We start from the raw sequence: 133,329 nt of genomic DNA, 5'->3' as shown, positions 1-133,329 counted from the left end.
AATTTGTTTCTTTTTTTATCGCGATGCTCCACATTTTATTTTTCTGTAGCTTTTTGTTTCGTCCTTCAGACTTTTTGATACCGGCTAATGCTGGAAGGTGTTTCTTTAAATTAACCGGCTAATGTTTGCAGACGGAGCGCGAAACAAAAGATGATTTAGTTATCTCTTGATGAAAGTTTTGAAGCTTAGATCAAGGCGGGTCCTGCCACGGTCACGCGCGCTGCCTTTGTATCCATCCACTCATATTAATCTGTGTGTACGCTACGTGACAGTGTCACGTGATAACGTGATCGTTCCGGGGATCACGTGGTCCCCCGGGGAGGGGGAAAACGTCACCCGGCACGAGCGTTTAAAAAACTGAATCTTCTCGCCCAGAAGATGACCGTTGTGTTCTGGTCATTAATTAATCAAATTAGGGCACCGTCTGGACCTGCCCCCCCCCCCCTGTTGGACGATACCACAGACAGACGATTATGTTAATCAGACCCGGCTGTATTTCAATGGTACGTTAAACCGTTTTGGTTTACGCTACACTTAGTCCTAACCTGGATCTCATTTGAAAACCTCAGGGGGTCAGAATCACGCGGTTCTCATTAATATATGTTAATTATGTCGTTATGCAAATGACCAAGTGTATGGCTTGATTCTTAGTTGCTTCACTACCCAAATTAGCCACGTTCATTTGGTTTCTTTTCTTTCCACATATTTTCTCGTTTGACATTTTAATCTGTTAAGATATTTAAATAATGTCTTGTTTCCATGCTTATGTTCCTAGCTCTGGCCGCTCTAGGCTTAATGCCACCGAGCCAAATGTAATGCGTTACACTAGCAAGATGTAATTGCCGTACCACACATTCTCTCTGAGGTCGTGTGTGAACTTTGTCAGTGTGTGTGTCTGTCTGTGTGTGTGTGTGTGCATGTGTAACAGTTGTGAATGTACTCCTCGTGTGTGCTCACGGTCCTGCCCGTGTGACGCGTGACTCACACCTACATCAGTTAACTGCTCACAGCCAATACTTTGGTTAATGAGCCGTGGCCTTCAGCCTGTGAGGTGTGGGAGGCGGGGGTGTTAATTAGACGTGGGAGGTGGTATTGGTGTGGTGGTGTTGGTGTGGTGGTATTGGTGTGGTGGTGTTGGCGTGGTGGTGTTGGTGTGGTGGTATTGGTGTGGTGGTGTTGGTGTGGGTGTTATTTGAATTGTGAAGCTATAGTAAAAATGTGGATAGTGTATGTATGTAGATGTTATGTTGGTATGTGGGTGTCGTGTGGTGGTGTTGGCGGGGGTGTCATTTAGAGGTGGGAGGTACAGACGAGCCTCGACATACAAGCCATGACAGACAAGCTATGACAGACGAACCATGACAGACAAGCCATGAAAGACAAGCTATGACAGACAAGCTATGACAGACAAGCTATGACAGACAAGCTATGACAGACGACAGACAAGCTATGACAGACAAGCTATGACAGACAAGCTATGACAGACAAGCTATGACAGACAAGCTATGACAGACAAGCTATGACAGACAAGCTATGACAGACGACAGACAAGCTATGACAGACAAGTGATGACATACGAACCATGACATACGAACTATGACAGACAAGCTATGACAGACAAGCCATGACAGACGAGCTATGACAGACAAGCTATGACATACAAGCTATGACAGACGAACTATGACAGACAAGCTATGACATACAAGCTATGACAGACAAGCTATGACAGACGACAGACAAGCTATGACACACGAGCCATGACACATGACATACAAGCCATGACTGACAAGCTATGACAGACAAGCTATGACAGACGAACTATGACAGACAAGCTATGACATACAAGCTATGACATACAAGCTATGACAGACGAACTATGACAGACAAGCTATGACATACAAGCTATGACAGACGAACTATGACATACAAGCTATGACATACAAGCTATGACAGACGAACTATGACAGACAAGCTATGACATACAAGCTATGACAGACGAACTATGACACACGAGCCGTGACATACAAGCCATGACTGACAAGCTATGACAGACAAGCTATGACATGCAGCCATGACAGATGACAGACAGACAGACGTTGATACACTCCAACAAATCTGCATCCTGCTGCCAGTCAAGCGTTACGTAACGTGTCAAGACGGACTGGTTGCGCCATATGGAACTACGTCACGCTAGTTACATTCAGTGTAGCGTAACTCGGTCGAGCGTAGCAACGCGGGTCATTGTAAGTAGGTGGGTGGGGAATGTGCGTGTGTGTGCGTGTGTGGGGGGAGGGTATTTCTAAAATAAAATACTTAAAAAAAACTTTTTAAAAAACCACGTTTTTCTTGTGGACTAAAAAGTAGAAAATAACTATTTACATACATTTGATGACAAAAAACGTGGGTACGTTCACCATCACATTTCCCGACCCATCTGCCCGACCCACGTTTTTTGTCATCAAATGTATGTAAATAGTTATTTTCTACTTTTTAGTCCACAAGAAAAACGTGGTTTTTTAAAAAGTTTTTTTTAAGTATTTTATTTTCTCCTTTTTAGTCCGTTGCTACACATGAAACACGTGGTTTTTAAAAAAGTGTTTATAAATACACGGACTAAAAAAAAATCTTGAGCGACCAGGATTTGAACCTGGGTTGTCGCGGCCACAACGCGAAGTACTAACCACTATACGATCACGGCCAGCGCGCTCACATCGATTGGGGCCGAAGTAACTGTGTCAATAGGTCTTCAGTCTTGTCGGTATCTTTAGAAATCATGTCCTCAATTTTATGGTCCTTGGGGCGTAATTAAATTAAGCTAATTACGGTCTCTAATTGCTAGTTTTTATGATTGCATCTGAAATTGTTAGGCGAAAGTAGCATGCATGCCAAATTTCAGGTCTCTAGAGCAATCAGAAGTGGGCTAATTTTCGATGTCAATTTTAACAACAAACAAATCCACACATCCACAAACGCGAAGCTGAGTTAAGAAAAACGTGTTAAAAATGTGAGTGGGAATGTTAATGTATTGTTAGCCTAATGTTGTTCTAAATCTGACCCAATGTTGGTATAATAATGTTGGCCTAATGTTAGTATAATGTTGGCCTAATGTTGGTATAATGTTGGTATAATGTTGGCCTAATGTTGGTATAATGTTGGCCCAATGTTGGTATAATGTTGGCCCAGTGTTGGTATAATGTTAGCCCAGTGTTGGTATAATGTTAGCCCAGTGTTGGTATAATGTTAGCCCAATGTTGGTATAATGTTGGCCTAATGTTGGTATAATGTTGGCCTAATGTTGTTCTAAATCTGGCCCAATGTTGGTATAATAATGTTGGCCTAATGTTGTTCTAAATCTGGCCCAATGTTAGTATAATAATGTTGGCCTAATGTTAGTATAATGTTGGCCTAATGTTGGTATAATGTTGGCCCAATGTTGGTATAATGTTGGCCCAGTGTTGGTATAATGTTAGCCCAGTGTTGGTATAATGTTAGCCCAGTGTTGGTATAATGTTAGCCCAATGTTGGTATAATGTTGGCCTAATGTTGGTATAATGTTGGCCCAATGTTGGTATAATGTTGGCCCAGTGTTGGTATAATGTTAGCCCAGTGTTGGTATAATGTTAGCCCAATGTTGGTATAATGTTAGCCCAGTGTTGGTATAATGTTAGCCCAATGTTGGTATAATGTTGGCCCAATGTTGGTATAATGTTGGCCTAATGTTGTTCTAAATCTGGCCCAATGTTGGTATAATAATGTTGGCCTAATGTTAGTATAATGTTGGCCTAATGTTGGTATAATGTTGGCCTAATGTTGGTATAATGTTGGCCCAATGTTGGTATAATGTTGGCCCAGTGTTGGTATAATGTTAGCCCAGTGTTGGTATAATAATGTTGGCCTAATGTTGATATAATGTTGGCCCAGTGTTGGTATAATGTTAGCCCAGTGTTGGTATAATAATGTTGGCCTAATGTTGATATAATGTTGGCCCAGCGTTGGTATAATGTTGACCCAGTGTTGGTATAATAATGTTGGCCTAATGTTGGTATAATGTTGGCCCAATGTTGGTATAATGTTGGCCTAATGTTGGTATAACGATGGCCCACTACGACAAAACGTGTTGACTATGGACAATTTTTGTTGGAAATAATTTAACGGTGTGCTGACGTCAACACTAGAATATGACATCCACCAACACAGCAGCACATGACATCCACCAACACACTAACAAATGACATCCACCAACACACTAACAAATGACATCCGCCAACACACTAACACATGACATCCACCAACACACTAACAAATAACATCCACCAACACTAACACATGACATCCACCAACACTAACACATGACATCCACCAACACAGTAGCACTTGACATCCACCAACACACCAACACATGACATCCACCAACACACTAGTACATGAAACCAACACAGCGGTCAGAAGACAGTGCGTTTGTTTTGAAACTTGAATCTAGCAGCGATGACGACAGTTTACAAACACACTGAGATTGTGCGAAAGTTTACAAACACACAGAGATTGTGCGAAAGTTTACAAAACACAGTGAGATTGTGCGAAAGTTTACAAAACATACTGAGATTGTGCGAAAGTTTACAAAACATACTGAGATTGTGCGAAAGTTTACAAAACATACTGAGAATGTGCGAAAGTTTACAAAACACACAGAGATTGTGCGAAAGTTTACAAAACACACTTGGATTGTGGGTCGGGGATGTTGCGTGGAGTAAACCCCACCCACGTAACGAACCCGCCAGTGTACTCACGGCTATCACGTGACTAACTCACAACAAAGATACATCGTCAAGCATCATTTTTAACCCGTGTTTGAGGATTTCCACTGCGTCATGAGGCGGCTGAGTAAGTTTCTAAAAATAGACGTCCTAATTAGGTCAGGACGAATCGTCTCCGCTGTTGGTTGGTCGTTAGGTGCTACAAGCCATCGATTTCTAACATGCCCTCCGCGTGTGCGATTGATAACTTGCATCATTGTTAGCTATGTTGTTAACATTCCTGCGTGTTCAGGTTTTAATCGCTGGTTTCCCGCCTGCAACTACAAGCAGACGATAAACAAGGCTATCAGACGTTCTCGGGAAATCAATAGTCGATACTGCCAACAGTCGGCCTTGACCTAGATTTTTCAAGTTCAAGTTGACCTGAAATTCACGACCGCTACCCAGCTAGTCTTGCGATGATGACGGAGAAATTTGTGTGTGGTTGACTGATTGTGGTGCAGATGTGGTTGGTGGTGCAGATGTGGTTGGTGGTGCAGATGTGGTTGGTGGTGCCAGGTGGGTGGTCGTAGGGTTTTGCTAGGGTGCTAGGAGGTGCTGGGTGGTGCAGGTGAAGTAGGTAGTGCCGGGTGGTCAGGGGTGGTGATGGGGTTGTGTTGGGGTGCTAGGTGGTGCCGGGTGGTGATGGGGTTGTGTTGGGGTGCTAGGTGGTGCCGGGTGGTGATGGGGTTGTGTTGGGGTGCTAGGTGGTGCTGGATGTTCATGAGGTTGTGTTGGGTCATGGGGTGGTGCTGTACGATGCTGATGTAATACTGGTAGTCTGATTGCATCATAGATCGACATAACATTTTTTTAAATTTTCACTGAATGTGGTTGTACATCGGTATGCAACGACAGATAGTGCGAGTTAGTTTGAGGTAGTGATATTACTAACTAACGGTACAGAGATATAGTTAAAGCTAGAGAGAGATATAGGGTGAAGTGCTGTGAAATATAATCACCAAATAGTGACAGTGAGATGTAGTGATTGCATTTAGTCTTAACGTGGCAATAGCAAGTAGATCAAACTATTCTGGGTGGGGGAGGGGGGGGGGGGAAATCTATTAACGACGTCATTAGAATGTTGCTACATCTTAATTACTACCACGCCCCCTCCCCCCCCCCCCCTCATTCACCCCGGCCCTAATTGATCTGCTCACATGTCAACACCACCACGGTAGTGACCCGTGTCGTTTGGTGCAGCGTTCTGGAATCTTCTGCTGTCTTCCTCACTTGCCGAACCAGACCCCAGACTTGACTGGAACGATTGGTGGGGGGGGGGGGGGGGGGGTATGAGATATTGGGGAAGGGGGAGGTTAGGAGGTTTTTATGGAAGGGATGAAGATCATGATGATTTAATTCCTCAGATAATTTACAATTGTTTTCTAGCACCAAAGCGCGTTAATCAACAGTCAAATGTTTACCTACCTCCCCCCCCCCATCCACTCTATTTCAACAGTCAATGCTTAGCTACCTTCTTACACCTTTCCCCCCCCCCCCCTTCTCCATTTCAACAGTCAATGTTTACCTACCTTCCACCTACACACCCCCCCCCCACCACCCTACTGCAGATCAATAAAAAATTGTTTTAGCCGACAGTACCAGATGCCGCCTGTCAAGGCCATTCACCCCATCAGCCGCACCAAGCCACTCCAAGCCACACCAAGCCACACCAAGCCACACCAAGCCACACCAAGCCACACCCACACCAAGCCACACCCACACCAAGCCACACCAAGCCACACCAAGCCACACCAAGCCACACCCACACCAAGCCACACCAAGCCACACCAAGCCACACAAAGCCACACCAAGCCACACCAAGCCACACCAAGCCACACCAAGCCACACCCACACCAAGCCACACCCACACCAAGCCACACCAAGCCACACCCACACCAAGCCACACCCACACCAAGCAACTCCAAGCCACACCAAGCCACACCAAGCCACACCCACACCAAGCCACACCCACACCAAGCCACACCAAGCCACACCAAGCCACACAAAGCCACACCAAGCCACACCAAGCCACACCTAGCCACACCAAGCCACACCAAGCCACACCAAGCCACACCAAGCCACACCCACACCAAGCCACACCAAGCCACACCAAGCCACACCAAGCCACACCAAGCCACACCCACACCAAGTCACACCAAGCCACACCCACACCTAGCCACACCCACACCAAGCCACACCAAGCCACATCAAGCCACATCAAGCCACACCAAGCCACACCAAGCCACACCCACACCAAGCCACACCAAGCCACACCAAGCCACACCAAGCCACACCAAGCCACACCAAGCCACACCTAGCCACACCTAGCCACACCAAGCCACACCAAGCCACACCAAGCCACACCCACACCAAGCCACACCAAGCCACACCAAGCCACACCAAGCCACACCAAGCCACACCAAGCCACACCCACACCAAGCCACACCAAGCCACAACAAGCCACACCAAGCCACACCAAGCCACACCCACACCAAGCCACACCAAGCCACACCAAGCCACACCAAGCCACATCAAGCCACACCCACACCAAGCCACACCAAGCCACACCAAGCCACACCAAGCCACACCAAGCCACACCAAGCCACACCAAGCCACACCAAGCCACACCCACACCAAGCCACACCCACACCAAGCCACACCAAGCCACACCAAGCCACACCAAGCCACACCAAGCCACTCCAAGCCACTCCAAGCCACATCAAGCCACACCATCCACACCAAGCCACACCAAGCCACACCAAGCCACACCAAGCCACACCCACACCAAGCCACACCCACACCAAGCAACTCCAAGCCACACCAAGCCACACCAAGCCACACCCACACCAAGCCACACCCACACCAAGCCACACCCACACCAAGCCACACCCACACCAAGCCACACCCACACCAAGCCACACCCACACCAAGCCACACCCACACCAAGCCACACCAAGCCACACCAAGCCACACCCACACCAAGCCACACCCACACCAAGCCACACCAAGCCACACCTAGCCACACCAAGCCACACCAAGCCACACCAAGCCACACCAAGCCACACCCACACCAAGCCACACCAAGCCACACCCACACCAAGCCACACCCACACCAAGCCACACCAAGCCACACCAAGCCACACCAAGCCACACCAAGCCACACCCACACCAAGCCACACCAAGCCACACCAAGCCACACCTAGCCACACTAAGCCACTCCAAGCCACACCAAGCCACACCAAGCCACACCAAGCCACTCCAAGCCACTCCAAGCCACACCAAGCCACACCAAGCCACACCAAGCCACACCTAGCCACACCAAGCCACTCCAAGCCACACCAAGCCACACCAAGCCACTCCAAGCCACACCAAGCCACACCAAGCCACACCAAGCCACACCCACACCAAGCCACACCCACACCAAGCCACACCCACACCAAGCCACACCCACACCAAGCCACACCCACACCAAGCCACACCCACACCAAGCCACACCCACACCAAGCCACACCCACACCAAGCCACACCCACACCAAGCCACACCCACACCAAGCCACACCAAGCCACACCAAGCCACACCAAGCCACACCCACACCAAGCCACACCCACACCAAGCCACACCAAGCCACACCAAGCCACACCAAGCCACACCAAGCCACACCCACACCAAGCCACACCCACACCAAGCCACACCAAGCCACACCAAGCCACACCCACACCAAGCCAGACCCACAGCAAGCCACACCCACACCAAGCCACACCAAGCCACACCAAGCCACTCCAAGCCACTCCAAGCCACACCAAGCCATACCAAGCCACACCAAGCCAACCCACACCAAGCCACACCAAGCCACACTAAGCCACACCCACACCAAGCCACACCAAGCCACACCCACACCAAGCCACACCCACACCAAGCCACACCAAGCCACACCAAGCCACACCAAGCCACACCAAGCCACACCAAGCCACTCCAAGCCACTCCAAGCCACACCAAGCCACACCAAGCCACACTAAGCCACTCCAAGCTACACCAAGCCACATCAAGCCACACCAAGCCACACCAAGCCACTCCAAGCCACTCCAAGCCACACCAAGCCACACCCACACCAAGCCACTCCAAGCCACACCAAGCCACACTAAGCCACTCCAAGCCACACCAAGCCACACCAAGCCACACCAAGCCACACCAAGCCACTCCAAGCCACTCCAAGCCACATCAAGCCACACCCACACCAAGCCACACCCACACCAAGCCACACCAAGCCACAACCACACCAAGCCACACCAAGCCACACCAAGCCACACCAAGCCACACCAAGCCACAACCACACCAAGCCACACCAAGCCACACCAAGCCACACCAAGCCACACCAAGCCACACCAAGCCACACCAAGCCACTCCAAGCCACTCCAAGCCACATCAAGCCACACCCACACCAAGCCACACCCACTCCAAGCCACTCCAAGCCACATCAAGCCACACCCACACCAAGCCACTCCAAGCCACTCCAAGCCACATCAAGCCACACCCACACCAAGCCACACCAAGCCACTCCAAGCCACATCAAGCCACACCCACACCAAGCCACACAAAGCCACACCAAGCCACACCAAGCCACACAAAGCCACACAAAGCCACACCAAGCCACCACCCACAGCCCCGCCACTTCTCGAGCTTTCATCAACTGTTCGATCACCCAACAAAGTCCAATCTCCCAAGCCTGTCAGTATAGTTCGATATCATTTAGTTATTGACCTATTGATCGTATCGTGTGGTGTGGAAGGTTTGACAGCGAGAATCTCGTTCCATACGGGAACTTGGTCAAACTGGGCGGTGTGGGTTTATTTATCGACCCCCCCCCCCCCCCATAGTCCAGCCGGGGATCAACTCCCTGACCCCTCACTACAGGTCCGTCCACTCCCTGACCCCTCCACTCGCTGACCCTCCACTCCCTGACCCCTCCACTCCCTGACCCCTCCTCTCTCTGATCCTCCACTCCCCTGACCCCTCACTACAGGTCCGTCCACTCCCTGACCCCTCACTAGAGGTCCCTCCACTCCCTGACCCCTCTACTCCCTGACCCCTCCACTCCCTGACCCCTCCACTCCCTGACCCCTCCACTCCCTGACCCCTACACTCTCTGACCCCTCTACTCCCTGACCCCTCCACTCCCTGACCCCTCCACTCCCTGACCCCTACACTCTCTGACCCCTCTACTCCCTGACCCCTCTACTCCCTGACCCCTCCACTCCCTGACCCCTCTACTCCCTGACCCCTCCACTCCCTGACCCCTCCACTCCCTGACCCCTCCTCTCTCTGATCCTCCACTCCCCTGACCCCTCACTACAGGTCCGTCCACTCCCTGACCCCTCACTAGAGGTCCCTCCACTCCCTGACCCCTCCACTCCCTGACCCCTCCACTCCCTGACCCCTCCACTCCCTGACCCCTCCACTCCCTGACCCCTCCACTCCCTGACCCCTACACTCCCTGACCCCTCCACTCCCTGACCCCTCCTCTCTCTGATTCTCCATTCCCTGACCCCTCCACTCCCTGACCCCTCACTAGAGGTTCGTCCACTCCCTGACCCCTCCTCTCTCTGATTCTCCACTCCCTGACCCCTCCACTCCCTGACCCCTCCTCTCTCTGATTCTCCATTCCCTGACCCCTCCACTCCCTGACCCCTCACTAGAGGTTCGTCCACTCCCTGACCCCTCCTCTCTCTGATTCTCCATTCCCTGACCCCTCCACTCCCTGACCCCTCACTAGAGGTTCGTCCACTCCCTGACCCCTCCTCTCTCTGATTCTCCATTCCCTGACCCCTCCACTCCCTGACCCCTCACTACATGTCCGTCCACTCCCCGACGTTGAAACCAAAGGGTGCAGTGTAAACTATCTTATAATATTTTTTTTATTTTAAACATTATAAATATGCCACCAAAACAAACAAAAAACAACCCCCACCACGCGCATTAATAAACTTTTTCAGTTCTCAACAATTACATCAAAGTAGGCTAGTTCCTATGATTTTGGTGACTTTTCTATGACTTTTTTTTTCCTATAAAATTTCCTTTATGACTTTTTCACCTGTACTGAAACTTCTAGAATTTTGACTCGTCTTTGATATCCTGTTTATATTAATAATTAATTGTGAAGGAGGGCATTGTCTTGACAGTCAGAGATAACGCAGCTAAAGTTAATTAAACAGTTACATCATTAAAATGTCACAAAGAATTCAATATAGACCATATAAAAGTGCCATCGACAAATGAGCCGCGGGATCACATAATGTGACGTGTCACCTCGGTATAACCATCTGACGTGTCACCTCGGTATAACCATCTGACGTGTCACCTCGGTATAACCATCTGACGTGTCACCTCGGTATAACCATCTGACGTGTCACCTCGGTATAACCATCTGACAATTAGCCCCAGTGGTCTCGATTGGTCCATGAGACAGTCCAATATAAATAGATTGCCAAACTTGCCACAAATGAGCTGCTCAACACTAGTCGATCAGTCCAATTCAAACACCAAAAGTTCTTAATTACGTCATCAACTCTAAGCTCTACATCTACCCTCGTTGATATGTTGTATACTCTGTCTTGTGCTAAATGGTGTAACAACCCCCTCCTTCTCCCCCCCCCCCCCATATACTTTAAACTGTCTTGTGCTAAATGGTGTAACAACCCCCTCCTTCTCCCCCCCCCCCCCCCCCCCCCCCCAATTCCCCCATCCAGGCCCTAGGGCAGACACTATTATGTATAATTTTCTTTGTTTTAGATCCACGAGCCGGCTGCCTTTGTCCCCGCGTGCAATATCGTATAGCTTCGAACCCAGGGCGTCACCTGCACATTGTCATTGCGCTAGTGACCTTTCCATGTTGGGCAGACAGACGGCGATGTGGTGTTCAGTGTTTCTTTCAGACATTTTACATTTTACTCCGGGAGAGGGGGGGGGGCACTTGAAAATTTGGGATAGGGGGGACACTGGTAAAAGTAAATATTTTAAATATAATTCTATTTCTTTCGGAGGGGGGGGGGGGCGGTAGACGTGTTTTGGAGGGGGGTGGGGTGGTCCGCCTGAAAAAAACTCTGGTTGTATTGGTGAGCGAAAAAAAAAGTCACAGAAATAAGTCACAGTAATAGTCACAGAAATATGTGACAATAATAGTTTAAATAGTTTTTTAATAAAATAGACTTACTGATAAACTTAGAAGCTTAGAAGCACTTACAATAATCTGTCTTTCATCTTCTTATTCATGAAAGCTACTTTAAGAGAATTTACATAGTTGCCTAAAAATGTGTTACACATTTATTTGAATACCCGGTAGAAAAAATAATAATAAAATAAATGTAGGCACATCATTGTGAATCGTATGTTGTTTTTTGTTTTTTTTTACCTTAGGCCTTTCCTCGGTTGGCATTGTCCGTCAACATTGTGTATTGTTGACGTTTTGCGTCGATGACAGCCTTTGTACCGTGTCGGCATTTTGTCTTGATTCTTAGCTTTGTAATGTAATTAGCGTGGTAAATGTGGGCAGCAAACAAGGGGACAGCAAATTTTCTTTGTTTTTCATTAACTAGGTCTTTTTATTTCTCGTTGACATTCAAATTCTATAGCTTTTTTCGGTGACTTTTTTCGCTCACTGAAATAGTCGGAAAATTAATACTGACATTCTTACGTATACTTTGCGCAATAATGACTAGAGGGGAAAAATAGTTTCATCCTAAAAGTGAAGGTCACTCCATCCAACCTTATTCCACCCAGTCCTTGTTCCACCCACCTTTGCTCCACCCTACCTTATTCCACCCTACCTTATTCCACCCAGCCCCCCCCCCCCCAACTAGTGTAACCCGCCTCCAATTGTGACGGACATTGACCAAGTGCTAGGGGACTTTCAAATCCCATTTAAAAACAAACTAAACTCCCCAGAGACAAAGTCTACCAAATGTCAAACTTTGAGTCTCCCTAGCTAAACACTGGCGTCTCCCTCAGTGTGGCTGGAGGGGGGGGGGGGGGGAGAAGGGGGAGTTGGGTCCATCTGAACCGGGCTCAAGAGTCGGACAAATCCAATTAAGGATGGAGAGCAGGGGTCAGTTGATCTAAGCCGGGAGATAACTTATCCTATTGTTGACCGACTCAAGATTACGCTGGTGTCCAAGTTCAAGGACGGAGCTGGAGTGGCCGCTCGTTTGGTCGTAACTTTGATGGCGGTCATATGTTTCTGGGGGAGGGGGGGGAGAGGATCATATATTTCATGGAGGAGGGGGGTTGCGACGATACGTTTCATGGGGTAATGATACATTTCAGGTTGGGGTGGGGGAAAGGGGTGGGGGTAGTGACACGCACACATCTGTGACTATAAAAGATCCCCCCCCCCCCCATCAAGTGTTTAAAGCCCGGGGCTGAGAACTCGAACAATTCTTAGCCTGTCAACGCTCCAGAAATATTTTCCCTCCCCCTAGACTAATTGTTTCCAGATATCCACAATACAAGCGTCGCTCCGACGTCAAAACGTTGGGGCATTACGTCACTGGAGCGATTAGATACCACTGTTGATTCGTATAAACATCGTATGCTATAGATAAACTTTTAAGACCTGGTGGATGGGGGGGGGGGGGGGCATTCAAGGAAACTTTTCAAGGCCGCCAGATCAAGCCACACACAAGATCTACGTAATGCGTGGTTATAAATATAATTACGTCATCGATTTGTGTGTACTTTTAATGACGCTTTCTAAGTTTTTTTCTGAAGAAAGTCAGTATTTAGCGCACTATGAGATCAATATGGTGAAAGAGAAATGTTTTCGGCTTCAACTTGAAACTGTGGAGTTGAAAGCAGTCGGGTGAACTGCCCATGGGCTAAGCGACCTTGACACTTCCCCTGACGCTAGAGGGCGCTCAGCGTGTTTATGCCTGGTGTTACTCTACGTTACTCAATCCTCACCCAGCCCCCCCCCCCCCCTTCCTGCCCAACTGACCATAAAACAGCGAGGGGTCTGTTTCACATCCTTGTTCCTGTTTCGCCAACTAGACTTCATCCGCGTGCATGGGAAATTTGGGCTGATTTTCTGGTGTCATTTGACACACTGAAGGTCGAATGACATGTCACCACATGTCACGTGACTGACATGTCTAGCCCAGTGTTACAAAACCGCTGAGTCAGCACTAGTTTTAATCTCCTGATGTAATCGTTTAATCACACACAAATGTCGGGCTAATCTGAAGTGTTATGAAATAAATAATCCGCGCCTAGCCGGAGTTGGAGATTAGGAAATTGACTTAGTAGCCAGCCTATCGTACAATGTTTAATTCTACTTTCTCCTAATAGGTGGGGGGGGGGGGGGGGTTCATTATCTTCCCAAGGGCGGGGAGGGGAGTGAGAAAGTGGTTATCTTTTTACTAAGGTGTGAGCGGGGGTGAAAAAAGTCGTTCATTTTTTTAACTTAGGTGGGTGGGGGGCGGGGGGGGGGGGGCTGAGAGAGTGGTCCACCTTTTGACGACGTGTTTATATGTGTGTGAGACGTTCGCTTTAATGTTTGCCATCGTTGGATCCCATGTTTGATAGGAATATGTAGGATATTTGTGGGATTAAAGATGTAGGATATTTGTAGGATTTAAGATATAGGATATTTGTGGGATTAAAAATGTAGGACATTTGTAGGATTTAAGATATAGGATATTTGTGGGATTAAAAATGTAGGGTATTTGTAGGATTAAAGATGTAGGACAGTAGAGAGATTAATGGTGTAAGAAATTTGTATTTCTTGAAGTTCGAGGACATTAATATGTATCGCAAAATTTTTGTTTAGTTATGTAAAATGCAACTGTAGGTTTTTTTTTGTAGAATTGGTGAAAATCTGCAAGCCATTCAAGTATTATCTGTCTCCTACCTAGGGTATCTTGGTTGTATCTGTCTAGCATGACCTTAATATCTGGCTGGCATAAGTGAAAGATTCATCTTATCCGACGGCATCAACGGCACCAGGATGTACCAGACTGGCACCTGGGTGTAGATGAAACGTAAGCCGGATCGAAGAGGTTTAGAGCGATTCAAGTCTGAAACCCTTCAAGCGTGACTGCCAAAAATCAAGAGTGGGGGGTGGGGGTGGAGTTAATTGCCGACATCATAATTGAAGAGGATTCGTCGCTCCGGGCATCCTGAGGGGCGGAAGGAAATAGATTAGTAAATTGGATAACACTCGTGGGTCAAGGTCGCCCAGTTAGGTGGTTGTAAGTGGCGGGAAAATTCATCGTCCGTTTAGCTCTTTATGGCGGGAAGTTGAATCAGATTTGCTGGGCTGTAGAATAGCTTGGTGGAAAGAAATGACATTTATTCATGTTTTGAAAAACTACTGGATTAAATGGTCATGAAATAATGGCTAAAGATTATAAATTCTCCTACTGCTATTTTCCCGTTACCACAAATTTTCTCTTTGTGTCACCCCTCAATGGCCAATCTTCAAAGTTCTTCAAATTTTACTCCACTCAATTGAATCAAGTGGACGTGTGTTCCTTCCTTTCTGTTTCTGTTATATCAATGAGGGGGGGGGGGGGGAGCTCGAAATACTCATACTAATTTAGTCACATCATCCCCCCCCCCTCCCGCCTTACCTGTAGTCAAATTTCCTTTTGTCTTCCAATATAAACATCAAGTTAGCAGCTTTCCTCAAACTTGCGATACGAGTGGATACACATAAGAAAATACGTCTGTGCAAAACGACCCCCCCCCCCCACCACACACACACATTTGATTGAAGGGGAAAAGAAAAAAATAGGGAGGAAAAAAGACAAAAAGTTACAGGCAAAAGTCACAAATGTGTATTTGTATGGAATTCAATACTTTTATGTATTAAATATTCAGATAGTGCAAATCAATTTACGATTCAAATGTAATGTAAATATTTTAGATATATGTGCGTAGGTGGTATAGGTATTATAGTAATATGTATGGTGAACGGGAAATAAAGCAAGGAAAAAAAACAAGGAAAAAGTCACAGAAATAAAGTCACAAAAAAGTCACAAAAATCGTTGAGAAATATTTTAACTTAATGATTGAGAATTGTAACATTTTGTATGTTTAATATTGTGTACTGTGGTTTTAGATAGATTATTCATAAACGTTAAAACCATTATGGTTTATAGCCATTGTAAGTAAAAATACTATAACATAATTCACACAGCGGTCTCAACTTTGTTACGTATTTAGTTTTGTCGTAGGCCATTTCCTTGTCGGCCTCTCCTCGGTCAGACTTGTCCGGCCATATTGTGTGTTGTTGACGTTTTGCGTCAGTGACGCTCACTACATAACAAAGCATAGGATCTAAACATAAAGCCGACACGGTACAAAGGCTGTCATTGACCGAAACGTCAACCACACAAATACGGACCGACAAGGCCAACATTGAGAAGCCGACCAAGAAATAAAAGGCCTACGGCAAAAACAAGTGTTATACATTATGATACACTAATATTTTTTATAATAGGTTTTTCAACCGCGTACACAACTAAATACCTAAAAAATGGAGATTGCTGTGTACATTGTCGTATAGTATTTCTATTTATTTATAATATGAACCATAATGCTTTTAAAGTTTATAAATATGCTACCAAAAAATATAAACACCCACTAATAAACACCAAAATTTTACAATTCTCAACAATTAAATATTTCTTAGAAGATTTTTGTAACAAAAATGTCTGTGACTTTATTTCTGTGACTTTTTCACGATAAAATGTTTCTTTTGTGACTTTGTTTCTGTGACTTTTTTCCTGTGACGTTTTTTCCACACAATAGCCTATTGTTCACACACTTGCCCATTGACCGTGCGCTGTGTGTGTGTTTATATCTCACCATTATCACTGTTAAAATACATCACAGTAAAATGTTAAAATAGCAAACCAATGACAGAGTACGTGTTGTGGTGGAGGGTTTGAGCTACAATAGAGCCGTACCGACACATCCGCTTCTAGTCCATTCCCCGTGTTAATTATCTTGTCCGTGTGTTGATGATCTTATGCGCCTGTTAACGATGGGCTGACATGGAATCTTGTATGATTGAATTATCCCAACAATATGCCTCTAATTTACCGTGGCTGCCTCATCAACACAAACATTGGCCCTGGGACCGTGTGATCAACACAAACATTGGGACCGTGTGATCAACTGATCAACACAAACATTGGCCCAACACCGTGTGATCAACACAAACATTGGCCCTGGGACCGTGTGATCAACTGATCAACACAAACATTGGCCCTGGGACCGTGTGATCAACACAAACATTGGCCCTGGGACCGTGTGATCATTAGACATCGGGAACTGAGCTGTTCCCACGTCGTGTCAGTCAGGTTGTGTCAGTGTTTGTCATGTCATATCAGTCATGCATGTCAGTGTTTTGTCAGCCTACAAGTTGTGATGTATCTCATGTGCTGCCGAGTGAAATGTTTGTTGACATAACAACCTGGCAGTGAAGTCAGTGACATCAGGCCTTTGGTGATCTCCGAACATTTTGACAAACTTAGAATTTATTTTCTCACTCAGTGTTTTGTCAGCTAGCTTAATTGTGTCAAGTTTTTATACCTTTCATGTTCTATACAAAACTAGTTTTTATACCTTTCAACACATTCTATGTAAATCCACTTTTCATATCTTTCAACATGTTTTATGTAAATCCAGTTTTCATATCTTTCAACATGTTTTATGTAAATCCAGTTTTATACCTTTCAACACATTCTATGTAAATCCAGTTTTCATATCTTTCAACATGTTTTATGTAAATCCAGTTTTCATATCTTTTACTGACAGAGTAAGCAGTCTCGGAGAAGCGAAGAATGTATAATTTATAGCTTATGTCAAGTTCCATTTTCGAACCTGACGGTCCATGATATAAGTAGAGTTCACATGTTTCTGTGACCTCCACATATGAAGGGACAGTGTGGTCAGCACTATGTCCGTTGAACGAAAAAAAAGTCACAGGAAAAAAAACACAGAAGAAAAGTCAGTTTTTGTTAGGAAAAAAGTCACAGAAAAAAAAGTCACCAAGGAAAAATTTTATCGGAAAAAAGTCACAGAAATATTTTAATTTAATCGTAGAGAATTGTAAAAATTTGGGTATTTATTACTGTGGGTGTTGTTGTTGTTATTTGGTAGCATAATCATAAAACTTTCTAAGTATTATGGTTTATAACAATAAGTAAAAATACTATAAAATATTTTGCACAACAATCTCGACTTTTGTTACGTATTTTGTTGAATACGTGGTATAAAAATGTATTATAAAAGAAATGTAGCCACATCATTGTGTTTTGCATTTTTTTGCCGTGGGCCTTTCCTTTGTTGGCTTCTCCTCAGTCGGCATTGTCCGTCAATAGTGTGCGTCGTTGACGTTTCGCGTCAATGACAGCCTTTAAACCGTGTCGGCTTTCTGTTTTTATACCATGCTTTGTTATGTAATGAGCATGATAAATGTGAGCCGAAAGGTGGGTGAACTATTGTTGCTATGAGTTGAGGACAGCAAGTCACATTAACTACGCCTCTACGCCATTCCACGCTAATTTAAATTTCGTATTTAAAAAACACGATGAAAATCGAAAAGGTTGGAACATTCTATTAAATATTATTAGCATAAAGGAAATAAAACCTACATTTTTTATACTAAATATTTTTACGTGTGTCATACATACCTATACAACATACGCACATATATCTAAAATCTTTACATTACATTTGAACGGTAAGTTTATTTGCACTTTCTGAATATTTAATAAAGTATTAAATTCCAAACAAATACTTATTTGTGAATTTTTTTCCTGTGACTTTTTTCCTGTGACTTTTTTTCTATGACTTTTTTCGGTGACTTTTTTCCCTATGACTTTTCTCCCTACAATCCTATGTCCAACTTTGTGTGGGCGTTGGATGTGAGGTGGGGTGTGGGGGTGGGTGGGGGCAGGACGAGAACCGCCCAAAGTCATTAGACCAAATCAACGATGTTGTCACGTTATCATACGGAAGTTACGTGGGTTATCCTATGACGTAATATTGGCTACGTGACAACATTGGGATGTATCACGTTAAGTTACGTGACATTATTGTTAAAATCCAGTCTCTGTTTCTACAGTAACATATCCAGTCCCTGTTTCTACAGTAACATATCCAGTCCCTGTTTCTATTCTGATATATGAACTCACCAAACTCCATACCCCCTCCCCCCCCCCCCCTACCTCGCACATTTCAATTAAAACCCCAATACATTTGTCCCGATATATTTGTCCCGCGAAAGCCCGTGCCAATTATTATGAGACAAAAATTTTGAGGGACGCCGCATTCATGTAGTATATGCTGGGCCATACATAAAGCCGGATTATGGGATTAATGGCACTGGCAACAGCTGATGAACTGATTCATCCTACGGCTCTCCCACTCGTCCACCCATCTCACCCCCACTCGTCCACCCATCTCACCCCTCTTACATCCACAGACGTGATTTTCTCTGTCGTGTCGTTTGGACGGCCAGGGTTTGTCCGGCCAGTCAAGCGTGTCGGGCGCACCAGGCCTCCCCCAATGCTGGACAGATTCAATGCGTCGTCTGCTACCTGCCCTCGCTCACCCACAGCTTGTGCCAGCCACCCCACCACCCCACCACCCGACAACAGCTTGCGGTAAACAGCCAAACCGCCTTTATTTCACCACGGCTTTTTATTTGCCTTAGAAAGGAGACCATCTTTCAAATCCTCTTTAGGCTACCCTTCACAGCGGTCTCGTATATTATTCTTAATTGGGAATCGATAGCTCGCCCGGGATGCCCAATTGTGGTAGTCTAAGTTAGATGCACATCTCTAGCTATTTTTCAATATAGGGATGAGGGGGCGGGGGGTCCACAAAATTCTACAAGCAGGCGTTGTAGACAGTCTTCAACAAACTATTAATAGGATATAGGCTTATCAAATTTTCGGCACTGACTTTTTTATATTATCTCTTCATATTATTACAGCTAATAAGAATATATATATATATATATATATATATATATATATATATATATATATATATATATATATATATATATATAAGAATATATATATATATATATATATATATATATATATATATATATATATATATATATATATATATATATATATCTATAATATAAGCGGGCTGAGCGTGTCCTTCCTTCCGTCCGTCATCGCTATAGATTTTGGGACTATAAAAGTAAACTGCGCACCACGCTGTGCTTTTCAGTGCACCGCAGTGTCTTATTATATGTATTAGAGTAGGGTTTGTTTATATAGCGGCAAAGAGCTATTTTATAATTTCCACTGTTTGTACAATTTTGCATAACGTAAAGAGAATATTAAATACACGCACATTGCTAAAACATATTAAAAGGATCAATGTCAAATATTGTTTTCTTTTTTATGCCTGAGAAAGGTGGAAACATTTTAATAACGTAATAACAGTAGGCTAGAAAAATCAAATTAATTTAACTCTTTTTTCTAATTTTGACAAGGGAGGTAATTCAAAAATAAATTTAACTCACGCTAATAAAAAAAAAATGTGAATGCAAATGTACGGACGTACTAGAAGGAATTAGTGTTGCAATAATATAATTAGCAAAATGTGAATGCAAATTGTGCGGATGCGGATTGTTAGAAAATTATAATTAGCATGGATTGATAAAAGGCAATCTTTTATTTATTTCATTCACTGAATTTACTGTTTACTATTTATAATTTTTAATCGACTATTCCGCAATATTATAGGCGCGTCATCACCTTCATTGGGTGGATGGTGCGCAATGGTTTTAGTTATGAAACTCTATTGTAAATTTTTAAAATTTAAAATGGCTAAAACATACTTAAAAAATCAATGTTAAATATCATTTTCGTTTATATTCTTAGAAAAGATGGATATATTTTCATGAAAGTAGGTCGAAAAAACTAATTAATTCAACTTTTGTTTGGTAATTTTTTTGCAAGGGAGGTAATTTAAAAATATATTTAACTCATCAATATCTAAGTTAATTTTTTTTTATTACTACCGCATTGATTATTACATGTTAAGGTTCATAATTAAAAGAGAAAAATGTTAAGATTATTTATATTATTTATTATTATTTTCTAATTAGTCTATGATTTCTCAAAAATCACTTTCTTTTTGCTTTTGTTTTTCGGTGTTATGAAAACAGATGGTAAAATTTGACTTTTTGAGAAGACTAGAAAGGCTCTCTCTGAGCGCGGACGTAAGGGAAATTTTTTTTTTTTTAATATTTAACTCACTCTCAATAATTTAAGTTATTTTTTTATTACTTCCACATTGATTATTATATGTTAAGGTTCATAAGTAAAATAGAAAAATGTTAAGATTATTTATATTATTTTCTAATTAGTCTATGATCTCTCAAAATCACATTTTTTTGTTTTTGTTTTTCGGTGTTAACAGATGGTGAAATTTTAGGATTATAGTATAGAGAATGCTGAAAAGGCTCTCTACGGGCGCGGACGCCTGGGAAAAGCGTGTTTTTCGGTGGTGATTCTAATTACATTGCCAATGTGTTTTCTTAGAACCATAAAAGTAAACACCACTTGCCGTACATTTATTTGCATTGCATTGTTTTATTGTAAGTTATGGAGTAGAATCTATTTTTGTGACTTAAATAAAGGCTCTCTTTGGGCGCGGACGCCTAAAAAAGCGTGTTGTTTGGTGGTGATTCTAATGTTGTGGCTGTGGTTGTTTTGTGGTTGTTTTTTTGTTGTGTTGAGGTTGTTTTGCGGTTGTGTTGTGGTTGTGTTGTGGTTGTGTTGTGGTTGTGTTGTGGTTGTGTTGTGGTTGTGTTGTGGTTGTGTTGTGGTTGTGGTTGTGTTGTGTTGTGTTTGTGTTGTGTTGTGGTTGTGTTGTGGTTGTGTTGTGGTTGTGTTGTGGTTGCGTTGTGGTTGTGTTGTTGTGTTGTGTTGTGGTTGTGTTGTGGTTGTGTTTGTGTTGTGGTTGTGTTGTGGTTGTGTTTTTGTTCGTTTTGTTCTGTTCCAAAGTTGTACATTTAAAAAGATTTACCGTGGCGGAGCACGGGATGCAGCTAGTATATATATATATATATATATATATATATATATATATATATATATATATATATATATATATATATATATATATATATATATATATATATATATATATATATATATATATATATATATATATATATATATATATATATATATATATATATATATATATATATATATATATATATATAACCTTTGACCTTTATCTCTAATGTGAATGTGGGGAGGGATGATGCAGGTCACGTGTGTGGCACCATCTGCCACAGTGTCCAGAACACCTCGGCACAGTTCGCTTATCGCAGACGACACGTGTCACCATTCCCAGACCGTAGTGCCTGGCAGAGCAGAGCAGCCGTGACGTCCAGCCGGCAACATTTTGTCATGCCGGCAACATTTTGTCGCGCCGGCAAGATTTTGTCGTGCCGGCAACATTTTGTTAGTTTCTCAAGCAGACATTTCAACAAATTTTGGGAGGTTGGGAAAATATATTCATGTTTTCAAATAATTAAGACAGAAACACACACACACACACACACATATATATATATATATATATATATATATATATATATATATATATATATATATACTTTTTACTATACTACATTTACAAATACGCCTTTCATTTTTTACTTTTGTCTATCTAGCCTTATACACCAGTACATAATCTGATACAAACAAACGTAAAGTAAAGCGCGTACAGACAGATGTAACTAGTTTCTACACTATAAAACATGTTATACACTTTAAGATTTGACATAATGAAATTGAAAAAAAAATGAATTGACCTATTTCGAGTGCGTAAAACATTTGGCCTATTTCTGAGTAACTTATCTGGCAAGTCACCGCTGCATGCGGTGCTGCCCAACCCGTCTCCCGTGAACTGCACCAGCTGTTGCGAAGAAAGAAGCGAACGACATCACCGAAGGCCGATTACATACTTTTTTTAATACAGATCTTAGAATATTTTACTTATTTCTTTATCTCTTTCTTTCTCAATGGATATTTACGGCTTACAACAAAGAAAATAGCTAAGGTATGGTAAAATTGGGGAGGGGGTGAAAGGGAACCCTGAAACAATGAGTAGGTCCCCGAGCGTTGTTCAATGAAAAACAATGGCAGTGTTGGTACGGCGATAGAAACAAGTGAACAAAGAGACGAATCTACGCCTCACACTTCTACGTCATCTAGCTGCCACGCGATAAGGGGCTTTTCCTAGGCGATAAATGGCTATCATGTTCTATAGCCCGAGGGTCAGGGGGGGGGGGGGGGGTGAAAGCTGGTCTTAACCATTTTCTTGACTGGCTATACCCCCACCATCACAAAAACTAATTACTAATGTAGGGTTGACACTGTCAGTTTTTTTAAACAGGCCTATAGTCACGCAAGTTGGTCACTCAAACTGTGCCCATTGGCGCCACAACCAGAGTTTCTTCCAGACATCTCTTCGGGAGGCCTCCCCTCCCCCAAGAAAGTCTATCGCCCCCCCCCCCCCCAACGAAAAATGGATTTTATATAGAAAATATATTCTTTTGACAGTGTCCGCCCCCCCCCCCCCCCGGAAATTGTTGTCCGCCGTCCGCCCCCCACCCGAAAATTTCAAGTGCACCCCGGAGAAATAAGTCTGGAAGAAACACTGGCCGCAACATCCACAATATTTTACATTGTAATTATTTCTCCCCACAACATATTTAATATAAACTCTTATTGCACACATTTTACATGCATTAATTACATCTGCATTATAGATTACCGCGTGTTGACAAGTCGACAATGTTACGATAAAAAAGTACCCGATCATTAATCTTAACCAACAAGTTAAAATCAAACCAAGTACCATAATTTGTAGTTAGGTCTGTCCTGTTTTTTTAAACATACCCCAGGACTACAGCTGCGCACGCTTTGATAAGCGTCACAAGTATTCCCTTTTTTATTTTGTCACTCAGCTGATTCTATTTTTAGTTTGTCCCAATTTGAACAAACTAGCACCCAGATATATCCTGTCGAGCTAGTAGGCCTATGTAGTGTCATTTTATAAACCACTCTATACACCTGCTATGTGCACTGCACCAGCTGTATGTAAATACAACATACCCAAGGTCTATGTGTAGCCTACATACTGCCATTATTTACCCAAGATAAAATAAACTACTGCTACTGATTGACATTTAAAATGTCTGTATAAGATTAAATTGTCGTGCTTCCTTCTTTCACATTGTTTTTACTTTCTATTTTTGATTTAAGTATTTTTCAAATACACGAATAATTATGTGAATAGCAAGAAAAATGTCAATGACTCGAATTAGGGTTGTGTGGTAAAGTAGCATTTTCCATGTGAAAAAGGGTAATTTTGTATAACTTTTTTTTTTTTTAGAAAAAGATAAAATTAAAAACAAAATTAACCAAGGCCTCAGAGGAGAGATGCGAGAGGGTGGAGGGAAAAGGGGGCCCAAATATCGTAAACCCCCGCTTCATGCGCTGGCTTCGGTGGGGGTGAATACGTTCATTGAAACCATTCAACAAGTGTTAGTAAAGTTCTGCGAAAAACCCATTGGCTTTGGCAGCACAAGCTCCGCCTACATATTTTCCCGCCATCTGACCGAAGCACTCCTTTTACTGGATGGCGAAGTAGTTTACAGTATAAATACAACTTCGGCCTTCCACTGCCACTTTGTCGTCAAATTAATTTTGTGAAGGATTAATTGCATCAAGTAACAAAGTTTCAACAAAAATTTAAAGTGTACTACAACACATTCATCTATTGCGTAAATCTGACCTTGGTCGTGAATGCTTTGGGCGTAAGAATACTGTCTAGTTGCCCTGCTCTAATCTATATTGAGCAGGGTGTGCGCGGAGATCACCGCAGTTTGCTGTTGGTTCTCTTCAAGGGCAGGAGTAATGCCGGGTGTTCTAAATTCTAATTCAGTTTGTGGATATAGCTCAGTTGGAAAAATGGTATGTCCAATATAGACTTAGACAATATAATTTTTAGTTTTATGTTACGGGATCTCACAGTGGGAGTTACCCACTCATAGTAGTATATTATTTTCCTTCACAACGAGTTTTACAGATGATTCGTCAACAGTTATGGCTGTCATGTAGAACTTGATTTCTAACGACGCATATGTTTCATCGTGAAACATGTTATTGTTACTAATCATCCTTCCCTCCTCTAGATCTAGTTCTAATCTAGATTATATTACCTGATAATCGCACCACAATTATAATTTTACTATAACGTCAATACTTGTTTAAGTAATGCAATAATTTACCCATTTGTCAATGTAATGACAGACTTAGTGATGTACAGAGTATCTAAATCTCTGGAATCTACACTTACTTTAGTAGTACAGCGCTAAACCAGCTGGATGCTAATTCGGGGCGGTCGCAACGTGATTTTCACGTGGCTATGTCTTGTTAAATTCAAGGCCGCGGATTTAAGACATAAAATTAACTAAGTTCCATCTCTAGATCTAGGCCGAATTACTGGAGTCTGCCTGATATAGATTCTAGATCTAGATCTAGATCTAGATCTAAATTCTAGATCTAATATTTATATTTACTGTGTCATATGATTTTATTTTGAATACAAATCTAGATCTAGATCTAGAGCTCTATCTAGTATCTAGTACTAGATCTATCTAGATTCTAGATCTTAGATTTAATATAGAATAAAAATAAGAATAGATTTATAGATAGATCTAGAGATCTAGATCTAATTATTTAGGCTAGTATTATAATTTATTTAGTCTAGAACCTAGATTCTAGATCTAGATATCTTTATCTAGATCGATATCTCTAGATTTAAATAGGTTTTTTTTTCTCTAGTAGATCTGGATTCTACACTAATATTCTACAATAAATAGGTCTAGCCTATCTTGATTTCCTAAGATCAACTAGATTCCTCTAGATAGAGATTCTAGAGATCTAGATCTAGATCTAAATCGGGTTAGCTATTCCAAACTCTAATATAGAATTTGGATATTTTTAAACTTAATTAATATTTTAATTTTAAAAGGAATGTTTTTTTTTCAAGTACTGTTAGATCTATCTACTTAATTTAGTAAAAACCCAATTAGTTGTGTATGATGATTGTGTCAATATTTTTGTATGTGATCTTAATTTTTATAACATTTTCATTTAAGCCAATCAGCTTTATTGAATATAATCTGAATGTTATGTTTTTTCTGATCATTTTGTTTACAAATGTCAACCTTTTTTTTTCTTTACTTCACAGGCTTTCATTATAGACCCAGATTCTTTGAATTCCTACTTCAGTGATGGTATGCTAGATGTGGAAGACATTGACACTCACATCTTTGAATCTTCACCATCTTCTCAGTCATCCTTGGCCACTACCTGTGATAGCATTGATAGTGATGTTGATTTGCCTGATGATGAACACCCAGTGGACTTGATTAAATACTTGGATAGCCCTGATATTGATGCTGGCCTGAACATAAAATGTGAAGGGGACTGCAACATGTGTGATACACCCAATAAGTACATCAAGTACAGGGTGTCAGCAAGACAAGACCCATTTATGGGTATGGGAGCCATACAGCCACAGCCAAGTTCTATTTGTGGGACTCCAACTAGTGAGCCTACAAACATTCTTCTAGGACCCAATATGAATCCATTAGACTTTGACTTTGACCAAAGCTTCCAACAACAGCAACTGCAACAACAGAGATTTTGTGCTTGGGGACACATACCCAAAACAGACGATAGCTTGGATCTCCTAAATAAAAGCAGTGTTTATCCTAATTTCTTGGGTTTGTTTGAAGAGGAGGCGGAGGAGGTTGTATTCCCAGAGACCCCCTCACCTTCCAGTCACTCCAGTACAATCACAGGTGCTTATATTTAAAATATCTGAAGTGTAAAGTAAATTTTTTTAACAAATTAAAAATGAGGCATTTTAAATGTTTCTTGTAAATTATTGTTACTAATATGAACTTTTAAATTACAGGTGATGATAGTGATGTTGACATCGAGACAATCACTGATGCTCCACGTAGCGCAGACTATTGTGGATATGTAACTCAGGATTCTTCACCTGCGATGAGTCCTGCTGCTTCTCCTGGTCCAGTTGGCAAACTTAGTGGGAGCCTCATGACAATGCTTTCCAAGTCATCAACTGCTTCTGCCCAGCTGAAAGCCTTGTCTCCTTCCAGTGGGAAGTCATCAGTTGGATTTACTTCGTATGGAGTGTCCAGCTCAGCCTCCCTGGCTGAAAACTTAATGGCTGGTCGTACCAGTCTGCTTGGCCAGAAACGCAAAATGGCAAAGGAGAAAAAGATGAAGACCAGCATCCAGCCAGCCTATACACATATTCTGTGCAACAGTAACAGCGTCAACTTCCATGATTATGCCATGAGCCCTGGAGCTTGTGCATACCCATCATCCTCAACAGAAACAGGCAGACCCACTGTCCTGTCTAAGAGGATTTACAAAAGGAAGCAGCTGGCCTTAGATGCTTCTGACAAGGAGAAGCAACACCACCACAACCAGTTGGAAAGAAACCGCCGTCAGAAGCTGGCTGATTTGTTTGTTGATTTGAGAGACGAAGTGCCCAAAATAGCACATCAGGTCAAGGCATCTAAGGTAGTGATCTTAAATGAATCAACAACTTACATTAGAGAACTTCAAAAATTTCACAAACAACAAGAGGATGACATTTCTAGAGAACTTCACAAAAAAGAGTTGCTTAAAAAGCAGCTGCGCCAGCTACAGTCAAGAAGTGGGGTTAAGTAATAAAGTTTTTCTATGCAGTTTTGGACTAGTTTGAACTTTTGGTATAGAAGTGTGTGATGCAAGTACATCCCCTGATGTATGAATGTGAAAGTTAAGTAAGGTCTGTGAGTTTGCTTTGCTCTGATTAATATAATTATTGAAAGTGTAAGTTAAGAAAGGTTTGTTTGTTTGATTTGTGCTGATTAATGTAATTATTGAAAGAGTAAAGATGTGCAACAAATGCAATGTACATAAAAGATTTATATTTGAATGGTGGCTGTCAGGTCACTATATGAAGTATATGAATGGAGACTGGCCTGACATATGTTTCAAGGCTTGCTCTCATTTGTTTTTTCACTGCCTTTTTTATTTTCTTATTTTCTTTTTTATGATTTGAAACGGGTCCAAATTTCTGTTAAGTAGGACACTGTAAATTGTAAGGACAGTGATTTTTGTCCAGTTCTACTTGTGTGTCAAAAATGTAGCAAAGACATGGTAAATTTTAAGGACAGATTGAATTGTGTGTTAAGATTGTCCATTTCTACTTGCGTGTCAAATTGATAACTAAGACATGGAATTGTAAGGACACAATGATTGTGTTCAGTTCTACTTTGGATGTTAAGAAAAGTGTGTTCAGCTGTGAGATAATGTTCAGCACTCAATTTGTCAGATGTTGATATTCATTTCACAAATTTACAATTAAGTCTCCTGTATGAGAAAGTTCAATGTTTTTTTTTTTATTCTGGCATTTTAATTGGAATCTGTAGGCATTGATATAAAAATGTTCCCTTAATACTTCACCTCTGTTGGTGAATTTGTAGGCATTAGTATAAAAATGTTTCCTTAATATTTCCCCTGTTGATGATTTTGTAGGCATTAGTATGACTATTTTTTTCAATACTTCAAATGTTTTCTATTTTTCATACTTGCCTTAAGGTAATGGTCAATTTCTATAAACCACCAATTTGTTTTTTGTGAGTGAGCATTTTTCACCCAATTTTTTATAGCCCTATATTACACAGTGGTCTCCATACAGTGAAGTTGTCATGAACTTTTAACTTGTGTACTGAATTGTTTATGGTTGCAAGCTGTAATAAGTTCAAGATTGATGTTTTAAAAATAATGTAATATTGGGTTTAGATTGTTAACAGATTTGTATGTACAGTGTTATTTGCCTAGTTCTGTTCACTAGTATTAATGACTGATGTTAGTAAGATGCTCTAAAGGAATACAGCTTGACTGCTGACTATTGTTTGTTTTCTTGATGAAATTCTTGTTATGTAACATATGTACAGATTGTCAAAAGTATTGACAGTTTTAATTTGTGTGTATTTTTTGTTAACAGAAAAATTAAATGTAATGAACTTGGTGTGTTAAACAGCACAGTTTGATTTGATTATATTTTTTTGATGAATAAACTTATAAAAAGTCAAGACTTGTTACTTCCCTTATGTAAGTTAATTAATACAACAGTAATGTGCAGCATTCCTGGTTTATCAAAGTTTAAACCAAGGGTCCAGGATAGCATGCCTGAAACATGCGTACATCCGTTGTTGGCGGGCTTTTCCCTGTATGGGGTGGGAGGGACAAGATATGGGTCATGGTATGCCGACACACAGGGCACACCTTGTGTAAGGGTGTGTAGCCATTCATTATGCTGCACTTGCCGGTCTGTTCAGGTGACTTTTTTAATGCACTGATTAGTAACGGTAAACTGCACGGTCAATCTACATGACACTATACCGTCACATAACCTTACGGTAAACTACATAGCCTGATGGTTCACTACATGCTCACATAAATATATTGTGTAGACTCACTGTATAGCTTAGAATAAAATAACCAGCCATGATTCGACATATTGATATTATTCACCGGGGGGGGGGGGTTACTAAAATAGCTACAATAATTCAAACTAATGTGCAGTTAATGTTTGTGAGGACTGCGTGTGTAGGGGGGGGGGGGGGTCGTTACGTGGCTGTTTTGATGTTTGCTATAAGACACAACTGGTTACAACTCGTCATACAGGGCTGTTTTGATGTTTGCTATAAGACACAACTGGTTACAACTCGTCATACAGGGCTGTTTTGATGTTTGCTATAAGACACAACTGGTTACAACTCGTCATACAGGGCTGTTTTGTGAGGACTGATACTGTTGACGTGTCGTTTCCTGATGGTTCCGCATGATTGACTTCATTATGGGATCCAGGTGACCCCCGTTTTATCAGCTCTAACCTAATCAGTTGTTCTACAGATTGTTTACATGTCTACGGCTGGTGTACAGACATGCGACACACGGGCTGGTGTACAGACAGACATGCGACACACAGGCTGGTGTACAGACAGGCGACACACAGGCTGGTGTACAGACATGCGACACACGGGCTGGTGTACAGACAGACATGCGACACACAGGCTGGTGTACAGACAGGCGACACACAGGCTGGTGTACAGACATGCGACACACAGGCTGGTGTACAGACATGCGACACACGGGCTGGTGTACAGACATGCGACACAGGGGTTGGTGTACAGACATGCGACACACGGGCTGGTGTACAGACAGACATGCGACACACAGGCTGGTGTACAGACAGGCGACACACAGGCTGGTGTACAGACAGGCGACACACGGGCTGGTGTACAGACAGACATGCGACACACGGGCTGGTGTACAGACAGGCGACACACAGGCTGGTGTACAGACATGCGACACACAGGCTGGTGTACAGACATGCGACACACGGGCTGGTGTACAGACATGCGACACACGGGTTGGTGTATAGACATGCGACACACGGGTTGGTGTACAGACATGCGACACACAGGATGGTGTACAGACAGGCGACACACGGGCTGGTGTACAGACATGCGACACACAGGATGGTGTACAGACAGGCGACACACGGGCTGGTGTACAGACAGACATGCGACACACAGGCTGGTGTACAGACAGACATGCGACACACAGGCTGGTGTACAGACAGGCGACACACAGGCTGGTGTACAGACATGCGACACACAGGCTGGTGTACAGACATGCGACACACGGGCTGGTGTACAGACAGACATGCGACACACAGGCTGGTGTACAGACAGGCGACACACAGGCTGGTGTACAGACATGCGACACACAGGCTGGTGTACAGACATGCGACACACGGGCTGGTGTACAGACAGACATGCGACACACAGGCTGGTGTACAGACAGGCGACACACAGGCTGGTGTACAGACATGCGACACACAGGCTGGTGTACAGACATGCGACACACGGGCTGGTGTACAGACATGCGACACACGGGCTGGTGTACAGACATGCGACACACATGATGGTGTACAGACATGCGACACACAGGATGGTGTACAGACATGCGACACACGGATGGTGTACAGACATGCGACACACAGGATGGTGTACAGACATGCGACACACAGGATGGTGTACAGACATGCGACACACAGGATGGTGTACAGACATGCGACACACGGGCTGGTGTACAGACATGCGACACACGGGCTGGTGTACAGACATGCGACACACGGGCTGGTGTACAGACATGCGACACACAGGATGGTGTACAGACAGACATGCGACACACAGGCTGATGTACAGACATGCGACACACGGGCTGGTGTACAGACATGCGACAAACAGGATGGTGTACAGACATGCGACACACAGGATGGTGTACAGACATGCGACAAACAGGATGGTGTACAGACATGCGACACACATGATGGTGTACAGACATGCGACACACGGGCTGATGTACAGACAGACATGCGACACACAGGCTGATGTACAGACAGACATGCGACACACAGGCTGATGTACAGACATGCGACACACAGGCTGATGTACAGACAGACATGCGACACACAGGCTGATGTACAGACATGCGACAAACAGGCTGATGTACAGACATGCGACACACGGGCTGGTGTACAGACATGCGACACACGGGCTGGTGTACAGACATGCGACACACGGGCTGGTGTACAGACATGCGACACACGGGCTGGTGTTCAGACATGCGACACACGGGCTGGTGTACAGACATGCGACACACAGGATGGTGTACAGACAGACATGCGACACACGGGCTGGTGTACAGACATGCGACACACGGGCTGGTGTACAGACATGCGACACACAGGATGGTGTACAGACATGCGACACACAGGATGGTGTACAGACAGACATGCGACACACAGGATGGTGTACAGACATGCGACACACGGGCTGGTGTACAGACATTCGACACACAGGATGGTGTACAGACATGCGACACACGGGCTGGTGTACAGACATGCGACACACGGGCTGGTGTACAGACATGCGACACACGGGCTGGTGTACAGACATGCGACACACGGGCTGGTGTACAGACATGCGACACACGGGCTGGTGTACAGACATGCGACACACAGGATGGTGTACAGACATGCGACACACGGGCTGGTGTACAGACATGCGACACACGGGCTGGTGTACAGACATGCGACACACGGGCTGGTGTACAGACATGCGACACACGGGCTGGTGTTCAGACATGCGACACACGGGCTGGTGTACAGACATGCGACACACGGGCTGGTGTACAGACATGCGACACACGGGCTGGTGTACAGACATGCGACACACGGGCTGGTGTTCAGACATGCGACACACGGGCTGGTGTACAGACATGCGACACACAGGATGGTGTACAGACAGACATGCGACACACGGGCTGGTGTACAGACATGCGACACACGGGCTGGTGTACAGACATGCGACACACAGGATGGTGTACAGACATGCGACACACGGACTGGTGTACAGACATGCGACACACGGGCTGGTGTACAGACATGCGACACACAGGATGGTGTACAGACATGCGACACACAGGATGGTGTACAGACAGACATGCGACACACAGGCTGGTGTACAGACATGCGACACACAGGATGGTGTACAGACATGCGACACACAGGATGGTGTACAGACATGCGACACACAGGATGGTGTACAGACATGCGACACACAGGATGGTGTACAGACATGCGACACACAGGATGGTGTACAGACAGACATGCGACACACAGGCTGGTGTACAGACATGCGACACACAGGCTGGTGTACAGACATGCGACACACAGGCTGGTGTACAGACATGCGACACACAGGCTGGTGTACAGACATGCGACACACAGGATTGGGTAACAGACATGCGACACACGGGCTGGTGTACACACAGACATGTGGCACTACATCACTAGATGTCTACAATCTCACAGCTGGCACAACTAAATTCCAACATTGCCTAAACATAGTGTAGTATTCCAACCTCTTGAAAATAAGAAACGACGTGGATAGCCAGTGAAGGCGACTTTTTAAAATACTAGTCTATATAGACTTCGATCTAGTCTTCATTAAAGGACACATTTTACCTTGAGTTTTCAACTGAATGAAGAGACAGCACAAAAAAGTCACATGAAAAAAAATATGAAAAAAGTCACAGAAAAAGTCACAAATATGTATTAAGAAATATTTTGATTAACTTGTTTAGAATTGTAAAATGTTTGGTGTTATTATGAGGGTGGTGCTTTTATTCTTTAATAACATATTTATATATATATATATATATATATATATATATATATATATATATATATATATATATATATATATATATATATATATATATAAAGCAATGTATGTCTGTCTGTTTGTCTTTTATGCATTACTACACCTCTCATCACATCGTCGTGAAACTTTGGGAAGTTGTGAATATTTCTGGGGAGGTTTCTGCAAAAAAAAAAAAAAAAAAAAAATTCAAATTCGCAGGGGTGGAGCCCCAGCAGGGCGCAATTTATTTTTTCTCTATAAAAATTAAAGTCAATGGCGGTTTCTCTCCGTTCATCCGATCGCCATCAAACTTTGGTGAGTTTATTAGAACACTCTGGAAAAGGGTCTGTAAAAAAATAATTTTTTATTTCGCAAGGGCGGCGCCACGGGAGGGTGCGATTTTTCTCTATGTACTGTATATAACAATAAAAGTCGATTTTGGTTTGACACCGTTCATCCGATAGCCATGAGACTTTGGGGAGTTGATTAGAACACTACCTGAAAGGGTTCTGCAAAAAATATTTTTTTTAAATTTCGTATGGGCGGCGCCAGGGGAGGGTGCGATTTTTCACTATACACACACAAATTCTGTGGATAACTCAAATCTAAAAATAAAGTCACACTTCTAAAAATAACTTTGTAACGCGAGGAAATCCTTCTGTACAGTTTCGTCACCTTGCGAATGTTGAAAAAATAACTTTTTGTAAATCGAGGAACCATCCTGTAGAGTTTCGTCACTTTACGAATGATGCAATTAGCATCTATTTTTAGAAGATCCAATCAGAAATTAAGATCGAGCATCTAACATAGACCATTAGTATCGCTAACATATTACATCAGTCACACTGATGTTTGAAACAGGTCAAATATTTTTTTTACGTGTTAAAGAAAAAATCCTGTGCATTTGTGCCACTTTAGCTAATGACGCAATCTGCATCATTGTTAAGAGGATGCTATTTGACACTCTGGGTTATCCTATGAGCACGATGGCGCCTGTTGGTTTTAAGGAGCCAGGGGCCGTACGCGGCGCCTATGCGGTAGTGTAATCAGGGGCGGGGGGGGGGGGGGGGGCTCATGAGAGCGCCGCTCTACGTCCCTGATACATGGGCGGTCACCGAAGTGTGTTCTACCTCATTATTTGTGAGTGATTAATGACTGTACACTCAAGGTTTTCATGCGGTAGTGTAGGTAAACCCCTGTCCTGATATTTATGATCCAAGCGCATTTAAATAACTAACTTTTAGAAATCAAGGTCACGCGTATAAGAATATAGGATTGGTAACACATGGATGAAACCCTTCTTATATATTTCGTCGAACTACGGTCGAACTTTCTTCTATTCCCGCGGAAACGCGCGGGGATGGGTACGCTAGTAAACTATAAACTGTAAGAGCATTAGGGCGTATGGTTTTTAATAATAATCCGACTTTGATCTTCACAATAAGTAAACTAATCAGATAATTTACACAGCAGCCTCAATGGCATGCATATAGATTTATTACAAAAGATATGTAGGTACATCGCTATTTCTTGCATGTTTTTTTAATGGGTCTTTTCTATGTCGGCCTTGTCCGTCCACATGTTGTGTTAACGTTTTGGTCTTTTAACCACAGCCTGTGTACCGTGTCGGCTTTTTGTCTTGATTCTATCACCAACATGTTATGTAATGAGGTCAGTAGATGTGGACAGTAAAGGTGGCAGAACTTTTGTTGTGACGTGTTGAAGACAAGAAATCATATTAACTAGCGCTATATCTTCTTCCCAAGCTGATTCGAAGTTTGCACTTTAAAAACACAATGAAAACTGAGTAGGTTGGAACAATTATATATTGTAACCATACAAATACAACCTACACATATATATCTAAAATGTTTACACTGAATTAATTGTATGTTAATTTGAATACATAATACATATAAGTATTAACAAAGTACACGCAAATACACATTTGTGACCTTTGTCTTGCGACTTTTTTTACTTTCTCGTATATACAAAGTATAAAAAAAAAAATCTATCAAATTTTGAATAATTTCTGTTGACCGGTTTTCGCTATTTCTGATTTCTCAAAAAAAAAAAACGCAGGTAAATTATTAAAGTACTAATAATATTCCGCACTATTATGAACATTTTATTTGGCGTTCACATGGTGTGCAATTTTTTTTCCTACGAGATTTTATTCTATTTTAAAATAAACCGGTAGTGATCTCCCCTAAACTTTCTCGAATATTCTTATATAAAACAACAGGGGATGGTAACTGGGGATATAGTTATGATTTTTAATCCATTTTAAATACTGAAACTTTTAAAAATAGAATAGAATCTCAGTAAAAAACAATTGCGCACCAAGCGAGCGCCTAATAAAGGTGTGTATAATAGTGCGCAATAGTATTAGTACTTAATAAATTTACATTAGTTTTTTGAGAAATCGGAAGTAGCGTAAATTACTACTTCCGGTCAACGGAAATTACTCAAAATTTAACAGAAGGTAGAGAATTAGATCTTTTACTTACATGTGAAATTTCATTTATCTATCTGAAATAGTACTCAAGTTATAGGCTTTTGAAAAATTCAAAGTAGAAAAAGTACCACTTCCGGTTGTCGGAAATCGCTCAAAAGTTGATACGGATCTACGATTTTGATATAATACTTATATATGAAATTTCATCAACCTAGCTGTAACGGTACTCAAGTTATCGTGTTTACACACGGACACACAGACACACACAGACACACACACACACAGACATACGGACAAGATTGCAAAATTATGTTTTTTCGTATCAGTGAGGTGTAAAACGTCGAGATTTGTAAAAATCTCGATTTTTTTTTGCACGATTACAATACTTTCTCTATACTACGTATATACGAGAAAGTAAAAATTAAGCATTTAAAATTAAATTAAAATGGATTAAAAATCATGTCTATATCACGAGTTGCCATCCCCTTTTGTTACATATAAGAATATTCGAGAAAGTTTAGGGGAGCTCACTCCCGGTTTATTTTACCCTTTTTTTACTATCAAATCTAGCAGAAAATAGCCTAGCAGGTAGATCTATACTATATTATTAGGCCTTATTTATAACCCACTAGATCTATAGTGTAACTATAGTTTTAGTTTAGGCTTAGGTTACTCTTTTTTTTTTTTTTTGTCGTAACCTTTAAAGCAGGAAGTTTGAGTTAATCGTAACACTAAATCCAGAAGCTTTTTCAGTAGGAGATGACGTTATTAAGTTATTAACCCTTATTTATAACATATTTCTACATATACATAGCCTTTTATGACAGCTGATCAAATTCTATCGAACTTGATTAATTAATAAATAATTAAAGTATATTGCAAGTTAAAAACCTAATAATATTTTACTTCCGTTTCCGTGTAACTTGTTGTCTGCTGTTAGCAACATGGCCGCCTACAGGATACCTATCGTGGTTATTATAGGTGCTACTGGAACTGGAAAGTCCAAACTTGCGATTGAAATAGCAAAATACTTTGGAGGCGAAATAATAAGTGCAGATTCAATGCAAGTACGAATTTATTGACTTGTTAAAAGTTCTTAGATTTCAAGATGCTGCTCTTTAGACTTAGAGTTAGAGACTAGGGCTAGGCCTAGGCCCTAGGGCCCTGGGTCATCCTAACCTAAATAAATGTTTAATGACGTCACACTCGTAGGGGGGGAGGGGGGGTCCGTAATTTTGTGACGATGTGTGATGAGGGGGAGTGGGGGGGTTCAGATGTTGTGACGTCACATTTTTGCATTATAAAAAAGGGTAATCTATTGTTTTAGGTACGTAAAATCGCCAGCGGCTAATAATGTACGATAAAGTTACCTCATTTTCAAGGCTTTAATAGAAGTATATTGTGATATATTTGTGTCAAATATTATAGATAAATGAATAATAAACCTAAATCAATGGCTAAATATATCAATATAGTATATAGTAGTATTTCTCGCTAACTTGGAGGCGTGGTCGGTTGCTAACAACAATATGGCGCCCGGACCGGACGTTCGATTTTCGGCAATTTTTCGGCCAAATTCCAGCGACCTTCAACTAATTACATTTAAAAATGTTTACCACGCGCAAAATGGCGGGATTTCCGTGTCATAACAACAAACAATAAGTGGCAAGGCTAAATATGCCAGAAAAGCGTTTTAAAATTTGCTTTGGAGAATGAAGGCTAAATTTAAAAGTCGGTCTCATTAAAATTAATAGAACTTCTAAAATATCAGCCTGGAGGTCACAAAAATGAATTGGAGGTTGTAGAACTATTAGGTTTATCATTATATGAAGAAATAAATCAAATATTGCATGCGCTTTTTAAAATAAGACACGACTTTTGAATGACAACCAAATTTTTTATATTTTAAAAACCACGTGACCTCTATTTGATGATCACTAGTGGGGAACTCTGGGTACATGGCCACTTAAAAAGTCTAATCGCATTTGTGGTTTTCTTTACCTTCAAGGGTTAGAAGAGTTGTCATGGAGGGATGTGTTGGCCATGGCAGTGAGTGTCAATAAATATTAAATTAAGTAATTTAGTTTAAAACGAACTAAAAACTTCAAAATTAGTGGCTTATGGATTAAATATGTATGTCTATTATTCAGTGGTCATGTTTAAATTGAAAATTGCGTAGATTCTAGATTTAGTGAGAAAAACTAGTGTAAGAAATCAATTTTAAACTGCAGTGTTTGCGAGCAGGATTTGCTATATAAAAAGCGGCCATCTGTAAGTTAGAGTGGCTTCCCCTGAATCTTGCGCTATAAGTTTACAAAAAAAAAAATAAACAAGATGGCTGCTATAGTAAATGAGCATGGTTGCGTCTGTTGGAAACATCGCTAGTCTAAATTTATTACTGAAAAGTTTTAATTGTTTAAAAATAGGTACATAAATGAAACAAGGAAACATTTTTGTATTTTTCAAAATATAAATCCTCCTCAAAATGTGAAATAATTATTAAAATTTAAGGAGTCACCTGTTTTTCACATTACTAGTCGCGGGCGATTTTACGTACCTAATACAATAGATTACCCAAAAAAGCAATGTTAGAAAACGAATTTTAGACGTTATTTCGCATTTTAGATAACTGTTTTAATAAATTGTAATAGTTTAGACAAGATTTTAGAAAAATATCGATGTTTAAAAAAAATTCAACTGCAATTTTTAAGGGGGTTGTAGGTTGAGAGGGGGGGTCTGGCTTTTTGTGACGACGTGTGACAGAGAGGAGGGGGGGGGGGGTAAAAATTGTCCAAAAAAGCTTGACGTCATTTATGGATGACCCCTAGAGAGAGAGAGAGACTACCATACCATTTTTAATTTTAACTAAAAGATTAATCTAACAAAAAAAAAGTTGGGAGTGATCTCCCACAAACTTTCTCGAATATTCTTATTTAACACTATGAGGAATGGCAACTCAGGATATAGACATGATTTTTAATCCATTTTTAATTGGCCGATTCTAGCCGGAAAAAGATATGTATGGGCAATGGAGAGAAACCACGACTTGCCTTCGCTGCGAACTTTTCGATGTTACTGCGCATGCGTATGCTTACAAACCAATCGCAGAAGCCTAACCCTAGCCCAGCTATTAAGGTCACTGCACATGCGCAGAACTATCTTTTGCAGACCAGGTGGAGACATTGGGGTGAAAAATCTTTTTCCGAGTAGTCACTTCATATTTAATTACTTATACTTTTTTAAATAGAAACGAATCTCGTAGAAAACAAAATTGCGCACCAAGTGAACGCCAAACAATATGTGTATAATTTATAATAGTGCGGAATATTATTACAGTGATCTATCATCTTAGGTGCATAAAATCAGCTTAGGCTAGTAATATGTGAAAAAGTTGCCTCCTAGTTAAGGCTTTTTTAATAGAAGTATTTTGTGATATATTTGTGTCAGATATTATAGATAACTGAATAATAAACCAAAATCAATGGCTAAATATATCAATATAGGCAAGAAATTAACTTTAAACAGCAGTGTTTGCGAGCAGCATTTGTTGTATAAAAAGCAGCCATCTCTAACTATAATTTTACCAAAAAAAAAAAATTTAAACAAGATGGTTGCTAAAGTAAATGTGCTTTTTTGCATCTGATGAAAACATCACTAGTCTTTGTTTTTTACTGAAAAGTTTTAACACAATTGTTTAAGAACAGGTAAATTAATGAAATAAATCCTCCTAAAAATGTGAAATAATTACTAAAATTTAATGAGTCACTTTTTTTTCACATTACTAGTTTTGGCAGATTTTAATAATTTTATGTACTTAAAACGATAGATTACCATTAATACTTTATAAATTCACATGCGTTTTTTTTTTATAAATCTGAAATAGCGTAAATTACTAGATCTACTTCCGGTCTATGGAAATTATTCAAAATTTGACAGAGAATTTGATCTTTTCCTTAGTCTAAATGTGAAATTTCATTTATCTATCTGAAACACAGGATTCAAGTTATGGGCTTTTGAAAAATTGAAAGTAGAATAAGTTCCTCTTCTGGTTACCGGAAATCGATGAAAAGTTGATACAGAACTATAAATTTGATATACTGCTTATATATGAAATTTCATCAACCTAGCTGTTACGGTACTCAAGTTATCCTGTTCACAGACACACACAGACATACTGACAAAATTGCAAAACAGGGGGGTGTAAAACGTCTCAATTTTTTTTGTTGCTATGATACTGCCTTTATACTTCGTATACGAGAAAGTAGAAATTGAAAGAAGAATCTAGATTCTTGATCTAGATTTCCAGATGTAAATTAAAATCCAGAATGAAGTGAGAAAGATAAGTAGATCTAGAATCTAGTGTGATATTTTGAGATAAATATAATGAAAAGACTACTAAGAAGAAGCTGAGTTTAAAATCGTTTCAAACTAAATTATCTGCCCCTAATAGCCGTCACTATACCCGGCTCTATAATTGTTAACATTTAGCGTGAACCACAGCTCATCAGACCATGTGGGGGTGGTAGGGATATTCCTAGAGAGGAAGAGAGGGGGCTGCTAGGCGCGCTTACAGCTTGGTGTTTTCTAGGGTTTCCAAGAAGAGAATTATATATATAGATATATGTACTTTATATGTGGAAAATTTTTTTTTTTTTTTTAAATATTATATATTTACATGATTAATATAAACAATCATAAGATTAACAAGTCATAAGGCCTCATTGGGTTAAGACCTATTTGTGTTAACTTCATTGCTTGCTTACTAAAGAGGTACTAACTGGTCGTTCATAAATGACATTGACAGTGCACTTTGGATGGGAGGCCAGAAGTTTTTCTACTAGTGTGAGACAAGGAGGAGATTTTTTGAATTTGTGACGACACTTTTGCTAAGGTGCTGGAAAATAAATTTTAGAAATTTATCTTTGGTGTTAAAATAAATTTTTGGTTTTGTAAATTGCTGTAAAAATTACTAGAAATATTCACTGTTGATTGACCCCTGTAGATTTAGACTTATGTATGTCAGAAACAAAAATTCTGTTGTATCTTACAATTGCAAATTTGAGAGGCATGTTAAAGTTGTGATGCCATTTTAGGTATTGGTCCTGGCTTTTGGTGATGATTTGTAGTGTAAAGGTAAAAAGTGTAGAAATTCTTGACATGGTTTATGGTATGGATGCCCCCAGTGTAAGTGTGTAGTTTATTTATATGTTGTGCAGGGTTTATCTGTTTCAACACAAGCACCGCGTCTAAATTTTACTTTTTACATGCAGGACAAGAGTTTTGAGTTGGTTTTAAAACTTTGTACAGTGCTCAGTGTTCTGTCTGGTGAAGTCATAATTCGCTTTAAAGACGCAAATGACTGAATTTTCAAAGCTCTTGAGCTTCAATTTTTATAATCTCTAGTTATCTGGTGGTCAGAACTAGCAGTCACATCTAATAAAAATGAGCCCTACAATAACATTCCAATGTCTATGATGACTTCTTGTTTTGAGGACTACAACACTTTAGGGTATTTTATTTTTAACAATTAGCCAGAATACATCTAGAATTGTTGTGCAGCTATTTCGCATCTAAATCAAAAGTTTAAAACATTCTGAGTAGACATCTTTCCTTAAGATAAAAAGTTAATTATAGGTTATTAAATTTAAATAGCCAGTCTCAAATACTTTTATAACAATAATTGTATCATTAAACCTATTCCATTGCAATATATAACTTTAACAAGTTAACAAAACATATATTGTGATATATGCATATTTTAATAAAGAATTAAGGAAGTTATACTTTGTGCAATGATATATAATAAGGAATAATAATGTCACTAGTCACAGCCTAAAATAAATGTTTTAATTAATAATTAGGCTTATTTTTTTGCAAAGTTGATGTATAACACCAAACTGAGCCATTGTGGGTTAATTTAGGGACAGAATTAATTTAGTTGAAGTCATGAAAGATGAATTTGAGGAAAAATTATTTGTTGCACAGATTCTGGTATAAAAAGTTTAAAAACTCAAAATGCCCAGATGAATTGGTAAAATAGTGGTAAATAGTGAAATAACTATCTCAAGTTCTAGACATTTTTTTAGGGGATAGTATTTAGAATGATAAGAATGTTATTGTAAAAGAAACAAATTCATGAGGCTGACATTATTGATAATCCTTTTTTAATATACACCTTTGAATTTCTTTTGTAACAAAGAATATTACATACCATAGTTGTTATAGGAAATCTGGTAGTTGATTTAGTACAGCAGTTTGAACTACTAAAGTAAATGAAATGTAGCATAGCCTTAAAAGAATGTTGAAACCATGATTGGGTTTATCACTAAAATAACATGTGGTTGTCCATTGCAATGTAGAGGAAGGAAAGGACGCCTGGCTCTACTGATGGTCCAACATTCCTGTTTATACTGCTGCTGTACAAACAATCTCAACAGTTACAATAGACTACAAATTGTTGTTTTGACATATTCCTTTATTTAAAATAAATTATGATGCTTACATTTAAAACAACAGTATGATTCAATAATTATACTAAAATAAAGTAGTAGGTCTAAGCACTATCTGTATGTGTAGTTGTAATATTTTTAATGGATGCCCTGGAGTGACATGCCAACTGCATGTTACGTGTACCAAATGTTTTGCTTTTAGTTAATCTCATATGTGTTGTTTTATCTTGTAAAATAAATGTCTGAATATTTATTGATCAGATTTATAAAGGACTGGACATAATTACAAACAAGGTGACAGAGGAGGAGCAGGCAGAGTGTCCACATCACATGATCAGCTACCTCGAGGCTGATCGTAAACATTACAATGTTGTAGACTTCAGAGACAAAGCACTGCCTATAGTATCCTTATTAGTTTATCTATTGGTTTTGTATCTGTTCTAGGCACTATATGGTAGAATCCAAAAAGGTATGAAAAGTAAATGTCCTTAACCCAAGACAGATTCAGGGATTACTTCACAAGAAGAAGCTACCTGTTATTGTTGGGGGCACTAATTACTACATCGAAAGTCTTTTGTGGGATTTTCTTGTCACAAAATTTGTAAGTACCTTACCTATCTCCCATTATTATTTAGGAAGTTGCTCTACTTTAACTATTTGTATGTGATTTTATTTTAACAAACAATTCATAGTTTTCCTCACATATTCCTTTAGGTTATTTTATTTAGACTTAATAAATGGAATTCATACCTAGGCTTTCCATATAAAGTTAAACTGGGTAACAGCAGTGTAGAACAAGCTTTATCTGCACAGACAATTACATCTATAGTGCTAAACTCTGTGACCAATTACATCTATAGTGCTAAACTCTGTGACCAGACAATTACATCTATAGTGCTAAACTCTGTGACCAGACAATTACATCTATAGTGCTAAACTCTGTGACCAGACAATTACATCTATAGTGCTAAACTCTGTGACCAGACAATTACATCTATAGTGCTAAACTCTGTGACCAGACAATTACATCTATAGTGCTAAACTCTGTGACCAGACAATTACATCTATAGTGCTAAACTCTGTGACCAATTACATCTATAGTGCTAAACTCTGTGACCAGACAATTACATCTATAGTGCTAAACTCTGTGACCAGACAATTACATCTATAGTGCTAAACTCTGTGACCAGACAATTACATCTATAGTGCTAAACTCTGTGACCAGACAATTACATCTATAGTGCTAAACTCTGTGACCAATTACATCTATAGTGCTAAACTCTGTGACCAGACAATTACATCTATAGTGCTAAACTCTGTGACCAGACAATTACATCTCTAGTGCTAAACTCTGTGACCAGACAATTACATCTCTAGTGCTAAACTCTGTGACCAGACAATTACATCTATAGTGCTAAACTCTGTGACCAGACAATTACATCTCTAGTGCTAAACTCTGTGACCAGACAATTACATCTATAGTGCTAAACTCTGTGACCAGACAATTACATCTATAGTGCTAAACTCTGTGACCAGACAATTACATCTCTAGTGCTAAACTCTGTGACCAATTACATCTATAGTGCTAAACTCTGTGACCAGACAATTACATCTATAGTGCTAAACTCTGTGACCAGACAATTACATCTACAGTGCTAAACTCTGTGACCAGACAATTACATCTATAGTGCTAAACTCTGTTTCTTAAAATTCTACCTAGCTAGTCCAATAGTTGGTCATCTACATCAGCATTGACAGTTAATTGGGGACCTAGGTTCTCTTGGATGGGTGCTGGCACTCTGTTAATCCTTCAGTACTAGCAAGAACGCCTTCTTCGTTCTTAATTTTAGTTTTGGAAGGGATCCCCTCCAACACAATTTAGTATTACATGTCAACTGGTTATGCGCCATTGAGCCCATTGACTCCGATTTCAGCCTGCTTTTCTTTTTGGATTTGCTTACATAGCCTTTGTCCAACCAAGAACAAACTACAAGGCAGAAGTTGTTTGATTTTGCAGTTGTCTCTCCTAGAAGAGTTGCTGTCCCCAGCTAATGAGCCTCATCTGCCTGAGGGTTCGAACTCGGGAAGTTTCGGTTTAGCAGCCATGAGCTTTACCGAATCAACCACACCGACCCTTGGCAAGCATGCCTATAGTTTTAAAAAATGAGTTATCTGTACTTGCATTGAATCTGCACTTATTATTTCTCCTTTAAAATATTTTGCTATTTCAATTGCAAGTTTGGACTTTACCTATAGCACCTGTAATAATTGTTAGCTCCAGTCTCTATTTTTTATTTGAATAATTGACTAGTCATTTTACTATTCTGCACATACACACACTTATTGACATGATAGATTTGGTTCCAACAGTGAAGTTAACAGTAATATAAAGGTCCGGTAGTAGAATGACTTGCAGCTACTTAGTAGTCTACATGTTGGTAAATAAACCGTCTCTACCACTGTACATGCTCAACCTCGCTTTTGTTTGTAAACATACCAGTGGTGTCTGTTGTCCAGTTCTGGACAAGTAAGGTAGTGGTCATCCAGCAGACTACCTGATGTCTAATGCTGTCAGGCCACAACATACCGTCTCTTAACAAGATCTCACCCTTGCTGATGTTTTATGTACAAGAATATGATGTTGTTGTAATACGGTATTTGAATAACCCGAGCCAGAATGTTGAAACAAAGGGCAGTAAGTACGGTTTGCCGCCACTGTATGAAGGGTTTTTGTTGAGACAACTGAGCCTTCCCAGCATGTCCTGCCACCATTTCCACATGCTCAGCAAACTTGTCAGACTGTTTATTGTTGCCTACAGCCGCCGCATCCCCCACACATATCCTGGGTTTCTCTCACGGCCAGAGTCAACTGGCCCTGTGCTGTTTAAGTTTACCCTGCTTGACCAGCAGATAAACACTGGCTAATTCATCTCGGCGGAAACTCATGGGAATAATTCAACCCTGATGTCAGCGGTATACCGATGTCTGTTGTATACCGATGTCAGTGGTATACCGATGTCAGTTGTATACCGATGTCAGTGGTATACCGATGTCAGCGGTATACCGATGTCAGTGGTATACCGATGTCAGTGGTATACCGATGTCAGTTGTATACCGATGTCAGTGGTATACCGATGTCAGTGGTATACCGATGTCTGTGGTATACCGATGTCAGTGGTATACCGATGTCAGTTGTATACCGATGTCAGTGGTATAGCGATGTCAGTGGTATAGCGATGTCAGTGGTATAGCGATGTCAGTGGTATACCGATGTCAGTGGTATACCGATGTCAGTGGTATACCGATGTCAGTGGTATACCGATGTCAGTGGTATACCGATGTCAGTGGTATACCGATGTCAGTGGTATACCGATGTCAGTGGTATACCGATGTCAGCGGTATACCGATGTCAGTGGTATACCGATGTCAGCGGTATACCGATGTCAGTGGTATACCGATGTCAGTGGTATACCGATGTCAGTTGTATACCGATGTCAGTGGCATACCGATGTCAGCGGTATACCGATGTCTGTGGTATACCGATGTCAGTGGTATACCGATGTCAGTGGTATACCGATGTCAGTGGTATACCGATGTTAGTGGTATACCGATGTCAGTGGTATACCGATGTCAGTGGTATACCGATGTCAGTGGTATACCGATGTCAGTGGTATACCGATGTCAGTTGTATAGCGATGTCAGTGGTATACCGATGTCAGTTGTATAGCGATGTCAGTATATTCCGTAGAACAAATACTTTGAGCTCGAGTCTCTAGATGATGACTTCTATTTTATGACTGTACTATCGGCACGTGCTAAAAAAATGGAGAAGTCACCTTAGTTTCTATCATTAGGTCAACGCTCCAGTTACTTGGTCTATTTTTATATTTGTGGGTCAAACTCCAGTAGTAAATTGTTTGGTCTTTCTGATCGAAGCGTGAGTTTTTTGGTCCACTTGTACATCTTGTAGGGCATGGCTTTGTACATCTTTGTGTCTCATGCAGGGGGGTTCATCGTACACGGTACACACTGGTCGGGTGGGGGTGGTCTCATTAGGAGGTAAACCCTCTAGGGGAGGGGGTTTCACGAGCAATTACACGGGGGCGCGGTAATTGCACATTCAGCTGCAATTACATTGCGGGGGGGGGGGGGAATTTCACGTGGAAAATGTTTCACATTCTGTTTATGGGGGATGTGGTTTCACGTGCACAGTTACATGGGGATGGTAGTTTCTTGGGCGCTGTTACAATGTAAACAATTTACGTGAACACGAAGACGTGCGTTGTATATTTACAGGCGTTTTAGAAGTCAGAAACACAGTCGGTCAATGGTCCATTCGGCGTGTACTTTGGGAAATTGTTACATCGGGTAATTGTCCTTTGTTGCAAACGTCCTTTGGGGGAAAAAGCTTTACGGGGGGGGGGGGGGGGGGAGTTATACACCAACTGTGACGTGTGGTGTTGGTGTTGTGTATGTACCTCTACCCGTAGGCATTCACCTACATCACCTTATATTGATGCAGCACAATCATCTCCACATCTCGAGAAGTTTTAGATCGAGCCGAGTACATTAGCCCCAGATAAATGACTCCCTCTATATCAGCCCTCCCCACATGGTAATTACTTCCATCTCGAGGGTACGTATTATACATGTTATCGGTCTAGTTAGAAACCCGGTTTTCTATGGGATGGTAAGCGGCCGCCAAGAATATATCCCAACTCTAACCCCATCACTGTCTATCTATTAGGATTAGGTGTATTGGCTGTTTTATGGGGGGGGGGGGGGGCTGCCTGTGTGTAGGTGTACTTTACCGGTCATCGGAGGGAAGGACTCAGTTAAAGTCTTGCACAGTTTAAATCAGCGGCCTACCAAACCGTTTAGAATTAGATTGTTTTGACAAGAGGTGGTTATGGTATTTATTGCAGAACAAAGTTGTCGTATTTTTCACTGACAGTTGTATCTACACCCTCACACTTGTATACACCTCCCTCACATGTATACACCTCCCTCACAAACACCTCCCTAACACGTGCATACACCTCCCTCACTGACACGTGCATACACCTCACTCACACATACACCTCCGTCTCACACACCTCCCTCACACGTGCATACACCTCCCTCACACATACACCTCCGTCTCACACACCTCCCTCACACGTGCATACACCTCCCTCACACATACACCTCCGTCTCACACACCTCCCTCACACGTGCATACACCTCCCTCACACATACACCTCCGTCTCACACACCTCCCTCACACGTGCATACACCAGCCTCGGCTTGTATACCACCCTACCACCTGATGTACGACTACTAAGAGTGTGAATGAACAATCCAGCTTCCAATATTCAGAACTTGTGATCACCTAGATGACCGTAGCCAATATGTTGGCAAACAAACGATACTTGCACGTGCTAGTTTGTCTAGCCTTTCATCTTTATGTTAACGAGCAAACTCTTTCCTTTGTCAAGGTTTCGCTCGAACGCGAGAAGAGACGTACTAGTAAAACTTTAGCCATCGAGAAGTGTTAGTGCGGTTACTAGTATTTTTACCTCATTATCGGTATACTTCAAAAACAAATGTCTTCATCAGATATTGCCTTCAATCTGGTGTTATCCAAATATTTCCTTACAGATTGACCCAAGCCCCGTATCACTACTATCCAAGTATTTTCCAACAAATCAAGCCCCGTATCAGCAAGAGATCTGCCGCCTTATTGTCATGTAAGGCCTCAGTCTCTGGGTGTTGCCTAGCTCATTCCTATTCGCATCCAGCGTCCCAGCGAAGACGTGCGTGGAATGTGTCTGTTAGCTGACTTAACATTACAGGGCTCCCTGGCTTATGTGGGGGTTTACCGGTCACGTGGGATCCCGCGCTATCGACCCCGCCGGTCAAAGCCGATTGTTCGCCCCTGTAATAGGCGAATCAAAGAAAAGGTTGTAAGCTTGCACGGTCCATTACACCCCGGGACTTGGTTCACTCACGCCAATATTGCCGTGTCCACAGATGTTCACTTTGTCTTTGTCTTCCTCGCTATATTTCCATTAGTACTTGACGGTCAGCATGTGCATGGCTTGAAATAACAGTAGTGCTTTGTTTGTGTAGTCACTCTATTGTTGGTCAAGTGGTCAGCTTTATAGAATTGTTACCGACCCTAAGATAGAGAATCAATTCAAATTTAAGATTGTAAACATTTTCAGTCAAAGGCAGTCTGGGAGATGTTGTTCAATCATTAATTGTAGTTTGGTGGCTGACCTGTGTGACTTGGTTAGTGGTACGTGTTTACCCGTCTGGTAGGCTGTGGTTCCTACCTCTGTAGTTTTACCTGCATGTAACCAACGTATTTTTATTTGACCTGGCTAAGGTGTAATAACCATCCTGGTTATCTAGAAGGGGTGTGATTGAATGAACTACTTTAACAGCAGTGACCTTGTTCACTTATTTATCAACATTAGCACGTGACGTCACCTTTACTTGTTACCTTCCCATGTTTAGTCGTAGTTACCAGACACGCGACTGACTGCTTAACGGACAACACCAGTGCGGAGAAAATGTCACGGGCGAGATAATCCCTATAATCCATTGGCAACAGAGCGTGGCCGTGCTGTGTTAGTACACCCCATCTCAGTGAGGGGAGCTGTTTGCCACGGTTCTCTCCCCTGATCCACCAGGTATGTGCACGGAGTCCTCACTCAAGCACAAGAATGCCATTGGGAGACAATACCTAAGTGGAAGCCACGTTCTACGGTCCAAGACCAAATGTCTCAAATCTTAAAGTCATCCCAGCGACAGCCGGCTATGCCAGTTAGATGTCATTAGACGCTCCTCCGTTGTTGGCTACCTAATCTGTACGCGTGTCTGTCAAATACTAGCATGTCCCTCCTAGGATAAACATCTGTCCAGCAGATTTATTTGACCAGTCCACACAGTTGACTGCATGTCAGATGGCGACCTACTGTGGCCCACATCAAGTATGTTTGCTCACATACATGTGTGGGGTAGTCAGCCAATTTATCTCTGTTTGCATGTATTTCGTGCATGCAGTTGACACTTGTAATGAGAGAGTAGAAACAGGCGCCACCGCCAGAGGGGGACCAGGCTGGGAGCTAGCTCTACTTTACATGGCAGGGTTATGACAGTGGACCAGCGCTTTATTCTAACTGCACCTCACGGATTGGTTTCTCTCCAATGTTTTCACCGTATGCAACACCACCATTTGCTCTTTACTTCTAGCAATAGGACTGTCCAATAACCCATCTGGATGAAGGGACCCGTGGTTGTTTGATTTTTTACTTGCTCCTTTTTTTTTTTTAAACAAAAATTTTGTGTGTACTATTTATATATAGTAAAAACTCTTTGTTCAGATGGGATGGTATATATATATCTAAGACAATTTGACTGTCTCACCAATATGTCCACTGTCTAGGTTGAATGGTATCCATGACTGTGATTGCCTCACCATTACACATAAAATGTCAAGCGCTTAACCCGATGGCCTCGTACATAAAAGGCCCTTAAGCCTCTAGAGGTGGGCTGGGAGAGACCTAATAGTTCGTTGATCGGATCTTTAGCGCTGACAGAAGCTGCGCCATTTAACGTTGAGGGATTATACAGGTACACGGCGGTCTGATTTCTAACTGCTGCGCGACCTTTACTTAGTTAAGAACCCTGACAAGCAGGATGTCTCTGATACAACGTATCTGCTTACTTAAACCAGCCACTATGCCTGGCTTGTGACAGTGTAAGTCAAGGCTTGATTAGGAGAACTTTAATTTGGATCGTCGATAGGGTACAACAAAATTATGAAGGCACGCTAGACTGTAAAGGGACACACAGACACATAACGTCTGTCAGCACACAGACACATAACGTCGGTCAGCACAGAGACACATTACGTCGGTCAGCACACAGACACATAACGTCGGTCAGCACAGAGACACATTACGTCGGTCAGCACAGAGACACATAACGTCTGTCAGCACACAGACACCAGAGGTCGGTCAGCACACAGACACATTACGTCGGTCAGCACACAGACACATAACGTCGGTCAGCACAGAGACACATTACGTCGGTCAGCACACAGACACATAACGTCGGTCAGCACACAGACACATAACGTCGGTCAGCACACAGACACCAGAGGTCGGTCAGCACACAGACACATAACGTCGGTCAGCACACAGACACATAACGTCGGTCAGCACAGAGACACATTACGTCGGTCAGCACACAGACACATAACGTCGGTCAGCACACAGACACATAACGTCGGTCAGCACACAGACACATAACGTCGGTCAGCACACAGACACCAGAGGTCGGTCAGCACACAGACACATAACGTCGGTCAGCACACAGACACATAACATCGGTCAGCACACAGACACCAGAGGTCGGTCCGCACACAGACACATAACGTCGGTCAGCACACAGACACATAACGTCGGTCAGCACAGAGACACCAGAGGTCGGTCAGCACACAGACACATAACGTCGGTCAGCACACAGACACATAACATCGGTCAGCACACAGACACCAGAGGTCGGTCAGCACACAGACACATAACGTCGGTCAGCACACAGACACATAACGTCGGTCAGCACACAGACACATAACGTCGGTCAGCACACAGAAACATAACATCGGTCAGCACACAGACACCAGAGGTCGGTCAGCACACAGACACATAACGTCGGTCAGCACAGAGACACATTACGTCGGTCAGCACACAGACACATAACGTCGGTCAGCACACAGACACATAACGTCGGTCAGCACACAGACACATAACGTCGGTCAGCACACAGACACATAACGTCGGTCAGCACACAGACACATAACGTCGGTCAGCACACAGACACATAACGTCGGTCAGCACACAGACACATAACGTCGGTCAGCACACAGACACATAACGTCGGTCAGCACACAGACACATAACGTCGGTCAGCACACAGACACCAGAGGTCGGTCAGCACACAGACACATAACGTCGGTCAGCACACAGACACATAACGTCGGTCAGCACAGAGACACATTACGTCGGTCAGCACACAGACACATAACGTCGGTCAGCACACAGACACATAACGTCGGTCAGCACACAGACACATAACGTCGGTCAGCACACAGACACATAACGTCGGTCAGCACACAGACACAACGTCGGTCAGCACACATGCACATAACGTCGGTCAGCACACAGACACATAACGTCGGTCAGCACACAGACACATAACGTCGGTCAGCACAGAGACACATTACGTCGGTCAGCACACAGACACATAACGTCGGTCAGCACACAGACACATAACGTCGGTCAGCACACAGACACATAACGTCGGTCAGCACACAGACACCAGAGGTCGGTCAGCACACAGACACATAACGTCGGTCAGCACACAGACACATAACGTCGGTCAGCACACAGACACATAACGTCGGTCAGCACAGAGACACATTACGTCGGTCAGCACACAGACACATAACGTCGGTCAGCACACAGACACATAACGTCGGTCAGCACACAGACACATAACGTCGGTCAGCACACAGACACATAACGTCGGTCAGCACACAGACACATAACGTCGGTCAGCACACAGACACATAACGTCGGTCAGCACACAGACACATAACGTCGGTCAGCACACAGACACATAACGTCGGTCAGCACACAGACACCAGAGGTCGGTCAGCACACAGACACATAACGTCGGTCAGCACACAGACACATAACGTCGGTCAGCACAGAGACACATTACGTCGGTCAGCACACAGACACATAACGTCGGTCAGCACACAGACACATAACGTCGGTCAGCACACAGACACATAACGTCGGTCAGCACACAGACACCAGAGGTCGGTCAGCACACAGACACATAACGTCGGTCAGCACACAGACACATAACGTCGGTCAGCACAGAGACACATTACGTCGGTCAGCACACAGACACATAACGTCGGTCAGCACACAGACACATAACGTCGGTCAGCACACAGACACATAACGTCGGTCAGCACACAGACACATAACGTCGGTCAGCACACAGACACATAACGTCGGTCAGCACACAGACACATAACGTCGGTCAGCACACAGACACATAACGTCGGTCAGCACACAGACACATAACGTCGGTCAGCACACAGACACATAACGTCGGTCAGCACACAGACACATAACGTCGATCAGCACACAGACACATAACGTCGGTCAGCACACAGACACATAACGTCGGTCAGCACACAGACACATAACGTCGGTCAGCACACAGACACATAACGTCGGTCAGCACACAGACACATAACGTCGGTCAGCACACATGCACATAACGTCGGTCAGCACACAGACACATAACGTCGGTCAGCACACAGACACATAACGTCGGTCAGCACACAGACACCAGAGGTCGGTCAGCACACAGACACATAACGTCGGTCAGCACACAGACACATAACGTCGGTCAGCACAGAGACACATAACGTCGGTCAGCACACAGACACATAACGTCGGTCAGCACACAGACACATGACGTCGGTCAGCACACAGACACATAACGTCGGTCAGCACACAGACACATAACGTCGGTCAGCACACAGACACATAACGTCGGTCAGCACACAGACACCGGACGTCGGTCAGCACACAGACACATAACATCGGTCAGCACACAGACACATAACATCGGTCAGCACACAGACACATAACGTCGGTCAGCACACAGACACATAACGTCGGTCAGCACACAGACACATAACGTCGGTCAGCACACAGACACATAACATCGGTCAGCACACAGACACCAGAGGTCGGTCAGCACACAGACACATAACGTCGGTCAGCACACAGACACATAACGTCGGTCAGCACACAGACACATAACGTCGGTCAGCACACAGACACATAACGTCGGTCAGCACACAGACACCGGACGTCGGTCAGCACACAGACACATAACATCGGTCAGCACACAGACACATAACATCGGTCAGCACACAGACACATAACGTCGGTCAGCACACAGACACATAACGTCGGTCAGCACACAGACACCGGACGTCGGTCAGCACACAGACACATAACATCGGTCAGCACACAGACACATAACATCGGTCAGCACACAGACACATAACGTCGGTCAGCACACAGACACATAACGTCGGTCAGCACACAGACACATAACGTCGGTCAGCACACAGACACATAACGTCGGTCAGCACACAGACACATAACGTCGGTCAGCACACAGACACATAACGTCGGTCAGCACACAGACACATAACGTCGGTCAGCACACAGACACATAACGTCGGTCAGCACACATGCACATAACGTCGGTCAGCACACAGACACATAACGTCGGTCAGCACACAGACACATAACGTCGGTCAGCACACAGACACATAACGTCGGTCAGCACACAGACACCAGAGGTCGGTCAGCACACAGACACATAACGTCGGTCAGCACACAGACACATAACGTCGGTCAGCACACAGACACATAACGTCGGTTAGCACACATGCACTGGACGTCGGTCAGCACACAGACACATAACGTCGGTCAGCACACATGCACATAACGTCGGTCAGCACACAGACACATAACGTCGGTCAGCACACAGACACATAACGTCGGTCAGCACACAGACACATAACGTCGGTCAGCACACAGACACCAGAGGTCGGTCAGCACACAGACACATAACGTCGGTCAGCACACAGACACATAACGTCGGTCAGCACACAGACACATAACGTCGGTCAGCACACAGACACATAACGTCGGTCAGCACACAGACACAACGTCGGTCAGCACACATGCACATAACGTCGGTCAGCACAGAGACACATAACGTCGGTCAGCACACAGACACATAACGTCGGTCAGCACACAGACACATAACGTCGGTCAGCACACAGACACATAACGTCGGTCAGCACACAGACACTGGACGTCGGTCAGCACACAGACACATAACGTTGGTCAGCACATAACGTCGGTCAGCACACAGGCACATAACGTCGGTCAGCACACATGCACATAACGTCGGTCAGCACACATGCACATAACGTCGGTCAGCACACAGACACATAACGTCGGTCAGCACACATGCACATAACGTCGGTCAGCACACATGCACATAACGTCGGTCAGCACACAGACACATAACGTCGGTCAGCACACAGACACTGGACGTCGGTCAGCACACAGACACATAACGTTGGTCAGCACATAACGTCGGTCAGCACACATGCACATAACGTCGGTCAGCACACATGCACATAACGTCGGTCAGCACACATGCACTAGTGCACTAGATAAGAGCCCCTGACCGCCCTTTGATGTCCGCTGGCAACTAGGTTTGAGTGTATCTTCAGGTGCCACCAATTTGACCGCAACCTGCGCGAGGGTGGGGATTTAATTTAACCACCGAGGCCACAACCCAGCACTGCCCCGCCTGGCGCTGGAGAAAACAGGTGCCAGGATAACATGCTCAGGTGGTTCTCAGATAACTTCCTGACAGCGAGTGGTCATTCCTTCCGCTCTGGGTTACTTGCTGGTGGCCTTGACCTTTGGCGCCTAATTGTTTGTGCCGTGAAGTCGTGATTTTTTCCAATGGTTTCCGCATCTGTCTGGTAGTTGAAGACTGCTGCTATAGCGCATGTCTATTTGTGTGATTATAGAGCCAGTCTATCCTAGTATTTCTGGTTTACTTCCAACAGAAGCATGTCCAGCTAGAGGAGGTTTTAATTTGAACATTGGCCGGAAACAAATCTAAGTCCTAGTTTATTACCATTATAGTCTTGTAATCAGTCGTCATCAAGAAGATTCGTTTATTTATTTGCGATTAATTACAACACGTATGTTGCAACTTGTTACGACATTGAAAAAACGTTTAGTCTTACATTTAAACTGTTCTTACATAGCTGGACACTGTTTATTCACTGGCCCTTAGCTGCTATGTGATGACCCTTTGACCACCTCTAACTTAAGTGGATTTAGCAACGGTTAAGAAAAGGATTACAAGAATGCACCAAGTACACGCTGACCAGCTGACACCAGATCTCCAAATGGACCAAGGTTAGACCACTACCACTCTGAAATATTTCATTCGTGCTCAAGTGGAGAAAAAATATTCAGCAACAGAAAATAACCTCTCGACCTTCAAAAACCGGACCGAGGAAAAAAAAAATGCGCACCTAATAAAAAAAAAAGTACTGTAGTCCAATGGTGAACTGAACTCCACGTGAAACTACCCCGACGCTGTTTTTTTTTCAACAGACGCCAACTTTGGTTTCCCAGCAGCTACGGGAAGACTTTTATTACGGTCAGTGGAGCAAATCTGATTGAGCAGGTAATGCACATCTACACGGTGGGAAACAGCACGCCCCTCCCGCCCCCCCCCCTCCCACGACTCTGTCCTTTGCCTGACCTCGACTTGGTATTTGACCTGGGTCGCTATGTGAGGGGCTTAAGGTCTGGCGATTATTTTCGCTGGCTTTTGGTGACGAGCCGTCATAGCCTACTCATAGCGCTAGTAGACGTCCAAACTTGGGCGTGTAAAGCTGGCGATATGATGGTTTAATACATCCTACTTAGACTGTGGCTGTTGTTGGAGGTGGTTAACGGTTGTATTGCTTCTACCTGCGGTTGTTGTTGTAGGTAGTTAACGGTTGCTTCTACCTGCGGCTGTTGTTGTAGGTAGTTAACGGTTGATTCTACCCGCGGTTGTTGTTGGAGGTAGTTAACGGTTGTATTGCTTCTACCTGCGGTTGTCGTTGTAGGTAGTTAACGGTTGATTCTACCTGCGGTTGTTGTTGGAGGTAGTTAACGGTTGTATTGCTTCTACCTGCGGTTGTCCCGTAACTTTGGTGGTCTTGTATACGTAAATATGTTGGTGTTTGTTAACGTTGGTTGTATCATACAAAATATATGGTGGTACTTGTTAACGTTGGATGTATTATAGTAATTATACACATAAAAATATGGTGGTGCCTGCTAAGGTTGGTTATATTATACACGTATAAAAATATGGTGGTGCCTGCTACACTAGAGTGTATTGCTGTACTGTTCTGTGTGTACAGTTATTGGCGGGCTATACAAGTAAACTAGCGAGTCTGACAGATACCGTCATCTAAGCACACATACATCTGAGGCAAGAGAACATAAAGCATAGTATTGATGTCTCGACCAATATTTGTTAATTAAGTGCTAAACTCTTCACCGCCTCAGAGGGTACAAGAGAAGGTAATTGATCCCTTCCGATCTGTTAAGTCATTACTTTAGCCAAGTCGGTGATAGGCAGTCTTGAATAGAACAAACATAAGTAGTCTGGCATTGAACAGCCAGGGAAGGCCTACCTGGGGCTGCCGTTCTTTCATTGCATGTTGACTTAAGAAGTCGGTGTTTGCCTGAGTTTCAGGGCGATAAGCATGGGGCGTCTCACGTTTAGGGAGTGTCGCAGTAGGGCTGGTTAACGGCGAGACCAAGAAAATAGTTTTAAACGTCCCCACCCACCCCTCTCTTCGCATTATAACGGTCATGGGGACAGGAATAATTGTTTAATTTCATATTTTATAAGCGTTCTTCAGTGTGCACTTGAAGGCTGAAGTACTTAGATTTGATGGTGCCCCAGTGTGCCCCTAGGTTTGATGGTGCCCCAGTGTGTCCCTAGGTTTGATGGTGCTCCAGTGTGCCCTTAGGTTTGATGGTGCCCGAGTGTGCCCTTAGGTTTGATGGTGCCCTATTGTGCCCCTAGGTTTGATGGTGCCCCAGTGTGCCCTTAGGTTTGATGGTGCCTCAGTGTGCCCCTAGGTTTGATGGTGCCCCAGTGTGCCCTTAGGTTTGATGGTGCCCTATTGTGCCCCTAGGTTTGATGGTGCCCCAGTGTGCCCTTAGGTTTGATGGTGCCCCAGTGTGCCCCTAGGTTTGGTGGTACCTCAGTGTGCCCCTAGGTTTGATGGTGCCCCAGTGTGCCCTTAGGTTTGATGGTGCCCCAGTGTGCCCCTAGGTTTGGTGGTGTGACATGATGTGCAGCCTAATGTGCAGCAAGATAACTTCGGGTCCCTGATGACGTTACAGTCCACCTAGATCTTATGGGTACCTGACAAACCTAATAGTAATAGGAAACACTATGGCGTTGAGCATAGTTCTTATCCTTTTATATGCCGAAATAATTGAAACAGACGAAATCTACTTCATCTGCCCCATTTGTCTTGGACACAGATATCCGTCAGTAGCAGTAGCCCCCTTGTCCCCCCCCCCCCCACCCCCAGTTGTTTGTTATGTCAGCCACACATCTCGCCTATAAAAACCAATAAACAGACAGCAGCCTTATGTTTACCATCTTGTGGTAATAGCAGGGCCGGCTAAGGGTTGACATTTAGAGCACATTTTTTACAGAGTTCCCTGTTAGTACCTAGAGGTCTAGCACATTTTTACAGAGTTCCCTGTTAGTACCTAGAGGTCTAGCACATTTTTACAGAGTTCCCTGTTAGTACCTAGAGGTCTAGCACATTTTTTTTTCTCAGAGGTCTAGTTGCGTGTATCAGCGGTTAGTGAAACCCAGTGGAGGTACCTGTCAGAACGGACCTACCTCTCGACCTTACACACCGACCACGGCTGTACCCATCCACCCCACTACTGTACCAATCCACCTCACGACTGTACCCATCCACCTCACGGCTGTACCCATCCACCTCACAACTGTACCCATCCACCTCACGGCTGTACCCATCCACCTCACGGCTGTACCCATCCACTTCACGGCTGTACCCATCCACCTCACGACTGTACCCATCCACCTCACGGCTGTACCCATCCATCTCACGGCTGTACCCATCCACTTCACGGCTACACATCCACGAAGGGCTGTCCTCATCTCTCAACTATCCACACCCACCTGCATCAAAGAATGATACTTGTCTCCAAGTGTTGATAAAAGAAGAAACAATTTCAAATAAGTACGCACGTAGACTGATCAGATTGTTATAGACTTTATATTTACCTTTGTACTTTATTGATTGTTAATATTAAAATATGTAAAGACAATGTTTGTATGAAATAGTTTTGTTAACGAAATATTTGTTTGGTAATGGTAGGAAGATAACCAGTATATTACATTGGAAGTGATCTAAATCCTACCAAAGTAGACTATAGCACGTTATTTTTCTAGTCAGATCAGAAAGGTCTTTATACAAAAACAACAACAGTCTATGCGTTCTGTCACAACAATCGATGATTTCAATGAGAATGTAAACACGGGGTCGAGGTTCAAAGTTCATCCCCAACTACCGTAACACGGAGTCTATAGCCAATGACTTTGATCTGAGTCGGCCTACTGTGTTTGTTGTCTGAGAGTATCGTTGCATTGATTAGATTATCTATTGACACAAGTCATCCACGAGTTAATCCCACAGATCAGTGATGTTTTTAAAAACAAATGCGCACAATTGAGTAGACAAGCGTGCAGTTATTTTGGGCCGGCCAGATGTAAGCCAAGGTACGCAGCCTTGATGAGGTAGTAAATAAGCGATTCCCCGGGGGTCAAGCTTATTTTGGTGTCCTGGTACTAAAGTGCGATGCAGGCTAGAACATACCTGATAGCTCGGGTCCTTTAGCTACTGAAGGAATAAAAGACAAACCTCGACCATCTGACCGTGCTACCGACCTCTGAGCGTGTTTCACATACACACCCACGGAATCAGCTGGTAACATTGTTCTGTACTTTTTTTTTTTAGTCAGACTGGCGTTTATAAAAGTCTTTTCATTATTTTTTTAACGTGGCTAAAATATTGGGATGCTTTCAAAAGTTTGGCCATTTTCCGGGTGACACGCTGACCTCTGTCCTGGATGTTTTCAAGGGCCCCGGGTCACGCTTGGGTTACTGCGTGGCGTTGGTGTCAAGCAGTGAAAAGCTGGTGTGGCGTGGGCCCATGACAGCAGAGGCCGTATAGGAATCCGGGCGTCACGTGAACGCCGATCAATGGTGATCAGTTGGGTTATGTAGGTCAGGCTACCGCCATGAGTCACTTTAAAAAAACTGGGTCCAGTAGGTCTCAGTGAGAGGGTCCAGTAAGTCTCAGTGTGAGGGTCCAGTAGGTCCAGTGTGAGGGTCCAATAGGTCCCAGTGTGAGGGTCCAATAGGTCCCAGTGTGAGGGTCCAATAGGTCCCGGTGTGAGGGTCCAATAGGTCCCAGTGTGAGGGTCCAATAGGTCCCGGTGTGAGGGTCCAATAGGTCCCAGTGTGAGGGTCCAATAGGTCCCAGTGTGAGGGTCCAATAGGTCCCAGTGTGAGGGTCCAATAGGTCCCAGTGTGAGGGTCCAATAGGTCCCAGTGTGAGGGTCCAGTAGGTCCCAGTGTGAGGGTCCAATAGGTCTCAGTGTGAGGGTCCAATAGGTCCCAGTGTGAGGGTCCAATAGGTCCCAGTGTGAGGGTCCAATAGGTCCCAGTGTGAGGGTCTCATAGGTCCCAGTGTGAGGGTCCAATAGGTCCAGTGTGAGGGTCCAATAGGTCTCAGTGTGAGGGTCCAATAGGTCCCAGTGTGAGGGTCCAATATGTGAGGGTCCAATAGGTCCCAGTGTGAGGGTCCAATAGGTCCCAGTGTGAGGGTCCAATAGGTCCCAGTGTGAGGGTCCAATAGGTCCCAGTGTGAGGGTCCAATAGGTTCAGTGTGAGGGTCCAGTAGGTCCAGTGTGAGGGTCCAGTAAGTCTCAGTGTGAGGGTCCAGTAGGTCTCAGTGTGAGGGTCCAATAGGCCCCAGTGTGAGGGTCCAATAGGTTCAGTGTGAGGGTCCAATAGGTTCAGTGTGAGGGTCCAGTAGGTCCAGTGTGAGGGTCCAGTAAGTCTCAGTGTGAGGGTCCAGTAGGTCTCAGTGTGAGGGTCCAATAGGTCCCAGTGTGAGGGTCCAATAGGTCCCAGTGTGAGGGTCCAATAAGTCCCAGTGTGAGGGTCCAATAGGTCCCAGTGTGAGGGTCCAATGGGTTCAGTGTGAGGGTCCAATAGGTCCCAGTGTGAGGGTCCAATAGTTCCCAGTGTGAGGGTCCAATAGGTCCCAGTGTGAGGGTCCAATAGGTCCCAGTGTGAGGGTCCAATGGGTTCAGTGTGAGGGTCCAATAGGTCCCAGTGTGAGGGTCCAATAGGTCCCAGTGTGAGGGTCCAATAGTTCCCAGTGTGAGGGTCCAATAGGTCCCAGTGTGAGGGTCCAATAGGTCCCAGTGTGAGGGTCCAATAGGTCCCAGTGTGAGGGTCCAGTAGGTCTCAGTGTGAGGGTCCAATAGGTCCCGGTGTGAGGGTCCAATAGGTCCCAGTGTGAGGGTCCAATAGGTCTCAGTGTGAGGGTCCAATAGGTCTCAGTGTGAGGGTCCAATAGGTCCCAGTGTGAGGGTCCAATAGGTCTCAGTGTGAGGGCCCAATAGGTCCCAGTGTGAGGGTCCAATGGGTCCCAGTGTGAGGGTCCAATAGGTCCCAGTGTGAGGGTCCAATAGGTCCCAGTGTGAGGGTCCAATAGGTCCCAGTGTGAGGGTCCAATAGGTCCCAGTGTGAGGGTCCAATAGGTTCAGTGTGAGGGTCCAATAGGTCCCAGTGTGAGGGTCCAATAGGTCCCAGTGTGAGGGTCCAATAGGTCCCAGTGTGAGGGTCCAATAGGTCCCAGTGTGAGGGTCCAATAGGTCCCAGTGTGAGGGTCCAATAGGTCCCAGTGTGAGGGTCCAATAGGTCCCAGTGTGAGGGTCCAATAGGTCTCAGTGTGAGGGTCCAATAGGTCCCAGTGTGAGGGTCCAATAGGTCCCAGTTTGAGGGGCAGTGTTACTTGGTGTGGGTGTCAAACATGGCCTAGAGTGTGGGTCAAACATGTTTTCACCCATTATAACTGCAGTGAATGATTCATTACACATTAGGTGTTCTAGTTCCACGCGACGATTGACAAACAATAAAATGTAACGGGTTTATATCCCAGCCTGTTGATACTACAGTATTTGTATCCATACGAGTATGTTGGTTGCAACATTTGAAATCTGCAAACTATTGTATTTTTAATCTCACTAACACGTGCTGTCTGGGACACAGATTTATAAAACATTTAGCTACTGCCACCTGTTTTGTTCTGTTACTAGTAACTTTGGTCGTGTGTTACTTCCCTTGTGTCTACCACGCCCCCCCCCCCCCCCACAAAACCTAGCAACTGCTGTAGTCTAATGTCTGATATTGACGTATAGTGGCATTGACCTCAACAGTCGTCTACCTGGCATTGAGCACTAAACAGGAAGCCGACATCATGCCAGAAATGTGAGAGCTGGTTAACTCAGCAACCTTCGGAAGTTTGTGGAATACATTTTTTTTTTTCAAAGATGTAGAGAACTGTTGGCTGTGTTGTAACTATTACAATCTAGTCGCTTTATAAAAGACGTGAAAGTGATAAGGTGCCCAATAAGTTGACTGTGTTGTATCACCTACATGCCCGCGGCAGTTGGTGTTGTATCACCTACATGCCCGCGGCAGTTGGTGTTGTATCACCTACATGCGGCAGTTGTTGTTGTATCACCTACATGTCAGATGGTGGCTAATGTGAGAACCTTTGTGTTGTCGAACATTGACAGGTAAACAAAAGCTGTCTGATGAATGAGTCACCCGCCGAGACAGTGGTGCACTAGTGTGGTGCTGGAGTAGGTGTCAACACTGCGTCAGATGTGCATCCATTACGTGCACAATTAGTCCAGACCTCCCGCTTGTTTTCTCCTGCCGACGGTTGAACGATCTCGCCGTTACCTTGACCCCACGCACTGCCCCACTCCCACTTTACCTTTGCCAACATCCAGTGACCCCTTGACTTTCTCGTCTACTCCAGTAAACAACACGTTACGTCACCAAGACCACGTGACCAGCCACGGGTATTCCACTCATATAATACCATTAATAGCATACAAACATTTTCTTGGTGGTTGTTAGTAATGTTACACTACACTTACACAATCAGATGCTCCGCATTAGCGTACCTACATAACTGTATGGCCAGTTAAACGGCTATGTCAGCCCTAAACCTTTAGCCCTAAGTAGTTTGAGGGCTAAAGTAACCTTATCGATTCACTCCATTATACGCCAATATCTGGGTACGGTTAATTACTCCAAGTGATAAAAACCGCGCACTGCTATTCTTAGCTAATATTAGACCAAGGGAAGTAACTAAAAAAATAAATTTGGAAATATAGTGCGGTTGGCCCACACGTTAGAAACATAATCAGCGAAGTTTCACTCCTTTAAATTAACCAAGTGATGTGTTTTAAAATAGTTTATTGGTCTAAAAATATCACTGATTAACGAAGTGATGGTCTTAAATATTGAGTCGTTCTAAAACAGTAAAGCTTTATTAACTCTGTGGAAATAAATAGAAAATCTCATGTAACACGATTGTCGGTCGCAGGTTAAAATAAATTTTAAACTCTTAAACTGGCACACAATCCTTTTAGCTTACAATATTTTAATTCAGTACAATCATTTGGGCGTACAATCTTTGGTTCTATACAATCCCTCACAATCCTTTAGATTTGAAATAGGGCGCCTATTATTAGTGCGCAGCGATGTATGAACGTCGTGTTTTTCTTACCTCTCCAACCTTATCAGCCAGATCAGCTCCACTATCCGCTATCGTTGTTTGAGATAATCACCTGAGACAGTCACACCGAGTACCGTCAACAGTCCCCACCCTCCTCAATCTGTTGGGGAACATCGTACATGTGCACCACTTCTCGACACTTGCTTCGTTTCTTGCCGGCTAAATTGTTTGGTCTTACGGTCTTACTTCGTTTCGTTCCGGCTAAATTGTTTGATCCCATTTTGGTCCCTATCAGTGGGCTTTTGTTTTGTGTAGGGTACATTAAATGTTTGAATCTTGTGTCAAAGATTTGGTCCTTAACAGTGGGCTTTTGTTTTGTGTAGGGTACATAAAATGTTTGAATCTTGTGTCCTAACCTTTGTCCCTAACAGTGGGCTTTTTTTTTGTGTAGGGTACATTAAATGTTTGAATCTTGTGTCCAAACTTTGGTCCCTAACAGTGGGCTTTTGTTTTGTGTAGGGTACATTAAATGTTTGAATCTTGTGTCCAAACTTTGGTCCCGAACAGTGGGCTTTTGTTTTGTGTAGGGTACATAAAATGTTTGAATCTTGTGTCCAAACTTTGGTCCCTAACAGTGGGCTTTTGTTTTGTGTAGGGTACATTAAATGTTTGAATCTTGTGTCCAAACTTTGGTCCCTAACAGTGGGCTTTTGTTTTGTTTAGGGTACATAAAATGTTTGAATCTTGTGTCCAAACTTTGGTCCCTAACAGTGGGCTTTTGTTTTGTGTAGGTTACATTAAATGTTTGAATCTTGTGTCCAAACTTTGGTCCCTAACGGTGGGCTTTTGTTTTGTGTAGGGTACAATAAATGTTTGAATCTTGTGTCCAAACTTTGGTCCTTAACAGTGGGCTTTTGTTTTGTGTAGGTTACATTAAATGTTTGAATCTTGTGTCCAAACTTTGGTCCCTAACAGTGGGCTTTTGTTTTGTGTAGGGTACATAAAATGTTTGAGTCTTGTGTCCTAACTTTGGTCCCTAACAGTGGGCTTTTGTTTTGTGTAGGATGACGACAATAGCCCGGTGTCTAAACTTGACCTGACGTCACGTGTAGCTGCCACTCTACAGACGACACCATCAACTGTGGGGTCCAGTGGTGACCAGACAGTGGCACAGAACACTGGCCAGGACCTGGGTGATGAAACACTTGACAACAGCTGTGATCAAAGCACTTCAGTGGACTCTACTTGCGGGTCATCCTTACCTGAGGATTCTATTTCTGGGTCTTCTCTACATGAGTCTAGTGTCAGCCCCGCAGATGTGCCCAGTGGCCCCACTAACGTGTCACCCCAGGACTATTCCCCAACAACCAAACCCCTGGAGGATTATAAGCACGACTCTGAAGGGTTGATTGCCTGCCTACATGGGATGAGTATAGAGGAGTTGTACAAGAAACTTCAGCAAGTCGACCCAGTCACAGCAGCCAGACTTCACCCTAGGAACAAGCGGAAAGTGGTAAGGTAAGGGTTGACACATCACTCAGGGAGGGGCGGTTACACACCTCTAAGCCTGAGGTGATTGGGGGCAGTTGCATGTAGTTGTTAATGATGTTGTTGTCCCGTGGACAAAATGCTGCAGTGTACAGCAAGCCCAGGCATCACCTGAACTGTTTGATCCCAGTCAGTGCAGTCCTTTAGTAGAGATGAAACTTAGCAAGTGATTGGGAAAAACCCTACAGTCACAGATTGAGAAAACTAAGTTATCTTCAAGTGCAGATGATAGCATTTTGCTGATAATTGTAAGACATTCAATAGCCTGATAGAGTGTGTGCAGGCCAAGGTGATGATTCACTAACTCTGGACTTTGAGTCAGCCATTGGTTGTGACTCTGGTGAGTCAGCCAGTGGTCATGGAGTCAGTCTTTGGGGGTCGTGACTCTGGTGTGTCAGCCAGGGGTTGTGTGAGTCAGTCAGTGGTCGTGACTCTGGTGAGCCAGTCAGTGGTGGTTAAGTCAGTCAGTGGTCGTTGAGTCAGTCAGTAGTCGTGTGAGTCAGTCAGTGGTCGTGTGAGTCAGCCAGTGGTCGTGACTCTGGTGAGTCAGTCAGTGGTCGTGTGTCAGTCAGTGGTCGTGTGAGTCAGCCAGTGGTCGTGTGAGTCAGTCAGTGGTCGTGTGAGTTAGCCAGTGGTCGTGTGAGTCAGCCAGTTGAGTCAGTCAGTGGTCGTGTGAGTCAGTCAGTGGTCGTTGAGTCAGTCAGTAGTCGTGTGAGTCAGTCAGTGGTCGTGTGAGTCAGCCAGTGGTCGTGTGAGTCAGTCAGTGGTCGTGACTCTGGTGAGTCAGTCAGTGGTCGTGTGAGTCAGTCAGTAGTCGTGTGAGTCAGCCAGTGGTCGTGTGAGTCAGTCAGTGGTCGTGACTCTGGTGAGTCAGCCAGTGGTCGTGTGAGTCAGCCAGTGGTCGTGTGAGTCAGCCAGTGGTCGTGTGAGTCAGCCAGTGGTCGTGTGAGTCAGTCAGTGGTCGTGTGAGTCAGTCAGTGGTCTTGTGAGTCAGTCAGTGGTCCTGACTCTGGTGAGTCAGCCAGTGGTCGTGTGAGTCAGCCAGTGGTCGTGTGAGTCAGCCAGTGGTCGTGTGAGTCAGCCAGTGGTCGTGTGAGTCAGTCAGTGGTCGTGTGAGTCAGCCAGTGGTCGTGTGAGTCAGTCAGTGGTCCTGACTCTGGTGAGTCAGCCAGTGGTCGTGTGAGTCAGTCAGTGGTCGTGTGAGTCAGCCAGTGGTCCTGACTCTGGTGAGTCAGCCAGTGGTCCTGACTCTGGTGAGTCAGCCAGTGGTCGTTGAGTCAGACTGTGGTCGTGTGAGTCAGCCAGTGGTCCTGACTCTGGATTCTATCCCCAGGGCTCTTCATGTGTACTACCAAACTGGGCGCACAATGTCGGCCATCTTGAAGGAGCAGCACGCTGGTCAAGAGAACGTCAAGAGTGGACCTCTGCGTTACCCTGACCCCTGCATTATCTGGGTCAAGTGCGCTCAACCAGGTACTTCTCATACCTAGTATGGCTGGTCCTTTGGTGAGGGGGGGGGGGGGGTTAAAGGCTTTTTGAAACTGGTTGTTAGGGTTACCCAGTGGATGTGGGGGTTGGTCCAGTTTAGAGAGTGGAATATGGTTGTATGTACAGTTGTGGGTAAAATACAGAGAGTGGAATATGGTTGTATGTACAGTTGTGGGTAAAATACAGAGAGTGGAGTATGGTTGTATGTACAGTTGTGGGTAAAATACAGAGAGTGGAGTATGGTTGTATGTACAGTTGTGGGTAAAATACAGAGAGTGGAATATGGTTGTATGTACAGTTGTGGGTAAAATACAGAGAGTGGAATATGGTTGTATGTACAGTTGTGGGTAAAATACAGAGAGTGGAATATGGTTGTAGGTACAGTTGTGGGTAAAATACAGAGAGTGGAATATGGTTGTATGTACAGTTGTGGGTAAAATACAGAGAGTGGAGTATGGTTGTATGTACAGTTGTGGGTAAAATACAGAGAGTGGAATATGGTTGTATGTACAGTTGTGGGTAAAATACAGAGAGAGGAATATGGTTGTATGTACAGTTGTGGGTAAAATACAGAGAGAGGAATATGGTTGTATGTACAGTTGTGGGTAAAATACAGAGAGTGGAATATGGTTGTAGGTACAGTTGTGAGTAAAATACAGAGAGTGGAATATGGTTGTATGTACAGTTGTGGGTAAAATACAGAGAGTGGAATATGGTTGTAGGTACAGTTGTGAGTAAAATACAGAGAGTGAAATATGGTTGTATGTACAGTTGTGGGTAAAATACAGAGAGTGGAATATGGTTGTAGGTACAGTTGTGAGTAAAATACAGAGAGTGAAATATGGTTGTATGTACAGTTGTGGGTAAAATACAGAGAGTGGAATATGGTTGTATGTACAGTTGTGGGTAAAATACCCCAATACGACTTGTTTAATCATGGGCCGATGTCAGCATGGGATTGTGATACTGTTTGGACCCTGCTCTTTCCTTCATCTAGTCTTTCTTTTTAGTTGGCTTCTTCTGTATATTCAATGTCAACATATAACAGTTTGTAAACATAACAGTTTGTAAACTTATAACAGTTTGTAAACGTATAACAGTTTATAAAGATATAAGATAAAGAAACCAACCCCAGCAAATCTTGAAGATGTGGCTGCTCGACCATAAGGACTTGTGTAAGCCAGTTTGGCGTTAGAATAAAGACTTTGCTAAAAATAACTCACTGATAGCTACAAATAGTTTTATGTTTTTGTTTCCTGTGCTAATCAGGTCATGATATCTGGAGGATCGCGCCGCCATTAGAATGTAGGTTCAATAACAGACGTTCATTCACACGACTGAAGTGGGGGGGGGGGGGGGGGTGGCTGCCTGGTCATCTCGTGATCAATATTGTAGACCAGACAAGGGAGTGTCCGAATACAAACGGCCCTGATGTATGGTCAGTTATTAATTGCTGGTTCAACTTCCGGGGCAACCACTTTTAACCTTTTTAAACTTCCGTGTCAGTTAATGAGCAGTCGCGTGCTAATGGTGAAATGAGCTTTCTAGCTCCACATTAGCGCGGAGGTGTCGATGTAGTGAACCAGATGTGGCTTTGTCTAGTCCACAAATAAACACATGTATCAATGAAGCCCCGACTAGACAGCGCTGCAGTGGTCGACGGTGTGCGGACTTTGATGGGCCGAACCAAGCCACATAATCCCACCTGTCTGATTGCGACACAAGACGTTTATTTAGCTCGCGAATAACAAGTGTCTCCTTCACCTTGACCCGGGCGTTCACATAGTTTCAAATAAAAACAAGTTCAAACAAAGATTAGACGATGTTTCGCCTGCATGACCAAAGTGTTGACACCATACGGACGGTTGTAAACACAAGTCATCTAGACCATAACAAAAACATACACATCTAGCAGTACAAGCGGGCTGGGTGTGTTTGAGACGTGGACTAAACATACTTGTTGGTAAACCACGATACGGCCTCGATAAGTTCGTGTCAAATGCCATCGTGGGATACTTTAATGGCTCTCGTTGTATTAGTCGTGTTAATAGCTGTTGTGTCATTAAGGTTAATAGACCATCCTTCATCACGGAGATTATGTTGGAGGGGGCATTATGACCGGGGCTGGGCTATTCACGCAGGCTGTCCCACGGGCTAGACGCAGGCTATCCCACGGGCTAGACGCAGGCTATCCCACGGGCTAGACGCAGGCTATCCCACGGGCTAGACGCAGGCTGTCCCACGGGTTATCCCACAGGCTAGACTTCCTAACTGCTGGACAACCACAAGTTGTAATAACTGACTATCAGGAATAATCTCTTTCTGTTGTCACGTGATTACCCGTCTTATCATCCCATCGTCACAATTACACGTTTAGACCTAGTCGAATTCAGGTTCTGACCAAAAGGATGGGGATTCCTACAAAAACCCATTTTAGGACTTTATGGCCTACAGACAGTTACCCTAGTCATCTCAACTGAATTCGTATTATTGATGCATGAACACATAAAGTATTTGTATTACGTGATTTTACCCAACGACTGTTTACAAATATTGGCGACCTTTATGTAGCGTTCTACATTTGATGGTTGAAGTAGGCCAGACAGGTGTTCTTAGATGCAAAACATGACTGGTCCTGATGTTATAAATAGCCGTCACGTAAGGAATCTGTGACCACCCGAGCGGAACCTGGGCACAAAGAACCAAAACTGTACCAAGGTTATGTCTAGACCCGTTCCCGATCTACAGGACCTGCTCTTTGTTGGGGCTTCTTAGTGCATCAGTCTATATCTTGCTCTTTGTTAGGGCTACAACTGTAGCTATTTGTCTACAGTTAGGGCTACAACTGTTGCTATTTGTCTACATTATCTTGTGTAGGTCTTTACAGATAGAGCGAAAAAATTAGATTTATTGTTGAACTTTAAATGAAACATTTATGCAAACCTTCATCAAACTATCGACGTCGTCTTACTGGTGTAGATAAAATATTGCGGTTTTCCTTCCAAGCAGTCTTGAGTTCTTGTAAGTTCACGACCATCTTAACACGGCAACAGTCGTACTATTCTGACCACCGTGGAAGTATTCAATATCGGAGAGGGGTGGGGGGGGGGGGGGGGGCTCTCAACCACCCCACCCCCCTTCATCTTCAAACCTTAAGCATCCTGACGAGCCATCACTCATCAATCACTCTGTGTCCACGGGACCAGCTTGAAGGGTTTAGTACTGACCAGCGAGCATCACTCGGGTTGGGGGGGGGGGGGTGTTAGCATGTAACAGGGCATTGTACAGTGGCCCACATTAAAAAGCGTTTGGCTGGTCTAGTCCAAGTGGTCTGAACCGTGGTCATCACGTGACTGTCCGGCGGGAAAGTTTATGGCTCATTAAGCAGCGAGCGGTCTTTAAACACCGAGATGGCTACATACAACTTGAAAGTGGTCAGAGCCTGGTACGTGGGGTTTGATGGCCGCACAGGTTGTGTGAGGTACAGCGTTAGGCTTGTAGTGGTCAGACATCAAGGTTGTAGTGGTCAGGCTTGTAGTGGTCAAATGTTATGCTTGTAGTGGTCAGAGCCTGGTACGTGGGGTTTGATGGCCGTACAGGTTGTGTGAGGTACAGCGTCATGCTTGTAGTGGTCAGACATCAAGGTTGTAGTGGTCAGGCTTGTAGTGGTCAGACATCAAGGTTGTAGTGGTCAGGCTTGTAGTGGTCAGAGCCTGGTACGTGGGGTTTGATGGCCGCACAGGTTGTGTGAGGTTCAGCGTCAGGCTTGTAGTGGTCAGACATCAAGGTTGTAGTGGTCAGACTTGTAGTGGTCAAATATTATGCTTGTAGTGGTCAGGCTTGTGGTGAACGGAAAAAAGTCACAGGAAAAAAAACAGAAAAAAAGTCAGTTTTTGCTAGGAAAAAAGTCACAGAAAAAAAGTCACAATGGAAAAAATTTTATCGGAGAAAAAGACAGAAATAAAGTCACAGAAAAAAGTCACAAAATTTTTTTTCAGAAATCTTTTGATTTATTTCTTGGAAATTATAAAATTTTGTATGTTTATTATTGTGGGTTGTATTTTTTGATAGCATATATTATTTATAGGCGTTAAACGCATTATGGTTTATAACAATTGTAAGTAAAAATGCTCTATAAAATACTTATATATGAAATTTCATCAACGTAGCTGTAACGGTACTCAAGTTATCGTGTTTACACACAGACAGACACACAGACAGACACACAGACATATGGACAAGGTTGCAAAATTATGTTTTTCCGTATCAGTGAGTTGTAAAACGTCGAGATTTGTAAAAATCTCGATTTTTTTTTTGCACGATTACAAGACTTTCTCTATACTTGGTATATACGAGCAAGTAAAAACCGCAATGATAAGCGTGGACTTTGGAGCATTCTATTAAATGCTATTAATCTATGTTTAACATAATTACAATCTACATACTTCATACTAAATATTTTTAGATGAATTATAAAAATTCCCATGCGTATACAACCTACAAACATTACATTACATTTAATTAATCCTAAGTTAATTTGCACTCTCTTAATATATAATTCATAAAAGTATTAACAAATTCCATGCAAATATATATTTGTGACTTTTTTTCCTGTGACTTTTTTTCCTACATCAGACGTGTAGTGGTCAGACATCAAGATTCTAATGGTCATATGTTGTGCTTGTACTTGTAGTGATCAAATGTTTGGCTTGTAGTGGTCAATATTGTAGAATAAAAACTGACTAGCCAAGGGGGTGTCCGAATACAAACCGCCCTAATGTGTGGTCAAACAGCTAGTTTTTGTCTTGACCACCAAATTTTTGTAGTGACCACCTATGTCTATTAACGAAGCCCGCGGGTCATACTTGCTTTGGTCTAGTCGAAAGAGCTGCTATTCACAGGTGCGGCGTGGCGGTTTGACTAACATCGCTTATCAGCAACGCTTTGATATTTTCTGATATATTCAGCATCCAACACTTCTTAACGTAACACCTGGGCACATGGGGAGGGGGGGGGGGGAGAAGTAGCACTTAACTAGCAGGTCCTTTATTTGTGTCCGATTTAATCTCCCCCCCGGCCACATCGTCACCCACAAATTTAAACCATACTCTCCCCCCCCCCCCCCCCCCTCGGCCACATCGTCACCCACAAATTTAAACCATTCTCTCCCCCCCCCCCCTCGGCCACATCGTCACCCACAAATTTAAACCATTCCTCCCCCCCCCCCCTCCCCCCAATCCTGTGGTTTTAATTTGATTCCTGCAACGTTTTTCTCTTATTCACGGGCTCCAGGTGATGGAATGTGGTGTTGTGTCCAGCGGTGTTGGGGGCCACAACAATTGTCCACATCTCCATCACGGGGAGGGTGTCCAGTGGTTGCTAGTGTTGACCTCCTTGTCTGACCAGTGGGTGGGGAGGGGGGGGTGCTACTCATCTGGGGCTGCTCTATGGTCTACAACAATAACTCCGTTTTTATGTCCCAAACTTGTCGATAGCTGTGGTCAGCTGCAGTTGGACGGGACTTGTGTGACATTCCATGGCTTTTTGTGGCTGTGTACACGGGTGGTATCTCACAATAGTGGCTGTGTATACGGAGGGGGGGGGGGGGGGGTTGTAACAGTAGATGTCGTAATAAAACTTTATAGCTGCTAAAATAAAACGTGCTTAGTCACAATAAACATGTATGTTCTAAAATAAAACATGTTTTTGTCACAATAAAACATGTATGTGCTAAAATAAAACGTGTTTTTGTCATAATAAAACAAGTATGTGCTAAAATAAAACGTGTTTTTGTCACAATAAAACATGTTTGTGCTAAAATTAAACATCTTTTTGTCACAATAAAACATGTTTGTGCTAAAATAACACTTGTGTTTTTGTCACAATAAAACATGTTTGTGCTAAAATAAAACATGTTTTTGTCACAATAAAACATGTTTGTGCTAAAATAAAACATGTTTTTGTCACAATAAAACATGTTTGTGCTAAAATAAAACATGTTTTTGTCACAATAAAACATGTTTGTGCTAAAATAACACGTGTTTTTGTCACAATAAAACATGTTTGTGCTAAAATAAAACATGTTTTTGTCTTTAGAACTGAACCTGAGGCTAGACAACCGTGTGGACGATATGATCAGCAGGGGACTGATCCAAGAACTGGAGACTTTTGAGCAGGAGGTCAAGAGGTTAGAGGAGCAGGACAAGCACAGGTAGTCTTGGTGTAACAGTCATGTAATACATTTTATATCAGGCTGGTACTTGTGATATAATACATTTTATATCAGGCTGGTACTTGTGATATAATACATTTTATATCAGGCTGGTACTTGTGATATAATACATTTTATATCAGGCTGGTACTTGTGATATAATACATTTTATATCAGGCTGGTACTTGTGATATAATACATTTTATATCAGGCTGGTACTTGTGATATAATACATTTGATATCAGGTCAATACTGGTACTTATTTAGGATAAGGCATACAGCCAATGCTACAGCATTGTCTCCATCCTGTCTTGTGTCTGTCTTGTCTGATGTCTGTCCTGTCTCCAGCCTGTCTTATGTCTGTCTTGTCTCATGTCTTTCCTGTCTCCAGCCTGTCTTATGTCTGTCTTGTCTCATGTCTTTCCTGTCTCCAGCCTGTCTTGTGTCTGTCTTGTCTCATGTCTTTCCTGTCTCCAGCCTGTCTTGTGTCTGTCTTGCTTGTCTCATGTCTGTCCTGTCTCCAGCCTGTCTTGTGTCTGTCTTGCTTGTCTCATGTCTGTCCTGTCTCCAGCCTGTCTTGTGTCTGTCTTGTCTGATGTCTTTCCTGTCTCCAGCCTGTCTTGTGTTTGTCTTGTCTCATGTCTTTCCTGTCTCCAGCCTGTCTTGTGTTTGTCTTGTCTCATGTATTTCCTGTCTTGTGTCTGTCTTGTCTCATGTCTGTCCTGTCTCCAGCCTGTCTTGTGTTTGTCTTGTCTCATGTCTTTCCTGTCTCCAGCCTGTCTTGTGTTTGTCTTGTCTCATGTCTTTCCTGTCTCCAGCCTGTCTTGTGTTTGTCTTGTCTCATGTATTTCCTGTCTTGTGTCTGTCTTGTCTCATGTCTGTCCTGTCTCCAGCCTGTCTTATGTCTGTCTTGTCTCATGTCTTTCCTGTCTCCAGCCTGTCTTGTGTCTGTCTTGCTTGTCTCATGTCTGTCCTGTCTCCAGCCTGTCTTGTGTTTGTCTTGTCTCATGTCTTTCCTGTCTTGTGTCTGTCTTGTCTCATGTCTGTCCTGTCTCCAGCCTGTCTTGTGTCTGTCTTGCTTGTCTCATGTCTGTCCTGTCTCCAGCCTGTCTTGTGTTTGTCTTGTCTCATGTCTGTCCTGTCTCCAGCCTGTCTTGTGTTTGTCTTGTCTCATGTCTTTCCTGTCTTGTGTCTGTCTTGTCTCATGTCTTTCCTGTCTCCAGCCTGTCTTGTGTCTGTCTTGTCTGATGTCTGTCCTGTCTTCAGCCTGTCTTGTGTCTGTCTTGTCTCATGTCTGTCCTGTCTCCAGCCTGTCTTGTGTCTGTCTTGTCTCATGTCTTTCCTGTCTCCAGCCTGTCTTATGTCTGTCTTGTCTCATGTCTTTCCTGTCTCCAGCCTGTCTTGTGTCTGTCTTGTCTCATGTCTTTCCTGTCTCCAGCCTGTCTTGTGTCTGTCTTGCTTGTCTCATGTCTGTCCTGTCTCCAGCCTGTCTTGTGTCTGTCTTGCTTGTCTCATGTCTTTCCTGTCTCCAGCCTGTCTTGTGTCTGTCTTGTCTGATGTCTGTCCTGTCTTCAGCCTGTCTTGTGTCTGTCTTGTCTCATGTCTGTCCTGTCTCCAGCCTGTCTTGTGTCTGTCTTGTCTGATGTCTTTCCTGTCTCCAGCCTGTCTTGTGTTTGTCTTGTCTCATGTCTTTCCTGTCTCCAGCCTGTCTTGTGTTTGTCTTGTCTCATGTATTTCCTGTCTTGTGTCTGTCTTGTCTCATGTCTCTCCTGTCTCCAGCCTGTCTTGTGTCTGTCTTGTCTGATGTCTTTCCTGTCTCCAGCCTGTCTTGTGTTTGTCTTGTCTCATGTCTGTCCTGTCTCCAGCCTGTCTTGTGTTTGTCTTGTCTCATGTATTTCCTGTCTTGTGTCTGTCTTGTCTCATGTCTGTCCTGTCTCCAGCCTGTCTTATGTCTGTCTTGTCTCATGTCTTTCCTGTCTCCAGCCTGTCTTGTGTCTGTCTTGCTTGTCTCATGTCTGTCCTGTCTCCAGCCTGTCTTGTGTTTGTCTTGTCTCATGTCTTTCCTGTCTCCAGCCTGTCTTGTGTTTGTCTTGTCTCATGTCTTTCCTGTCTTGTGTCTGTCTTGTCTCATGTCTGTCCTGTCTCCAGCCTGTCTTGTGTTTGTCTTGTCTCATGTCTTTCCTGTCTTGTGTCTGTCTTGTCTCATGTCTGTCCTGTCTCCAGCCTGTCTTGTGTTTGTCTTGTCTCATGTATTTCCTGTCTTGTGTCTGTCTTGTCTGATGTCTGTCCTGTCTCCAGCCTGTCTTGTGTCTGTCTTGTCTCATGTCTGTCCTGTCTCCAGCCTGTCTTGTGTCTGTCTTGTCTCATGTCTTTCCTGTCTCCAGCCTGTCTTGTGTCTGTCATGTCTCATGTCTTTCCTGTCTCCAGCCTGTCTTATGTCTGTCATGTCTCATGTCTTTCCTGTCTCCAGCCTGTCTGTCATACCCTGCCATACCTCACCCATCCCTGTCAAACAGCCAGCATCTGTTATCGACCTGTCAGTGAAGACTCTCGAATACTCACCCACTAGTCACGTGACGAGGGAAGTAAGCTCTGAATGTAGGTCAACACTGTACTCTGTCGATAGAAGACAATGGAGCTGTGGGTCTCCCAAACGTGACCTGCTCAACCTTGTTGAGACAACCAGTTGTCTCTGCATGCACCCTGATACCACTGTGTGTCTCCCCCCCCCCACACACACACACCTCCGGCTGTGTTTAGGTTCCATTGTGGGCAAAGTTGCCTTTTCGACAGTAGTCGAAGGGAACTAACCCAAATAAATGCAACAAATCCTTGATTTATCTCAACACATCGGTGCTAGAGGGGGGGGGGGTGTTGTGACTATCACCAAACCTCTGCCGATGTTATTTGTTGTTTTACATGAGAGCCATTGTCTTATTGACAGGGACACAGGCCACGAGTACAGCCACGGTATACTGCAGATGATTGGCTTCAAGGAGTTTGACCAATACCTACACCAGTCACCCCAGGAGAGGGCTACTGAACAGGGGAGAAAACTTTTTCAACAAGGTTTCAACAGTATTTTTTTTCAATGCTACTAAAAAGGAATGGTTTTCACTAGTTGAATATATTTGTTTTCACTTTTTGTTACTCATTAATGTCAATTAATTTTTTTTACTAATAGACTTATTGTCAATTATTTATTTTACCAGTAGACTTATTGTCAAGTATTTTTTCTACAGGAGTTGTTGATTTAAAACTGACCACAAGGCGTTATGCCAGACAACAGATCAAGTGGATCAAGAACAGATTCTGTGGACGTATGTTTTTACCTGTAGTCCAGGGGGGTTCTACTGTCCAGACAATCAGTTAGAACACTGAGACCAACTTTTTTTAAACCACCAAAACAGACTTGTCCTTACGTCCTGCCTGTTTACTCATCTAGGTCCTGGTCCTAACGTCCCACCTGTTTACTCAGTGGATACCACAGATTTAAGCCAGTGGAACACCATAGTACAGCAAGCAAAAGAAGTTGTCCATTCTTTCTGTCTGGTCAGTTTGTGAACTTTTTTTGTGTAGGCCCACTCACATGATTTGGCTTGTCAATTTTTGACAGAATTTTAGTGATTGTTCTTTTGTATGTGTGTAAATAATTCCATTGAATAAAAGAATTTTAGTGATTGTTCTTTTGTATGTGTGTAAATAATTCCATTGTATAAAAGAATTTTTTTAAGAGAATGGATGGCTTAACCATTAAAGGGAAACAATTCGTCTCTGTAATACCGATTAAATATTCTTGAATTGTCTCCCCTGGTTTAGACAGGAATTTTTTTTGTTGTATTAAGGCTGCTGATGTTATGATGCTTGTTTACCTTTATACTTGTAGGGCCAGCCACCTGAACAACAGCCTGAACCTGTCCTTACTAACGTCAATCAACTAGCCCCCAACATTTGTGATCTCTGTGGTGGGATGCAGTTCTTCTATCAGAAAGAATGGACAGGTCAGTGTCGGCTTTAATCCTGGTCACATTATTTATGTTTAGGGGAGTCAGGGATGTTTACTATGTGAACTCTTCTTTTTGTAACCAGACCACCTACAAGGCAGGAAGCATCGCCACCATCTCAAACTGAGACGACAGAGAGAGAAACTGACAAACACGCTGGATGCACATGCACAAAATTTGAGACACCTCGAGGCTGCTTGTAAACAGAAAACTAATAATACAAATGATTAATAAACTTGGATAAAATTTTCTTTTATTTGTTACCAATTTATACCAGTTCAGACTTATTTAAAAAAATGGAGATGGTTAAGAAATATGCATATAAACATGAGCTTCAATCAGCATTCTTGCTCTATACAGGATATATGAGCATGACATTTTTAATTTAATAAAAAAAGTACAATAAAGTGGATTGTTTAAAATGTTCAATCCATTACAAATGTCATGAAAGGTTATTTTTTTACTTCTATGGTACAAACAGATGATCATAATGATGCTAAGACAGGTATGAAAAAAAACTTAAATTTTAAACCCTTGCGTCCAGTCACATTGATGGTCCAATGTTACATAAGTTAAAACCTTTGACTGCTGTACTAGGCTTTTGAAATGCCTGTGATTGCTCAAAGGTGTGAAATATGTTAACAGTTCAACATGACAATCTAGCTGATTGTGTAAATAGCATAACATAGATCCTGTCTTCTACACGTTTGAACATATTCAATTGTAATGACTAATTGTATAATATCAGATTAGATTTTTAAAATCTACAAAAGTTGAACAGAGTTACTGCATTAGAATTTGGTCATAAATTAGATGATTTACCACCAATAAACAGCTATTGTGAACCTAGATACAAAGTTATAAAAAAGGCTGGGATGTCTTGATGGAAAAGTGCTGATTGTCTGATATTGTAACTAGATGCTGATTACAGCACATCCATGTGGTCAGTTAATGCTATTAGGACATTCAATTTATAAATGCTTTATATCAATAATAAATTTCATTCAACTAAAATAATCACTAGGCAGGAGGGGCAGAGAATGTGCGGAAGCAAAACTTAGGTCAGTCTTGTGTAGAAGCTCAAGGGAAGGAAGCCTGTTGTTGTCTGAGTAAATATAGGACAAAATAATTTCGTTGGTTGTTTCCCTTAGCTCGTTTTTTTTAAAAACGTGAAATTATTTTAACAAGTTTATCCATCTACAGTTTATAACAATTGTCACATTAACGTTGTTAATCGGTAGAGCAAGAATATCATACTTAAATTTTGTTAACCGTAGTTGTATATTTAAAACATAGTATAAAATTGCTATAAGTCAATCATAAATATATCTACTGCAAATTTAGGGTAGAAGATAATAATGTTAACACACAGGACAAAATGTCCCACTTTTTGAACATTGTTTTTGTGGTTCAGCTATACATAGAAGCTTCAGCTATACATAGAAGGTTCAGCTATACATAGAAGCTTCAGCTATACATAGAACTAAGTTGAAATAACCAGTGGTGAATATCATTCTTTGATTTTCATTTTAAATTTACACACAGCATAGATACACATATAAACATGCAATATATTGTCAGTATTATTTTATTGGCCAGCCAATTCAGCCATACAGCCAATGCGACAGCATTGTCTCTTATGTCTTGTCTGTCTTGTCTCATGTCTGTCCTGTCTCCAGCCTGTCTTGTGTCTGTCATACATAGCTAACGAATGAAACATGGCTGACTTAAGATCTGGTGGGCCAAACATTTGGGATCTCCAACTTATGTCGTGGGTGCAATCAAATAAATAGGAAGGGTTTCGTGCAAGTATTCACATTTGTGGACATGAGACCATTTAGTGTGGACAACATTACAGCCGGCATGACAAGAATTGGACAACATTATATCCTGCATGACAAGAACTGGACAACATTACAGCCTGCATGACAAGAATTGGACAACATTACAGTCTGCATGACAAGAACTGGACAACATTACAGCCTGCATGACAAGAACTGGACAACATTACAGCCTGCATGACAAGAACTGAACAACATTACAGCCCGCATGACAAGAACTAGACAACATTACAGCCTGCATGACAAGAACTGGACAACATTACCATGACAAGAACTGGACAACATTACAGCCTGCATGAATCACTTCAACATTGTGTTGTTGGAGGGGCATGCTCAGATATTATTTCCCTTTAAAGTGCGGCCATCTCGGTAAGATTAGCAGCATGAGTTACTCCACCCTTAGAAACATGTTATAGGGCTTCTGGCAGGTGGGCTGCCGGGGGTGTTACAAGAGCTTCAAAGCAAGATCCTCAGTGATCTTTCTATCAAGATCCTCAATGATCTTTCAAACTTTTACTAAGCCTGTTTTTGAGTCTGACTGTCATCTTCTTCCAGAGCGTGCCGTCTTTGTGCTGGCCAAACTCCTCCCCCATGTCCACTCCGCTGTCGTTCAACTCTGTACTCGGCAAAACGTCCCCGTTCCTAGAACGTAGAAACGACTCGTACGAGCTTTGGTGAGTGTTAGCAGTCAAGAATCTTTGGCTGTCGTCAGGGGCGTCAGCCACAAGGGATTTACTGGATGCCTTCCCTTTGGTGCCGAACTTGGAATCGGCGTAGCTGAAACTGCGGACACTGCCGTGGCCCTGGGTGCCGCCCCTGGTTTTCTTGCTCTTGGACTGGCTTTGTTTGAACAAAGTATGTTTTGGGTTGACCGTACCCTTGTGGGACTTCCCGTTATGGCGGAGCTGTACCTCACTATCTACCTCATCGTCGTCATCGCTGAGATAGCGAGAGAGATCTTCGCCGTCGTAGACTTTCATCACAGGTTTTGTCCGCTGGGGGTTGGCCCTCTGGTGGTCCTCGCCCTCGTCCGTGTCCTCGGAGTTGAAGTCTAGAGTTCTCTCCTCCTCGTCGTAGTCGGGGGCGGGGATAAACACGCCGCTGGGCTCTGGACGGTCGTCTGCTGGCAGGTCGCCTGCTGGCAGGTGGTCCGTGGAGCCGATGTCCGAGACTGAACTGCTGACGTAGGCGGCGTTAGCCAGCCCGTGTCTGAGGTCGTCCGAGTGTTGGGAGACCAGAGTTGACGTCTCGGAGCGAGCGTGGTCATCGAGATCTTTGACGTCATCGATATCTTTGACGTCATCGGTGTCTCTCAGGTCATTGACACGACCGAAACCGTTCAAGTACATCTCTGGGTTGTTGCCGTTTTCATCTACGTAATCATCGTCGTCCTCTAAAGTCCCCAAAACCATGGGGACGTTTTTGTCCCCCACCACCCACGGCCTGGGTTTGGTGGGGGACGTGTCGCGACTGACCACTGACGACTCGTTCGTCCTCTCTGTGTCTTGCTGCAGGGCTAGGAAGTCGGACTGACCCCCCAAAATTTTCGGCTTGTACCCCCCAAATTTCTTCATGCCCGAGACGGGAGTGGCAGATTTTTTGCTGTTGAGTTTGAGCTTCTGCATGGACTCCTGCTCGTTGTACTGGAAGACGCTGGTTTTGCCCAGCGCGGGGTTGTGAAAAATCTCGTGAGCTCTCGGAACTTTCGACATTTTCATTGGTCCGAGGTTCTGTCAGGGCTCTGGGGTTCTGACGGGGTATGAGGCTGGGACGTAGTTGACTAATTCATGTTTGTATGGCCGATCTCCCGGTGTACCAACACAGCTCACATCCGGGCATCCATCTGGAATAAATTAATCAACTTAGTATGGACTCAAAAGGTGCTGAATGAAAGACTTTGTGACGAATCTATATCTAATGATAATTCTTTTAATTGGAGGAGACTTCTTTAAAAATGATTCTAGATTTATTTTTTTTGTTAGATCATGCTCATTTGGTATTTCTTCTTAAAAAATATATTTTAAAGAACATTTGTTAAGACCTACATTTCAATGTGAAGAATAAAGTTAAGTTTTGAACCAGTTTTTAATTAGCCATGATTTGACAGGAGGGCGTGGAATAGAACGATAAAGCGGATACAAAATTATTTAGGGTTCTACCTTGGTACAACATTCATGGGGAATATTTTGGTACTAGGGCATACAATGGCAGCTGTATGTGAGGAGCTGTGTGTTAGGAACTGTGTGTTAGGAGCTGTATGTTAGGAGCTGTATGTTAGGAGCTGTATGTGAGGAGCTGTATGTTAGGAGCTGTATGTGAGGAGCTGTATGCTAGGAGCTGTATGTGCTGCATATTTTAGGAACTGCAAATGATGAAACCTTACATTACGCCAAATCAGACGCAAGCAATTAACCGACATCACTAATGAAGTTCTAGTTAAGTGTATTTGTATCTACTCATGCGTGCAAGTTACAAGTGGAAAGGTCAAGGGCCAATGGGGGAACTAGGCCTGAGCAAACAAATCCGATAGTGCTACAGGGGGTGGGGGTGTCATTGATGCTACAGGGGGTGGGGTGTGATTGATGCTACAGGGGGTGGGGGTGTCATTGATGCTACAGGGGGTGGGGTGTGATTGATGCTACAGGGGGTGGGGGTGTCATTGATGCTACAGTGGGTGGGGGTGTCATTGATGCTACAGGGGGTGGGGGTGTCATTGATGCTACAGGGGGTGGGGTGTGATTGATGCTACAGGGGGTGGGGTGTGATTGATGCTACAGGGGGTGGGGGTGTCATTGATGCTACAGGGGGTGGGGTGTGATTGATGCTACAGGGGGTGGGGGTGTCATTGATGCTACAGGGGGTGGGGTGTGATTGATGCTACAGGGGGTGGGGGTAGGAGGTTTAACTAACGCAGAAGGGGGTGGGGTGTGAGTGGTGCTGCAGGGGTGGGGGAGCGGTGTGCCATAGTTTAAGCTCACAGCTACCCCGTTACTAACTACCTAGCAAACAACTACACACTACCTAGCATAAAACTACCAACTGCCTAACTACCAGATGACAACTAACTATCGTATGGTGTAAAGGCCTGACGACTGACATGACTTTAAAACCAACAGACAATGACGGAACAAAGTTCACAGATCCACAAACTTGGTAAAGAATGTCATCATACAAGTTGCCATGTTAAAATTGTTCTTCATTCGTGTTATTGTTAGCTATCTTAAATAGTTTTTTAAAAACAACGTTTAGAAATATAAAAGCCAAAACTTTAAGTATTAAACAATCAACATACGACAGTTTTTCTAGTATTGTCCAGTTTTAACATTTGCTAATAGCTGCTGTAATAACTCAACTATTGGTAGCTTACAACACCATCACATTAATCAGACATCTAACCTACGCTTTTTAAAATCAGCAGCTGATGGTGCTACAACAGCAATCGCAGCTGATGGTGCTACAACAGCAATCAGCAGCTGATGGTGCTACAACAGCAATCAGCAGCTGATGGTGCTACTACATGACAACTTCTAAAGCTGTTTGCTAACATCCCGACAGGTCCATTTCCTCCCGACATGCTAAAACCGACTCACTAAAATACCTGTCCAAACAGACTGCGCATGCGTGTGCACATGACGTAACATCGCTGGTCAACAAACAGTGGTCAAGTTCTGACCTAAATAACGCTCGGCCACGCGGACATTTCCCGCGGTTTTAAAAGATTTAAGGCGACAATTTTTTTTTAACTTCAAAAGCCCTGCAATGTAACTAGCAGCAGTTATGGCTGTGACGTCACCGTTCTGAGGTTTAAATTTATAATGACGTAACAAGTATGACAGGACTTTGACGTCAGCTGTCGGTAAAATAAAGACGTCACTAGTACAGCGTGATGCTATTAACATAAGAACTCGTGTAGCTAATGCTAACTGTATTACTGTGACCTTATTTTCTCAAGACATCATATTCAATACAAACTGTAGGCCTGACTCCCTCAACAACAACATATGCAATGGTTGGCCTCGACAAATGACACGTGGTCTAAGGCCAGAGTTCACTGACCTTCTAGTGCCGAGATCAAACGTTCACACAATTACTGCTCACGTTTTAACACACATCAGGCATCTGACAATGTGGCACGTGACTTTAAAGTCTAGCCTGGGTGAGTCAAATTATGACAGCACGGGAAAACCCGAGGTGGGAAAACCTGGGACAATCAGAGAGTTGACTCATGGGAAAACCGTAGTGTCACCAGTTTAGCTGTAGTGTCACCAGAGTTTAGCTGTAGTGTCACTAGACGTCACCAGAGTTAAACTTTCGCCAGAGTTTAACTGTAGAGTCACCATAAGAGTCACTATAACTGTAGAATCACTATAACTGTAGAATCACTATAACTGTAGAGTCACTATAACAGAAAGTAGCACTGATACATACACAGGCTATCCTACACTTACATTACATTACCTTACACACAGGCTTTCTTACACTTACATTACATTACATCCACACATTATTCTATACTTACATCACCTTACATATTTTGCAGGCTATCCTCAACTTACATTGCATCTCCTTACATCCACAGTCTATCCTACACTTACATTACAACCCCTTATATTACATGAACTAGTCATCCTCTAGAAAGTAGCATAGCTTTATGCTACCAGCAACACACTGAAACAATATGACACCAGTTTTGTTTTTGGCTTGCTGATACGGTCAGAAGATAAAACCAATATCGGATCTTATTTATAGGCTGTTATCGATTTCTATTAGTCCGATTTATTTATCAATTTGCCACCTGTTTACCGTGAAATCACTATGGAGCGTGCAGCATTGATGCTGGTATAAAAACATGTGTGTTGGGGGCTAACTGCGACGTGAAAGTTGGCTGACTCAAAAATTATACTGATGGCGTCATCAAATGGTGCGCTAATCAATGCAAACCAATATAAAGAATTTTTATTCAGCTTTTAGCCTTTGCGGTGTTCAGGTGTAACACAACTTTTTAGAGTAATAATTATTTTAAGTAGAGTAACCAAAGGTAAACATATTTCTCGACAGCTAGGGGATGTAGCTGATAGGGTTTAACTCAGATGTTTTTTAACTAATAATCAAGGGCCCAACATGAGCTAATGCGAACACCTCCAACAATATTCAATAACCATTCCATGCATTGATTTCTGATCGATCAATACACGGCTATAACACAGCCTAAGGAGTTATCGATCTCTCAAAAATCACTGCCAACTACCTGTTTGAAATCAGTGCTTGACCTTGGTGCTTGACCTTGAGATTTAAATGGAAAGTGAAAAAAAAGAGTATTTTAAACTTTAGGAGCTTACATCAAGGTTTGAGGTTTGATATATATTTAGGGTGGTGTGTGTGGGGGGGGGGGGGAGGGGGGGTATTGCCGAACTGGCTCGAAACTATACAAATACATGGCGGTACTGGTAATATAAAAAATGTATCTAAGGAAGTGTTCAACAGACTGGATATTAGATTTCCAAACGATCCAGCTAGGTCGGCCCATAAAGCAGACGTGTAGCCTCTCGTGCAGGCAAAGTTTAAACCTGGTTAAACATTCATACACCACGACACGCGATCACACGTTAAACATTATTTAACAATGAATAATTGAACGGGACGTAATCAAACATTATTTAACAATGAATAATTAAGGGACGTAATCAAACATGAGTTGTGTGACGTGTTCCAAGGGAGAGAAGCACCAAAGTTCTCAACCAAAGACCGATAACTTCCGGGTGTTAAGACTCGGGCTACAAAATTTATTTTTAGGACAAATTTAATTGAAGCAAACTTGTGAAAACATTTCGTACAACCTTTGTACAGAATAGTACAGATGTATCCTCTAGAGGTACATATCTGCCATCTGTATTGTTTACTTTATAACAAAGGGCATATAATATATATATATATATATATATATATATATATATATATATATATATATATATATATATATATATATATATATATATATATATATATATATAATTTCTACGCTTTGTTACAGTGGGTACATACTTGTGTCTTCATGAAAGGTTCATATTTATACCCATAACAGAGCTTAACTACCCTGTTCTAAAGTATTCCATCATACAAACAGAGTGACGTCAGAATACAACCCCACCCCACCCTTCGTCCCAGGTTTTGTCACAGCTAAGAAAAACGTGATTTACAACCGAACGATAGAGCCAAGAAATACTTGAACAATGGGGAATTTTGGTGTGTGTAGCTCCTAGATCTACCCTTATGTGGGGAGATAGATTTTGGTGTGTGACAAGAAATACTTGAACAATGGGGAATAGATTTTGGTGTGTAGCACAATATGTTCTGTGCTGTATAAAGTTTGATAAAACAGCTACGTTTATACATAAATAAGTTTATATATATATATATATATATATATATATATATATATATATATATATATATATATATATATATATATATATATATATACATATTATATCCTGCCAAAGTACGATCTGATAGCGGCTCGTTCACCTGTGATTCTCACCTGAACAATCAGGTATTAAAGTTTGAGATGGGTCCCGATAACCTGACCATCTCACATATCTCAGACCTTATCGAGACACATTTGGACGGCTGAAGATATCTCCTGGTGTCAGGTGGACGGCCATCTCACGTGACCTTTCACCTCAATAGAGGGGTGGACAGTCACAGGGGAGGTCAGTGGTGGACAGACACAGGGGAGGTAAGTGGTGGACAGACACAAGGGAGGTAACTGGTGGACAGACACAGGGGAGGTAAGTGGTGGACAGACACAAGGGAGGTAAGTGGTGGACAGTCACAGGGGAGGTAAGTGGTGGACAGACACAAGGGAGGTAAGTGGTGGACAGACACAAGGGAGGTAAGTGGTGGACAGTCACAGGGGAGGTAAGTGGTGGACAGACACAAGGGAGGTAAGTGGTGGACAGACACAGGGGAGGTAAGTGGTGGACAGACACAGGGGAGGTAAGTGGTGGACAGACACAGGGGAGGTAAGTGGTGGACAGACACAGGGGAGGTAAGTGGTGGACAGACACAAGGGAGGTAAGTGGTGGACAGACACAAGGGAGGTAAGTGGTGGACAGTCACAGGGGAGTTCAGTGGTGGCAGACACAGGGGAGGTAAGTGGTGGACAGTCACAGGGGAGGTCAGTGGTGGACAGACACAGGGGAGGTAAGTGGTGGACAGACACAAGGGAGGTAACTGGTGGACAGACACAGGGGAGGTAAGTGGTGGACAGACACAAGGGAGGTAAGTGGTGGACAGTCACAGGGGAGGTAAGTGGTGGACAGACACAAGGGAGGTAAGTGGTGGACAGACACAAGGGAGGTAAGTGGTGGACAGTCACAGGGGAGGTAAGTGGTGGACAGACACAAGGGAGGTAAGTGGTGGACAGACACAGGGGAGGTAAGTGGTGGACAGACACAGGGGAGGTAAGTGGTGGACAGACACAGGGGAGGTAAGTGGTGGACAGACACAGGGGAGGTAAGTGGTGGACAGACACAAGGGAGGTAAGTGGTGGACAGACACAAGGGAGGTAAGTGGTGGACAGTCACAGGGGAGTTCAGTGGTGGCAGACACAGGGGAGGTAAGTGGTGGACAGACACAGGGGAGGTAAGTGGTGGACAGACACAGGGGAGGTAAGTGGTGGACAGACACAAGGGAGGTAAGTGGTGGACAGACAGAGGGGAGGTAAGTGGTGGACAGACACAGGGGAGGTAAGTGGTGGACAGACACAAGGGAGGTAAGTGGTGGACAGACACAGGTGAGGTAAGTGGTGGACAGACACAAGGGAGGTAAGTGGTGGACAGACACAAGGGAGGTAAGTGGTGGACAGACACAGGGGAGGTAAGTGGTGGACAGACACAGGGGAGGTAAGTGGTGGACAGACACAAGGGAGGTAAGTGGTGGACAGACACAGGGGAGGTAAGTGGTGGACAGACACAGGGGAGGTCAGTGGTGGACAGACACAGGTGAGGTAAGTGGTGGACAGACACAGGGGAGGTAAGTGGTGGACAGACACAGGGGAGGTAAGTGGTGGACAGACACAGGGGAGGTAAGTGGTGGACAGACACAGGTGAGGTAAGTGGTGGACAGACACAGGTGAGGTAAGTGGTGGACAGACACAGGTGAGGTAAGTGGTGGACAGACAGAGGGGAGGTAAGTGGTGGACAGACACAGGGGAGGTAAGTGGTGGACAGACACAAGGGAGGTAAGTGGTGGACAGACACAAGGGAGGTAAGTGGTGGACAGTCACAGGGGAGGTAAGTGGTGGACAGACACAGGGGAGGTAAGTGGTGGACAGACACAAGGGAGGTAAGTGGTGGACAGACACAAGGGAGGTAAGTGGTGGACAGACACAAGGGAGGTAAGTGGTGGACAGACACAGGTGAGGTAAGTGGTGGACAGACACAGGTGAGGTAAGTGGTGGACAGACACAGGTGAGGTAAGTGGTGGACAGACACAGGTGAGGTAAGTGGTGGACAGACACAGGGGAGGTAAGTGGTGGACAGACACAGGGGAGGTAAGTGGTGGACAGACACAGGGGAGGTAAGTGGTGGACAGACACAGGTGAGGTAAGTGGTGGACAGACACAGGTGAGGTAAGTGGTGGACAGACACAGGTGAGGTAAGTGGTGGACAGACAGAGGGGAGGTAAGTGGTGGACAGACACAGGGGAGGTAAGTGGTGGACAGACACAAGGGAGGTAAGTGGTGGACAGACACAAGGGAGGTAAGTGGTGGACAGACACAAGGGAGGTAAGTGGTGGACAGTCACAGGGGAGGTAAGTGGTGGACAGACACAGGGGAGGTAAGTGGTGGACAGACACAAGGGAGGTAAGTGGTGGACAGACACAAGGGAGGTAAGTGGTGGACAGACACAAGGGAGGTACGTGGTGGACAGACACAGGGGAGGTAAGTGGTGGACAGACACAGGGGAGGTAAGTGGTGGACAGACACAGGGGAGGTAAGTGGTGGACAGACACAGGGGAGGTCAGTGGTATGCTCACCTCAATAGAGGGGTGGACAGACACAAGGGGAGGTAAGTGGTGGACAGTCACAGGGGAGGTAAGTGGTGGACAGACACAAGGGAGGTAAGTGGTGGACAGACACAGGTGAGGTAAGTGGTGGACAGACAGAGGGGAGGTAAGTGGTGGACAGACACAGGGGAGGTAAGTGGTGGACAGACACAGGGGAGGTAAGTGGTGGACAGACACAGGGGAGGTAAGTGGTGGACAGACACAGGGGAGGTAAGTGGTGGACAGACACAAGGGAGGTAAGTGGTGGACAGACAGAGGGGAGGTAAGTGGTGGACAGACACAGGGGAGGTAAGTGGTGGACAGACACAAGGGAGGTAAGTGGTGGACAGACACAGGTGAGGTAAGTGGTGGACAGACACAAGGGAGGTAAGTGGTGGACAGACACAGGGGAGGTAAGTGGTGGACAGACACAGGGGAGGTAAGTGGTGGACAGACACAAGGGAGGTAAGTGGTGGACAGACACAAGGGAGGTAAGTGGTGGACAGACACAGGGGAGGTAAGTGGTGGACAGACACAGGGGAGGTCAGTGGTGGACAGACACAGGTGAGGTAAGTGGTGGACAGACACAGGGGAGGTAAGTGGTGGATAGACACAGGGGAGGTAAGTGGTGGACAGACACAGGGGAGGTAAGTGGTGGACAGACACAGGGGAGGTAAGTGGTGGACAGACACAGGTGAGGTAAGTGGTGGACAGACACAGGTGAGGTAAGTGGTGGACAGACAGAGGGGAGGTAAGTGGTGGACAGACACAGGGGAGGTAAGTGGTGGACAGACACAAGGGAGGTAAGTGGTGGACAGACACAAGGGAGGTAAGTGGTGGACAGTCACAGGGGAGGTAAGTGGTGGACAGACACAGGGGAGGTAAGTGGTGGACAGACACAAGGGAGGTAAGTGGTGGACAGACACAAGGGAGGTAAGTGGTGGACAGACACCAGGGAGGTAAGTGGTGGACAGACACAGGGGAGGTAAGTGGTGGACAGACACAGGGGAGGTAAGTGGTGGACAGACACAGGGGAGGTAAGTGGTGGACAGACACAGGGGAGGTCAGTGGTATGCTCACCTCAATAGAGGGGTGGACAGACACAAGGGGAGGTAAGTGGTGGACAGTCACAGGGGAGGTAAGTGGTGGACAGACACAAGGGAGGTAAGTGGTGGACAGACACAGGTGAGGTAAGTGGTGGACAGTCACAGGGGAGGTAAGTGGTGGACAGACACAAGGGAGGTAAGTGGTGGACAGACACAGGGGAGGTAAGTGGTGGACAGACACAGGGGAGGTAAGTGGTGGACAGACACAGGGGAGGTAAGTGGTGGACAGACACAGGGGAGGTAAGTGGTGGACAGACACAAGGGAGGTAAGTGGTGGACAGACACAGGGGAGGTAAGTTGTGGACAGACACAGGGGAGGTAAGTGGTGGACAGACACAGGGGAGGTAAGTGGTGGACAGACACAGGGGAGGTAAGTGGTATGCTCACCTCAATAGAGGGGTGGACAGTCACAAGGGAGGTAAGTGGTGGACAGACACAGGGGAGGTAAGTGGTGGACAGACACAGGGGAGGTAAGTGGCGGACAGACACAGGGGAGGTAAGTGGTGGACAGACACAGGGGAGGTAAGTGGTGGACAGACACAGGTGAGGTAAGTGGTGGACAGACACAGGTGAGGTAAGTGGTGGACAGACACAGGTGAGGTAAGTGGTGGACAGACAGAGGGGAGGTAAGTGGTGGACAGACACAGGGGAGGTAAGTGGTGGACAGACACAAGGGAGGTAAGTGGTGGACAGACACAAGGGAGGTAAGTGGTGGACAGTCACAGGGGAGGTAAGTGGTGGACAGACACAGGGGAGGTAAGTGGTGGACAGACACAAGGGAGGTAAGTGGTGGACAGACACAAGGGAGGTAAGTGGTGGACAGACACAAGGGAGGTAAGTGGTGGACAGACACAGGGGAGGTAAGTGGTGGACAGACACAGGGGAGGTAAGTGGTGGACAGTCACAGGGGAGGTAAGTGGTGAACAGACACAGGGGAGGTAAGTGGTGGACAGACACAAGGGAGGTAAGTGGTGGACAGACACAAGGGAGGTAAGTGGTGGACAGACACAAGGGAGGTAAGTGGTGGACAGACACAGGGGAGGTAAGTGGTGGACAGACACAGGGGAGGTAAGTGGTGGACAGACACAGGGGAGGTAAGTGGTGGACAGACACAGGGGAGGTAAGTGGTGGACAGACACAGGGGAGGTAAGTGGTGGACAGACACAGGGGAGGTCAGTGGTATGCTCACCTCAATAGAGGGGTGGACAGACACAAGGGGAGGTAAGTGGTATGCTCACTAGGACTAAAACACCCCTGTCAAAGAGCCGGGAAGATTTGACGATAAAGTTGTCCAGTGAAAGTTATTTCAGATTGTTACGTCAATACTTTCGTTATTGAATATAATACGCTTTAAATTAATGTATATTGTCTCATTAATATTGAATTAGATTGGAAATAAATTATTCTTGTGTACAGACGGGTGTTGTCATGTACACGTATCAGGTGTACACTGAGTGTGTACAAGTGTCTCCTACACCAAGAAACCATGGTGTGTCTGTTTGGTGATCCTGTTGAACGGGTGTGACAACCCCTACACCAAGGTGACAACCCCTAAACCGTGTGTGTGTGTGTCTGTTTGGCGATCCTGTTCACCTGGTGTGACAAGAGCTCTTGAGTAAAAGCCAACCTCACCAGCAGACAGTGAGGCAGTGATGCGGAACAATGTCACATTTCATGCTTGGACTTTTTTTTTCCCAAGATGGCGGTCAAACAACTCAACTGTCGGCTGCTAAATGTCAACACACAAAAAAACTAGTTTCCCAAAGGCCAGGGATGAAATTGTGCAAATAGTCGACAGCGTCCCAAATCTGGACCAGTAGCCAGTGAAGCTAATTATGTTGGGCTATTAGATCTAGCCAGTGCAGCTAATTATGTTGGACTACTAGATCTAGCAAGTGCAGCTAATTATGTTGGACTATTAGATCTAGCCAGTGCAGCTAATTATACTGGACTATTAGATCTAGCAAGTGGAGCTAATTATGTTGGACTATTAGATCTAGCAAGTCCAGCTAATTATGTTGGACTATTAGATCTAGCCAGTGCAGCTAATTATGTTGGACTACTAGATCTAGCCAGTGCAGCTAATTATGTTGGACTATTAGATCTAGCCAGTGCAGCTAATTATGTTGGACTATTAGATCTAGCTAGTGCAGCTAATTATGTTGGACTATTAGATCTAGCCAGTGCAGCTAATTATGCTGGACTATTAGATCTAGCAAGTGCAGCTAATTATGTTGGACTATTAGATTTAGCTAGTGCAGCTAATTATGTTGGACTATTAGATCTAGCCAGTGCAGCTAATTATGCTGGACTATTAGATCTAGCCAGTGCAGCTAATTATGTTGGACTATTAGATCTAGTCAGTGCAGCTAATTATGTTGGACTATTAGATCTAGGTAGTGCAGCTAATTATCCGTGACAATTGAGCAGATAACTCTCCAATAATGACTCACCAGTTGATTAAAATTAAACCACACCTTCTCATAAAAATTGACGACAATCTCAAGCCTATCTTTTACACACGGATGGAAGGGCGATAAGTAAACATAATCGCCAGGGCCGATAACCCGCTACATTATCTCTGTTTTGTTTACCTATTAAAAATTCAACGACAAAACGGCGTTGTCAATCTACGGGTCGAGCGTCATTACCGACGTCTGCTACAAGTTAGCAGACGTGATCAATTATCTTATCACAATCTAGCTGTTGGACGCTCGTCTGATTAGCTTTCGATTCAAGTTTTAACTCAAGTCTAATGGCAAAACTTACTTTTGACACAGATTTAAAATGTTTGTAAAATCAGAATGTTAGACCAGCGTTAGAAAGGTACAAATGTTCCAGTTGCTCGATTGTTTTTAAAATAGTTCCTCCTGTAACTTATTAAAAATGATTCCATGCTAAGGAGAGTTGATAAACCTGTGTTCATGTTCTTTGATTTTAACCTCGGGATGGGATTATATCAGGGGTCGGCAACCTTTTGAAGCGGAAGAGCCAAAAGTTACAATTTTCAAAATTTCCCTGATTTTAAAGAGCCACTAACATTTTTTTTATTTCAAATATTTTATTTTTTTATTAAGATTATTAGTATTTGTTCAAGGAGCTGGAGAGCCGCATCTTGATATCAAAAGAGCCGCATGCGGCTCGCGAGCCGCAGGTTGCCGACCCCTGGATTATATTATCTGCTAGAGGGGTGGGAAAGGGCGTGTCTGCTAACACGTGGTTCCTGAGTTCAACCCCTCCCCCCCCCTCCCCACGGAGCAGGTGAGGCAAATTTAAACAGGGGTGGGGGTGGGGCCCCTAGGCATTGGATTACAATCTGGTATTCCCGCGACCATATGTGATACCCACGTAGTACTTAGATGGTACCCACGTAGTACTTAGATGGTACCCACGTAGTACTTAGATGGTACCCACGTAGTACTTAGATGGTACCCACGTAGTACTTAGATGGTACCACGTAGTACTTAGATGGTACCCACGTGATGGTACCAACGTATAACTTAGATGGTACCAACGCAGTACTTAGATGGTACCCACGTAGTACTTAGATGGTACCCACGTAGTACTTAGATGGTACCCACTTAGTACTTGGATGGTACCAACGTATAACTTAGATGGTACCAACGCAGTACTTAGATGGTACCCACGTAGTACTTAGATGGTACCCACGTAGTACTTAGATGGTACCCACTTAGTACTTAGATGGTACCCACTTAGTACTTAGCACTCCTGTTGACTATACCGGCAAAGGTCAGGGGATAGACCACCGTACATCTGTAACCAAAGATCTTTTCATCTAATGATATGATCACCGACACCGTACATGTGTAACCCAAGATCTTTTCATCTAATGCTGTGGTAATTCCAGCGTATTTCACACGTTGGGTGCATCCAATATCTTCTGAAGCAAAGAGGCCACAATAGCATTTCCGTGTTGTCAATGTCTGTCAACGTCGAGGAGACCCAAATTAGGGGATTTTTTTAAAATTATAGGGTTAAAACAATTTCTGCCAATCAAAACCCACGTACCAACACAGCCCAGCCAATCCCAGAAAGACTAACACTGTAACATGTCTGAAGAACTAACCAGTAACGAGTCACGTGACAATGTACCCGAGCACAGTGATGACGTCAGGTGAACGATCGCTCACATGTAAGGTGGACGAGGCGAGCCCGTGTGTCAATGTTTACATTGACGAGGGATGGGAGGTGTGAGAGGTGGGGCGCTGATGGGCATTTAACTTGAAGAATACTTCACACCCATCCATGTCCCACACTGGCGAGCTAAGACAAACAGCCAAGTCCTGGTCGAACTTTAAAATAATTGCCGGGTAATTACCTCTACCGCTCTAGAATACACAATGTACATATATCCACCTGTATATCCAAATCCCAATCCCTAAATATCTCCATATCTATCTCTAACACTAACCCTAACTTATCCTTTACTTTTTTTGGTCTTGGATAATGTGCAGGAACATGAAATTGATCGGGGGGGGGGGGGGGAATGATATCAGTCACAACAGTTGTCTAAATTTAAAATCAATTCCCTAATTATTTATGCTGCAACCCCCCTCCCCACTCACACATTGAGCAAAGGTTTCAAGGATTATATAGACACAGCTACACTATTTTCATATTGGAGGTAGACAACATACTGATACTAAATGTTGTCAAGGTTACAAGGCTGTAAACAACATGGCGTCTCTTCTCTCCAACATCGGACCTGAACACTAGGATCAACCCCCCCCCCCATCTCCCATCCTGCCCGCGACAGCAAGTTTAGGGACGACGGCCAGCGAGGGGAGGGGGGGAGGGGATGGTCACTGCTTACTTTACTCCGGATACTGAGAGGGATCGTTTGTTTGCAGGAACTAATCCATCTTAGACACACTCAACATGTAGCTGCTACCTGTTGAGACATTCTTCCACACAACACACACACAACCACACACACACACAACACACACACAACCACACACACACAACACACACACACACAACCACACACTCACATGCTTAGATACTCACACGCACAGATTTTAAATCGAGTTCCCAACGACAATGATCGGGAATAAAAGAAGTTAGACCAACACCAACAAACCAACACATTTGACGGCTATACCACCTATACACCCCGACATTTATGCCCCAAGTTACGCACCACTGGCATTACATAATGTGGTGTGCACGGAGTTCCGATGCTATCAATAGCGGCGTGAACTGGTGACTGAACGGGACACACCCGGTGCTCGGGGAAAGTGTTTTACACGGCGGGATGGTTAGCACTAACGTCACATACAAGGGGGGGGGGGGCGGTTAGCAATTACGTCACATTTTAGTTGTATGTTCACATTATATTCAGCCTATATCCTGATTTTATTTACATTATATTCAGCTTATATTTTGATTACGTTTATCTTATATTCCCACAAGTAAAAAAAAAACCCAACTTACTGTCGAACCTTTCTACAACCATCAACTTAATCTTTGAAGTTTGAAACAAACACAAACGTATATTTGGGTGGTTAACTACTGCAGTCTTTCATTTCTCTGACGTACTTATCCCAATATTTGAATACGTTCGGCTGACATAACTCTTTACTGTAGGTGGAGGTAAGGTCTTCAAAAATATGACGAAGGTCTATAGAATGGTGGAAGTAAGGTCTTCAAAAACATGAGGATCTTCTAGAGAATGGTGGAGGTAAGGTCTTCAAAAACATGAGGAAGGTCTAGAGAATGGTGGAAGTAAGGTCTTCAAAAACATGACGATCTTCTAGATATTGGTGGAGGTAAGGTCTTCAAAAACATGACGAAGGTCTATAGAATGGTGGAGGTAAGGTCTTCAAAAACATGACGAAGGTCTATAGGATGGTGGAGGTAAGGTCTTCAAAAGCATGACGAAGGTCTAGAGAATGGTGGAAGTAAGGTCTTCAAAAGCATGAGGAAGGTCTAGAGAATGTTGGAAGTAAGGTCTTCAAAAGCATGACGATCTTCTAAAGAATGATGGAAGGTCTTTAAAAACATGACGAAGGTCTAGAGAATGGTAGAGGTAAGGTCTTCAAAAGCATGACGATCTTCTAGAGAATGTTGGAAGGTCTTTAAAAGCATGAGAAGGTCTATAGAATGGTGGAAGTAAGGTCTTCAAAAACATGAGAAAGTCTATAGAATAGTGGAAGTAAGGTCTTCAAAAACATGACGAAGGTCTATAGAATGGTGGAGGTAAGGTCTTTAAAAACATGACGAAGGTCTATAGAATGGTAGAGGTAAGGTCTTTAAAAACATGACGAAGGTCTACAGAATGGTGGAGGTAAGGTCTTTAAAAACATGAGAAGGTCTATAGAATGGTAGAGGTAAGGTCTTTAAAAACATGAGAAGGTCTATAGAATGGTGGAAGTAAGGTCTTTAAAAGCATGAGAAGGTCTATAGAATGGTGGAGGTAAGGTCTTTAAAAGTCCAGACTGTGAGGTGACCACCTTATGAAGGTGGCAGCAAAGGAAGCTTCGGCTTAAGCCCACACCACCACCTACAACCATCTCCACCACCTACAACCATCACCACCACCTACAACCCCTTGGACCGCCAGGATAACTTTTAATACACAATTTGGGACAACTGCTCCATCTATAGCTATAGCCTTATATTATCTGGTGCATCTTTAGCTGTAGACTAGTGTAGACTAGCCAGCCAAGTGACATATCACTTGTTCACAAGCTGTGGGTGTGTCACACAAAATCAGCCAAGCGTGAACGACTCGGTTCTATCAGGACTTGGTACAGTTGGAACTGTGTGTCATGTTTATTGCTGGCAGACAAGTGGAATTTGGTTACCTCTCTAGATTGGAGAGTAAGCACACAAAATCCCCCTCCTCCCCCGAGTGTAAATCATTAGAACTAGGTCCCCAAGGGTTTCGTTTTTCTTGTTAAAGTAAAAAAAAAACGTTTAAAATGTTTAAAAGGTAACAGTCAAAACAAGATCAACGATCAGTTGGCCAATGTACAACCAAGAGAACTTCTCAAATTTGATAGAACTAGAGATCTAGATCTAGCCTAGACTAGATCTAGACTCTTGTGATCCTTTGAAGTGAAGACTTTATTTTAGACGATAATTTAATTATAGACTATAAATAATTATTAATTAAATATAAACATTTTATAAATTTAAATTACAATAATAATCAATATTAAAATTTACAAGAAACTAACCTGAAAAACTGAAACAAAATCTTGTTAAAAATTAAATTAATCCAAGTGAAAAATCTCTGAAATGTCACCCAGCTTTTGAGTATGTGATCTAAGCACTAACTGGTTGTAAACTTAGAGCAGACGGTCGTCCGCTGCCATTGTGCCGCTAGAGTTACGTCCCGCTGTCGTTTAGAACCTAAGTGTAGTGGTTTGACTATTTTCAAATCTCGTCGCCCTAGTTGATGACAAGGGAGGGCACTCGACTGGAACTAGCTCCACGTAAGGCGGCTTTCTCTCCGTGTGGTGTAAAATAAAATAAGCAACGGATCAATGTTAGTCGATGTTTATCTCTCTATCGCCTCTTATATCGAGTCGATCAAAACTAATCGTGCACCGACCCTCTGGTGTTTGAAGCAAAGTTAGAGGAAAGTAAAAACAGCAAATTATACATCCACTCTCTTGAGTTTAAAGTCCAGTTTAATGAGAAGCTAATCAGTAATGTAGTTTGACTCTCTTTAAATACATTTCTGCCTCTACCCGTTTAAATATTTTTATGTACAAGATATACTTCTAAATTTTCACATAAAAACACTTAAAGAAATCTCACGTCATGCAATAAATTTACTAAGTTTCTTGTATAGAAAGTTGTTGTTGCGTTTCTTCATTCAATTCATGAACTGGCGATGACTTCCTGATCTCCTTTATTTTTTCATGCACGAGTTTAAGCCTCAAGGATGAAGCCTTTTTTTATGCGACGAAATGTTATTTTGTTATTTTGTTACAAAGTGTGCTATGGATGAGAAGATGCTCTTTGTGTGATCCCTCCCCCTCGGGTAAGTGCCCAGACCCAAGACCCTGGATCTATACATGATGCAACATCCAATAACCTGAGCCACTATACCCATACTTCATACGATAATTTAAGCTACAAATATTTACAAATTTAGTCGGCAAGTTGAGAAATCTTTGAATACTTCTCCGCCTAAAACTTTTCACAAGTCCACCGGAGAGAAAGCCACCTGAAGAATTTCGACATATCTCAATAAACCACACCTGAAGCTATGAGATAAAGTTACCTGATCGTTTGAAAGCGAGGCGGAAAGCTTGGTCAATGGAATGCAAATAAAAGCTGTCTACCTCTGTGTTAGCTCGCGTCTTAACACCAGTGTAACGACGTCTTACGTCTGCTAGAAAAATGTTTGAAGTTGTGTTCCTGCTCGCGTCTACTGAAACCATGTGACCACTACCACTAAAACCATGTGACCACTACCACTGAAACCATGTGACCACTACCACTGAAACCATGTGACCACTACCACTAAAACCATGTGACCACTACCACTAAAAGCATGTGACCACTACCACTGAAACCATGTAACCACTACCACTAAAACCGCTCAGATTGAGGGGTGGGTGTGTTTGCTGACCAACGATTAAAGAACGAATTAGAAACAGTCATTACACCACAGATTACAGCTGATGGTCCATTACACCACAGATTACAGTTGATGGTCCATTACACCACAGATTACAGCTGATGGTCCATTACATCACAGATTACAGCTGATGGTCCATTACACCACAGATTACAGTTGATGGTCCATTACACCACAGATTACAGCTGATGGTATGCTGTAAAAACACTCTGATTTAGATATTTCCATTCACTCGATTACCAAGTTTTTGCGTGAGACTTAATCACGCTCCCCCATCACCTCTGTATCTTACCTCTGAAAGCCCCCACCCCTCCCACCCACCCCGAATACAAATTTCCCCATTCCGTCAGCCGATGAAAGTACTTGGTCTAGTTGGAGACGTGATTTAAGATTGTAATTTAAGGCGGACGTGGTATCTCATTATACAACAGACCACGCCCGTAATGAAATTCTGCTCAAGATCTTTGTAGTACAACTAATCTAATAGATTTTTAAAGTTTGAATCTAGACCCCTGTCTACGCCATGATCCACATACAACCACAGGACAGTCCTGTCCACATACAACCACAGGACAGTCCTCTCTACATACAACCACAGGACAGTCCTGTCCACATACAACCACAGGACAGTTCTCTCTACATACAACTACAGGAGGTCCTCTCCACATACAGCCACAAGACATCCATACGTCAAGATCCGCGGTTGGACACGTCATGCGTTGTTTAGCCCTCAATGTGCTGACAGTACACAATGTGTTGTGAATGATTAACATAACTCACACCTCAGCACACAACATTAGCGAAACAGTAATCGAATATTCTGTTTTCTTAACACCTCACGTCTGCTACAAATGTGATCACACTGTGACGTCAAACACGTTACTTCAGGCTTCACTTTAGTATTCACTGATCACTTGAGGTAACACTTTTACTAAAATAATACACAAAATTACATTTTTCTCCATTGACTTAAAACAAATGGACTGTTTAATAGTCACAAGATCTCCATTATAATAGCAAGATTTGCCCCCCCCCCCGAAAGATGAGGGGTATGTTTTTATTTAAAATTTCAGCACTAATAATAGCACTCCTGTTTCTAGGGTGCTGATTGCATCAACATTTGGCGAGAGGTTTGGTTGTATTCAAATCAAATATATTCTAGACGGGCCTAGTTCAATGTCCCCCACCTCCTTGTGTAAGCGCTGCTTACAGCCAGTTCAATGTCCCCACCTCCTTGTGTAAGCGCTGCTTACAGCCAGTTCAATGTCCCCACCTCCTTTTGTAAGCGCTGCTTACAGCCTACACAAAGTTTGAAAAGTAGCTGTCCATTAAACACAGAGTCAAGTTAACCAGTAGTGTTTAAACACTCAACAACGTAGGCGTGTAAACACTGGATAACATAAACATATTTAAATGGGTGGAGACAAAAGAGAAGATAACAGGCGTTCACCACATCAAAACAATCGGCATTAAGGTGGTCTAGAAGAAATAGTGGCCACACATTGAAGCTCGATTTGGGTAGATTTTTCAAATTGTGACATTTCTCTGACATTTTGATGGCATTTTTTGTGACATATCTGTGACATTTTTGTGACACTTCCAGAAGTCCCTCACACAACAGGACATTGTAAGGAATTTACCGAGGGTGAAAAGAATGAAAAACATTTCTGCCACAGGTAGCTCAGAGCCCCCCCCCCCCCTGGAGGGGTAGAAATGTTGTCAAGCCCCCAGCACTGTGGCAAAAAACGTCAAGTCTAATGATAAACACGTCCCACATTTTCTGGTCCAACCGGTATTTGAACATTTAAAACGTCCAGGGGAAAGAACTCATAATTTTGTTTAATTAACAAATTGTATCAGTGCTGACGGGACAGGTGAAGTAGTTTCCCTTGACCTACGATGTGGTCAGCCAGGTCAACAGGAGTCTGGTACACACCAGAGCTGGGTGGACTCTCATAGTTCAGCTAAAGTTGACTCGCTGTGCCAATTGTGTGGCTGATTGCTTCAAATGGTTTTATGTAGGATGAAGTTTAAAGCTAATGCTAACACATCTAAATATAAACTTTTTTTTGGATAGGGATGCCATTGTAATTATTTCATTAAAATTAAATTAATCAAGTGCTGGACCTAATTGAGTTAGGGCAAGTTTAGACTGGTGACAAACTTTTACAACAGCTCCAGATTTTCCACATACTGACAAATGTCTCCACACAAGACAAAACATACACAACAACACCTAATTTTTTTTGTTTATTTTGTTTGCTTAATTAGAGTCAGATACACATTACATTTTTCGTTTTTTCTTTGCAGGTGAAGTGGCAGGTGGAGTGGCAGGTAGGCTGGCAGGTGATGTGTCATCTTGTGAATCATTTAACTTTCTTTTCTGTTTCTTCTGCTTCTTCTTGCTAGATAAACTTCTGTGACGAGAAAAAATAAAAGTTACACATTTAATTTCAAATGATTTTCATTTCATCCTAGTATTGGCAATAAAACAGCCCTGTATATTACTTCACATTACATCCCATATAACAGTAGGCCTACTTCCTAAGACACTTCTTTAAAATACAGCATTATGAAGCATTACCTCCCCTGTGTCAAACTAAGATCTGTATTACCTCCCTGTACTTACTTCTCTATACTAGCAATAACTCTGTTGGACAGTCTCCTGAGATCTGTATTTACCCTGGGTTTTAACACAGTCAAATGTTGCTGGACACTGGCATCAAACAGAGGCTGGAACACAAGTTTATAGTACTGCTGAGGGTGGTACAGTTAGTGTGTGGTACAGTGGGTGTCTGGTACAGTGGGTGTCTGGTACAGTGGGTGTCTGGTACAGTGGGTGTATGGTACAATAGGTGTCTGGTACAGTTGGGTGTCTGGTACAGTGGGTGTCTGGTACAGTAGGTGTCTGGTACAGTAGGTGTCTGGTACAGTACGTGTCTGGTACAGTTGGGTGTCTGGTACAGTTGGGTGTCTGGTACAGTGGGTGTCTGGTACAGTGGGTGTATGGTACAATAGGTGTCTGGTACAGTGGGTGTCTGGTACAGTGGGTGTCTGGTACAGTTAGGTGTCTGGTACAGTGGGTGTATGGTACAATAGGTGTCTGGTACAGTGGGTGTCTGGTACAGTGGGTGTCTGGTACAGTTAGGTGTCTGGTACAGTAGGTGTCTGGTACAGTACGTGTCTGGTACAGTTGGGTGTCTGGTACAGTTGGGTGTCTGGTACAGTGGGTGTCTGGTACAGTACGTGTCTGGTACAGTTGGGTGTCTGGTACAGTTGGGTGTCTGGTACAGTGGATGTCTGGTACAGTGGATGTCTGGTACAGTGGGTGTCTGGTACAGTGAGTGTATGGTACAGTAGGTGTCTGGTACAGTGGGTGTCTGGTACAGTGGGTGTCTGGTACAGTTAGTGTCTGGTACAGTTGAGTGTCTGGTACAGTGGGTGTCTGGTACAGTAGGTGTCTGGTACAGTAGGTGTCTGGTACAGTGGGTGTCTGGTACAGTGGGTGTCTGGTACAATAGGTGTCTGGTACAGTAGGTGTCTGGTACAGTAGGTGTCTGGTACAGTGGGTGTCTGGTACAGTGGGTGTCTGGTACAGTGGGTGTCTGGTACAGTGGGTGTCTGGTACAGTAGGTGTCTGGTACAGTTGGGTGTCTGGTACAGTTGGGTGTCTGGTACAGTTGGGTGTCTGGTACAGTTGGGTGTCTGGTACAGTTGGGTGTCTGGTACAGTGGGTGTCTGGTACAGTGGGTGTCTGGTACAGTTAGGTGTCTGGTACAGTTGGGTGTCTGGTACAGTTGGGTGTCTGGTACAGTGGGTGTCTGGTACAGTGGGTGTCTGGTACAGTAGGTGTCTGGTACAGTTGGGTGTCTGGTACAGTAGGTGTCTGGTACAGTAGGTGTCTGGTACAGTTGGGTGTCTGGTACAGTGGGTGTCTGGTACAGTAGGTGTCTGGTACAGTTGGGTGTCTGGTACAGTTGGGTGTCTGGTACAGTAGGTGTCTGGTACAGTAGGTGTCTGGTACAGTTGGGTGTCTGGTACAGTGGGTGTCTGGTACAGTAGGTGTCTGGTACAGTTGGGTGTCTGGTACAGTTGGGTGTCTGGTACAGTTGGGTGTCTGGTACAGTGGGTGTCTGGTACAGTGGATGTCTGGTACAGTGGATGTCTGGTACAGTGGGTGTCTGGTACAGTAGGTGTCTGGTACAGTAGGTGTCTGGTACAGTTGGGTGTCTGGTACAGTGGGTGTCTGGTACAGTAGGTGTCTGGTACAGTTGGGTGTCTGGTACAGTTGGGTGTCTGGTACAGTTGGGTGTCTGGTACAGTTGGGTGTCTGGTACAGTGGGTGTCTGGTACAGTGGATGTCTGGTACAGTGGGTGTCTGGTACAGTAGGTGTCTGGTACAGTAGGTGTCTGGTACAGTTAGTGTCTGGTACAGTTGAGTGTCTGGTACAGTGGGTGTCTGGTACAGTAGGTGTCTGGTACAGTAGGTGTCTGGTACAGTGGGTGTCTGGTACAGTAGGTGTCTGGTACAGTAGGTGTCTGGTACAGTTGGGTGTCTGGTACAGTGGGTGTCTGGTACAGTAGGTGTCTGGTACAGTTAGTGTCTGGTACAGTTGAGTGTCTGGTACAGTGGGTGTCTGGTACAGTAGGTGTCTGGTACAGTAGGTGTCTGGTACAGTGGGTGTCTGGTACAGTAGGTGTCTGGTACAGTAGGTGTCTGGTACAGTTGGGTGTCTGGTACAGTGGGTGTCTGGTACAGTTGGGTGTCTGGTACAGTGGGTGTCTGGTACAGTTGGGTGTCTGGTACAGTTGGGTGTCTGGTACAGTTGGGTGTCTGGTACAGTGTCTGATACAGGTAGTGTCTGGTACAGTAGGTGTCTGGTACAGTGGGTGTTTGGTACAGTGTCTGATACAGGTAGTGTCTGGTACAGTAGGTGTCTGGTACAGTGGGTGTTTGGTACAGTGTCTGATACAGGTAGTGTCTGGTACAGTAGGTGTCTGGTACAGTATCTAGCATGTAAGATGCAGCAAGGTTCCAGCACTTACCTGAGAAACAATGTCCCCCCTGGCCTGTAGAGCAACAACCAGCCCCAACATTTCCTTCATCAACATCACCTTTAGGTTGTCCTTATCTGTGCTATTGATCAGCTGGAAAAGTTTGGAGGTCAATAGGTCAAAGGGTGGTAACGTGGTGGGGAGGGGGCAAGAAAATAGAATTGGAATAGCAAAAACAAAATGTTGCAGGTGAAAATGTGATGGTGTTTGTAAAAGTGTAGGTGCTAAGCTTTTTGGGTGGTGTGGTGTAGACTGGGGTGGCCAGTATGTATAAAGTGGTGTGGTGTATGTGGTCAGTGTGTATGGTGTGGTGTAGGTGGTCAGTGTGTATGGTGTGGTGTGGTGTAGGTGGTCAGTGTGTATGGTGTGGTGTGGTGTATGTGGTCAGTGTGTATGAAGTGGTGTAGGTGGTCAGTGTGTATGAAGTGGTGTGGGGTATGTGGTCAGTGTGTATGAAGTGGTTACAGTGGTCAGTATGTATGAAGTGGTGTATGTGGTCAGTGTGTATGGTGTGGTGTAGGTGGTCAGTGTGTATGAAGTGGTGTGGGGTATGTGGTCAGTGTGTATGAAGTGGTGTATGTGGTCAGTATGTATGAAGTGGTGTATGTGGTCAGTATGTATGAAGGTGTGTATGTGGTCAGTATGTATGAAGTGGTGTGGCCCTCTGAAGAAAATGTTTTACCTGACTGAGACAGTCAGCTGTTTCTGTCATCCACCTGGACATGTGGTCTCTGGCTTCTTGCTGCATCTGGTGATGGGGGGGGACGACGACTTATTAGATGAAACAAATGATTGGCAAAAATCCCACCCAGGTGTACCCACCTATCCCTGACCTTGACTAACATGAGTGAATAAGTAGGTACAATAGTAAATGATGTGCATAAGAGTGATGTGTGTGTAGATTTACCCCATCAGTTTTCCGGGCCAGACTGGCAAGTAAAGTACAACACACCAGCTGAGGAATAAAGGGAAGTAAATCTTCAGGTTTAAAAAAAAATTTCCATTATAAAGTAATAAGATAACATTATCAGACATGTCACCATTCAGTAGATAGACTGGCTGAGTTTGATCACCTACCCGACAATGTGTCTTTGTGGTCTCATCTTTCAAACATCCCACCAACATGTCACTCAACACCTGAAACCTCAGCTGTAGACAAGAAACACTAGGTCATTCAATGGCTGATAGCTCCAGTTATTGCCCTTTAACAGGGAAATAGAATGTGTGTAAGCTAGAGTTACTGCCCCTCTACACAAGAAAAGACGTTAGACAGACAAAAAAAAGTTACTGCCCTTCCACAAAACTTCAGAAAAAAAACTAGAGTTACTGCCCTCCACACAAGATAAAAATAGCCATAAAAAAAAACTAGAAGAAAAGAGACACAAAAAAAAAAAAACTAGAAGAAAAGAGACACACAAAAAAAAAAAAAAACTTACTGGATCCAGCTCTATCAGTGAGGTGAAGAACAAGACGTGGGGCTTGGTTTGTCTGCAAATAGAAAACACTCAATGACATTTCAACAAAATTGACCATTTCAACAAAATTGACCATTTCAACAAAATTGACCATTTCAACAAAATTGACCATTTCAACAAACTTGACCATTTCAATAAACTTGACCATTTCAACAAACTTGGGAACTTCATTAGCTCTCTATTTTGTTTATTTTGTGTTTATTTTTTGCATTCTATTTTAAAACAGGTTGGTAAGTAAAATAATGTACCAAAAAAGTTTTATAATAATAATATATTTATAGAATTCCCACAATTTTATCTAAAATGAACAAATAAATACTAAAAAAATGACCAGCAATTTTTCCTAGAAATAAGTTGTTCATTCCATTTCTTGCCAAATACCAAAATATTTTCTATCTTCAGTTGATTGTTAATTAAATATAAATATACAGATGAATAATGTGTAATTTCTAAATAACATTTGAAAAAAGATGAGTCTATTTGCTGGATGAGTACTTAAAAAAAGGAGAACAAATATTTTTAGACAGAACGTAAAAATAATTTAGGGCTTAATGAGTGGACGACTTGAAATTTTTAACAAAGGTGACAACACCCTAGGTTCTCAATTTAAGTTGTGTTCACACTTGGCACAAGTCTACTTAACAGATGACTGCGTCAACAGATGACTGAACCAACAGCTCGACTTACTTTCTGAGGATGATGTTCTGTAGCAGGTCCTTCACCAGCTGGACACATCCAGATACGGCAGAGTTCTCCTAGAGAGACACGTAGACAGGCATATATGTAGTGGGTCAAACAAGTTGACATGTATGTAGTGGGTCAAACAAGTTGACATGTATGTAGTGGGTCAAACAAGTTGACCAAATACGTATGTAGTGGGTCAAACAAGTACACATATGTAGTGGGTCAAATCAGTTGATATGTATGTAGTGGGTCAAACAAGTTGACCAACACGTATGTAGTGGGTCAAACAAGTACACATATGTAGTGGGTCAAACAAGTTGACATGTATGTAGTGGGTCAAACAAGTTGACACGTATGTAGTGGGTCAAACAAGTTGACATGTATGTAGTGGGTCAAACAAGTTGACACATACGTAGTGGGTCAAACAAGTTGACACGTATGTAGTGGGTCATACAAGTTGACACATATGTAGTGGGTCAAGGAAGTGTATGTACAAGTATATAGTTGGTCAAACAAGTATGTGTACATTTAGGGATTAGACAGAGTAGACATACATAATTATGTAGTTGATAAAACAAGAAGACATGTCTGGTGTACAAACCTGGTTGTTCTGGCTGTAGTTTAGGTTCATCTGAAACAGACAACATGGAAGAGATAAGAAAACAGTGGACAATGTACTGCCATCTATAGTGTTAAACATGTTGTAAAGGGAAGTTTTGTACAACCACATGACTTACCACCATATACGCTGCCATGGCGACTGTATTCAGATCAGCTGTGTCGTTTACTAAAAATTTTAAAAATTAAATGGCATCAATAATTTTTATAACAACATCGTCAGATTTAAATGATATTAAAATTTTTTCTCTAGAAACAACAAAAATGTAAGCTGACATCCAAGACATCAAACACTTAGTCAACAGCTGATTGGTTAACTGGTCTACTATCATAAGCAAGAGGAGCAACTCTGCCCACCTTTTTGTGCCAGCTCCAGCAACTCTTGAAACATTGATTTCTGTTCTTCAACTGAATGCACACTGTCTTTAAGGGCCTGTGAAGTTGATGATCAAAGTCAGAAACAAAATAGACCTCAGCATACCTGAGAACAAAATCACTAACAAATAGTGTCTGACCATACATTGTGGAGGGATATAACAAAATAAATAGCTCACCTTGACCTTGCCTTTGTAAAGAAGAAATAAAGTTTTGGCCTTATCACACAACACTCCACTGTCTGATGGATTTGTCTTCAACATCAACAAAATTAGGGGCTTCAGCAAATCCTAGAAAAATATTCAACATGTTTTTGTATAATGGTTTGCAAGCAATAAAATTTTTTTACAAATATTTTTTCATAAAATATTTATTTTATTAATGTTAATCAGTAAAAAATAATTAATAAATGTTTTAAATTCTATTAAAAAAAACATGTATATTAACTAACCAGTAAAAAGTAAATAAATGTTTTAAATTCTATAAAAAAAACATGTATATTTAATAACCAGTAAAAAGTTAATAAATGTTTTAAATTCTATAAAAAAAAAACCTGTAGCCTATATTTACTAACCAGTAAAAAGTCTCCTGCCCTTTCACCTTTGATCAGTACTTCCACAAGGTCAAGGACTCTAGAAGATTATAGAATAGTTCATGTTACTAAGACTCCTATAAAACAATACAGATTCACCTAACCCCCACAAAAATTAATCCCCACTCCCCACAAAAAACAAACCTGAATCCCCACAAAAAACAATCCCCACCCCCCACAAAAAACAATCCCCACCCCCCACAAAAAACAATCCCCACCCCCCCACAAAAACAAACCTGACTCTCAAATTGACAAGCTCTTTCTTTTTTTCCTCCCTAGCCTTCTTCCCCCCTCCCTTCTTCCTCTGCCTGAACACCTCGGCCAGCATGTCATCCAACTTGAACATCTCCGAGTCACTCAGGTCAGGCAGGTCCTGGCCACAGGGATCAAAGAGAACAGGCACAAGTTAGGGTTAGGTAGAATAACAGTTATAGGCTGACACAAGTTAGGAATTGTTACATTACATGTAATAAAGCTGTGAACAACACTTTATCTTGTCAGTGGTGCCTCTATTTGCTTACATCAAAAATTATTATTATCAATTTAAATTTTACATGCCATTTGCCTCCAGTAGTGTAGGCTTACATGAGATATTTTGACAAATGTTTTAACATTTACCTCCTCTTCTTCATCATCATCTAAAGCAGCTTCACCTAGAGCTTGCTTTACAGACTGGCGGAATTTATCATCTACTTTCTCCTCTTCCTGATCATCTGCTGAATCATCTTCTGATTTATCTTCACTTTCTTCATCATCATCATCATCACTCTCTTCATCAGCTATATCCTCATCATCACTATCTTCTTCAATTTCTTCATCATCCTCTGCATTCACCAGAATACCACCAGCATCATCCTCACTTGTTTTTTTGGGTGTAAGAACCTAATCATTTGGATACAAGTTCAAAGAGGAAATTATATTTTACACCACAATATTTTTAATCATATAATCAATATCAAGAGGACAACATTTTTCAAGCTTTTCTTTACTTTGCAACATCAGCTTGTTTGTTTGTTGGTTTGTGGCAAATTTTGTAACTCAATTTTGACCAATTTCTAATGCAGTGATTTCGTTCAAATTATCCAAATACTTTCTTCTTCAAGGGCAATGCATGTATAACTATTTTTAAATCTAATTAGACATTGGATTGTCAGTAAAATCTAATTGAACTGTTTTAAAACTAAGGAGAGGGTGAATTGCTGTAACACACTATGAAGACTGACCTCAGTGATAAGGTTTGACAAGAGACTGACCTCAGTCATAAGGTTTGACAAGAGACTGACCTCAGTGATAAGGTTTGACAAGAGACTGACCTCAGTCATAAGGCTTGACAAGAGACTGACCTCAGTGATAAGGTTTGACTGACCTCAGTGATAAGGTTTGACAAGAGACTGACCTCAGTGATAAGGTTTGACTGACCTCAGTGATAAGGTTTGACTGACCTCAGTGATAAGGTTTGACAAGAGACTGACCTCAGTCATAAGGTTTGACAAGAGACTGACCTCAGTGATAAGGTTTGACTGACCTCAGTGATAAGGTTTGACAAGAGACTGACCTCAGTGATAAGGTTTGACTGACCTCAGTGATAAGGTTTGACAAGAGACTGACCTCAGTGATAAGGTTTAACTGACCTCAGTGATAAGGTTTGACTAGAGACTTACCTCAGTGATAAGGTTTGACAAGAGACTGACCTCAGTGATAAGGTTTAACTGACCTCAGTGATAAGGTTTGACTAGAGACTTACCTCAGTGATAAGGTTTGACAAGAGACTGACCTCAGTGATAAGGTTTGACAAGAGACTGACCTCAGTGATAAGGTTTGACTTACCTCAGTGATAAGGTTTGACAAGAGACTGACCTCAGTGATAAGGTTTGACAAGAGACTCACCTCAGTGATAAGGTTTGACTGACCTCAGTGATAAGGTTTGACAAGAGACTGACCTCAGTGATAAGGTTTGACTGACCTCAGTGATAAGGTTTGACAAGAGACTGACCTCAGTGATAAGGTTTGACAAGAGACTGACCTCAGTGATAAGGTTTGACGTACCTCAGTGATAAGGTTTGACTGACCTCAGTGATAAGGTTTGACTGACCTCAGTGATAAGGTTTGACTGACCTCAGTGATAAGGTTTGACAAGAGACTGACCTCAGTGATAAGGTTTGACTGACCTCAGTGATAAGGTTTGACTGACCTCAGTGATAAGGTTTGACAAGAGACTGACCTCAGTGATAAGGTTTGACAAGAGACTGACCTCAGTGATAAGGTTTGACTGACCTCAGTGATAAGGTTTGACAAGAGACTGACCTCAGTGATAAGGTTTGACAAGAGACTGACCTCAGTGATAAGGTTTGACGTACCTCAGTGATAAGGTTTGACTGACCTCAGTGATAAGGTTTGACTGACCTCAGTGATAAGGTTTGACTGACCTCAGTGATAAGGTTTGACAAGAGACTGACCTCAGTGATAAGGTTTGACTGACCTCAGTGATAAGGTTTGACTGACCTCAGTGATAAGGTTTGACAAGAGACTGACCTCAGTGATAAGGTTTGACAAGAGACTGACCTCAGTGATAAGGTTTGACTGACCTCAGTGATAAGGTTTGACAAGATTGACCTCAGTGATAAGGTTTGACTGACCTCAGTGATAAGGTTTGACTGACCTCAGTGATAAGGTTTGACAAGAGACTGACCTCAGTGATAAGGTTTGACAAGAGACTGACCTCAGTGATAAGGTTTGACAAGAGACTGACCTCAGTGATAAGGTTTGACTGACCTCAGTGATAAGGTTTGACAAGAGACTGACCTCAGTGATAAGGTTTGACTGACCTCAGTGATAAGGTTTGACTGACCTCAGTGATAAGGTTTGACAAGAGACTGACCTCAGTGATAAGGTTTGACAAGAGACTGACCTCAGTGATAAGGTTTGACAAGAGACTGACCTCAGTGATAAGGTTTGACAAGAGACTGACCTCAGTCATAAGGTTTGACAAGAGACCGACCTCAGTGATAAGGTTTGACAAGAGACTGACCTCAGTGATAAGGTTTGACAAGAGACTGACCTCAGTGATAAGGTTTGACAAGAGACTGACCTCAGTGATGAGGTTTGACAAGAGACTGACCTCAGTGATAAGGTTTGACTGACCTCAGTGATAAGGTTTGACAAGAGACTGACCTCAGTGATAAGGTTTGACTGACCTCAGTGATAAGGTTTGACTGAACTCAGTGATAAGGTTTGACAAGAGACTGACCTCAGTCATAAGGTTTGACAAGAGACTGACCTCAGTGATAAGGTTTGACAAGAGACTGACCTCAGTGATAAGTTTTGACAAGAGACTGACCTCAGTGATAAGGTTTGACTGACCTCAGTGATAAGGTTTGACAAGAGACTGACCTCAGTGATAAGGTTTGACTTACCTCAGTGATAAGGTTTGACTGACCTCAGTGATAAGGTTTGACTGACCTCAGTGATAAGGTTTGACAAGAGACTGACCTCAGTGATAAGGTTTGACAAGAGACTGACCTCAGTGATAAGGTTTGACAAGAGACTGACCTCAGTGATAAGGTTTGACTTACCTCAGTGATAAGGTTTGACAAGAGACTGACCTCAGTGATAAGGTTTGACAAGAGACTGACCTCAGTGATAAGGTTTGACAAGAGACTGACCTCAGTGATAAGGTTTGACAAGAGACTGACCTCAGTGATAAGGTTTGACAAGAGACTGACCTCAGTGATAAGGTTTGACAAGAGACTGACCTCAGTGATAAGGTTTAACTGACCTCAGTGATAAGGTTTGACTAGAGACTTACCTCAGTGATAAGGTTTAACTGACCTCAGTGATAAGGCTGATGGCTGCAGGTGTGAGCTGGTTGGACAATGACTTGAACACCATGGCGGTGATGACACGGGTCAGGTGAGACGGCAGGGACATCAGGTGCAGCAAGACCTCAGTCACTACCTCAACCCAGTGGGGCTCTGCTCAAACATAAACACATCTTTTAATTCACACTTCTACATCAGTCACATCAACCAACCCAGTGGGGCTCTGCTTAAACATAAACACATCTTTTAATACACACTTCTACATCAGTCACCACATCAACCAACCCAGTGGGGCTCTGCTCAAACATAAACACATCTTTTAATACACACTTCTACATCAGTCACATCAACCAACCCAGTGGGGCTCTGCTCAAACATAAACATCTCTTTTAATACACACTTCTACATCAGTCACCACATCAACCCAGTTGGGCTCTGCTCAAACATAAACACATCTTTTAATACACACTTCTACAACAGTCACCACATCAACCCAGTTGGGCTCTGCTCAAACATAAACACATCTTTTAATACACACTTCTACATCAGTCACATCAACCAACCCAGTGGGGCTCTGCTCAAACATAAACACATCTTTTAATACACACTTCTACATTTGATGCTCAACTAACACACGGTATGCTTTACATATAAAATCAGTAGAAACTAAATTTACCACAATAAAACACATGAGATGTAGAAACTAAATTTACCATCAGAAAACACATGAAATGTAGAAACTAAATTTACCAACAGAAAACACATGAAATGTAGAAACTATATTTACCATCATAAAACACATCAGATGTAGAAACTAAATTTACCATCACAAAACACATGAGATGTAGAAACTAAATTTACCGTCATAAAACACATGAGATGTAGAAACAAAATTTACCGTCAGTGTTTGCTGTGTCTTTCTTCTTCTTGCCTTTGGCAGCTTTGTCATAACACACATAAATATCCTGTATAGAGTAGGTGGGATGACATTTTTAAAATTAATTTCACATCAAATTTTAAATAATATAATATAAAGGAAGGAAAAAAAAAAGGGGGAAAACAATTCTTAAATCTATGATGTTATAAACTAAAAGAGGAAGTTGCTGTGTTATAAACTAAAACAAAGAAAACTGTCATAAACTATTGAAGAAATCATGTCTGACCTGTAGCAACTCTGAAGCAGTTTTAAAGTCAGTCAACAAATGAAAGGCCAGGTAGGAGAAGAGTATGAGAAAAGCTGAAGCAAACGATGTCTCTTTTTCTTTCTTCATCTTCTGCTCACGGAGGAAACAATGCAATTTAAATTGTGGTCATTTATACAAGATTGCATGAAACTTCACAACACATAAAGTAACTGTGTCTGGTTTACAGAAAAAATATAACTATATCTAGCTGATTTTCTTACCTCTTGTACCTTTAAGATGTGAGTGCACAACTGTTCCCATTCTTTCTTCATCTGAGCAATGTTTCAATAGACAGTAGAGAAGAAGTTATTTATTGAAAAAATGGTATTACAAGGTAAAAATGGTTGAAAAAATGGTATTACAAGGTAAAAATGTATTAACTCAACTTCATCTGAGCAATGTTTCAATAGATAGTACAGAATAAGTTATTTATTTTAAAAATGGTATTACAAGGTAAAAATGTATAAACTCAACTTCATCTGAGCAATGGTTCAATAGATAGTACAGAATAAGTTATTTTTTGAAAAAATGGTATACAAGGTAAAAATGTATAAACTCAACTTCATCTGAGCAATGTTTCAATAGATAGTACAGAATAAGTTATTTATTTTTAAAATGGTATTACAAGGTAAAAACTTAACTCTTTAAGACCAGAACCATGCTCCAAGAGTACCTAAAACATGCACTCAACATTTGCTACAGTTTCCAATATTTACTCCGTTGTTTTCCCAAATCTAAATTTTAAAACGGATACCTAGAACACAATAACGCTAAAGCAGCCATTTAAAATTTTTAAATTCTTACTATTTTCAATTTAGCTGATTTGTAGTTTTCAGATGAAAAAAAGTAAAACCAAAAAGATTTTTTTAACACTGTGGAACATAATTCAGTAGCAGCATCTAAATAGTTGAAGGTGGCAATTAAATAATATACCAAAAACTGAAGAAAAAAGTATTCTAATACAAATCTAATCCACATTTTTAAAATAGGGACTAACTAAAGAGAGAGAGAACATTGTTTTGTTGAACAAGAAAAATTCTGGTCATAAAGAGCTAAATAGGTAAGAGAAAAGTACTTCAATAATTATATTTATCATTTTTTTTTCAGATGAAGTAAGTTGCTACCTCTAGAACACTATGTCCACTCACCTCTACTGACCATTCTTTGATTGGTTTAACTTTGTCTGAGACATACAGAGTCTGAAATAAGTCCATACAAAATGGTTACTTGATTGGTTTAACTTTGTCTGAGACATACAGAGTCTGAAATAAGTCCATACAAAATGGTTACTTGATTGGTTTAACTTTGTCTGAGACATACAGAGTCTGAAATAAGTCCATACAAAATGGTTACTTGATTGGTTTAACTTTGTCTGAGACATACAGAGTCTGAAATAAGTCCATACAAAATGGTTACTTGATTGGTTTAACTTTGTTTGAGACATACAGAGTCTGAAATAAGTCCATACAAAATGGTTACTTGATTGGTTTAACTTTGTTTGAGACATACAGAGTCTGAAATAAGTCCATACAAAATGGTTACTTGATTGGTTTAACTTTGTCTGAGACATACAGAGTCTGAAATAAGTCCATACAAAATGGTTACTCAATCGGCTGACCTAACTTTGAGACATACAGAGTCTGAAATAAGTCCACACAAAATGGTTACTTGATTGGTTTAACTTTGTCTGAGACATACAGAGTCTGAAATAAGTCCACACAAAATGGTTAATCGGCTGACCTAACTTTGAGACATACAGAGTCTGAAATAAGTCCATACAAAATGGTTACTCAATCGGCTGACCTAACTTTGAGACATACAGTCTGAAATAAGTCCACACAAAATGGTTACTCAATCGGCTGAACTAACTTTGTCTGAGACATACAGTCTGAAATAAGTCCACACAAAATGGTTACTCAATCGGCTGACCTAACTTTGAGACATACAGAGTCTGAAATAAGTCAACACAAAATGGTTACTCAATCGGCTGAGCTAGCTTTGTTCATCTGTACCATCGATGGACAACAATGTGAATATTAACCTGTTTTACAAAGTAAGCCCAATTTTTATAATTTAAAAAAATTACCTGAATGTACTGGGTCTGGTAAAACATAAGGTCAAGGTAATGTGAAAACTGGTCATGTTTGCTCTGTTGACCTGGGGTTAAAGGGCAACAACTTTAGTCAGGTTTTAAAACAGTGTAAGTGTTTAAAAAACTAGTCTTAAACAAGAAGTGTCAGGAATTAGGGGAGGTAACAAATGTTTTAATTAAAGAATAAAGTTTAGTACTTTTTTTTTACAAAAGTTTTTTTAATGTTAAAGACAACAAATTTTATATGTTCAAATATAAAATGGTTTGCATATTGATTGAAGTTAATAAGTAACGTGTTGAAACTGGTTGGCAATGAGAAGCAATCATTGGCCAAAAGATGACAAAATAAAAGCGTCACTTGCTACTCACCAGTGGTCAGTGTTGATAAGATGTCTAGACTTTTATAAAACAAAGTTTCACACAGTTTTCTGTTGGGGCTGTTCTCTTCAAAGTTTTGGCATCTCTCACACTGGGGAGATTTCATTCATAATCAGCTTTTGATCATTTGTGAAAATATTTAATTCATAGTCAGCTTTTGATCATTTGTGAAAATATTTAATTCATAGTCAGCTTTTGATCATTTGTGAAGATATTTACTTCATAGTCAGCTTTTGATCATTTGTGAAAATATTTCATTCATATTCAGTTTTTGATCATTTGTGTAAATATTTGATTCATAATCGATTTTCGATTATTTGTGCAAATATTTAATTCAGTCAGCTCTTGATCATTTGTGAAAATATTTAATTCATAATCAATTTTTTATTATTTGTGAAAATATTTCATGCATAGTCAGCTTTTGATCATTTGTGAAAATATTTAATTCATGATCGATTTTTGATCATTTGTGAAAATATTTCATTCATAATCAGCTTTTGATCATTTGTGAAAATATTTCATTCATAATCAGCTTTTGATCATTTGTGAAAATATTTAATTCATAATCAGCTTTTGATCATTTGTGAAAATATTTCATTCATAATCAGCTTTTCATCATTTGTGAAAATATTTCATTCATAATCAGCTTTTGATCATTTGTGAAAATATTTCAGTCATAATCAGCTTTTGATCATTTGTGAAAATATTTCATTTATAATCAGCTTTTGATCATTTGTGAAAATATTTAATTCCTTATCAGCTATTAATCATTTGTGAAATTTTTTTTTAAAGACAATATTCTATGATGATCACAAATGTAAAGGTCCATACTGACTAATTACTTTTTGTAAAGAAAGACTGTTATGAAGCTATCTACTTACATGTTGAACACTCTTGTCTTTTTCCTGTACATGGAAGAATGCCAGTCGCAGGAACAATGCCAACACCGTCTGCTGAATGTTGGGCGTTGTGTGTCTCTGGGAGCATGTGATGTGTTGTAGCTGACGCAGACACCACTCCTGCTGCTTCTGTCTCTTGGACGGATGGTTGGATCTGGTGATATTAGAGGGATGGTTGGATCTGGTGATATTAGAGGGATGGTTGGATCTGGTGATATTAGAGGGATGGTTGGATCTGGTGATATTAGAGGGATGGTTGGATCTGGTGATATTAGAGGGATTGTTGGATCTGGTGATATTAGATTTTAGAGGGATGGTTGGATCTGGTGACAACAAATTATCCGACTAATTATCATAATCAAAACAACAAATGAAGAGACAAACTTACAGAACTCTCCACTTGTCCTTGCCCAGCACCAACTTTATCAGGACAGACACATACGTCTCAGCATCCACCACACTCATCTAGAGTTTTAAATATCAATCATTAAGATTTTATACAATTAGAAGAACTTTAAAACATATCACAAAATGCCAATTACATTAAGCAATTGACATTAACATTGTAAAATTTTTTGAGACAAAACCTATCACTGCATTGACAAAATGTCTTGCCATCCTACCAAATCTATAAGACTAGCACAGTTATGACAAAATGTCTTGCCATCCTACCAAATCTATAAGACTAGCACAGTTGTGACAAAATGTCTTGCCATCCTACCAAATCTATAAGACTAGCACAGTTGTGACAAAATGTCTTGCCATCCTACCAAATTTATAAGACTAGCACAGTTGTGAGAACATGTCGTGCCATCCTACCAAATCTATAAGACTAGCACAGTTGTGACAAAATGTCTTGCCATCCTACCAAATCTATAAGACTAGCACAGTTCTGGGAGTTGACAAGGTCAACCTTGCCAGATCTGCTATCAGCTGATAGAGTGGCTTCCAACTTCCAGATTCTTTCAACAACTTCAAAAATATTGGCACCTGATGTCTTCAGCATTGTGCACCACTGGTTGAACTGGGGAAGAAGATGTACAGAAATACATTTTATTTTTACACAACAAGGTTGTAGCCAGAGGACAGTTAACCAAACCCTTCAACATATTAACACAATAGCTCAAATGTTGCTATAGCCAAACTGTTAGAGACACCACAGAGCTGTAAGAATTGTAAGGAAGTCAGAAAAAAGAAGAGTGTTTGTGTCTTTGTTAAGGCAAATTCTGATGTTTACACACACAAAAATTACCAAATAATCAGATAAGATGTTTTTGTTACACTTAAATAACTTACCAAATGATGAGATCAGCTTTATTTGTTACACACAAAGAACTTACCAAATGATGAGATGTATTTGTTACACTAATTAAACTTACCAAATGATGAGATGTATTTGTTACACTAATTAAACTTACCAAATGATGAGATGTATTTGTTACACTAATTAAACTTACCAAATGATGAGATGTATTTGTTACACTAATTAAACTTACCAAATGATGAGATGTATTTGTTACACTAATTAAACTTACCAAATGATGAGATGTATTTGTTACACTAATTAAACTTACCAAATGATGAGATGTATTTGTTACACTAATTAAACTTACCAAATGATGAGATGTATTTGTTACACTAATTAAACTTACCAAATGATGAGATGTATTTGTTACACTAATTAAACTTACCAAATGATGAGATGTATTTGTTACACTAATTAAACTTACCAAATGATGAGATGTATTTGTTACACTAATTAAACTTACCAAATGATGAGATGTATTTGTTACACTAATTAAACTTACCAAATGATGAGATGTATTTGTTACACTAATTAAACTTACCAAATGATCAGTAGCAGTGACAAGAGGATCATTTTTCTTTGTGATGGAATGGAACACAAATTTCACCAGAGATGGACTTAGTATGAAATCTAGTGTCTGTAGGAGGGGAATAATGAATTCATGAATCCAAAAGGTTTAAAATAATGTCTTGTAATGGTGTGTGATAAAAAACTGCTTGATAATGGAGCTATGGTGTGGCAGGGAGAGATACCTGTTCAGGGTCTGTTACTGTAGACAGGAGTTTGCTGGCTATTTTCAGCCCAATGCATTGTCTGTGTACCATAGCATCCGCTTTCTTCTCAGGGAGCTGTTCCATCAGTTTTTCTACAACACAACAAAGGATGATCAAATTAAATCACTGACATAAAACTAAGGAATCGCTAATTAGATGTTACAGACATTAAGCAGAAAATCATGCATGCAATATAAGAAAGATAAAAAATATTTTTTTAACAGAAATATTGTTTGTTTTATAGCTATGATAAACAAAGGCAAAAAGAAATCTACACTACAAGATTTCTTAAATAAAATATGAATTTACCTCCAATTCCTTTCCAGATAGAAATGACATCTCTGTCATCATCAACCATTTTGGGAAGAATTTTTTCCAAAAGAATTTCTGTTTTCTGCGCTGTAGCCTATTTTATAGTGCAATCAAATAAATAGAGGTAGGTTAACTTTTAAAACAATATCTGCATATTATTTTTTTTTAGCCGAAATAGTTTACAGCTGAATTTGAAGAAATTCATCAAGGAAACAAATATATATTTGAAAATAATACCTTCAGATGTTTTTTTTAAAAATGCAACTAAGAAATCAAAAAAGGAAACAATCACACTTTAACTTACCAAAATAGAATGCATAAGCTTATCATCATTTTCTTCTGAAAATAAGGGGAATCCCCAGTATTTTTTGAGGAACTTCTTTTTGGTGATTTTCTGATGGGCAACATAACAAGAACAAAAATGTCAACAAATAATTGAGAATATTTTAAGAAAAAACAATTTTAATTAAAAAAAGTATATATTTGTTGTGTGTATTAAATGATAAATTAAAGTGATTAACTGTTGCAGGGGTGGACAACTGAAACAAAAATTGTAGAGACTTACCGGGAATCTGTTTCTACAGACCAGCAGAAGTGAGACCCGATCTAACGTACACGATTCCCAACCTGCCTTTAATGTGGTTTTTACTTTAGGCCAAACATGCTCTTCAAAGTCAGTGTCTGAAATCTGATGAGAAACAATCAAACAAGATCATTAACAGATAAAATGTCTAATGATAATGCTACTTTTACTACTAGAATGCATGTGACGAAACTTAATGAAACCTGAAGAACTCACCTACAGGTAAACAAAGATAATTGTTACCTTAGTTATGAGGTCCTCTACAATTCTGCTACACACAGGTTTCAAGTAAGATTTTTTTTCAGCCAGGCTCAACAGTTCTTCTACAACTGTACTCAGAGCTGCTCCGCTCAACTGTTGAATTCATTTTTTTTTATAGATTCCATAACTTACTTAAATAACAACATGAAATGACCTTTTTAAAACTGCCATGTGTTTCTATTAATAGTTTTCACTTCACACTACCTGTGTGATCCTCCCAGACTGGATAATGGTGGAGAAAGCAAAGGCTTGACCTAGGTAGATCCCACCTACGTCCTACAAAAAAAAAAAAAACAACTTCATAATAATGCAGTGAAAAGATTATTCAGTCTAACAGAAATTGTTTCTTTAACAGTCATCTAGAACTTACAGTTTTTGACTTATCATAATGTGAAACTTTCAGCTTCTCTTTGATTGCCGACAAGACATCAGTTGTATCAATCTCAGCATATTGTCTTAGCAGCTGTTAAAATATATGGAGAGCAATTTTACAGATGACATCAATACTACAAGAGAACAAACAGTTTAAGTGCTGGTAATTAAATGGTGAGAATACATGTCAGATGTTATACTAGCTGGTGAGGCTAGCTAGAGGCATATGTTGGTAATACAGGCATGATATTATACTGGCTGATGAGTGTAGAGGCAGATGGTGGTAATAAATACATGTCAGTTATATGAGATGGTAATATAGTCAGATGTTATAGTAGTAGGTGTCTAGCAGTGGTTCTTATCCTTTTAGGGGGTGCCAAACCCAACCAGTTTCATTTGCACATTCACACAACCCTTCATAATAGCTCTATAATCTGATAGTAAATCATAAGAACTGGGTGTGTGTCTTGACCTCTGTCAAACCCCTGAAACTGACTCGCCAAATCTCTGGTCTAGAGGTAAACTTTACCTGTGTGAGAGCCACAGAAAACCCCACCCGAGCAAACTTTCTTCCTGAGCTCAGTCCTCTCACCAGCCTATCTCTGCAGTATGTTAGAGTATTGGCTTTTATATCACTCTGAAAAGATTGGAAGAAAAAATGTCATAGTGTAAATTTATAATTAAGATCTAGACTATTCTAGTCTAGAGTGGCCTAGCCCTAGGGCTAGGGAGGTCATAGGCCTGTAATACTTTCATCAAAATGAAAAATATTAAGCCTAAACTAAAATTAGGGCCTAATAAAAATAAAATGAATAATTGAATAGGCCCTAGGCCCTAGGCCTAGGCTAGGCTAGGCCTGTTTACTATTTATTTTTATAGTATTTATTTTTCTCTGAGATTCATGCACTGAAGTTCTGAACATTCAGTTCTCTATCTGAGTCTATCTCATTAGGCCTATTTTAAAATATTTTTAATTTAGGCCTATAGGCTAATTTATTAAATTATTTTAATTAATATTTATTTAGGCCATGTTAGTAGGCCTAACTCAACTGGCGTAGAAATCTATCTGCAGTAGCATCTGGTTTCAAAATTTTAAGAAGGAAGCTTAGAAAGAGACAGAAGATTAGAATCAAGACAAATCAATCTATAGGCTAAGTAAGTATTAGATCTAGTAAGTAATAACTAATAAGTAAGAAGTGAAGTCTTTAGTCTTTCTTTAACCGTTGTTGTTTGTAAAAAAAAAAAAAAAACTCTCACCACTTCAGATTTTTCAATTAAATTTGCAAGTTTCAATGCAGCAGCATTTCTCTGCTCATCAGTGCCATCTGAAAGGGTCCAAAAAACATCTAATATTTCTTGAGATGGTCTAAAGCCAGCTAGTTTATTATCTTTATTTACTTCGGCTGGCATTTTCATTCCCTATGAAGAAGTCAAGGCAACAACTTGTCTCTAACTTCAGTACCACACTATTTTCAACACATGTGCTATTGTTGACAGCGGAAGTTTATGAAAACCCGGTTAATACAAAAGTTCTCCCGAATGAATTAGAAAACAAATAGATCTAGATCTCGTGAACTAGCCTTTATTTATGTTTAAAAAATCCCACTTGAATGATACTTAGACCTAGCCTAATAGTCTAAACCAGGGGTCTCCAAACTTTTCAGTCCGAGGGCCGCATTGGCTATCAAATTTCAGTTCGGGGGCCAGTTTCTTCCAGGCATGTCTTTGATATTTCTGGGCAAAGTTCCTCAGCAATCACTGACAAACAATTTTTCCTTGGACAAAAAGATCTCCGCGGGCCGGATGAGAGGACTTCGCGGGCCGCATCCGGCCCGCGGGCCGTAGTTTGGAGACCCCTGGTCTAAACAGCAAGCCAAGTGTCTTTGTCGTTCGGCACAATGCAGCTTTGTTTCATATTTCTTTACTTAAAAAAAAATCAGTTTAACGCAGCATCAGAGTTTCTTCCAGGCATCCTATCGGAGGGGGGGGGGGGGGGGGGGGGAAGGGCGACGACTGCCCCCCCCCCAAGAAAGTCTACCACGGAAAATGTAGTCCACCCCTCCTCCCCCCCCCCCTCGAAAATATCAAGTGCCCCAAGCCCCCCAGGAGAAAAAAGCTGGAAGAAACACTGCGTAGCATACATATTCAAATGTTGAAAAATTTAAAAAAAAAAAGGATAATATTTGTTTGCTTTAGAAACTTCGAAGTGGGAGTCTCAACTTTGTTAAAATCGCATAGGAAGGAGATATGGTAAAATTAAAAACTTCGTAGGCAGCCCCTTTTAAATTGTAACTTTATAGGCAATGTAGATCTAATATTTATATTAGTACTAGCCGGTAGCCGGGCTGGCCTTTATGAAAAACCTATGCCTATCTGTAAAGAACCGTGACTTGTGTGTTTTCTAAGCAACATTTACCCGGCATTGCTCGGGTTTAGGAAATATATTACTTTTCCAATTAAATGTCTATAGGCCTATGTAAATATGGACTCATAACTCTAAACTTAACCCTAACTACAACCAACCACAACAAAAACGCAAACAAAAACACAAAAGCAAGCACAAACGCAAACGTAACGCAAACAGAAAAGCAAACAAAAATGCAAACACTAACTAAACAGCAACACAAACTTTTTAAAAAGTGTTGTTTCTTTATTTTATTTTGTAAGTCACTTATGTATTTGGTACACAGGGACATAATTTGTGTACTTTTTCAAACAAAATTGGATTTTTTTTTGTAAAGGGTGATACATTGATTTAAATGTTGTTCTTTTCACGTTGTCAATCAAAATGATAAGTTGAAAAATGAAAATTAATTTTAAAATTTATCAATATTGAATTTTTAAATTGTCAATTTTGATTTTATTTTAGAAGTGAACACTTTAACGTTAAGAATATTACACAAAGTTGAGTTTTTACTGTACCATTGGTCCGTCTGTCACATACAGAACCACAGAGAAGCTTTATACCAGATCTATCTCGATCCTATGTATGGGTGGCCGCTACAAGACAGTCACACATTATTTAACACCCTGATTATTGTATAATACTAATAGGGCCATGCATATGAACTAGGCTACAGCAGGCAATTTTCACAATTTTAAATTGTTGCTCTGCTAGCCTTCATCTGTTAAAAAAATTATATAGTTCTATTTTAAAATGAAACAAATGTTAAGATTAAACAAGCATTCATATTTAGTTTTCATTTAACTATGTCCTTTGATGTGTTCTGCTATCTGACCTGGTATGAATTTGAATTTTCAAATACTAGGCTGATTAATAAATAAAAAACTATTGTAATTTGGAAGTGTTTTATTATGGTATCTATGGTAAACTAAAGATCCACTTATTAGTAAACAGAATGTCCATCTATTTGCTAAGATACTGAATAAGCTGAGAATACATCTTAAAGATAGTTTAAATAAAATATCTATGTATAGGATTATATTTAATGTAATTAAAATGTACTGCCGGGGTTTTCTATGCAGAAGGAATTTGCATCTTTATTTTTAATAAAAACAAGAATGAAAAGTTAAAATTCCATTTGTATTGAAATTCACTTTAGAAATGGTGTGCCCAATAAGCCATTTTATCAATCAATAATAGATTTTCAAACAACCTTTTAAAAAGTTGATGTTTATTTTTTCATCAAACAATTACATTTACAAGTAGAAAAAAAGACATTCTAAACAAGCATTTTGTAACAATCCAAGCTACTGTGTAAAGTGATCACATTTATTCTTAACCAGCATTTTGTAACAATCCAAGCTACTGTGTACAATGATCACATTTTGATGAGCAAAACATGGGAATTCAACAGCAAATGATTATACATGAACAGCAGTTACAAACATGGCAAATATCCCTACATATGAGAATTTTCCATTAATAATAAATATTTCTTTTGATGTTTAACTTGTAAAATATTCTTAAATAATATCATTCAATGTTTTGACAAAACAATGTCAACAAACCAATGATTCAATCACACTTGTCCTCAATAAATAATCTTCCTCACTGGAAACATAGCATTTAACATGTAACAACTGAAAATATGACATTTGATATGGAACAATGGAAAATATGGCATCTGACAAATACCAACTAGGATAATGGCATTTGACATGTAACAACTCAATCTAACACAAGTGAATCATCTAAACAGAGGCTCCCAATTTCACTGGTAATAAATAAAAGGTAGTTTAGTACTGATTAGCAGAGGCGTAGCGGGGTGGGGGCGACGTGGGGTGGTGGTGTGTGTGCAAATCAAAAGTTTAAAGTTTGAGGGGGGGGGGAGGGGGGGGGGTGATAATCGAAAGTTTGTCCCTGGGCGCCGGGAAGGGTCGCTACGCCTCTGCTGATTAGTGCAACATTCTCTAGTACTAATTATTGCAACACCTGTAAGTAAACATTCTCTAGTACTAATTATTGCAACACCTGTAAGTAAACATTCTCTAGTACTAATTATTGCAACACCTGTAAGTAAACATTCTCTAGTACTAATTATTGCAACACCTGTAAGTAAACATTCTCTAGTACTGATTATTGCTATAATAACCTAAAACTGGTTTTTATGAATAAACACAGATCTTGCAACTTGATATAAAGACAAAAAAAACAATGGAGGTTTAACACCCAGCAGTCCATTATCTGGATGGGAAATAAACATTTTATTTAAGTGCCTCTTGTCATAATAGCTTTGGAATTTTTAAGCTATGTGCGTGATTACATTCATTGGGTATGAGTGAATAATTACACATGAGGAATGATTTTATGATAAAATACTGGATATGGTAACAGGGTGAAGCATTAGATGTCAGACTCAACGAGAACATGAATGATGCAAGACCACCCAGAGTAGATGACAGTAAATACTAGCATAGGCTGCTATGACATGTGACAGTAAATACTAGCATAGGCTGCTATGACATGTGACAGTAAATACTAGCATAGGCTGCTATGATAAGTGCTGGCGGACAGTCTGTAAGCCTTGAATGTGTCTGTTGATCTTTAAGGCTGGTCCAAGTTTGAGGTCAAGCCCTCTGAGAACATCAGCTCGCTTGAGCAGCAGTAGAGCCACACCATCAATTTCCTATGGATAATCACAACCATCTCACTGAGCAATAGAGCTAGACCAATAATTTTCTCAAGATAATCATACTTTTAAAATCTCTGTACTAATAATTTAATAAGCAGAACAAAAAATTAGAGTTATTAGGACTATGCTAGGAAAACTTTGATCAGTGTTTGACTTAAAGTAAACTTTGGTTAGTTGTTTTACCTAGGTAAAGTTTAGCTAGATGTGTGACCTATGTCAACTTTCATTAGGGTATTACTGGCTAGTACCTGTTCTAGGAAAACTTTGGCTTCTTCAGTGAATCCGGCAGATGTCAGATACAGGACAACATCAGCTACTGACCACTGTGAAGCATCAGGGTACCTTCCAGATCCAATATACTTAGGAGCTGTTGGGATGAGATCTCCGTTCCTGAAGAGGAGAAGAAAGAACTTACGTTAGACAATTGTAACATCAAAGCTGACTGGATTCAGGGAAAGGGCTTTTATATTTTAAAGAATAAATTTAAAGTAGTAAATTATAAGTAGTTATGATTACTTTGCATTATTTAACTAAAATTAAAACTAACTTTACATTTAGAATTATAATTAACGATTATAACTAACACCACTAAAGAAATGATTTGATAAAAAAGATTAATGAGAAATGTTTGATAACTTACATGAGGTGTGTGGGTACAGGTGATTCTGCTGGAGTAGGGGGCGCAGATTCTAAAAGTAATCAGAAACACTATTAGCTTATTGTCTAAATGTGTTTTTAATTGTCTATTTCACTTCACTACAACAAACTTGCATACATCAAGAAAACTATAATCAAATTTACAAGCCAGACAAAAACACTGACCATTGGCAACAGTTTGTCTACTTCCGAGGCTTGCCATGAATTCATTTCTCTGAAGAGTTGAATTTTCTAACCTACAATCAGAACACTCCCATGTACCTGCCAGAAAAAAAATATCAATTAACCCATTAGCTATATAAAAAAACAAGAGGACAAACTATCATTTGTGTGACAGTTTAAATTTTAAAATACTGATGCACATATTAAGACTGATTTTATTGTCGCATTTTTATACACAGTGCCCTTCTACCTAGTGATAAAACTACATAAAACAACTGATCAGGATGGATAACATTTAAACGTTTAGTTTTTAGGAACTATGATGCTGTCCTAACCACCTAATCAAACTGTATAAAAACACAGCACAGCCAGAATACTGAATCATTCAATACCTTGTGCAAAAATTTTATTAAGAAAATTAAAAAGATAGACATTACAAAACAAAACACATGAAACAGATTTTATTAACTAAACAGACAAATATTCAATAACAAAAGAAACTGGTCAGACATACATTTGCTCTCTATACCTGATGGTTTTTTGCTAATAGGTGGCTGATGACAGTTCATGTGATAGCCCTTATCACAGCCATCACAGAACAGCATCTGGTCCTGCGTGTGCAAGAAATTAGAAAACAACTAATTATTTTCCACACCCAGATTTATTTGAAACAACAACAAAAAATAATTTTAATATGAAAAACAATTGGTTTTGCTTATTTAAAGTAAGACATATTTTATTAAAAACATTTTCGATGCAGGTAAGGAATTAACTAAGTGAATTATAATCCAAGCTACATAATATTTCCAGTGAGAAAACTTACAGGATCACCAGGGTCTTGACATAAACAGCATGTCTTACAGTCCATACACTGCCACAGACCCCTGCAGGCTCGAGTTGCAAGAAGACCATAATAGTTCATACATGATGGATGAGCTGGAAACAGTGGAAATAAAAAATAGTTCTAGTACAATATAATATTACTTCAACATAAAGGACTATGCCTAAATTTAGATACGCTCATCTAAAAAAACATCTATATAGGGGCCTATTTATTAAAGCATAACATAAGTAAAAATAAATCATTAAGCTATTTATCTTACTTGCTATTATTATTACTATTAATATTATTAGGCACCTATATTTAATATAGGCCTACTGTAAGTTCAGTAACACTACTAACTAACTTAGGGGTTAGGCCTAACTAACTTATTCTAGTCTATAATAATAATACTATAACTATAATTGTCAATTAATTGTATTAGTATTACTATTAGATCTAATCTAGACTCTAGTAGTAGTAGTATTTATGAGTCAGTATTGTATTGACTATTTTTAGTATTTAGTTAGTATTTAAAAAGTTCTGATTGAGAATGCAGGAAGTTCTGATTGAGAATGCAGGATCGATTATCGCATATCATAACGGGTGACTTATGTCAAGAACGAACCCAATGTTCAAACAATTTATTGAAATAATGAAAGCTGAGGACTAAAAAGTAGTAAAATCACACTAAGCCTAGCGTTTACAGTTGAAAAGGAACGTCCAAAAGTAACAACATCCAAGATACTAGACTAGATGAGACGTTTTGGAAAGAAGGGGGAGGGTGGGTGATGAAAAAGCGTGACTATTTACATTTTTTTTATGTTAAAAATATTTTTTAAAATGAACGTTTATAGATCTAGTTATAAGCAAGTTTTTGTTTGTAAAATCTGTATTAAAGATAATAGATCTAGTAAGTTGGATTAAATTGCATTTGAAAGCTTATTATTATAAAGTATAAAGGTTTATTTTATATTTGTTTTATTTTCTTCTTTGTAGTAATTATGAATTTTAAAAAAGTTACCGGATTTTTAAACTTTAGGCCTAGGGCCTTGTAGTAGTTTATTAATTGCATTCCTTTCGTCCTTTATGGGAAAAAATGTGCTTTAAAACCCTGATGAGTAGCTTGCGATATGATTGAGCTAAAAAAACAATTCAAGTATCTGCCCCAGATGCGGGGGCGGGATCACACCATTTAGCGGGGAGGGTGACAATTGTAGAATGTTGTATGATCATCGTCTACTCTACATCTTAATAAACATGAAATAGCCTACTAGCCAAATTTTATGTTTCACCAAAATATAGATCTAGTAACATACAACGCCTGCCCCCCCCCCCCCCAATATGATATATTTAACTCAGAGGCGTAGCGACCCTTCCCGGCGCCCGGGGACAAACTTTCAATTTGGCGCCCATCTCGGGATCAACCTTTCAATTTTCAATTTGCACCCCCCCTCGAACTATCGAGTTGCACCCCCCCCCCTCAAACTTTCGATTTGCACACCCCCCTCATATATTTTATTATATTTATAATGCATAAATGCAGCTAAAATATTTTTATTTGTTTTTCCAACTCATTTTGGCGCCCCCTAACGCCCCCTAAGGTTGGCGCCCGGGGACATATGTACCCCCCTGCCCCCCCTTCGCTACGCCTCTGATTTAACTCCGATAACTTTCCTAAATAACCCCGTAGTATTGAAAACTCCCAAACGGTAATTTAATTAAATCAATAACCAATTACTTTATTTAAAAGAAAACAGTTTTATGAATCTTTTTTGAAACCTTTACTTGGAAACAAATCAAAGAGGGAAAATTTTTCAGTTGGCATTTCTACAAATCTTCTGAAAATAGGTCTTATGGGAAAATTAAGGTTGCCAGGTGTCCAGTTTTGAACTGGACAGTCCAGTATTTGAGCAGACTGTCCAGGATAAAATAAATATAAATACTGGACAAGTATATGAATAATACTCTGTTACCCCCCCCCCCCCTTCTTCTGCTTTGCGACATACCTGAGAAGGGAAGGATGGAAAGGTGTCCAGTATTTTCGGAAACGGTATCTGGCAACACTAGGGAAAATAGCGAAACTTACATATTTTCTACTGCAACCTCATCTTTGACAGCCTAGCCCCCCCCCCCCCCCCTTTTCACCTTCCCAAAATGATGGTGTTTCACCTTCCAAGCCAAGTTTTGAGTAGATCAGCGTCGGTCACCCACCACCCCCCTGATTAACTGTAATAGGTTCGATCCTATCTTACTTAATTCACTTTGTTGATTCATTCTTTACAATTTTAAATGAATATTACCCTTGCTGTGGGGAGACGTGAAACAGCATAATAAAGGCCACATATGTAGATGTATGCCAAAAGATGGACTGGCCGAGGCCACATATAACATATGCCTAAGGATGCATTGGCCAGCCGGTTTAAACGGGAAAAATCTCCGTGAGCCCCCAGCAAACGTGCTGTACTAAGCCTATTAGATCTAGAACTTTGATTTAAAAACAAGTTAATAAAAAGTCTAGTGACAATTTAAGCGCAATTTCCTTAATTAATTTTTTTGTGACCGAACGAAAGGATATTTTTGAAAACTTTCTTCGGCAATATTGTTCTAAATTATGGCAGGAATCGATTGGTAAATGTTTCAAGTCGCTAAGTTATCTGGTTGCCGAGATATGGGCCAAACACTGCATTTTTTCGAGGTTTTTTGGCTTTTCCGGGAAATCCAGGAACGAATTCCGGGATTTTTTTTTGGCCCACAATCATCATCGGAACTTGCTTAACATATTTGCTTTTGGAACTAGTCCTCGATATTGCTTCGTTGAGAAGGAGATACGACTTAAAGCTGCGGACACACATCGGACACACATCCACCCAGAACGAGTTAATAATCGCAATTGTCCGTATGGAAATTGCGCTAAAAATAATTTGTCGCGTGAATTTCCATCAAGCTGGGGATGATCATCAGACTTTGATGTGGGCAAAATGCACAATGGCAATGTTCATGGGGGGGGGGGGGGGGGGGGAGGGGGGGGGAGCACTTTTATAAAATTTCCAACGCTTCTTGGTCACAGACAGTAGGCCTAGGTCTAACTGTTGCAATGGTCAAACAAAGGTCAAGCAAAGGTCAAACAAAGGTCAAACAAAGGTCCCATATGTATATGTAGGCCTAGGTCTACCTGTTGAAATGGTCAAACAAAGGTCAAGCAAAGGTCAAACAAAGGTCAAACAAAGGTCAAACAAAGGTCAAACAAAGGTCCCATATGTATGTGTAGGCCTAGGTCTACCTGTTGCAATGGTCAAACAGAGGTCCCATGACGCAGGCTTACCTCTTGCCGTGCAATCCTTGCAGTGGAGCAGGACCTCGTGACTCCCGTGAGGGTTGTGATTGGCTAGATGGCAAATGTCGCACACACGGTCACATGACGTGGACGTCTTTCTGACCTCTGACTTCCTGGCCAGTTTTTTCTCAGGTCCGTTGCCGGGGTGGAGATCTGTCGTTAGAATTCTCTTCAGCTGAAAGCAGAATCAGAACAAATCAACAGATATGACATAGATTCTTTAAATGATTTTAAAAATAAACAGATGCATTTTTTAGGATTTGAAAAGGACCAGACAATCAATCTAAAGCGGAAAAAAATGCTCAGCCCTTTAAAAAAAAATGCATTCGCTTAGAATAATTGAGTTTTTAAAGATTATTTAAAAAAAAAAAAACTAGCTCAACTGATTTGAATGATGGGTAGATTAGGTTTGTTAACGTAGCTGACACTCAATGGCTTGATCAAATCAAACTAATTTACAATTTGATTCAAATCATTGAGTTTAGGATTTGCTTTCAGTGCTTGATGACAAATTGATTCAAATCGTTGAGTTTAGGATCCTGATTTAATTGTTTGTTTACAAATTAATTCAAATCATTGAGTTTAGAATCTGCTTTCATAGTTTGTTGACAAATTGATTAAAATCATTGAGTTTAGAATCTGCTTTTATTGTTTGTTTGTTTTATTTGGGGGAGGGGGATAAATGAAAAAAAAAATCAGTTCGTATAGTTTCGTGGCTGTCTAATTTTGGTTGGTTGAGATTTATGTCCACACACGTGAAGAATTTAAAATTTTACAGGCTAAACATTTAACTAATGGTTTAAAGAAATTCGTACATTAATGTCACGTAGAGCATCAGACAAAAATCAGTACAAACAAGGGGGGGGGGGGGGGGGGTTGACGACTAAGGAAATAAACGTGATGGTTGCACAAAGCCTTTGTACGCTGTGGATAAGGAAAGCATCAACTCTACTTCAGCTACCCCGGGAAATATCTATAGGTGTTGCGATCTATTTTACAGTTACTTCCTGCTTGTGATATGTATGTGTTTGACTCATGTTGTATGCATGCGTGTATGTGTGTGTGTGTGTGTGTGAGCGCGCGAGTTAGTGTGTGTGTGAGTGCTCGAGTGAGTGTGTGTGTGAGTGCTCAAGTGAGTGTGTGTGAGTGCTCGAGTGAGTGTGTGTGTGAGTGCTCAAGTGAGTGTGTGTGAGTGCTCGAGTGAGTGTGTGTGTGAGTGCTCAAGTGAGTGTGTGTGAGTGCTCGAGTGAGTGTGTGAGTGCGCGAGTTAGTGTGTGTGAGTGCGCGGGTGAGTGCGCGAGTGAGTGTGCGCACTGACGCATCTTCTTATCTTAAAATCTAAATGCTAAATTAGATGAGCTCAGGCAGACGGTCGTTTATTATTTTGTTGTTAAGGCCGAAACAAAACATTCCTACTGAACGACGGCAATTTAAAATTTACATTAAGATGGGCTCTAAAAACAAGAAGAAAATATATGTATCAAATAGTCAGGTGGATAAAGGGGGGGGGGGGGCGGGCAACAACAGAGGGGGAGGCGAATGTATCAAATAGTCAGGTGGATAAAGGGGAGGGCGGGCAACAACAAGGGGGGGGGGGGGGAAACCAAGGGGAGGGAATAACAACCGATGCCAAAATCGATCAACTTTCATCGATCGGTTCATTTTTTACGGCAGCTTTCATTTGATCGCAGCTTTAGGGTAGACATTGGGTTAAGTTTACGGCAGCTTTAGGGTAGACACTGGGTTAAGACAAAATAACTTAAGGTATGGGGAGGGGGGGGGGTGTAAATTAGCTGTACACATTGAGAAGTTAACTTACTGATAGAAATAGGGGGGTGTAAATTAGCGGTACAATTTGAGAAATTAACTTACTGATAGAAATATGAGGATGGGATTAACTAGCTTTACACATTGGAAAGTTAACTTCCTTGTAGAAATACGAGGAGGGGGGGGGGGGGGGGGGGAAACTAGCTTTCGACATTGGGTTAAGACAAAATAACCTAAGGTATGGGGGGGGGGGTGTAAATTAGTTGTGCAGATTAGGAACTTAACTTCCTGATAGAAATAGGGGGGGGGTGTAAATTAGTTGAACACATTGAGAAGTTAACTTCCTGATAGAAATAGGAGGAGTGTGTGTGCATGGGGGGAGGGGGCGACTAGCAGTGGGGTAGCTAGGCTTTTCGGCCCATGTGCAAAACTTAAAAGTTGGCCCCTTCGTCAGTAGTTAGGCTACAACGAATTAAATTGGGCAGCGAAGAAATCGATTGTTACTTACGAGGGAGGGTTTTAAATCATATATTTTGTACATTTTGTAATTCACACGCCCTGATTGTATAGTTATACTACGTTATTATGTAGGCCTACTATCCGGTAGTTTGATTTAAAACACCAAACAAAACGAATGAACTCTAAACCTGTAAGATTTAAGTAACCAAACACAGTAGCGTCACAAGGCGGGGGTGAGGTCCGCATCTCATGACAACATTTATAAAATTAAACATTGTAAAATTAACTGTCAAAACTATGTTTTATCAGGCTAAAATAATAAACGATTATGGAGAGAGGGGTGACACCCCACCAAAATTGCTAAACTGTTGAGGTGGGGGGGGGGGGGGGTGACTCCACACCTTTATGAAACGCACAGATTTACACCCAACCTTGTGACGCCACTAACCATACACAATCTTTTTAAAGTTGTTCGTGATTTATTTAGATCTGGTTTTTTTTTTTTTAAATTTTGCACAATGATTTATAAGTTCCTTGAGATCCATTTTAGCTGCTTCTGTATGTTCGATTATTGGGATGGCCAAGTTACTGACCCAATGGGCATATCTACAAATTGTTTCATAACACAATAACATCATCATAATGATAACATCAAACAATGAGATTAAAAGAATTATTCCATCATAGACATCAAAATCTCCTTCCCGATCACCGTGGAATGTTAAACTTGCGTACTCGTCCACGTTGCTGCGATCTAGTCCCACATACCAGGGTAACGAAATTATATGTAAGGGTTTAAACAACGCAATACCAACTGTGTATTTGTAGTCGCGTGGCCTTTTTTTTCTAAAACTGAGATATTTAAAATGTAAACAACGCCGCTGCTATATTTTCGGATCTTTGTTGCTGGGCGCGGGTTGTCCACACAACCGCTCAGACGCCCTTGTACTTGTTGTGTGAAAGCATTGATAGTGAGGTTGAACACCTTTCGGCGACCGCCCATGTGTCAGGGTCGTAGCGGGAGTGAATGGTTATACTGCCGTAGGTAGCCTGGGACAAACCTCTAGTTCGGTTTTATCATCGAACGTAGTGGCCTACCGTGTCCCCAGTGTGTCGGTGTCATTCGTACGCAGAAAGCCGCCCCTTTTGCTGTTTGTTCGTTAAAGAAGTGCAATCAACGGATCCCTTGCACTCAGGAAGACCACTGGGTATCGCGGGGCGCACAACCGTTACTTTTGCTGATGCGCTGGAGGACACCCCTTATTCGATTTAGTAATCGATTTAGTTGCCCTCCGTATCCCTAGTGTATGGTGCTTATTAAAACGAATATAAGAGCAGTAGTGCTCATTGGGGGATCAAAAACTTGTTGTGTTAGTAGCGCCATTTTGATTAAAGATTAATTAGATCAACAAACGAAATATCATTAAGGTAAAAATTAGTAGAAAAACACTGACAAAAGTCGGACTTAGCTTGTTGTGAAAATACTGGTTGTTACTAAGGTTATACGATGGGCCCTGTTCGACCCCATCCCCCATCCCCTCCCCCCCCCCCCTCGACTGAATGTTACTGCCTGTATAGTATGAAAGGACTGGGGGGGGGTCTTTTTGGAACTTAAAAATTATTTCTACAGTAGAAAAGAAACTGGAATTTCGTTTTCTTAGTTATATAAAACAAATATTAAAATTCCATTGTAAAAGTTTAATTTTTTTCATAGAGGAAAAAGGGCCCTATTTTCATTGGGCCCCTATTTCTTCCTTACGCTAACTTTACGGTAACTACCCCACTGGTAACTAGCTTTAGGCATGGGGTTAAGACAAAATAACTTAAGGTATGGGGATAGGGGTGGGGGGGGGGGGGTAACTAGCTTTAGACATTGGGTTAAGAAAAAATAACTAGAGGTATGTGAGGGATGTAAATTAGTTGTGCATATTAGGTCTCATTAGTAACTTAACTTCGTGATAGATTAGGTCTCATTAGTAACTTAACTTCGTGATAGATTAGGTCTCATTAGTAACTTAACTTCGTGATAGATTAGGTCTCATTAGTAACTTAACTTCGTGATAGATTAGGTCTCATTAGTAACTTAACTTCGTGATATATTAGGTCTCATTAGTAACTTAACTTCGTGATAGAAATAGGAGTGTGGGGGGGGGGGGGACTAGCTGTATACATCGGGAAGTTAAGTGATAATTAACTTAGTTCTATCACATTCAGCTGTGATTGTATCGCATTCACTTGTGATTGTATCACATTCAGTTGTGATTGTATCACATTCAGTTGTGATTGTATCGCATTGAGTTTTTTTTTTATCACTTGACAAAAATATTTTATTCCTAAGACACCAGCCAGCAAAAAGAGATGTAGGTCAATTAAGTAACGGCACGTGTTCACATGCGCGCGCACGTTCTAGTACATTCTGTGGCCGCTAAATGGTGCACTAAGTTTAGTCGTTACTGCGTCCTGTATGGTGCACTAAGTTTAGTCGTTACTGCGTCCTATAATGTGCACTAAGATTAGTCGTTACTGCGTCCTATAATGTGCACTAAGATTAGAGTGGTTAAAATAAAAAAAGTAAAGCTTCCCTTTCAAACCTGACGGTCTATGGGGCAAGTGAAGTAGAGTTCACTTGTTTTTTAAGAGTGGCTACTGCGTCTTTACTCTTTGAATTAAATTAGTAAATAATTGGTTGCCATGTTAATTAGTAAAGTATTGATCACAAAGTTAATTAGTAAAGTATTGTTCACTATGTTAATTGTAATTGGTTTCCATGTTATTTATTAAATTAAACTATTGTTGCAATTTTGCTGTGGGTGTTTGTGTGGGTGTTAGTCAACTCAAATATTTGGGGAAATAAAGTGTGGCTTTTTACTTGTCTCTTCTGCCGCTTCAACCAAATTGATATTTACTGCAATACAATCTGTGTGGGTCACAGTGACATGAGCTTTGAAAGCCACGGATTTATCCATTTGATTATAATTCTGTTATCCACTGCAATCATTTTTCTATCCCCTAAATGCCCTTTAACGGTTGACGCCCGGAGCGACTCCCCCTCCCCAACATTTACTCCACTAACGTCAACACACACACACACACACACACACACACACACACACACACACACACTGCTAGATTAGCATCACGTGATCAAAGTTGAAGAGGTCAAATCTCAGGCGGAAGTTGTTGCTCAATTTAATAACACTTAAAAAACAAGGCGTTCAACCATGGGATGGTTCCATGGGATGGGTACTTCTTATGTTGGGTGGGATGGGTACTTCTTAGGTTGGGTGGGATGGGTACTTCTTAGGTTGGGTGGGATGGGTACTTCTTATGTTGGGTGGGATGGGTACTTCTTAGGTTGGGTGGGATAGGTACTTCGTTGGGTGGGATGGGTACTTCTTAGGTTTGTTGGGATGGGTACTTCTTAGGTTGGGTGGGATGGGTACTTCTTAGGTTGGGTGGGTGGGTACTTCTTATGTTGGGTGGGATGGGTACTTCTTAGGTTGGGTGGGATGGGTACTTCTTAGGTTGGGTGGGATGGGTACTTCTTAGGTTGGGTGGGATGGGTACTTCTTAGGTTGGGCTGAAACTGAAAGGCTTCGGTAAGATGAAAACTGATCAAAACTGATGTAGGGTGTTGCTTGGTTAGGAAGAGGAAAACGGGGGGGGGGGGGGGGGGGGGTAAGGGGGACTCAAAA

General features: G+C 42.0%; 5 protein-coding genes across 10 annotated transcripts; 2 read left to right on the top strand and 3 right to left on the bottom strand.

The window, feature by feature from the left end:
* Positions 1 to 24,558: 24,558 nt before the first annotated feature.
* On the top strand, positions 24,559 to 29,032 carry LOC131940569 (transcriptional regulator Myc-2). Its single transcript, XM_059299262.1, has 3 exons — positions 24,559 to 24,821; positions 26,104 to 26,719; positions 26,836 to 29,032. The coding sequence occupies exons 1-3, from the start codon at positions 24,765 to 24,767 to the stop codon at positions 27,618 to 27,620; spliced, it is 1,458 nt and encodes a 485-aa protein (XP_059155245.1). The 5' UTR covers positions 24,559 to 24,764; the 3' UTR covers positions 27,621 to 29,032.
* Positions 29,033 to 36,601: 7,569 nt separating this feature from the next.
* Positions 36,602 to 76,189, top strand: LOC131940547 (tRNA dimethylallyltransferase). Of its 2 annotated transcripts, none has more exons than XM_059299214.1 (11): positions 36,602 to 36,742; positions 42,386 to 42,526; positions 42,627 to 42,725; positions 63,757 to 64,211; positions 65,575 to 65,714; positions 71,826 to 71,940; positions 74,885 to 75,009; positions 75,183 to 75,260; positions 75,386 to 75,492; positions 75,827 to 75,941; positions 76,030 to 76,189. In XM_059299214.1, exons 1-11 carry the CDS (start codon positions 36,620 to 36,622, stop codon positions 76,173 to 76,175), a joined length of 1,644 nt encoding a protein of 547 aa, XP_059155197.1. In that variant the 5' UTR covers positions 36,602 to 36,619; the 3' UTR covers positions 76,176 to 76,189. The 2 variants fall into 2 exon arrangements, with proteins under 2 accessions (XP_059155197.1, XP_059155198.1); XM_059299215.1 differs by lacking the exon at positions 36,602 to 36,742 and adding an exon at positions 40,504 to 40,566.
* Positions 76,176 to 95,312, bottom strand: LOC131940548 (uncharacterized). 5 transcript variants are annotated; one of them, XM_059299217.1, is made up of 2 exons: positions 95,145 to 95,312; positions 76,176 to 79,628 (listed from the first exon to the last, which is right to left on the bottom strand). In XM_059299217.1, the coding sequence occupies exon 2, from the start codon at positions 79,501 to 79,503 to the stop codon at positions 78,280 to 78,282; it is 1,224 nt and encodes a 407-aa protein (XP_059155200.1). In that variant the 5' UTR covers positions 79,504 to 79,628; positions 95,145 to 95,312; the 3' UTR covers positions 76,176 to 78,279. The 5 variants fall into 5 exon arrangements, with proteins under 5 accessions (XP_059155200.1, XP_059155204.1, XP_059155199.1 ...); XM_059299221.1 differs by lacking the exon at positions 95,145 to 95,312 and adding an exon at positions 82,381 to 82,508; XM_059299216.1 differs by lacking the exon at positions 95,145 to 95,312 and adding an exon at positions 82,305 to 82,486.
* Positions 95,313 to 98,806: 3,494 nt separating this feature from the next.
* LOC131940546 (myb-binding protein 1A-like protein) lies at positions 98,807 to 118,838 on the bottom strand. Its single transcript, XM_059299213.1, has 35 exons — positions 118,594 to 118,838; positions 117,866 to 117,973; positions 117,335 to 117,427; positions 117,169 to 117,240; positions 116,947 to 117,057; positions 116,686 to 116,808; positions 116,425 to 116,514; positions 116,118 to 116,214; positions 115,788 to 115,900; positions 115,577 to 115,672; positions 114,598 to 114,753; positions 114,118 to 114,194; positions 113,712 to 113,883; positions 112,822 to 112,921; positions 112,447 to 112,517; positions 111,509 to 111,559; positions 110,582 to 110,632; positions 110,340 to 110,450; positions 110,075 to 110,141; positions 109,187 to 109,329; positions 105,977 to 106,240; positions 105,595 to 105,731; positions 105,341 to 105,398; positions 104,946 to 105,056; positions 104,749 to 104,824; positions 104,511 to 104,560; positions 104,375 to 104,404; positions 103,777 to 103,844; positions 103,051 to 103,102; positions 102,692 to 102,763; positions 102,522 to 102,569; positions 102,297 to 102,362; positions 101,606 to 101,707; positions 99,189 to 99,292; positions 98,807 to 98,976 (listed from the first exon to the last, which is right to left on the bottom strand). The coding sequence occupies exons 1-35, from the start codon at positions 118,750 to 118,752 to the stop codon at positions 98,844 to 98,846; spliced, it is 3,432 nt and encodes a 1,143-aa protein (XP_059155196.1). The 5' UTR covers positions 118,753 to 118,838; the 3' UTR covers positions 98,807 to 98,843.
* Positions 118,839 to 120,013: 1,175 nt separating this feature from the next.
* On the bottom strand, positions 120,014 to 127,583 carry LOC131940538 (uncharacterized; the record flags this gene model as incomplete). The annotated part of the gene is made up of 7 exons (XM_059299201.1): positions 120,014 to 122,426; positions 122,681 to 122,822; positions 123,073 to 123,121; positions 123,255 to 123,350; positions 123,766 to 123,862; positions 124,075 to 124,187; positions 127,397 to 127,583. Coding segments are annotated over 7 exons (819 nt in total), but the record flags the coding sequence as incomplete, so codon positions are not given.
* Positions 127,584 to 133,329: the final 5,746 nt, after the last annotated feature.

Source organism: Physella acuta, unplaced genomic scaffold (assembly GCF_028476545.2).
Source record: "Physella acuta isolate Inbredline_101_S28 unplaced genomic scaffold, ASM2847654v3 ptg000322l, whole genome shotgun sequence".
NCBI classification, from domain to species: domain Eukaryota; kingdom Metazoa; phylum Mollusca; class Gastropoda; family Physidae; genus Physella; species Physella acuta.
The sequence above is the reverse complement of the archived record's forward strand: the minus strand, read 5'-3'. Positions and strand labels throughout refer to the sequence as shown.

What these genes read in the sequence shown, in the direction of transcription:
- LOC131940569 (XM_059299262.1), top strand. Translation starts at nt 24,765, where the DNA reads ATGCCGGGTGTTCTAAATTCTAATTCAGTTTGTGGATATAGCTCAGTT. An exon ending in ATAGCTCAGTTGGAAAAATG is followed by an intron (nt 24,822 to 26,103) that starts GTATGTCCAATA and finishes TTTACTTCACAG; the next exon opens with GCTTTCATTATAGACCCAGA. An exon ending in TCACTCCAGTACAATCACAG is followed by an intron (nt 26,720 to 26,835) that starts GTGCTTATATTT and finishes TTTAAATTACAG; the next exon opens with GTGATGATAGTGATGTTGAC.
- LOC131940547 (XM_059299214.1), top strand. Translation starts at nt 36,620, where the DNA reads ATGGCCGCCTACAGGATACCTATCGTGGTTATTATAGGTGCTACTGGA. An exon ending in GAGGAGCAGGACAAGCACAG is followed by an intron (nt 71,941 to 74,884) that starts GTAGTCTTGGTG and finishes TCTTATTGACAG; the next exon opens with GGACACAGGCCACGAGTACA. An exon ending in CTATCAGAAAGAATGGACAG is followed by an intron (nt 75,942 to 76,029) that starts GTCAGTGTCGGC and finishes TTTTGTAACCAG; the next exon opens with ACCACCTACAAGGCAGGAAG.
- LOC131940548 (XM_059299217.1), bottom strand. Translation starts at nt 79,503, where the DNA reads ATGAAAATGTCGAAAGTTCCGAGAGCTCACGAGATTTTTCACAACCCC.
- LOC131940546 (XM_059299213.1), bottom strand. Translation starts at nt 118,752, where the DNA reads ATGAAAATGCCAGCCGAAGTAAATAAAGATAATAAACTAGCTGGCTTT. An exon ending in TAGAGGACCTCATAACTAAG is followed by an intron (nt 116,809 to 116,946) that starts GTAACAATTATC and finishes GTTTCTCATCAG; the next exon opens with ATTTCAGACACTGACTTTGA. An exon ending in ATGATGATGAAGAAGAGGAG is followed by an intron (nt 105,732 to 105,976) that starts GTAAATGTTAAA and finishes CCCTGTGGCCAG; the next exon opens with GACCTGCCTGACCTGAGTGA.